This window comes from Tachysurus fulvidraco, chromosome 7, assembly GCF_022655615.1.
Source record: "Tachysurus fulvidraco isolate hzauxx_2018 chromosome 7, HZAU_PFXX_2.0, whole genome shotgun sequence".
NCBI classification, from domain to species: domain Eukaryota; kingdom Metazoa; phylum Chordata; class Actinopteri; order Siluriformes; family Bagridae; genus Tachysurus; species Tachysurus fulvidraco.
The window spans coordinates 1,044,771-1,164,770 of NC_062524.1; the positions used below are offsets into that span (position 1 = coordinate 1,044,771).

General features: G+C 41.1%; 9 protein-coding genes, 2 long non-coding RNA genes and 1 pseudogene across 27 annotated transcripts in view; 6 read left to right on the forward strand and 6 right to left on the reverse strand.

Annotated features, from left to right (window-relative positions):
- The window catches only part of LOC113640112 (glutamate receptor ionotropic, NMDA 2B), a 59,538-nt gene extending 54,713 nt beyond the window's left edge, over nt 1–4,825 (forward strand). For all 8 annotated transcript variants that reach the window (XM_047816812.1, XM_047816810.1, XM_047816808.1 and 5 more), the window contains one exon: nt 124–4,825. In XM_047816812.1, the coding sequence (XP_047672768.1) occupies nt 124–1,962 (1,839 nt within the window). In that variant the 3' untranslated portion in view covers nt 1,963–4,825. The remainder of the gene's footprint in view (nt 1–123) is intronic.
- A 21,434-nt stretch (nt 4,826–26,259) lies between these two features.
- tcf20 (transcription factor 20) lies at nt 26,260–40,128 on the forward strand. Its single transcript, XM_027142480.2, has 6 exons — nt 26,260–26,540; nt 29,072–36,701; nt 36,970–37,063; nt 37,596–37,645; nt 37,728–37,821; nt 39,076–40,128. The coding sequence occupies exons 2-5, from the start codon at nt 29,808–29,810 to the stop codon at nt 37,791–37,793; spliced, it is 7,104 nt and encodes a 2,367-aa protein (XP_026998281.2). The 5' UTR covers nt 26,260–26,540; nt 29,072–29,807; the 3' UTR covers nt 37,794–37,821; nt 39,076–40,128.
- A 10,846-nt stretch (nt 40,129–50,974) lies between these two features.
- On the reverse strand, nt 50,975–53,556 carry LOC113640147. Its single transcript, XM_027142518.2, has 4 exons — nt 52,507–53,556; nt 52,279–52,307; nt 51,695–52,179; nt 50,975–51,591 (listed from the first exon to the last, which is right to left on the reverse strand). Exons 1-4 carry the CDS (start codon nt 52,708–52,710, stop codon nt 51,113–51,115), a joined length of 1,197 nt encoding a protein of 398 aa, XP_026998319.2. The 5' UTR covers nt 52,711–53,556; the 3' UTR covers nt 50,975–51,112.
- On the forward strand, nt 52,620–55,761 carry LOC113640146 (myosin-2 heavy chain-like). Its single transcript, XM_027142517.2, has 2 exons — nt 52,620–52,738; nt 53,697–55,761. Exon 2 carries the CDS (start codon nt 53,713–53,715, stop codon nt 55,759–55,761), a length of 2,049 nt encoding a protein of 682 aa, XP_026998318.2. The 5' UTR covers nt 52,620–52,738; nt 53,697–53,712.
- A 1,591-nt stretch (nt 55,762–57,352) lies between these two features.
- LOC113640153 lies at nt 57,353–65,635 on the reverse strand. Its single transcript, XR_003439986.2, has 4 exons — nt 65,350–65,635; nt 58,959–59,026; nt 58,783–58,841; nt 57,353–58,702 (listed from the first exon to the last, which is right to left on the reverse strand). It is a non-coding gene; the product is annotated as an uncharacterized LOC113640153 (long non-coding RNA).
- Nucleotides 65,636–69,097: 3,462 nt separating this feature from the next.
- On the forward strand, nt 69,098–70,412 carry LOC113640154. 2 transcript variants are annotated; one of them, XR_003439987.2, is made up of 3 exons: nt 69,116–69,510; nt 69,602–69,651; nt 70,234–70,412. It is a non-coding gene; the product is annotated as an uncharacterized LOC113640154 (long non-coding RNA). The 2 variants fall into 2 exon arrangements; XR_007143513.1 differs by having other exon boundaries at nt 69,098–69,510; nt 69,602–70,412.
- Nucleotides 70,413–72,506: 2,094 nt separating this feature from the next.
- LOC113640148 lies at nt 72,507–74,576 on the forward strand. 2 transcript variants are annotated; one of them, XM_027142520.2, is made up of 6 exons: nt 72,507–72,647; nt 72,728–72,762; nt 72,943–73,069; nt 73,539–73,712; nt 73,832–73,913; nt 74,046–74,576. In XM_027142520.2, the coding sequence occupies exons 1-6, from the start codon at nt 72,639–72,641 to the stop codon at nt 74,420–74,422; spliced, it is 804 nt and encodes a 267-aa protein (XP_026998321.2). In that variant the 5' UTR covers nt 72,507–72,638; the 3' UTR covers nt 74,423–74,576. The 2 variants fall into 2 exon arrangements, with proteins under 2 accessions (XP_026998321.2, XP_026998320.2); XM_027142519.2 differs by having other exon boundaries at nt 72,509–72,647; nt 73,832–74,576.
- Nucleotides 74,577–77,470: 2,894 nt separating this feature from the next.
- LOC113640149 lies at nt 77,471–92,945 on the reverse strand. 7 transcript variants are annotated; one of them, XM_027142522.2, is made up of 5 exons: nt 92,789–92,945; nt 92,674–92,708; nt 92,367–92,493; nt 91,447–91,620; nt 77,471–78,211 (listed from the first exon to the last, which is right to left on the reverse strand). In XM_027142522.2, the coding sequence occupies exons 1-5, from the start codon at nt 92,795–92,797 to the stop codon at nt 77,624–77,626; spliced, it is 933 nt and encodes a 310-aa protein (XP_026998323.1). In that variant the 5' UTR covers nt 92,798–92,945; the 3' UTR covers nt 77,471–77,623. The 7 variants fall into 7 exon arrangements, with proteins under 7 accessions (XP_026998323.1, XP_047672251.1, XP_026998327.1 ...); XM_047816295.1 differs by lacking the exon at nt 92,367–92,493 and adding an exon at nt 92,078–92,126 and having other exon boundaries at nt 92,789–92,937; XM_027142526.2 differs by lacking the exon at nt 92,789–92,945 and adding an exon at nt 92,078–92,126 and having other exon boundaries at nt 92,674–92,689.
- Nucleotides 83,379–85,601, reverse strand: LOC113640150. 2 transcript variants are annotated; one of them, XM_027142528.2, is made up of 5 exons: nt 85,256–85,601; nt 85,115–85,164; nt 84,639–85,021; nt 83,908–84,042; nt 83,379–83,586 (listed from the first exon to the last, which is right to left on the reverse strand). In XM_027142528.2, exons 1-5 carry the CDS (start codon nt 85,258–85,260, stop codon nt 83,542–83,544), a joined length of 618 nt encoding a protein of 205 aa, XP_026998329.2. In that variant the 5' UTR covers nt 85,261–85,601; the 3' UTR covers nt 83,379–83,541. The 2 variants fall into 2 exon arrangements, with proteins under 2 accessions (XP_026998329.2, XP_026998328.2); XM_027142527.2 differs by having other exon boundaries at nt 83,908–84,045.
- A 4,209-nt stretch (nt 92,946–97,154) lies between the features above and the next one.
- On the forward strand, nt 97,155–99,357 carry LOC113640155 (annotated as a pseudogene).
- A 1,023-nt stretch (nt 99,358–100,380) lies between these two features.
- Nucleotides 100,381–102,939, reverse strand: LOC113640151. Its single transcript, XM_047816654.1, has 5 exons — nt 102,618–102,939; nt 102,477–102,526; nt 101,997–102,379; nt 101,274–101,411; nt 100,381–100,570 (listed from the first exon to the last, which is right to left on the reverse strand). The coding sequence occupies exons 1-5, from the start codon at nt 102,620–102,622 to the stop codon at nt 100,526–100,528; spliced, it is 621 nt and encodes a 206-aa protein (XP_047672610.1). The 5' UTR covers nt 102,623–102,939; the 3' UTR covers nt 100,381–100,525.
- Nucleotides 102,940–117,608: 14,669 nt separating this feature from the next.
- LOC125145093 (probable weak neurotoxin 3FTx-Lio1) lies at nt 117,609–119,637 on the reverse strand. Its single transcript, XM_047815719.1, has 4 exons — nt 119,390–119,637; nt 119,106–119,161; nt 118,099–118,209; nt 117,609–117,749 (listed from the first exon to the last, which is right to left on the reverse strand). The coding sequence occupies exons 2-4, from the start codon at nt 119,152–119,154 to the stop codon at nt 117,637–117,639; spliced, it is 273 nt and encodes a 90-aa protein (XP_047671675.1). The 5' UTR covers nt 119,155–119,161; nt 119,390–119,637; the 3' UTR covers nt 117,609–117,636.
- Nucleotides 119,638–120,000: the final 363 nt, after the last annotated feature.

Here is a 120,000-nt window from a genome sequence, read left to right on the forward strand (position 1 = left end):
TAGCCATTTTGTTATTGTCCATACTGCCAAGCTTTTTCTTACTTACATCTCTCTCTCTCTCTCTCTCTCTTTCTCTCTCTCTCTCTCTCTCTCTCTCTCTCTCTCTCTCTCTCTGTCTTGCAGGAAGTGTACAGCTGCATCCATGGTGTTGAGATTGAAAACAAGAGCTCAACTATGAATTCCCCATCAACCACCATAAACAACACACACTCCAACATCATGCGTCTGCTGCGCACAGCTAAAAACATGGCATCCATGTCCGGGGTGAACGGCTCCCCCCACAGTGCGCTCGACTACTTACGTCGTGATTCGTCGGTCTATGACATCAGCGATCAGCGGCGTCACTCGGAGTGCAGGGTGCCGTACCTGTCCGAGAACAATGACAATAACGCATTTAGTGACTATATTGATCAGGTCGAGCGCACCTTCGGAAACCTGCACCACAACGAGAGTGACCTATACCTGCACAGACGCTCGGGCTCTGTCCCTGGCCCTGCCCCCAGCCTGGGTTCTAGCAGCTCATTGGATGGTGCTATTTTTGACTGCCCAGCCCTCACACACAGAAACATGAGCAACTTCGATCTCCTGCAGGGACATGCACCATTAGGACTGCCAGAGCCATACACGAAGTTCTCCTTTAAAGGTGGGACTTCAGGATACATCCCAGCCTATGATCGCTATGGCGATGGAGACAACATGTCTGACATTTCCACTCACACCATAACCTATGGCAACCTGGAGAGTGACAGTAGAAAGAGAAAGCAGCACGGTGAAAGTCTGAAGAAGCGGCCTGCTTCGGCTAAATCACGGCGAGAACTGGACCATGCCCACCTTGGTTACCGACGGAGACTGCACCATGGGCATCACCGTCACCATGGACACCGCTCCGTGTCTCCACCTCTCTCAGAACACAAAATGAGAGGAGGAGGTGGATCTTTGTCCTTCCTGTACCAGGATAAAGAAAGTCTCCGTGATTTTTATCTGGACCAGTTCCGTCCCAAAGAGGGAGTGCCCCAGTGGGAGCATGTGGATTTAACTGATGGGCCAAGTGGTGCTGGGGCTGGAGGTGGGGTCAATTGTACTAGCCTGGTGCCTGTAGATGACTTCCTGAAAAGCAAACCATCAAAGGTGGAATCGAAAGTGGGAGGAGGGGAATGGGAGTGTCGAAATTGCCGTGCTAGCAGTGCAGGAAGCAAACGAATGACACAGCACACAGGGGGCGGGGCTTATGGAGCTGGTGGAAGCAATAGCTGTGTGGCATCAGGAGTTGTGGGTGGGGCCAGCCGTCCCACTTCAGCCACATGCATGCGCTGTGAGGCTTGTAAGCGTTCAGGCAACTTGTACAACATCAGCGAGGATAGCAATCATGTATTGGAGCAGATAAGTGGGCGGGGTCAAACACCGTCACAGCGGCGACGAGCGTTTAGTGCGAGACCTTTACGCAGGCAGCATTCTTATGATGCCTTCATGGACCTGCACAGGGATGATGAAGGACTAAGCTTGCGAGCAGGGGATGGGGCTGTGGATGATGTAAGCGGGGCTTTTTTGCCTCCTCGCAGTGTGAGTTTGAAGGAAAAGGATCGCTGTATGGAGGGCTCTTTCTCCCATTTATTTGACACCCAGCAGTTTTATAGCCCCGCACACCACTCCCTGAGTGCATTCCGAGGGGAAAGAGACCCTTACTTCCTGTCAAAATCTCTCTATCCTGATCACACCAATCACAATCCATTTGTGCCAACATTTGGAGATGATCAGTGCTTGCTGCACGGCGCTAAAACATACTATACAAAAAAGCAGCAGCGTTCTGATCAGAGGAACCCAGGAAATTCTTCTGGGATCTCATCATTCCTTCCCTCATCTCGATTCACCAATCAGCACCCGGCTCTCGGGCCGCCTCGACCTTTTAACAGCACCAATGGCCATGTGTACGAAAAACTCTCCAGCATCGAGTCGGATGTGTAGATGCACAATAGGAAGTGATGGATAGAACAGTAAATCAGAGGTGAAGGATGGATAGCTTTGACCAAAAGGGCTGAATGGGTTGGGGCTGGAGACGGGGTGAACTGCACCAGCCTGGTGCCTGTAGACAACACAGTGTTCCTGCACCAAAGGAAGTGAAGATCATGCTACAGAGGAGTGATTAGAGAAGCGGCCATCTGGAACGATGTGAACGACAGTACAGAGTGAGAAAGAGAGAGAGATTGTTCACTTTTTCTATTTCCTGTCCTCTCTCCTCTTTCCTATAGATTGATGGCATCTGAGTCGTACAAAACTCTAACAGGGTAATAAACGCTAACAACCACAATAATGCTACCAATAACATTGTGATTAGCCAGGCTGGTACGGATGATGCTAATGCTAATGCTAATGATGTGTAGAAGTCTTATTTATTTATTTATTTATTTATTTATTTATTGATTTATTCATTTGTTTACTTATTGTGGTTACATTTTCAAATTTCAGCTATTTTGCCATTCTTATATCTATAGCTGAGGGACAAAATCCCCAATGAACACACACACACACACACACACACACACACACACACACACACACACACACACACACATTGAATGATGGGGAAATATGAGGAAGAAATTACAAATGATGGTTGTTGGGAAGTGGAGACACTTGTCTCTGTTGTAAATACCTGTACAACACACACACACACACACACACACACACACACACACACACACACACACACACACAAACACACACACACACAACATATAACTTGATATTAGGCATGAGCCGATAATCGAGTACAAAGTGTATTGTGCCATTCAATTTTGTTACTACTTTAAAATATTGTATAGTTTGAATGTTGTTGTGTTCCATTGTGTAGTAGGCTGCCTAGGTAGGGTGCATTCTCAGGCAGGGAGATAAAGCTCCTTAGCAAAGAAGAAGGGCTCCAAAGTGTTCTCAGAGAATCTCACAGTCCCATAGTTCAGTTTGCTGGAATGATGCTGAAGGTTTGAGGAACACGGTGGAGAAAAAAGTGGCACTTTGAAGTAAGTAAGTGATTTTTTTAAACCCAACTATCGTAATAATATCGTAAATCATGATAAAAAGCTAAGCACTAATCATGATGCGGTAATTTTAATATGGGCAAATGCCTCCCTGATATACAGGACACACCTTTGGTACACTTTTTACAAAACTGAACAATGTATTAAAAAAAAAAGAAATAATAAGAATAAGAATAAAAAAATCTACAAAAAAACAAACATATGCAAACGAGTAGTTAAGACTGAACTATTACTCATGATAAGTGATAATAATAATAAACCATAATAGATTCTTTGCTTTTAGATTTCTTGCTTATTACCTGAGTAGAGTTAAGAGACACTGATTTAGGACACTGCAGCTTTAAAAGCCGACTTTTCTTAACTGTGTTATGTTTAGGGCACTTTAATAAGTTTCCCTTAAATTGTGTTTGACGTGTTTGGATAGGACACACTCTACACACACTTCTCACACTTTGTTCTTTCTCTCTCTCTCACACACACACACACACACACACACACACACACACACACACACACACCCTACTGCTGCTTTACTTTAATTCAATTTAGCACCGGTTATCCATTACATTTAGGCTTTGTCCCAAATGCTAGAGTTTGATCCAAACATTTAGTCATGCAGATATTGAGACTAGAAAGAAGAAAGCAACACAACCTATTGCTGTTGCTAAACAGACCTGCATAACACTAAAATCTCGAACTTAGCGTGTAAGTAACTTTACACTCAAGAAAAACATGAAGAAATGTTTTAGATCAGACTAGGAAGTGAGGAGACTAACCTATTGGTTATGCAGAAATTCTAGGAGGGTAAGACAATGATACATCAGTGGGATTTGAACAACCATGAGACAAAAGCACAAAAAGATAGCAGTGCCTTGTGGAAATGTTGAGAGTTTGACGTGAGAATTAGGCAGCGATGCCAGGGATGAGGCTCTACCTCCACCATGCTTCACATGGTGTTCTCAGGTGATGAGAATGACCTAAGTGTGATGTGTATGACCTGAGAACTTTTTCTTACATCGGGTCCCCAGTTTTTTAAACATTTAGTAACATTTAGGCTGTTTCGTGTAGATTCATTACATACGCTATGTCATAGTAAACATTTACGTCCATTTCCAGGTTTTAACTCTACAAAATGTTCAAGTTCAAGGGGGTGAATACTTATGCAAACCACAGTATTATTGAAAGAATGGAAATTAAACACCAGATATAATGAAATATTTGTTGTAGGTCATGTGGTCAGAGATGGTATACACCAGAGGCATCACTAATAAAATGCTAGCAATTTGGCTAGTTAGCAGTTAGCATGTGAGATTAGCGCTCTACAGAAATCAACTAGAGACTGAGGACAGAGACGCTAAACACTACCTCCGGCTCATTAAATTCCTCATGATGGAGCTTTAAGCTTACACTTTATTTAACACTCACCTGAATGGAACGTTTGTAAACTGACACTAAAACACAATGCATTATGGGTAGTACACACACACAAAACCAAGACATGGAGCATTAAAAAGGCATTCAACAAAAGCACTAACTACACATGAATTCTGGATCTGAGACAAAATGGCAGATGATGGAGGAAAAAGCACAGTAACTAGTGATTAATGCTAGCATTTGGGACAAAGCCATAGGAACTTTGGCTTTACTTGAACTTGAGTTTATTTCTCATGCTAATGTACTGTATAAACCAAGGCCTAGCACACAAGGAATGTTTTACTCACACACACACACACACACACACACACACACACACACACACACACACACACACACACACACACACACACACACACGTGGTTCAGTGATGTTGCTAATCTCACTGTGTTTTTGCCTCCATATTTAGCGATTCACTGTTCACTCTGGACAAACTAATTATCTGTTTATAAACTGCTTATCTGTGCTTTTTATTATAAAATATCACTTTATTGTTCATACGTTTCTTTCAAATCTTTAATCTTTAATACTGATATATATCAATATTAATCAACACTTATCAATTAAACTCTTTAAATGTGGGTGCTAAATTAGCACGATTGACCATTGTACATATGAACTGTATTCTGGTTTGCAATAATTGCCGATTTTGTGTGTGTGTGTGTGCGAGTGTGTGCGCGCGTGTGTGTGTATGTGTGCGTGAGTGTGTGTGTGCGTGTGTGTGAGTTTTAGTTATCCAAAATAACTTTGTCAAATAAAAACCCTCACACTCATCACAACAGAACCGACTCATTAAACTGATTCATAAAACCACGAATCACTTTAAAGAACTAAGGGTCGGTTAATGTTCAGAGAATCATTGTGACGAATCACTTTAGTGAATCACTTTAACAAAACAAGATCGATTCTTTACCTGACTTGAAATAAATCAGCCTTATATATATATATATATATATTACTATTATAATTACTCACTTATCATCGAATCATAGCGTTAACTGATTGTTTAATTGAATGAAGAAGAAAAAAACTCAATGAATTCACCAAGTTTAACGAATCATTTTAGTTCTTTGTGTGTTTGATTTTGTTGTGTCATGTTTATAGTTTATAAAATGGCTTTTAGGCAGAGCAGTAAGTTTGTATTCTCTCCTGGTAATTCTTTTAGCTTCTTTTAATTCATGTATATGGTAGATATAAACTTCGAGTTGCAGTAGACATGTTGACAATATGAGATAAGATTCCCTGATCCTGTCTTTACATTACAGTTGAACAGAGTTGTTTTTATTCCCACTTAAGGAGAATTTGTGTAAATATTTAAGTTCAACTGTATAAATTGCTTTTCTGTGACCTTTTTTGTAGTCACTTTATTGTCCATTTCATTACAATGTTACTGCGCTATAGGAACAGGAGCATTACAGCGTGTGTGTGTGTGTGTGTGTGTGTGTGTGTGTGTGTGTGTGTGTGTGTGTGTGTGTGTGTGTGTGTGTGTGTGTTTACACATCACTGTAATAAACTTTTACACATTGGCCTTTACTTTCAAATATTACCAAAACTTTTGAACATTGTACAGAATCTGTATATAATAACTACAATAATAATAATGATGATAATGATAATTAATACAATGATTCCTTCTTTGTTCTTTTATATGGAAATCATGGACGTAAATATGGACGATGTAATAAAGTTGATGCATCAGTGATAAAGCTCTTCGCTCTGATTGGTCAGGTTCAGTAAATCTGGAACAAAGTGTGAATATTAATACATTATTAATAAAAACACTAAGTCTTATACTGTGCGATTTTTTTGTGTTCTGTGTCTAGTCTTTCTTTACTTTACTCTACCACACTACACAACATTACACTACATACAAAACTACACAACATTACACTACATATAACCTACACACTACACACTACATACAAAACTACACACTATATAAACACTACACAACATTACACTACATACAAAACTACACAACATTACACAACACTACATACAAAACCCCACACTATACAAACACTACACAACATTACACTACATATAACTTACACACTACACCCTACATACAAAACTACACACTACACACAACACTACACAACACACTACATACAGTACAACACTACACTACACACTACATAACACACTACATACAACACTACACACTACATACAACACTACACAACACACTACATACAACACTACACAACACACTACATACAACACTACATAACACACTACACTACACAACACACTACATACAACACTACATAACACACTACACTACATACAACACTACACAACACACTACATACAACACTACACAACACACTACACTACACAACACACTACACTACACAACACACTACATACAACACTACACTACACAACACACTACATACAACACTACACAACACACTACATACAACACTACATAACACACTACACTACACAACACACTACATACAACACTACACAACACACTACATACAACACTACATAACACACTACACTACACAACACACTACATACAACACTACACAACACACTACATACAACACTACATAACACACTACATACAACACTACACAACACACTACATACAACACTACACTACACACTACACTACACAACACACTACATACAACACTACACAACACACTACATACAACACTACATAACACACTACACTACACAACACACTACATACAACACTACACACTACATACAACACTACACAACACACTACACTACACAACACACTACATACAACACTACATAACACACTACATACAACACTACACAACACACTACACTACACAACACACAACACACTACATACAACACTACACAACACACTACATACAACACTACACAACACACTACATACAAAACACACTACACACTACATACAACACTACACAACACACTACATACAACACTACACAACACACTACATACAACACAACACAACACACTACATACAACACTATACAACACACTACATGGGGTGAATACTACAAACTAGGGTATGCAAGTTTATTTATATAGCAGATTTCATACACAACGGTAATTCAAAGTGCTTTACAAAAAAGAAAGTAAAATAATCACAACAATAAAACAAGGAATTTAAAAAAAACTCTTAAAATGATTTAAACATTGTTTTAAAATAAAATTAAACAATTAAATAAAGGAAAGTATTACACACAGTGCAGTCAGTTTGGACGTAGCACAGAAGCTCATTCATGAAATGTGAAGCGAAACAGATGAATTTTGAGTATAGATTTAAATGTGGCTAAAGTTTTAGCACATCTGATTCCAGCTGTGGGCATCAGAATAGCTAAAAGTAGATTCCCCTTGTTTGGTGTGAACCCTTGGTATCGCTAACTGACTCCATCCTAATGATCTGAGTGGTCTGTTTTATATTCAGTGAGCATATCTGCAATGTAATTATGTCCTTGGCCTTTGAGTGATTTATAAATGAGTAAAAGTACTAAATATAACTGAAAGCCAGTGTAAGAACCTGAGGACTGGTGTGATATGCTCTAAACCCTGGCAGCAGCGTTCTCGATGAGCTGCAGTTGTATAATGGTCTTCTTGGGAAGGTGAGGAGACCATTACAATAGTCCAACCAGCTTGTGATAAAGGCATGGACAAGTTTCTCCAAGTCTTACCTGGAAACAAAGCATCTAATTCTTGCAATGTTTTTGAGATGATAGTACGTTGATTTAGTTACTACACTCTCTCATACTGGTTACTGGAAGTTTAACATGGAACCTCGTGGCAAAGGACTCTCTGAGGATTTGAGAAAAAGAATTTTTGCTCTACATAAAGATGTCATAGTCTATAAAAAGATTGCCAAGACCCTGAAACTGAGCTGCAGCACGGTGGCCAAGACCATACAGCAATTTAACAGGACAGGTTCCACTCAGAACAGGTCATGGTCCACCAAAGAAGAGGTTGTGTTTGCGAAATAGACGTATGAATGCTATGTATGACGTATGAATAGACAAGAAGCTTCAAATAATTAGGTTTAATAACTTAAATACACTGAACATGAACATGGACGAAAACTAGACAGGACAAAGGACGAGGAAGTACGACATACACAGAAGATGATTCTGTGGTTAAATAGACAAGGAGGAGTAAACAAGGGTGGGGCAGACAAGTGACATGGAACATAAAGAGAAGCACATGGCCAAAAGTCTGGGGTGAACCTTAACAGTACCCCCCCTCGAAACTTCTGTCAGCCAAGGAAACAGCCCTGCTCATGCTCCAGCATGTCTTTCACCTGCTTGGCCTCCCATGCGACATTGTATTCAATTGTGGTCCTCAGTTCTGTCTTCTGGGTTCCACCCTCAGTCTAACGGACAAACCGAGAAGCTAAACCAGGAACTAGAAAAAGGACTTCTCATCCAGTGTTCCGAAGAACCTACGTCCTGGTCCTTTAACCTGGTGTGGGTGGAATACGCCCATAACTACCTGCCGTCACCTGCCACGGGCCTCTCCCCCTTTCAGGCCGCGACCATAGCAGCCTCCACTATTCTCCAACCAGGAAACGGAGGCCTCAGTTCCCTCTACCCTTGCCCTTTTCAAGTATTGCCGACGTGTCTGGAGAAAAATTCGTGCGGTCCTACTCTGTGCTTCTAGGGGCTATGCCCGGTGGGCCAATCCCAAGCGCCATCCAGCACCCCCCTTTCATGTTGGTCAGAGGGTTTGGCTATCCTTCAGAGACCTGCCGCTTAAGGTTGCCTGCAGGAAACTTGCACCACGGTTTGTTGGGCCTTTTTCCATCTCCAAGGTGATCAATCCAGTGGCAGTCAGACTCAAGCTCCCCAAAGTATTACGTATTCACCCTAGCTTTCATGTCTCCAGACTCAAGCCAGTTCAAGCCTGCTCGCTGGTACACCACATACTATACTACACTACACTACACTACATTTCACTACATACTGCAATACACTACACTACTCACTACACTACACTACACTACACTACATTACACTACATACTACAATACACTACACTACTCACTACACTATATACTACACTACACTATACTACACTACACTACACACTACACTACATACTACACTACACTATACTACACTACACTACACACTACACTACATACTACACTACACTATACTACACTACACTACACACTACACTACATACTACACTACACTACACTACATACTACACTACATACTACACTACACTACAATACATACTACACTACATACTACACTACACTACATACTACACTACATACTACACTACATACTACACTACACTACATACTACACTACACTACATACTACACTACATACTACACTACATACTACACTACATACTACACTACATACTACACTACACTACATACTACACTACATACTACACTACACTACATACTACACTACATACTACACTACACTATACTATATACTACACTACATACTACACTACACTACATACTACACTACATACTACACTACATACTACACTACACTACACTACATACCAGACTACATACTACACTACACTATACTACATACTACACTACATACTACCCTACATACTACACTACACTATACTACATACTACACTACATACTACACTGCATACTACACTACACTACATACTACACTACACTACATACTACACTACATACTACACTACACTATACTACACTATACTACACTACACACTACACTACATACTACACTATACTACACTATACTACACTATACTACACTACACTATACTACACTATACTACACTATACTATACTACACTACACTATATTACACTATACTACACTACACTATACTACACTACACTATACTACACTATACTATACTACACTACACTATACTATACTACACTATACTATACTACACTATACTACACTACACTATACTACACTATACTACACTATACTACACTACACTACACTACACTATACTACACTACACTATACTACACTTTACTACACTACACTATAGTACACTATACTACACTACACTATACTATACTACACTATACTATACTATACTACACTACACTATACTACACTACACTACACTACACTATACTACACTATACTATACTACACTATACTACACTACACTATACTATACTACACTACACTATACTACACTACACTATACTATACTACACTATACTACACTATACTACACTACACTATACTACACTACACTATACTATACTACACTATACTACACTACACTATACTATACTACACTATACTACACTATACTACACTACACTACACTATACTACACTACACTACACTATACTACACTACACTATACTATACTACACTATACTACACTACACTACACTATACTACACTACACTACACTACACTACACTACACTACACTACACTACACTATACTACACTACACTACACTACACTACACTACACTACACTATACTATACTACACTACACTATACTACACTACACTACACTACACTACACTACACTACACTACACTATACTACACTACACTACACTATACTACACTACACTACACTATACTACACTACACTACACTACACTACACTATACTACACTATACTACACTACACTATACTACACTATACTACACTATACTACACTACACTACACTATACTACACTACACTATACTATACTACACTACACTATACTACACTACACTATACTACACTACACTACACTACACTACACTATACTACACTACACTACACTACACTATACTACACTATACTACACTACACTACACTATACTACACTACACTACACTATACTACACTACACTACACTATACTACACTATACTACACTACACTACACTATACTACACTACACTATACTACACTATACTATAGTATATACTACAGAAGCAGAATACACACTAACTCCAGTGTTCACAGAATCAGATGATTTTCTGCATGTACTGTAAAATGAAAGAAACCATCTCAATATCCTCATCTGTTTTAACTGTGTGTGTGTGTGTGTGTGTGTGTGTGTGTGTGTGTGTGTGTGTGTGTGTGTGTGTGTGTGTGTGTGTGTGTGTGTGTGTGTGTGTGTGTGTGTGTGTGTGCGTGCGTGTGTGTGTTGTCACCCTAGCACAAACACACACTTATCGTTGTCTTTTATTTATCACACCCTCAATCCCCCTCATCTCTTTCACCTCTCATGTACCGTTTAATCTATCACTGCTGTGCAATGTCTCCTCCTCATGCATTTTTCATTCTTATTAAAACTTATTACAGAGAGAGAGAGAGAGAGAGAGAGAGAGAGAGAGAGAGAGAGAGAGAGAGAGAGAGCAGAAAGGAAGATCGAACAGATAGAAAAACATGAGCATTGAGGAAAAGGGACAACATCAGAGCTATAGGGAGACTGAAAAAGGATTAAAAAAGGATTTAAAGAAAGAAAGATATGGGGAGAGATAGAGAGAGAGAGAGAGAGAGAGAGAGAGAGAGAGAGAGAGAGAGAGAGAGAGAGAAACAAATAGAATAATAAAGAGGAATTCTGTCCTTCTCAGCATTGTGCTAAGAGCAGGTTCTTTGAGTGAAGGTGTTCAGGCATTTTTACTTGTCACAATTTTTCCTTGTAAGATGTTCCTTTATGTTGAATAGTTATTATACTAGTTTTAATAAAAAAAATCTGGTAATCTATTTAAGTGCTGGACTACTTAACATTAGTGGTGTCATGGTTGATTTCACTCACTTGAGCACATTAACATGTGCTTCCTCCCTGACATGTGAGGCCACGTCTGACAGAGGAGAGAGGAATCCCATCCTGCAATGGTGACATCACTAGAGACATCATAGAGTCCACTGAACTCAGCATCCTCTGTCTAAATATGAACTTATTTTCTACCAATAATAGGAGGTAAAGTTTGAACTGGTAAAGAGTTTGTGTATCCTGTCATTGTGAACACTTTACTGTACCTCTTATACCCCTTTTCCACCAAAAAGAACCGGGTGCTGGTTCAGAGCTCGTGCTGGTGCTGGTTCAGAGTTGGTTCCACTGGAGAACCTTCTAAGAACCGGTTTGCATCGGTTAGAGAGCATCACAGAGCCGAGTGTGACGTCACTGTATACGTGTCACGTTACACGTCGACGTTAGCGCAGCAGCGACAAACACAAACACAACAACAACAATGGTGGATGTTACTTTACTGTTAATGCTCATGGCTTTATGAACCTACATTAACACCCAAACGCGGCGAATCCGACGTGTACGTGCGGCTCCGTGTAATCTGTATAAACAGAGGTTGTGATGGAGAAAGTACTTAATGTTATTTTATCATTAACACAGAAAAAAGTTAGCCTTAGCATGTAGCTACCTACTATCATGTGTGCTGATAATGTATCATATTGCTGTAAAGTAAAAGTGTATTAAACATTAGTATACTTAAGGTACGTTATCAAATGCTAACAGTAGCCCTGCCCACAGGAGCTAACAGTAGCCCCGCCCACAACCCCTGACACAAGCGGTTCTTAAGTCTAGACCAGAAACGTTTAGGTGCTTCTTAAGAACCACTTTTCCTGGTTCAGAAAGAACTGGTTCTAAATCAGGCTCCGAACCAGCACTCAAACTGCATCGGTGGTAAAGGGGCATTAGTGCTTCATCTAAAAGAATCTGAGCTGGTCAACATCCTTTGACCTAGCTGTAGTGCTAGATGATGTTTCCCAATCAGATTAATTATCATTCATTTAAAAGCAATAATAGAATAATGTCAGCCCCAGGACCAGTAGTGGTGAGTAGTGACAGTGAAGTAACCGGTTATGTTAATGTAAAGCGTACAGAGTAAAGAGAAGTATTGGCTGATGTGCTGAAGTGCTGACGTGCTGCTGGTAAACAGCCTTGTGGCCTCCATGTTGTGGAATCAGCTAAATGTGGATTTATTATACTCAAGCCAGAAGATTTTTCTTCTGGACAGCAGAAGACCAACATCCACCCATGTTCCAGAAATGAACAGGTGAAAGATTGCTGATCCAGGCTGCACCATGGCCCCAGGATAAAAGCCCCAGGATTAAAGCAAGATTTAGTGGACAGGGTTATGACAAAGTGCTAATCTTAATGACACAGAACAGATACCTACTGTTTATGGTTTAGTGCTCACCGGCTGGTGGCTTTTTAAGGTGTCAAGGGTGAAGGGTCGAAAAACAGTCTAGATAAAAATGCTGGTCTAATTGAAACCTCTGAATTCCAGTACTTTTTCTTCAGCAGGTCCTCCACCCTGTGTGGACTAAGAATGTCTACATGCTTATGGTAGAGCAGTGGCTCTGATTAAATGGGCAAACAGGAAAGAGTCATGAGCTTTGGTTCTGTGGCCGACGATCCCCTGGAGGATTGTGTATATTGACCTCTCAGCCACTTGATAGTATTTTATCAAGATGTTAATATTTGATGTCATGTTGTTTCTGCCTGATCGGAATCCAGACCTTACAGCGTTCACATTCATCTGAACTGACACATCTGCTTTCTTTTCTTCCTTTGTATCGTCTACTTCTTTTCCTTTTTCACTCTTAGCCACTCTGAGGGTTTGTTCCCTGTTTTGCATTTCCAGCTAAAACACTTTTGTGCTTTACTCCTCGCTTGACCTTCAAATCTGCCAGAAATTTTGGGCTTTAAAAAAAACATTAAGGTTCTTTCACACACACATCAGTCTGCTTGTCGTGTCGGAATCAGAGTGAAATTAGATTTTTTTCTTCATTTCTTTGCTATTTGCTTTCTCACAGAATTACAGAAACCATGAGGCTAAAAAAGGAGCATGTAGTTTTCGCTTAAATGCAACCTTTCATTAACTGGTCAGAAATATGGTGATGGAAAAAAACCTGTACTGCTGAAATCATTAAACTTCCACAATAAACATGCAGCATTCTGTAAATTACTATTTAATTCTATACACAGTTACTTGAAAACACTTTATGTTCCAAACCCAGCATTGACTTTATTTAACTATATTATCATTTCTGTCTATCTCTGGAAAATTGTCTGTAGTGTGTGTGTGTGTGTGAGTGAATGGGAGTGTGTGTGTGTGTGTGAGTGAATGAGAGTGTGAGTGTGCCCTGTGATGGGTTGGCACTCCGTCCAGGGTGTATCCTGCCTCAATGCCCGATGACGCCTGAGATAGGCACAGGCTCCCCGTGACCCGAGAAGTTCGGATAAGCGGTAGAAGATGAATGAATGAATGGATCATTTCTGTGAATCCGAACTCCAAGATATTTCTGCAGTTCTTCAGCTCTGTCCTGTGTCTAGTAGCTTAAAGATGGTTTGGTTCATTGTGCAGAAGTTCGTGTCCTGGAGTTCACATGGAAGTGGACCAACATCACCTTCAGACGCTGTTTGAACTGTTCTTCTGTACCTGTCTGAATTCTGTCTCACTGTCCTAAACAATCTGCACCAAAGGTTCTGTTTTAAGCAGATGAGATAGTGAACACACCATAAAGCTTAGGTATGCATCCCTCTGCTTTAGCTTCAACACACTTGGGCTGTTTGAGGGTTTTTTAATGCCTGTACAAAGGGCTTTTATAGTCTCATACTTTTTCTCTGTCTTACTTTTAGCCCCCACACTCTCTCCGTCCCTCTCTAAGGCCTTATATGTTGCGTGACAGTGTGTGTGAGTTATAGGATGGAGAGAGTGGTGTAATAATGAAAGAGAAAGGGATAGAGAGAGAGAGAGAGAGAGAGAGAGAGAGAGAGAGAGAGAGAGAGAGAGAGAGAGAGAAATTAGTTGTGGGTTATGAAATATGTGTGTGTGTGTGTGCGTGCGCGCCGCGCGCGGCGCGAGGCGAGGCGCGAGCGCGCGCGCGCGCGCGAGGGCGACGCGAGCGCGGCGGAAGCGACTGCGTGGCGACTGGAAGACCGGGGAGGGAGCATGTGATGGACCCACGCTGGCGAAGCGGAGGTGTGTGTGTAGTGCGCGGAGAGAGAGAGAGAGAGAGAGAGAGAGAGAGAGAGAGAGAGAGAGAGAGAGAGAGAGAGAGAGAGCAGGAACACTAAGAACACAAAGACAAGATGTGACGGAAAGACAAAAGGGTTAAACACGTCTGTTCCGTCTACAATATCAGCGCTGCGTTTACAATACAGCGATGTTTTAAATGTCTGCCTGCTCCCTGCTGCCTTATCTACATGTGCACTAATTTACGTCAAAGATAAAAGGCTTTTTTTTTTTCTTTTGCAGTTTATCATTTAGAACTCCAGAAAATACAGTGAAACATTTTAAAACATCTGAAAGTGTTCTCACTGTACACGGTCACATAAGAACACACTCACCATTCACCATTCGTAAGTGCTTACGTTCTGTTGGTAATATCGGTTGCTAGGCAACTGTGAAATATATATCTATCTATCTATCTATCTATCTATATATATAACTTGAATACACAGAACATAGCCTGAAGATTCAGATAGTTAGAATTGTATGCATTAAACTGATATGTAGCTAATGTAGAGACACAGTGACAATAGAAATGATCTGGAGGAATCTACACCGTTACTATTTAACTCATGTCTGTTGATAAATTACTAAGAAAAGTCTCAGCATTAGACGACAACAAGCACTGAACACTGTATAAGTCAACTGCTCCTTATCGAATACATTTCTCATGAGTTCTCCGGAACACCAGATCAGGGTTTAAAGGGGAGTAAAATTAGGAAAAACAGAAACGGATCACAGCCACTTGAGGTGCATTAATTATCAGGGGCTATTTGTTCACTATGAAGGGTGCATTCATTCATTCATTAATTTTCTACTGCTTATCGGAACTACCTCGGGTCACGGGGAGCCTGTGCCTTTCCCAGGCGTCATCGGGCATCGAGGCAGGATACACCCTGGACGGAGTGCCAACCCATCACAGGGCACACACACACTCTCATTCACTCACACACACACACTACGGACAATTTTCCAGAGATGCCAATCAACCTACCATGCATGTCTTTGGACCGGGGGAGGAAACCGGAGTACCCGGAGGAAACCCCCGAGGCACAGGGAGAACATGCAAACTCCACACACACAAGGTGGAGGTGGGAATCGAACCCCCGACCCTGGAGGTGTGAGGCGAACATGCTAACCAGTAAGCCACCGTGCCCCCCGATGTAGGGTGCAGTGTCTGCTAATTCATATCCTACATGTTACATTGATTACTCAATCGATCCCTACTAGATGTAAAATGCACTACATTCACATTGTATTTAATGCAGAGGTTAAAGTGCTGAACCCAAATGACTCCCTACTGATCGTACTGCACACTATGTAGGGTGCAGAAGCCACTCATTCATGCCCTGTACAGTTTACTTACATAGGCAGTATGAACACAAGTCCTTGGTGATCATGCTGTGTGCTTACGTACAACATTCAGTAAACACTGTATTATGATGCTAAATGTAAAGCGATCAAGCAGGGAAGCTAAGTAGTGCACACTACGGGAGGGTTGAAGGAAGGAGAGGAAGGACACACTGTTACTGCAGCAACAAGGCCTAACCTTTCCCTCCCACTCATCTCTCTGGATGAAGTTCTTTCAGCACACACACACATACACACACACACACACGCACACACACACACACACACACACACACACACACATACAGGGCTTACTGTATTCTGCACACAAACTGCCTCTCACTCTAGCTCTAACTCTATTGAGATGCCGATGCTCACCCCTTCCTGACATCCGGTGAGTGGAGGGGGGGCAATACGGTTGCTAGGCAACGTGTGTGTGACATTTAGTAAAGAGGAACCATGTGGAGCGTTGCACAGTTCCCAAGCTCAATCCTGACCCCTGGTGGACTCACTGAAGATGCACTTCCCCGTTTCCACTTCTGCTCCTCAACTGAAGTGACTTAAACGTTATCAGTGCTTATGAGGATTATTTCCAATATTCCAGTCGTCTCGCACGTACTGAAACTGTGTTTATTCTAGTATCACTGCATGGAATATTGTTTGAATATAGATGGCGGCGCGGCAGTAGCACGCAGCGGCCTCTCCGGATTCAATACGGTGCTAATTACGTTTTTAAGTTTTTATTTACGGTTCTGAGCCCGACCATTGCTTCTACATGGATGCCAGAGACAGCGGTGTTCATGTATACAAACATGTATACAAACACCAGGACCTAATAAAGTACAGAAATCGTGTAACAACCAACCTGCACGATGATGTACTGGTTAGGCTTCGTGACCTCGGCTTGCTGCGGAGACCAGGCCTCCAGTCCCCGGTGTCGCCTGATACCAGAGACCAGGGGAGGGGACGCCGAAAGCGGTTCGCGAGGAAGCGGAAGCGTGGTAAGCGAGCGGGCGTCCGTGCTAGGCAAAAAACAAACCCTAGCCGGCCGGCTCTCCCATCCATTCTACTATCCAACATTTGCTCCCTGGACAATAAACTGGACTACATCCGACTCGAACGCTCTACACGGAGAGAGGTTAGAAACTGCTGTGTGTTTGTTTTCACGGAGACGTGGCTCAGCGACAGAGTTCCGGACGCCGCCATTCAGCTGGACGGGCTAACTTCATTTAGAGCCGACAGAAATGCAGCTCTCTGCGGTAAGACTCGCGGTGGTGGTGTGTGTGTTTATATCAACACGGAATGGTGCAAGAACTCTGTGCTTGTTTCTACTTACTGCTCATCGTCAGTAGAGTTTGTGACTGTTAGATGCAGACCATTTTATTTACCACGGGAATTTACTACTGTTTACATTGTCGGAATTTACATTCCTCCTAGCGCTAATGCTAAAGAGGCGCTAAGTGAGCTATACGGAGCTATTAGCGACCTACAGAATGTTCACCCCGACGGACTTTTTATCATCGCCGGAGATTTCAACCATGCAAATCTTAAGTCAGTGCTCCCTAAATTCCATCAGCATGTGGACTTTGCTACGAGAGGTGAAAACACGCTGGATCTTGTTTACACAAATATTCCCGGCGCGTACCGTGCGGAGCCCCGCCCCCACCTCGGCTACTCAGACCACATCACTGTTATGCTAATTCCTGCATACAGACCACTCGTCAGAAGCTCAAAACCGGTTCTGAAGCAGGTGAAAACCTGGCCAGCAGGAGCCACTTCTGCTCTTCAGGACTGCTTTGAGTGCACTGACTGGAATATCTTCAGGGAGGCTGCAACCAACGGCGACTCCGTCAACTTGGAGGAGTACACGTCAGCAGTGACCAGTTACATCGGCAAGTGCATTGATGACGTGACCGTTTCCAAGACCATCACTACACGCCCCAACCAGAAGCCGTGGATGAATGCTAATGTGCGTGCTCTGCTGAGGTCTAGGGACCTAGCCTTCAGAACAGGGGACAGGGTGGCCCTAAGAACAGCAAGGGCCAAACTGTCCCGAGCCATCAGAGAGGCAAAGCGTGCACATGCCCAGACAATCCACAGCCACTTCCAGGACAGCGGAGACACCCGGCGCATGTGGCAGGGCATACAGGCGATCACAAACTACAAGACAGCTTCACCTGCTTGTGATAGCGACGCCTCCCTCCCAGACGCGTTGAACGAGTTCTACGCTCGGTTCGAGGTACAGAACAACGTTACGCCAAGGAAGACCATCCCTCGTCCCGACGACCAGGTACTCTGTCTATCCACGGCCGACGTGAGGAGATCTCTATGCAGAGTTAACCCACGGAAGGCTGCTGGACCAGACAACATTCCTGGCAGGGTGCTCAGAGAATGTGCGGAACAGCTAGCGGATGTCTTTACGGACATCTTCAACATTTCCCTGAGCAGCGCCGTTGTTCCTACGTGCCTCAAAACTACCACCATCGTTCCTGTCCCAAAGAAGTCTACAGTGTCTTGCCTCAATGACTATCGTCCCGTTGCACTCACACCCATAGTTATGAAGTGCTTCGAGAAGCTCGTCATGAGGCACATCAAGACCCAGCTACCACCCTCACTTGACCCCCTACAGTTCGCGTATCGTCCAAACCGCTCCACAGACGATGCCATTACCACAGCCCTCCACTTAGCCCTCACCCATCTGGACAATAAGGACACTTATGTACGAATGCTGTTCATAGACTTTAGTTCAGCATTCAATACAATCATCCCTCAGCACCTGATTGGGAAGCTGAGCCTGCTGGGACTAAACACCTCCCTCTGCAACTGGATCCTGGACTTCCTGACTGGGAGACCTCAGTCAGTCCGGATCGGGAACAGCATCTCCAGCACCACCACACTGAACACTGGAGCTCCTCAAGGCTGCGTGCTCAGTCCACTGCTGTTCACTCTGCTGACTCACGACTGTGCAGCAATGCACAGATCGAATCATATTATTAAGTTCGCCGATGACACGACCGTGGTGGGTCTCATCAACAAGAACGACGAGTCAGCATACAGGGAGGAGGTGCAACAACTAACTGCCTGGTGTAGAGCCAACAACCTTTCTCTGAATGTGGACAAAACTAAAGAGATGGTTGTGGACTTCAGGAGAGCACAGAGCGACCACTCTCCGCTGAACATCGATGGATCATCTGTAGAGATCGTCAAGAGCACCAAATTTCTGGGTGTTCATCTAGCGGAGAACCTCACCTGGTCACTCAACACCAGCGCCATCACCAAGAAAGCCCAGCAGCGTCTCTACTTCCTCCGAAGGCTGAGAAAGGCACATCTCCCTCCCCCAACCCTGACCATGTTCTACAGAGGGACCATTGAGAGCATCCTGAGCAGCTGCATCACTGTCTGGTTTGGGAACTGTACGATCTCGGATCGCAAAACCCTGCAGCGGATAGTGAGGACAGCGGAGAAGATCATTGGGGTCTCTCTTCCCTCTATCATGGACACTTACACCACACGCTGCGTCCGCAAAGGCAACAGCATTGTGGATGACCCCACACACCCCCTCACACACACTCTTCACCCTCCTGCCGTCTGGAAAAAGGTACCGAAGCATTCGGGCCCTCACGACCAGACTGCGTAACAGTTTCTTCCCACAAGCCATCAGACTTCTCAATAACCGAACTGTACTATACTGAGCACAACATACACACACATCATCTGTATGGACTGCACAGACCCTCACAAAACACACACACTGTTTTGCACACTTTTCTGCTGTTTTTGCACATATTGGACAATATCTCAGTCATCTGCTGTTTTTTGCACAACTCCATATATAATCCAAAGGACCTGCTGCTAAGAACCTGCTGCTGTTCATTCTTTTACTGCACAAAATACTGTTTGAACATTCAGTATTTACACTGGTCGGTCGGCGCTGTTTCTGTTACTGTGTATTGTCTTTTGTGTATTGCATTTTTTGTACTTTTTGTATTGTCTTGTAACTTAATGTCTGCACTGTTTTTTGTCCTGCACTGTCTTTTGTCCTGCACTGTCTTGCTTGTCTTGTCCTGCACTGTTTGCACCAGGTTGCACAGTTGCACTTTATGTGGCTAAGACTACTTACATGTCCTTAGCCCTGTCTTTGTTTTATGTAGCACCTTGATCCTGGAGAAACGTTGTCTCATTTCACTGTGTACTGCAACAGCTATATATGGTTGAAATGACAATAAAAAGCTTCTTGACTTCTTGACTTGACTTGACTTGAACATTCAGTATACACACACAGTATTAACACCGGTCGGTCGGCGCTGTTTCGGTTTACTGTTTATTGTCTTTTGTGTTTTGTATTTTTTTGTACTTATTGGAACTTTTTGTCCTGCACTGTCTTTTGTCATACACTGCCTTGTCTGTCTTCTTTGTCTTGTCCTGCACTGTGTACACCAGGTTGCACAGATGCACTTTATGTATCTAGGACTAACTTACTAAGACCTTATAGCTCTGTGTGTGTTTTATGTAGCACCCTGATCCTGGAGAAACGTCGTCTCATGTCACTGTGTACTGTTACAGCTACGTATGGTGTAAATGACAATACAAGCTTCTTGACTTGACTTATTATTTCCATCTGCCTCCCTGACCTGTACATGCAAGTGTAACGTTGCCTTAGTGACAGTTTAGTATACCCAAAGGAACTTGTACACCTTAGCAATAATTAGTGTTAATTAGAGTGGTGCAGTCTTAAACCATTTGGTTATACTTGTTCTCTTGTACCTGAAACACTTCCTCATACTAATATCAGACTAAAGTGGGGAATGATTTAATCACAATAACTCATTAACACCATCTTCACATTCTTTCTAAGTGGAAGTGATACAGAGCAACGATTTGAGGGACAAGCGACATTTAGACTGAGATTTTCTCTGTGCAAAAGTTTTAGTAGCCTTTGTTCTGATTCTTGTGATGTACACTGAAACTTTGGGACACACACCAGCACATTCCTCCTCAAGGGTGTGTTAATGGGTTTCCATGCTCGAGCTGGATTCAAGTTTGCCGAAGAGTTTTTTCTGGTGTCACACTGACCTCTAAAGGTGGTGAACGGAACAACGAGAAATATCTTCATGGCTACAACTAATCCCAATCAATGGGATTCGTTTATTAAGCTAGAGATGAACAGATTCATTAGTAAATCGAGCATTTACACAAGGAATTTGGTATTCATGAAATTCCCGTACATTCCACACTGCATGTGTTACAAATATTGGGTAGTTTATTTGGGTTATTTGTTTTATTATATGGATAATATGTTACTATGATAATATATGGATATATGGGTAGCACGTTTGCCTCACACCTCCAGGGTTGGGGGTTCAATTCCCGCCTCCGCCTTGTGTGTGGAGTTTGCATGTTCTCCCCGTGCCTCGGGGGTTTCCTCCGGGTACTCCGGTTTCCTCCCCCGGTCCAAAGACATGCATGGTAGGTTGATTGGCATCTCTGGAAAATTGTCCGTAGTGTGAGAGTGAATGAGAGTGTGTGTGTGTGCCCTGTGATGGGTTGGCACTCCGTCCAGGGTGTATCCTGCCTCGATGCCCGATGATGCCTGAGAAGTTCAGATAAGGCTCCCCGTGACCCGAGAAGTTCAGATAAGCGGTAGAAGATGAATGAATGAATAATATGTTACATGTTGGTTTGAATATTCTGGTCTGGTGCAGCATTTTACATGTGCTTGGTAAATTAAGACAAATGAGATGAATCATTCAGCTGTGATGAAAGTATATATAATTTGATCAGTAAACAAACCACAGCTGACAGAAGAAATGCTCATTATTATTAATACTGCACATTATTAAACACTGTACATTTCATAACCAAATATTTTTGAACAGCTGATCCTCACACCCATATCTACTTGTGGTAAATTTGAATTCCAGATGTATTCCCTTTCTGGAAGTCTTTCTACTAGATGTTGGATTGTATCTGTGTGGATTTGTGTTCAATCAGCTACAAGAGCATCAGTGAGATCAGACTCTGATGTTCTGATGTTAAGGAGACTCCAGTTCCAGTTCATCCTAATGATGTTCAGTGGTGTTGAGTCAGAGTCAGGGCTTAGTGCAGGACACTCAAGTTCTTCACTCCAACCTTCACCTCCACCCACACCATGTCTTCATGCAGCTACTTTGTGCACAGGGATGTTATAATGATGGAGCAGGATTTGGATTCTCAGTTTGTGGGAAAGTCCACATAGTTTGGTCAAATGGTGCCATTTTATTGCCATAGGAGTCAACATTACAGCGACTTCTGTTTACCCTCATAGTTCATGACCTGCTCCTATATGTCCATGCACTTGAATTTTTATAGAGGGTCACAATGTGTAAATGAGCTGTGTCAGGGACTATTTCTGCATTGTGTGAGTATAAAGAAATTCTGCTGTTCAGAATCTTGTGAATCCATCAGAAACATTTTACGTAGTTAGCCTTACGCAAATCATTCCATTCTCTAATTCCTTTCCACATAATAAATAATATGAAGCATAAACATATTCCTAACTGTTATGAGAAGAATTGAAATAGCATTATTTTGAACTGTGAACATATTTATTTTGTATTAGTCATCCTGTTAAAGAAAAATAAAGCACTAATAGTTAAGTGTGTGGTGAGCAAAAAAAATCATGATCAACTGAATTAACGCTCAGCTATACAGTGATCTGTTATCTCTACTGGTGATCATGTCTGTGGGGATCTGTTAGTAAGATATAATTATGATAATTGTGATTAGTTGTGTCATCATCTGATCTACTAATGATTATTTATGTAGTGATAAACATTACAGGTAATATGATTGTACTGATGAGTTCTCTGGTGATCTGACCAGCTACACCTGGGATAGGAGTGTGTTGTAATCAGATAATGATCTGTTATGTGCTGATCTGCTGTGTGTTAAAGTCAAGCTGAATGTACATGTGTTGTAATTTTGATAAACATTCCCTAATAATATAAGGATCTTAAACTGTTAATTATAATAATATTCATTGCTTTATCTAGGTTCAGTTGTTGGGGCACTAAGGGCTACCTACTGGATAGCCAACCAGTCCATCACAGGGGCACTTAAATATTAAGAAACTTAATATATTTATTATAATATATTGTAACACAGCTTTCAACCAGTTGTTGTTCCAGTTGCTGTGGAAGCAGGGCGTGGTGATGATGAGGATGACCACACTGATGGCAGTTTGTGTTTTTTTTTTTTTTTATTATTCTTCATGTTGTTCATGTTTGTCTACTGATGTGTGTGTGTGTGTGTGTGTGTGTGTGTGTGTGTGTGTGTGTGTGTGTGTGTGTGTGTGTGTGAGGGTTGTAAATATGTGGCCTATAAATTATCCACAGTTAGGCTTTCGTTACACAGTTGCCATGGTAACCATGGTGGAAATAGACATGTATCTGCATAGGAACAGGGGAATAGAGCAGTTGTTGAGAGAAACAGAGGAAAGAGAAAGGGAAGAAAAGAAAGCTGAGGAGATGGGGATGGAGTCTGGGGCTGTCAATACTTGGTTGGAGCAGTGAGAGATGTTCAGTTTATCAAAAAACTGCTCTGGGCACTGCAGAACCACACACACACAGACACAGACACACACACAGACACACACAGACACAGACACACACACAGACACACACACACACACAGACACAGACACACACACAGACACACACACACACACACACAAAGTAGCTCCTGTTGATCCTACACCAACAATAGCTCCTGACTATTACCCCAAGGATGGTAATAATCCTACAGAGGCTCCTGGTTTCACCATAGCTCCTAAACCCCCAATTGATCCTACCCTACAGTAGCTACTGCTTCCAGAGTAGATCCTACTCCTTCAGTAGCTCCTGACCCCACTGTTGATCCAAACTCCTACAGTACCTCCTGGTTCCACAGTAGATCCCACCCCTACAATACCTCCTACTTCCACAGTAAACCCCACCCCTACAGTACCTCCTAGTTCCACAGTAAACCCCACCCCTACAGTACCTCTTGGTTCCACAGTAGATCCTGTCACTAGAGTAGCTCCTGGTTCCAGAGTTGATCCTTCAGTAGCTCCTGACCCCACAGCTGATCATAGTCAGCAGTTCCTGGCCCCGCAGTTGATCCGACAGTAGGCCCGCAGAACTAATCCCTTTCTGGTTAAAATATTAAAAAACTAAAAAGAAATCTGTTTATGGTATCATTTTTGTCATTTTTTTTATAAAGTTTGACTTACCTTTTAATTTTCTAGCTAACATTAGCTGCTGCTGTTGGTTCTGTGATGGAAGGTAATACATCTAAAAAATCAGACCAATTTTGACAGTGCAGGTAATATTTAATAATATATAATAATAATAATAATAATAATAATAATAATAATAATAATAATAATAATAATAATAATAATAATAAGAAGAAGAAGAAGAAGAAGAAGAAGAAGAAGAATTAGATAGTAAAATGTTTATACAACTGTTAAACTACTTAGATTTTCCCTACACAACAGTGAAGGGGACACCACAAGAGAAAACTATGGTTAGCATTTTCTTGAATAATAAAAAGCTATGGACAGCCTTTTAAAATGTTTATTTATATTGGTTAATTGATTTATTGATCGATTGAGATCGGATGTGTAACCTGTTGTCATGCTAACATGTTCCATTAAACCGGTATTCACCTCTCTGTGCTTTAAGTGGAAATGATGCTTTTCTTTCTTTCCATAAAATAAACATGAAATTATACAAATTATCCTTACTTTTTAATAATTTGATCTGGTTGACCTTAATCTCACACAAGCACACACACACACACACACACACACACACACACACACACACACACACACACACACACACACACACACCTTGAAAAACAAACTAACCAGCATCGTTCAGTCACAGTTTCTTGTTTACAGATAGACTCAAGTGCTGATTTCGAGCCCTTGGGTTACAAGCTAAAAAACTGTACACTGATTTCTGTATATTGTTTCTCATTCTGCATTCAGGGGAAAAATCATTTTGAATGGGGTCTGATGGAAAGCAGGCAGAAGGTGGAGGAATGTGTGTGTGTGTGTGTGTGTGTGTGTGTGTGTGTGTGTGTGTGTGTGTGTGTGTGTGTGTGTGTGTGTGTGTGTTTTCAAGGCGGTCTTTTACTTGCAAAAAAAGGGAAAGGAAAAGAAGGGGGAAAACTGTTAGGACAAAATCATCATGTCATATCCGTTATAAAAGCGTTTGTGTGATGTGAAAGTCAGAAACATTTCGCCTTGGTCAGTATGTGTTAAAGCAACCAAAGAAAAGAAAAGAAAAGAAAAGAAAAGAAAAGAAAAGAAAAGAAAAGAAAAGAAAAGAAAAACAATGCATGTAAATTTTAACAGATGTACAGTACATAGGTAGGTTCACCTAAACAGAGAGAGAGAAGGAGAGAGAAAAGGAGAGAAGGAGAGAGGGAGAGAGACAGACAGAGACAGAGAGATTGAGTGAGAGAGAGAGAGAGAGAGTGAGAGAGAGAGAGAGGGGGCGGGGGTGCATGGACCTCACTGCCTATGGGACCTACAGGCACCCCGATAGGGTTTTTGTTTATTTTAGAACAAAAGAAAAAAGGGGATTATATTAGAATAAAAGGCCCGGTGTGTGTGCGGGAGTGTGACGCGTCTCTCCGACACTTTGTCAGCCGCTGCATCGGGAAAACGGTGATTGAAAAGCGGCGTGGCTTTGAACTCGAGTCCGGGGATTTCACTGCGCCCCGGGCCTCCAGGTATGCGCTTCAACAACGCCGCTTTCACTCACACCAAACATTTACTAAGTAAATTCTTATTTTATAAACGCGATTACTTCAGAATAGCTATTTATTTCTGTCAGTAAAACGTAGTACAACTAATAAACACCAGAGCGATGACTGAAGCTAGCTTAGCCGCATCAGCTCGGTTTTTACATCATTACTGTTTCTCTTGTTGTTATAACATCATCCCCCAACAGCCCATTAAAGGGAAACATTCCCACACTTTCTGCACATGTATTTGTTAATAAGGCGCCGTTAGGCGACATAAACATTAGCTGAGGTATTTGAAACGATATACCGTCGATTTGGTTGAGTTACAGCTGCATTGTATTTAGCGTCGGCACAATAAGCACAGTGATGCTAGCTAACATGCTAATTAGCCAATGCTAACTTCCCAGCGATAGTGTTAGGATTGGAAGCAAGGGGCAATAATATAAAAAACAAACATCGAAGGGTAGTTTCAGAATAAACTGTTTGACTGGGGCAGTTTTAGCTCAGTGTCAGGATTGGGACTGGGGCAATAGTGTGACAGGACAGTACTGACAAATTAGCTTAAAACGGGAAATACTGAGAGAATGTGGGGTGTAAAGGGGGCATCGTGGCATTAGTATTTAATATTAAGAGTTCATATTGATTTTTTTTATTTGCATTAATTGTAAATGTGGTATACAATTACAGACATATGGGATAGCAGAAACATTACAATGGGGTAGTTTGGTGCTTTAGTTAAAGGTTGTATTGTATACAAAAGGGCACATGACTATAAATATGGTGCTGTTTTACCTCTTACAAGATCCAAGACTGACCAAAACTAATAAATTACCCCAAACTTGTGCAGTTCTGGACGTATTTTAAGGTTGTTACTTGAGATAATCTTGTTTAAAAAGCTTATTCTATAACAGACTATGCAGAAACATCTGAGGGATTAATCTGTTCTCAAAAGACCTGGATCTGCTCAAATGTCTAGTACAAACACACACCAGTTATTAGTGTATAATATTAACAAGGTTAGAAAGTATTGTGGGAAAAAAACATTAAAGAGGACGAAGTTGTGTGTATGTTCCTCAAATTGATCTTGAGGTAATAAAATCATCCTCGTGTTCATTAGGATGTGAGGTAGCTTTGTGGCTCACTGTTTGAGGGGCCAGACATTTTGTCTGGCAAAGGTATGTTAATTAAGTCTTTCAATACATTACATATCATCTTATTCAGTTTTTAGTTGTTGACGTCAGCGTACTTAAGAATCGTTTTACAATGTTTACAACAGCAACACTGGGTGAATAAATTTAGACTGTAAAGCAGGATTCTGTTGTACAACTCTATCCAATAATGCATTAGAAAAGACATCAGTTTAAATGTATGTTTTCACCAGTTTGATATCATTTTATCAATTAACAGTTCTGAAGCAAGAATTTTTATTATTAATTAGTTATAAAGGAAAGAAATAATCTAGTAGTAGTCTGCAGCAGGTGTTAGTCATAAGACAATCGCAGCAATTAACGTTATTTAATCATTTAACCATTTAAATTATGTTTTGGGTAACAATAGCTAGAAAATTGAGAAAACCTTTAGATTTTGTAGATCATTTATCAGTAGAAAAAGCTCATAGTTTTTGTTATTTTGCTGCAGAACTATTGTAGCATCAATGCAGTGGCCGTAAAGTAATCTATATTGTATACAAGACAATGGACACGTGTCACAGGACAGGTTCATGACTAATGACCCCATTAAAGTGCAAAAACTGCTCATTAGGGCCTGTGCTAATTAAATTCTCTCTCTCTCTCTCTCTCTCTCTCTCTCTCTCTCTCTCTCTATGTGTGTGTCCTTCTCCCTCCTCCCCTTCACACACACAATTACACTTGGTATTAATATCCAAACTGGTAATTCTCTGGTAACTGGATTCTCTAAACCTGCTACCCAACTCTACTTTATATTTGTACAAAACAAAATTAACTACATTGAACCCAGTTACACCACAATGCAAGGACACATGGGTGTATGTGAGACATACAAGTAATTTGTTTTATCCAGCAGAGCATGTAAAACTTAGCATCAATGTTTTATATTAAGATTTCTTTTGATAACACGAATAACAGACTTTGTTAGTATAATGCAGCAAGCAAGTTAAATAATCTATGCCTCGATTAATCAGTGTTAATGAACTTAATTAAATACCTTTTACGGTTTTCAACTGGAAAGATTTGTTTCTGAGGTCTGCAATGCAAGTTCCAATATTTATACCTGAAGACCAAAGTTCAGCAGGTTATCATTAATTCTAATTGTCTTATCATTATTTGTGAATTTTATTAATGTTTATACCAATTTCAACTAATATACTGTTACTTTAAGGTTTAACTTATTTAATACGGAATACATACATTTAACTTATTTAATACGGAAATTTATAATTTTTTTAATGTAAAGTGCAGTTAAGGTACCCCTTAATGTGCAGTTTTTACTTAAAAGATCTGTTACAGCACTAATTTTCTCTCTTTTGCTTTTTTCAGATATCTTGTTATAAAATCAAAACATGGGGATAAAATGGACAAAAGGACTTTGTCAAACTTAAAGTTTGGAGCATGTGGTAGCTGGCCGAACATAATGACCAGAACTCCAGCGGACTACGTAACGAGAAAACTCTAGTCCAAAAGTTTTAAAAGGAAATGTTCAAATATTTTGCAAAGAAGAGAACCAGGGACCAGTGATTTTCCTATTGTTACTGTGGTACAGAGGAGATGGACACTGTAAAACAGAAGAGAAGTGCATACACAGAGTGTTAATACTAAAATAATAACAGAGAACATTAGTGGACTCTTGAACCATCCTGATGAGTTTTGCTGATTGTTGCGTTTAGTTATACTGAGAAACATGCCTAAAATCACTCACAATTGATTTCCTCAGCACAATGAAGAAGAATTAAAACAGCACTTTTGGTTACACTTTTGTTTTCAGCACTTAGCCATCATTTTCTTGGCTAAGAAATCTTTGCTACTCATGTCATGCCTATTTTCTTTGCACAAGGACACATCTAGTGCCAAGGTGGTATGACTGCAAAGTGGGACTTATGACACCGGTTTGTCTGTATGGATGTGACTGCTGCTAATTTTGTCACCATCACATCCTTTGACTTTTACATTGAAATTTCATTTTGCCCCTGTTTCTTTCCAGTAAGAACCTGTAAGAATTCAATCTGTTGCTGCTAAAAAAAACTCTTACTCTTAAGCAATTGCTTACTAAAACAAAATGCAGAACTTTTCCAACAGTCCTGCCACACTGCCTCCAGGATTTCCTAGCAGAGGTGGGAACTTGGTTGGTTCCCCATATCCACCCCATATATCAGATGCTCAGATATCTCCAAGGACTATTGAAGATTATGCTGCCATGCAGCAATCGCAAACTGTCCTCCAAAGTCATGGACAGCACCCACACCTACGTGGGCAGCAGCACCTGGGACCAACATCACTTATCCATGGTTATGGATCCAGGAGAGGTGTTGGAGAGATACCACAGGCTACTGGAAGCAGTAGCAACTCTTACCGAAAGGAAAGTATGGATTATTATTTTTCGGTGAGTGGCCGAGACAGGAACAGAAGAGGAGGAGGAAGTTTTGGAACAGGGTTTGGATACTCAAACATGGAATATCAGTACAGACATGTTTCTACATCCGGGCCATCCCCTGGCATGCTGTCTCCTTACCCAATGGACTACAGCACTAGTGCTTCTTCTGCTGGTGGCAGTGCTACTAGTAATAGCAGTGGTAGTGGTTCGTTTTCACCCACTCAGCAGTTTAATATGGCCCAGAATTCATCAATGCAGCCAGTTTCAGGTGCTGAAATGCACCAGCGACAACATAGCCAAAAATACCCTTCACATCAGGGCTTACAACAAGGTCATCGTACCTATCCTCTCTCTGGGCACAGAATGTCTCACTTTGTGCACTACCCTCCTCTTAATGTACCCACAGCATCAGTAGGAATGTACAACTCTCCACCACAAAGGTATGAGATGAGCAGTGGAAACATGGACTCCAAAATCAACTCACCCACTCACTCCAATCCAAACACTACTCCAGGTTCTGCAGCCTTAAACAACTCTAGGCACCAAGAGAATGCAGGACAGAACTACCCCACTTCCAGCCATCCACCATATTCACCTCAGTCTCATCCTGTTCCGAAACATGCCTCTCGTCGCACTCCTCAGCATAATCTTGGAGCAGCCTTTGATACCCCATTGAAGATGCAGCATGCACCTCCTGGCCTTGCACACACTAAAAACCATCAGTCGTCTGTATCTTTAAGTCCTGCTGCACCACACCATCCCTCTCAGGACATTTCCAAATCTCCCATGCAGTCCCAAAACCAGCAGACACAACTGAACCAAAATTTCAGCCCAATTTCTAATCCATCTCCTGTTCCATCTGCTGTGCACTCTCCAAGCTGCAGCTCCTCCTCCTCCCCACTGATGGGTGTTTCAGAAGGTTTGGGCAGTTCGGCATCATTGCACTCTTCACTTTTAAATCCCCGCAGTACTCAAAGCCATATTAGGGCCCAACATACCATGCAACAGCTTAGCCCAACTCCTAGTTCTAATAGTAGTATTAGTAGTTGTGGTAGTGTAATGAGCTCTGCTGTTAATCAAAATCGTACGGGAGTGGGACTGCAGGGTGGACAACGGGAAGAAACCTCATCTCTGTACCCACAGGACAAGCTCTCACAAGACCCTGGACTGAATAGTCTAAATGCCCTTACATCCCAAGTGGCTAATTTGCCCAACACAGTACAAAATACAATGTTAACAGACACTGTGCTCTCTCAGAAGAAAAGAAAAGATAGTACACATCAGACTCACTTGCACCAGACAGTTAACAATCAGCAGAAACATAGAAATGCTAATGCTGCTGGTCTAAGCACAGCAACCGAAGAACGTGGAGATGTTTTAGCATCTGAACCAGAGGAGAAAAGTAAGAACAATGATCATTCAGAACATGACAATTTAAGAAAACCAGATGCATTTAGCAATAATTCTAAACCTGATAAATACTACTCATCAACGCTGAATCAGACTCAATCTCAAACAGGACAATTTTGTCCTGGTCGACATCTACAAATGGATGACCGAATCACAGAGGGGAAAGTCAAACAGTCATTTAGTCAGGGTGCAAAATCTTTTTCACAGATTAAGGCACCAGAATCTCTAACTCAGCCATCCTCTTCTCCACCCCGTGTTCCTCCAGAACCAAGCCCAAATGCATCTTCTTGTGCACCTGCTCCATCTGCCTCATCGTCCGCTGCATCTTCTCCTACTCATTCTGTACAGTCAAATTGTGTAATTGAACACGATCTTAGTCACACTGATGAAAAAACTGGTCTGAAGGAGAAAAAGACTTTAGATGTTAAAGATGAAAAAAACACAGTTAAACATGAAGAGCCTTCTCATCAAGAACTGGATAATGGAAAAATTACTCAGACCTTGGCCAGTGTAAAGGTGGAACAATCATGCCCAGCTGAACAAAATGAGAATGAGAAGGATGTCAAGAAAAACAGCTCGCAGCATTTTCGCAGTAGGACTTGCACTCCAGAGCAGTCAAATGCTGTAGTTGGTGTTATTGTTTCTGCACGTTCTGAACAAAGTCCTGAGAGACTTAAGCAAACAGAGGTCAAATCTCACCATGGCACTTTATCGGATATGGGGAATCTCAGCTATCCTGAGGAGAAACATTCCATAAACATGTTTAAGGATTCTGGAAGTCATAATGGAGATGGGGAAATTTGTATGGAAACATACACAGGACACTATGATGTTTCCCCTAAGACTGAGATTGGGCAAAACATGTCCTCAAATCATTGTCAATCTGGTTCTTACAAATATTGCAATCCTGAAATGCCATATAATGCTTGCATGGGTGCAAAGATCAAAGCACGGGCTGGACCAGGGAGTGGAATAGGTGCAAACAGATATCATGACTACCATCCGACACAATCTAACTTTGGTTATGTGTCTAGAAAGGATGTTGGTGTACTAGGAGTTATGGGAAAAAGTGGTGTAGGGTTGAGAGGTCAGGATAGTAATTCACAGTTGCAGCAACCGTATCCCAGTCTTTTACAAGAAGTCCTCCAAGGTTATCATTTAGATCGGCGTTATTGCCGCCCTGAACAAACATCTGGTAGTCGTCATCAACCTCAAAATATGTCCCAGCATCATTACCAGACTAGACTACCATACCGTATGACAGAGAACATGAGGCCTCATGGAATGGACCAGTCAGCAATGGGTGGTGCCAGTATTAATCAACAAATGGCTTCAGGAAAGCATCATTCTCAAAATCAGGGACCAGAGCTTGAGATGGGCCTTGGTCTTCTGCATCCCTCTTGGGATCCTGAAACACAAAGGTCTAAGGGAGATCAAGAGAAGGGCACAATGACTATGTCTCCTAGCCATTCCACCCATTTACAGCAGTCTTCTGATCTTTCTACAGCAGCTACTCCTAAGCACATTAATTTGGCAGACTATTCCTTGCCCCAAAGAAAAACCCCAAGCCTGGCTGCTCCACCTTCTACTGTCCAGGAGTTGCTTTTGCAAGAATCTAACCAAGAATTATCTCATCATGCAGAATCCCTAAATCAGACGCAGTCTCAGATGTCCTTATCCTCAGAAAGGCGCTCAGTAATCTGTGATGTATCTCCATCACGACGAACTGCATCAGAGAAAGAAAGAAGTCAATGTGGGACACCTGGATCCTCAGTCATTCAGCACCCACTCTCAATAGCTATATTAAGTGAACAAGGGTGCACTAAGGAGGATGTAAAAGATAAAGAGCTTGAATTGGTAAAAGTTTCTAAGATAAACCCGAAAGAACTTGGAAAACAACTTGGAGATGGACACAGTGCAATTTTACCTAAGGAAGAGTCCCCGCATGCACCTATAGAAGTTAATTCTGACATGCATAGACAGAGTGGTGGAAAAGGGATTATTGAACCCTCCAGCAATGCTTTATACCATTCTAAAATTTCCTCTACTCCCCTTTCATCACCACCCAGATGCAAACCTTATAGCCAGACTGTTGATGGATCTGCAGCTTTCACTACTTATGGTTTTAGTGATACAGCAGATGGACCCAAAATGAATGCTCATCATCCTACTCCCAATTCATTCCATTCATTATCTCCAAGTCACATCCCACCTTCAGTTAACAAGTTGCAAGCATATTCTCCCCATGTCCCTCTTCAGCACACACATGGTATCCATGATCGATTTGACTGGTCAACAAGCAGTAACAGACACAAAGATTTTTCTATTCTTCAAAACTCAAACCAAAATCAAGACCAGAAGCTGTCAAGACAGCACTCTTACCCTGGCTCTCACTATGATATGAAAATGTGGGAATCCTATGCTGAAAGAGAAGCAACTGGAAACCAGCAGCTACACCCTTTGACTCCTTCACACAAGTCGGTTGGCTCTGTACCAACCAGTGGTCCCAAGCCCTTGGAGGCAGATGTTTCTCGAGTGGTTACAGAAGATTCAGCAAAGTCATTCCATCCACCTGTAGGTGCTGGTTCAGGCACCAGTATTATTACCCCAGTTGTTCCCCAAGGAAATCGACAGAGCAAAATTGGGGGGTCAGCTGAAACTAACCCATTAATGATGAGAAGGAGAGTTCGTTCTTTCATTTCACCAATTCCTGCCAAGAGGCAGCATCAGGATTTTTCTGGCAACAGGGGTGTGTCATCTCATCACTCTCCTGTAGCTCATTCTGAATCTCGACAACTAAATGACAGTGATTCAAGCGGTGTAGACTCTCGTTCTAAATTAGCTTCTCCCAACACACCATTTCAAACTCCAAGTGCTAACTCACCGCCACAGGCAAAAACAAAGTTTCTGCCACCAAGAAAGGGACGGGGATTAAAACTGGAAGCAATAGTTCAAAAAATCACTCCAAATAAAAAGGCTAGTTACAGTAATAGCCACTCAGATGCTGATTATTCAGATGCATCCCGTTATAGTTCTGATATACCTGACACAGAATCACCCTTCTCTAATGCACCTCACAGAGAAAGCAGTTGTCTACCTTTCCTTGATGAAGCTAACTCGCTAGATGATATTTTGCCCTACAGAGCAGAAGATGCATATTCTTGTGATTCTCAAGCTCTCAAGCAGGGTGTTACTGGTTCTACTGGTACTACTCTGAGAAATTTGCCAGCAGACTTTAACTTTGGGTTAGGCACTGCTGTATCTTCAGGGCCTGGGAATGATGAAGGTGATAAGGATGAGTTTACACTATTAGGACCCCTTCCTCCACCACCTCCATTGCCTCGTCCTGTGCAAGGTTCCCCTCCTCCATCCTCGTCTGCATTGTCTGATATACAACAATTCACTAACACCTACCAGCAGCTAGAGACAAGAAGAGGAGAGCAGTCTGCTGCTAACTTGCTGAGGCAGAAACTTCAGGAGACTGGAATGGGTTTTGATGATTATCCTGGAGGGGATTTTTATGGAGCAACCCCACCCCATGGCCAAAGTCCAGGCCACCACTTACTCTCTAGACCTCAACAGATTGAGTTAGCCTCACCAAGAATGACTGTATCAGATTCCAAACTACAAGAGAGCTTTGTTCCCAAAGGCTACTTCCCTTCAGGCAAAAAGAAGGGACGACCAGTAGGAAGTGTAAATAAACAGAAACGTGTACAAGTTCAAGTACAGAGTGCAACTTGCAATGTCATGTCGGCTCCTCATACGCCTCCTTCTGGTCCTCTTTCTGCTACTCCGCAGCCTGCGTCAAATTCTATCTTTGCAGGAGATGCAGTCATAACATCAAACTTACCTGAAGAGAAACCTTGTCCCTCTCTGGATCTTGCTGAACAGGGACAAACAGTAAAGGTAGAGGATGAAGTTGAGGAAATCCAGCCTGAGGTGGATATGAAACCGATAAAACACAGGCAGAGAAAGGGAAAAGAGGGGAATGAAGCAACGGTCTCAAAAAGCAGACAGTGGAGGAAAAGTAAAGAAATTACCTCTAAAGAAGAGCAGGATCCTCAGACTGTTGGTGTGGGAAATGCAGGGACTTTGCAAGACACTAGGAAAAACGTTTTCTCTCCGTATGTACATGTTGAAAGGAAGATAACTGAAATTGGAGCAGTCTGTACGATTGTCAATTCTGAAGATGAGAAATCGAAAGGAGGAGGAAAAAATTGTGCTTCTGCAGTTGATGGCAACTCAAATGTTTCTCTGATCGCTCAGATGGGCAGAAAAGAGAGGGAAATTGAGAGGGTGCAGGAAAAAGGGATTGATGAGCCAAATGATTCTGTCATACAGTCAGGAAAGTCCCTTCCCACATCTGGATATGTCCTCCCAGGCCCTGTGATGTCTGAGATTGGGCACACTGGTCGTTTGTTGTGTTGCCTTTGCCAGAAATGGGCAAATTATAAGAATCTTGGAGATCTCTATGGTCCCTTTTACCCAGCTGACTATGCTGCCAAATTCCCAAAAAACCAACCCCAAATCCGACAGATCTTGTCAAATGCTGGCGTGGCCAACGCAGGGTCTTCTGTATCAACAGACTTATCAAATACATCTTCTGTATCAACAGACTTAACTGTCCCAGACATTCAGTCTGTATATATTCCAGACATCAGTTCAGCAGACACTAGTTGTTCAGTAAGTCAAACTACAAACCCAGTGTCCCCTGCAGTAAGCGAAACTCTGACATGTCTTAATACCACCACCAAAGCAGCAGAGCAAAACTGGAATTTGATGCCAGAAGGGGCACTTATTACATTAGACCCACCTGAACTAGAGAAAGAGGTGTCCCAGAGAAGACATCAGAAAGCAGAGGAAGTGCAGCAAAGACCACAGCATAGAAAGCTGACTTCCCATCCACGTTTCAAGAGAAGACACAAATCTAGTGAGGACTTGCCACGCACGATTCCAATTAACAGCAAAGCTTCACTGCCTTTCCAGCCTCCACCACCCAGCCTTGATTCGTTGGGACCTTTGGCTCAACTTGCTCAACTCCCAGTGGTGCCCTTAGATCCAAAGGAGCTATGGGTCCACGAGAGCTGCATTGTTTGGACTAGTGGTGTTTACCTGGTCAATGGGAGATTGTATGGCCTCCAGGAGGCGCTAGATGGTGCCAGAGAAACAGTAAGTTGAAGTCATGTATTTTTATATATCTATATGCCTTCCATGAATAGTATGTATATGAACAGAATGTACCATTACTTTATAATTAAATCAGATTATACAGTTTGTACTCATTTTAGTTTGTGTTAGAGAATTTGTGTTAAGACATACAGAAAAAAACGATTTTTGTAAAAATTATGAACAAAACTGTATGTGAGTTCATGCTATTAATACTGACCCTGTAGATTTAAGAAATATTTTCTGTGTAATTTATTTATTTATTTGGCAGAACTGTTCTCATTGTGATATGGCTGGTTCCACTCTGGGTTGCTATAGTAAAGGCTGCACACTGAGGTATCATTATCTGTGTGCTGTGGAAGCAGGTGAGGCATGTCTCTTACTTTCATTAATATATCAGTATTCAAGCCAAGGTACATAATATGACCTTTAGTATTCTGATATATTAAGGTATCACATTTTCTGGGCCCTATCTTGGTCATCATACTGCAGAAATAAGCAGCATTAGAGAGCTTTTGTGTGGCAGATGTATTCTTGGTTATCATCAGCTGTAAACGAAGCGTGGATGCATTTAAAAATAATGGTAGATCATTAGATTTTATATAGGATTTAGTTGTCAAACTGGATGGCGAATGGATGTTTATTTCTGGTCATTAACTAAGTAAGAACAAAAAAAGTAGATTTATGCCAATGCCACAATGTCAATGTCCACTTACTTGTTCTGACGCTTGAGCTAGATTGAGAGGCAAAAAATCAGGAGCTGCATAATTTCTTTGCCTGTTGTAGACTAACACCTGCCATTATTGTAATTCTGTGACCCTGGCTTCAAACCTAAAGGCTGTTGAAGGGAGGTCCTTAAACATCGAACCCTGATTTAGTTTTTGTTTGTCTTTTAAGACTGCTGTCTAAATGAAGACAATTTCTCCTTGAGGTGTCCAAAGCACAAGGTAAGAAAAATAACTCCTATTTTTGAATTTCATAATGTGTGAGTTTTATTAGATCATTTATTTGTTTATTTTTATTTTCTAGTTTCCACAAAATAGTAGACCAGCCAAACCTGCAGCTGCTCACCAGGAACAGTCAGAAAGAGGCTGAAGATACATTACATACACAATCAGCAAATGTTGGTACAACCTTAATTTACCAGTTGGATGTGACTACTCTAAATGTACCATATTTATATGAATTTTAGCTTCTTTTTTTCTTTTTTTTTAATTTTACAGATTCGAGTTTTACCTTCATACCAGTTTAAACGTTTCTGAATTAGGCCATCCTTTAAAAAATTCGGTTTGCAGTAACAGTAAAAAATAAAATTAAAAAAAAAGGGTCGGTAGGTAGGTCTATATTTTCTTTTTCAAGTTTCAATGTAAAAAAAACAAAAAGTGATTGGTGACGGTGATGACGTAGGTATGACTTTAAACAAATTAGCATATTGTGACGTCACTGACTGGGTCTTCAACTCATGCCTTCGGGCGCATCATCGCAAACCTTATTTTGATGCTGGACAGTTTTTCCAGAACTTCGTGCCAAGTTAAAGCGGTGTTGAACTGTTTTAATGACTTTTTCAGATATTATGGTGCCCGAACCCGTATTACTTTGAACGGTGACCGCGAACATTTACTATATGTTTACTATATGCCACAGCCATCATTATGGAGCGCAAACCGTCGACTCTGACAGTGAACGAGAGAATGAGACGAAGTGTGACATCCGGTAACCAACAGTGTAAACCTAGATGAGGTCACGGGTTTTTATTTAAAAGAAAGAAGGTAGCCTTCGTTTGTATGTAGGCCTAGGCAATTTACATATTTACAATACTTACTAAAATATAATTAATATTATTTTATTGCTTTTATATTAGTTGTTTGAAGAGTAAAAAAAAAAATGGGTCGGTCGGGTTACGGCAAACAAGAATATTTTTAAGGATGACCTCAGCCCCAGCTGTGTTTTAGTGTTTTTATTTTCTTCTAATTTGTACACATTCTAGACATTACCCAAGCTTCACTTGTCTACTGTTTTTATTGTTCTGTGCCACCTGAAAATAATTTGAGCTTTACAGTTCCTGTGTTTCCCCTTGAATTCCATTTGCATATTTTATTAAATTATTAGGTTTCTCTTTACGTGGAATTCAGAGAACTCTTCTGTGTACGTCAGCAATCACAAAACTCTGTAATCAAGTATCAAAATATCTGATGGGCAGTGGACAGCCATTTATGCTGCGGCGCCCGGGGAAAAGAGGCTAGCTACTAAAAAATTTGCTGGGAAAGTCATGCTCGATGCTTCTGTTAGTGTTGTGTTCCTTTATCGGATGACGGTCTCATACGGATTGTTTGTGCTCTCTCTCTCTCTCTCTCTCTCTCTCTCTCTCTCTCTGCAGATGGCGAGAGTAACGAGCGGAATTATTGAGACCAGCGGTTTTACAGACGTTATTGATTATGGATCAACTGACCGGAATGTAAAAATCATAAACATTCTCTAAAGAACACAAAGAAAAACTTTGACGGAAAGACGACAGGAAAAAAAAAAGTTTTGTTTATAATGTGCTTGTATCACGGGGAAAAGTCTGAAAAAAAGAAAAATCAACACTACAGTGGAAGGAAAGATGATGAAGCTGGACAAAAAACATTTTTTTCATATCATTTGAGCTTTAATGCTGTTTAAAGCTCATTACTTTGTTTTATTTAGCAGTGTTTTTGGGAACAAGAAGCCGACATGTATTATTATTATTATTATTATTATTATTATTATTATTATTATTATTATGCAACTAATTATTTTACCCATTTTAATTTTAACGCAGTATTTTACTCATTTATGCCTCTGTTACGGCGTCATTCCTTCACACAGATGAAATCTTGTTGCCACGGAGACATTGTTGCCGTGGAGAACGGACATTTATTGCCTTTGAAGGTGTGTTTGTCAGAGAGAGAGAGAGCAGCCGATGATGTGCCTGTGTTACATTTTCATCAAAACAAATAGTACGTCTGGAATCACAGCCAGATCCCTACACAGTGCACTAAAATTGTTTTGCACCATTTTATGTCTGAATACAAAGTGGAGAAACTCTAGTGCACACATGAAATCCCACAATGCATTGCAGTAGGTTATGGTACAAATGATGACTGCAGCATACCCAGAATGCCCTGCTGCGTATGTAGGGAATAGGGAGTTAAGGCACCATTTCAGACACAATGTGAAATGTTAATGTGTGTGTGTGTGTGTTAAAGAGAGAGAAATTCTCTCTACCATCAGACACAAAATGTTTGTTGCCATAGAGATAAAGATGAAAAGGTACATTTCATTTCCACCTGCTCATTTTTTATTCTTGTAAAAATTGAAATCATGGGAAAAAAAATGACTATGAAACATGTTGTACTACAAACCTGTTGATATGTATATGCTTCATCAATACAGGAAGTCCTGAACACTCTGTGTGTGTGTGTGTGTGTGTGTGTGTGTGTGTGTGTGTGTGTGTGTGTGTGTGTGTGTGTGTGTGTGTGTGTGTGTGTACACACGCGCGCGCGAGAGAGAGAGAGAGTGTGTGTGAGATAGAGATTGATTCTCCTTGTCATTTAACTTGACCTTGTGCAGTTTGTGGATTGACTCTGACTCTGAGGCTATTTTGCTGTCACCAGCTGATCAGAGTAAGACGTCACTTGGCACTAAGTTGCTATCACTTGTGTATCTGTAAATGTTTAAGTAGTCTGTAAATTGAACATGCTGGAAATATAAATATAAAACTGGCCATAGATCTTGGTTTCAGGTTGTAGCTCCGTCAACAGCAGGTTATAAGATCTACCTGAGACTGTGGTCAAAGACTAAAATGAGCACATGGGGATCAGCTTTTAGAGAAAAATATTTAACTTTGGATGGTAAAATGATCTCCACTTCATCATGCCATCTCCTCATGCTGTACTTTCTTATAACAGCAGCATTAGTATGTGTGTAAATCTACAAGAATGCAAGAAATCTTCAATGCTGAACACGTGTAAAGAATATGAAAGTTTAAAAAGTGAAAGACTGGTGAATGTGTCGTTTTTACATCATAAAATAGACACTTTAAATGTTAATCAGATTGGAGTCAGGAGAAGGACTGAGGTGAGTGTTAAATATTCCACTTTCATGGTGTTCTTTAATTTCTTCAGGATGAAGCATCCAAAGCCGAGGGCATTCCGTTGACTGCCGAACTGTCTCACTGAGATAAACGTGACACCATGTCCCCACTACTGACAACCAAATGACTTCACTTAAAAAGGTTTAAATGCATTTGGAACGTTTTGAGGCAACACTTTGATATTTGATGATGACACTAAATCTCATCTGATATGTGACCAGCTTTGTTCAGAACCTAGACGAGAAGAATTAAGTGCAGGAGCAGGCTTTAACCCACAGTGAGAAAGAGGTGTTGTGATGGACGTTTACTGTAAAACATTGTGTCACATACAATGATAACGTTTACACTAATGTTCTTGTCCCTGTCATAGTCACTAATTAACACCATCTTTATGCAGGGGGGCACGGTGGCTTAGTGGTTAGCACGTTGACCTCACACCTCCAAGGTTGGGGGTTCGATTCCCACCTCCGCCTTGTGTGTGTGGAGTTTGCATGTTCTCCCCGTGCCTCGGGGGTTTCCTCCGGGTACTCCGGTTTCCTCCCCCGGTCCAAAGACATGCATTGGCATCTCTGGAAAATTGTCCGGAGTGTGTGTGTGTGTGTGTGTGTGTGTGTGTGTGTGTGTGTGTGTGTGTGTGTGTGTGTGTGTGTGTGTGTGTGACTGAATGAGAGTGTGTGTGTGTGTGTGTGCCCTGTGATGGGTTGGCACTCCGTCCAGGGTGTATCCTGCCTTGATGCCCGGTGATGCCTGAGAAGTTCAGATAAGCGGTAGAGAATGAATGAATGAATCTTGTATGCAGACGAGCTGCCTGAGTATAAAGTAGCTGAACAAAGTGGTTTAACAATAAAACCGAGTCTGGAGTTTTACATCTTCCTCTTGTGTTGGTGTGAGTTTTCTTCGGTCCTCTGGTTTTCTCCCAGCTTCCAAAAAAGCTAGTAGATGGGTACATGGGGTCATCTCTTACTCAGTTTTATTCATATAAAATATAAAAATGAATATTAGAAATATTGCTCTGATTATGAAGGTGGATTTTGTGTGGTATAGTTTTTGTGAAACATCACACTGAAACCTACCTCTTTTATGTGAAAAATGTACATTGATGTGACCAGCTAAACTACTCAGGACTCAGCAATTAAAATGGACAGATTGCACAGCAATTGTTCATCAGCAATAAAGATGAACAGTTCCTCAACATCAGGTCACTCTGACCCAATGAAATCTAGATCACAAACCGAAAAATATGCTGAATTTTTACTTTTGAATGTACAATTTTTATATTTAAATGTACTACTATTTGGCTCTGTGCTATAGGCCATTAGAGATTGTTCTAACATGTGATGTTTTGCCCCAGCAGAGTTTCTCTCAGTGTGAAAACCATCGAAATGGCAAAACAGACAGGTGTTATGTCTCGGGATGACCGCTAGAGGGCAGCGCATTCATACCGGGCTTTAACCATGAGGCGACAAATAATCAATCTCTCTCTCTCTCTCTCTCTCTCTCTCTCTCTCTCTCTCTCTCTCTCTCTCTCTCTCTCTCTCTCTCTGTGTCTGTCTGTCTGTCTGTCTGTCTGTCTGTCTCTACATTAGTTGCTCTACACAACAAAGAGACAACTTCAGTTGGCCTTTGGCATTCTGCCAGTCTCTGATGAACCTACACATGCTCCTGATGAACCTACACAATCTGCAGTGTGATTAGTTAGAACCTAGACAGCAACAGAGGCTCAGATCAAGCATTGGAACAATACACTGTTTTGGGTGGGGAAGAAGGAAAAAAAGAGGAAAAACTATGAGAAAAGGGAGGGAAAGAATGAGAGAGAGAGAGAGAGAGAGAGAGAGAGAGAGAGAGAGAGAGAGAGAGAGAGAGAGAGACATGTGTGATTTCTATGCACATCTTTTGTAAGTTTTTTGAAAAAGTGTTTTTTATGCAAACTCCATCAAAACTTTAAGTCCCCCTGCCCAATAAGTCCCCCTGCCCACAAGTCCCCCTGCCCACAAGACAGACGGTTCGAATCTTACCACAGATGAGAAATAAATATATAATTCAGATTTGAAATCACAGCTGTTAGTCTACATAAATATTTCTGCTGCCAATCAGGAGGCATTTTTTCACTCCTGTGTAGTTTATTGATATTAGTGATTTAATTATGTGCAAATTACGGCTACTCTAAACCTCTGTACTGTTTAAATTAACTTTACCGTGTTGACGTTATTGTATTTTATTCTGTTTTATTGTTTATTCTTTAGTTTATTAGAAGTCTTAATTAACTGAACTCATGATTACTCCATTACTTATTTAAAGGTCTGTTTTAAGGTGCTTCAGTGTGCAACAATAAAGAATAATAAAATGTTTTATCATCCTGGCTGGAAAGTGTGAAATAAACCATGACCAGTTTCTGCTATATAAAAGAATATAATTATAATTAAAACATAACATTTTCTATATATAATATTATATAATATATATATAAGTTTTATATTATTATAAAATATTAAATAAATATATAAATCTACAAACAAAACAGAAGAATACTGTGACATGTCTGTGACAAGTATAAAGATAAATAAGATAAATTAAAGGTTATACTGCTGTTTATCTGGTGTATGTTTTAATGGCGGTTTGTGTCATGAAATTAGTAAGAACATTTAGATATCCAGTTTCCTGTTATTATATATGATCAGATTGTAAAGCTGCTGACTCAGCAGGTGTAGTACAGCTCAGTGTTAGTGTTAACTCGCTGCCAGTAAGTTTAATGTCACCTGTGAAGGATTTGCAATGATGAATGATGACTTTCTGTTTCTGTTTGATGGCAGTAAAATGACTAATTAGGGGAATAAACTCTATTCTATGAACTGTCGTATGTGTTCATTATGTTCCTATAACAGTCTGTTCCTAAGTGTAAACTCCTCTCTCCAGTAGAAATACACTTTTAGAGAGACTTCCTCCATCAATGTTAAATAAATCTTCTCATAAGAAACCATATGGACATGTTATTAGCTTGTGTATGTGTCCCTGTGGATGAAATGTCGCTATAGAAACAATAATGTATTAATTAAATAAGTGCATTAGACTGTTTACTCTCTGTTTACTAAAGGTTTGGTTTGCTCTTAACCTATCGAATTTTAGAAATTTATGTACAACACAGATCAGTTTAAAAAAAAGGAAGTTATGCTTCACACCTCATGATCTTAGATTTATTTGCTTTTAATAAAATATGCAGTCAGCAAAATGCAGTCCAATACTACATGTATATTACTTTTAATATCATACCTTTCCAACTCAAAGGGTTTATTTCGGTGTAGAGGTCATGGGTGAAGACAAATCTGAATAGCTGTTATAAAGAGCAGATTATAGCTGAAGATGAGGACTATGTTTCTATCTCTCTTTACTTTGGCCTTGAGGAAGGAAAGTTCCAGAGAAATGAAATTTCTAAGATACGTGCGTATGGCCCCGACTACACCACTGGTGTAGTGGGCAGAGAACCTCTGTGGGGAAGCATACCCTTGTTTCTCAGTTTCTGTGCAGTGCCAAGATGGCTGAGGCCTTTATGCAGACTGTGGGTTCCTTCATAGGACCAGTCCATTGTCTTTGAAGACTTTGAGCCTCTCTGGCCAGCTGCTGAGAAGTTCCTGACTCTCAAGGTTGCTCTGTTACTAGTGTTGACGTTGCTTAGTTCGGAAATGTTCCCATCATTAGAAGACATGGGATTTATGCACTCATAACACAGTTATATATCTCATCAAAAGCAGATGAAATAACTAAATTGTCCAAATTAACTGAGTGTGTTAAAGAGAAAAAAGATTGGGTGACCTGTAATTTTCTGTTGCTAAACTCTGATAAGACAGAAATACTACTTATCAGTCCAAAATAACTGACCAACACAAAATATACACACTTCCAATATACATCCATCAACCTGTTTACATGCTGTTTACATCCATCAAAATGATTACATGCTTTTTTTGTACTTTGCACAATCCTATACTTTATCTCAGGGACCTGCTGCTATAATACTGTGTTCATTCTAGCAGTGGTGTATAAAGTAGTAGAAAGCAATACTCGAGTAAAAGTACAAGTATCGTACTAGAAAAAGACTTCGGTAGAAGTGAAAGTCACCTTTTAGAATATTACTCAAGTAAAAGTTTTAAAGTATCTGATATTTACTGTACTTAAGTATCAAAAGTCATTTTCTGATATTTAATGTACTTAAGTATTTGAAGTAAAAGTAAAAAGTAAAATGTCAGTGATTTTCAGTAGGTATAAGACCAGGGGCAGTTCTAGGGTTTCATCTTTAGGGGTTTTATCCCTCAGTGAGAATTTAAAACAAGAAGAGTTTTATATTATATATTATATGACTACATAGTAAGCCAAAAGTTATGGTGTTATTAAATGGTAAAAGTGGACACCAAAATATTATGCATGATGTAATGATGTCAGTCTTGAATCAGATCAGTTCATGTGTGTGTGTATTCTCTACAAACAGTGTGTCCGATGAATGCAGTCATTGTGCAGTCATCTTACAAGTCCTTAGCCCTGTCTTTGTTTTATGTAACACCCTGATCCTGGAGAAATGGGGGATGTGGTAGCCTAGTGGTTAAGGTGTTGGGCTACCAATCGGAAGATGCTGGGCCCCTGAGCAAGGCCCTTAACCCTCAATTGCTCGGTTGTATAAAAATGAGATAAAAAAAATTTAAGTCGCTCTGGATAAGGGCGTCTGCTAAATGCTGTAAATGTAAATGTTGTCTCATGTCACTGTGTACTGCAACAGCTATATATGGTTGTAATGACAATAAAAGCTTCTTGACTTGACTTGAAAAACCAGTACACAGAAGCTCTCACAATTCAACTCCCATTTAGAGGGATGCACTGTTACTAGTAGCTCGACAGAGAAAGTCCTGGGTGTTGCTGTCTAATATAACACCCAGGTCTTTCTCTATCGAGCTACTAGTAACAGTGCATCCCTCTAAATGGGAGTTGAATTGTACCCTCTTTCTACCCATCTACCCTCTTTCTACCATCCAGGCATCCAGAAAATGTTCCAGCTCTGATCGTCTTCCGTGCAATGAAGATTTGGACTCTGCAATGCTAAAGAGAGAAGAGAAGAGAAGAGAAGAGAGAGAGAGAGAGAGAGAGAGAGAGAGAGAGAGAGAGAGAGAGAGAGAGAGAGAGAGAGAGAGAGAGAGAGAGAGAGAGAACAGGGGCATAGAAGCCTTTATTATCGCCACATATACATTACAGCACAGTGGAATTCTTTTCTTCACATACCCCAACTGAGGAGGTTGGGGTCAGAGTGCAGATATGAACTCCATGTGATCTTTTACATCGCTACAACAACCAGTGTCACCCAGATGAGGATGAGGTTCCCCTTTGAGTCTGGTTCCTCTCAAGGTTCCTTCCTTTACCATCTAAGGGAGTTTTTCCTCCCCACAGTCACCTGAGTCACCTCAGACTTGTTCATTGGGGATAAATACATACACATTTATATATATCTAATATTAATCTGGGACTTTTGTATTATATTAATCTTTATATTAACCTTTTGTTCTATGTTTATTTTCCTGTAAAGCTGCTTTGAGACAATGTACATTGTAAAAACCGCTATACAAATAAATCCGAAATTAACTTGAAATTAAATTCTTCTTTAAATTGCTGTGATGGTAATAAACTTTAAGTTAGTAACACTAACTCTGCTACAACATTAAGTGGAGCTGAAAGGCAGAACGAATGTGTGTAAATTGTTAGTGATCATTTTACCGCATAGTAAAGAGGCATAATCAATATTACAGCTTTAAGATCATCAGCCCAAAGTAGACACTGAGGTTAAAAGCCTAATTAAACCAGTATGTTAATACAGTTCCACTCACCTGTTCCAGTATCTGCTTGGCACTCTGTAAGTCTCCCTGTTCCTGGGTACTGACTATATTTACAGCATATCAGTAACTCGTTAAAAAGGAGGACTGTATTTCTTGCAAAAGCTGAATTACTGAGGAATTCCTTTGCCCTGTTGTAATACACAGATTAATGTGAGGACAGTTTTCTACTCACACATGAACACAGTGCAAGATCAATAAACACAGCAGAAATCACTGAGAAACACTAAATCAACATGAGCTTACAGACACTTCAGTTTTATTCATTGCAGTTCCACTCACTTGTTCCAGTATCTGCTTGGCCTCACTCCATAAGTCTCCCTGTTCCTGGCTACTGTGGGAAAATAAGTCATTGTTTTTATTTTTTCCTTTTATTTCTTGTATATTTTTTAGATAATGTAGAAGCCAAATCAAGTGACAATGCTAGTTATTTTCAAACTTTACATTAGTCTTTGGTTCCTGTCTCACATTAATATGACAGAATAGGGCAAGGTAACTCAGGATATCATCTGTCCCTGTGCCATTTGTCCCATTGTTTAAGGTGGCCATTTGTTCATTATTCATTTCAAGGTCTGAGTCAAGAAGAACTGCCAAGCTGAACTCATTCCTATGATGATGAAGTGGTCTGAGTAAGACTGTTATTCTGATGGTATTAAAGGTGGGTGAAATTCAAGGGTTTGGTGTTGTACTGTTACATCCTTCCATGCTTTGTCACCCTAGTGCTTTGTTTCTATCTGAAGGATCTGCCCCTAAAATGTGTATCATTACAATGCACTACACCTTTAAGTCAGACTTGATCAAGCCTTTCATTTTGATGAAACTCAATGTTGCATCATGACGCTATGGAACCTCAATACCCATGCCGTCATACCAATGGAGGTAGGAAATCAGAGGTAGGAAATCATGTTCAACCTGTGCGAGGAGGAGAACCTCTAGGAGCCTGGGGTGCTCTGAAGAACTTGAGACCTTGGAGTCAAGCCTGTATCCAGCTTATAGAACCTTATGAATGTGAGTGGAGAGGACCACAAACATCTTGCAAAGGTGAAACCAGACTCCTAGTGGAGTGAGTTCTAATTACAAAGGGGCAAATACAATCCATGTACCTCAAAGGCCAGAGAGATTGCATCAATTGTCCAATGTTATAAACATTATATAGTGGTGGAGAGCCTTCTATTGTGCCCCAAACAGAATTACAACTGATCAGACCTACAACACGGGACTGAGAGGTTGACATAGATTTTGAGGGCCCTGACTGCACACAAGAGATGAAGCTTCACCTGTTCTTGTGCGTTAAAAGTTGGAAGGGAGGAGACTTGGAGGACTACCAGATGGACATTGGAGAAAGACAACTTTGGAATGTAGTTTATCCTCCGGAACAATATGGCCAGGGGCAAAACCAAATCTAAAGCAGAAGAAGGCATCTGGGCCTGCAAACCAGAGCAACCTTGAGAGCCAGAAACTTCTCAGAGGCTGGCTAGAGACACTCAGTCAGCTTCCCTTAAACCTTCAAAGACAATGAACTGGTCCTAGGAAGGAACCCACAGTCTGCAGAAAGGGCTCAAATATCTTGGCACTGAAAAGAAAGCAAGAAACAAGGGTATGCTTCCCCACAAAGGCTCTGTTAATATGGGCACGACAAGCCGAAATTGTGTCCATGTGTACATTAAGTGTAGTGGGTGAAAACCCTCCTGTAAGGCAAAAACTCCAGAACTGGACCAATCAGGCAGTTCACTGGGTCAATGGGATGCTGAGAGCACCATGAACTGAAGAGGTGCCACTTCAGGACATAAAGTTTCCTCATGAAAGGAGCTCTAGCATTTAAAATGCTCTCAATAATTTCAGTTGAGAGAACAAAATCTGTTTCTCCCCAAAATCTGTAGACTGGAATCAGATACAGAATCATACACCGGACAATCAGTAGTATGATCCTCCTTTTACTTTAGAAATTTATCTGGAAACTGAATTCCTTCTGCTATTACTTAGAAACTGATTAGTGTTCATCTTAGTAAAAAATTCACAGAGGTGAAATTAAATGAAGTAGCAGGTAGTTAATCATTACTGTAAAGTGTCATCTGTGTTGTACATAAACTTAGAGCTAAGATAAGAGCAAACTTTGGCCATCGTTTTGATTGACAGCCCTATTTATCTTAGAAATGTAATTTCTCTGGAACTTTCCTTCCTCAAGGCCAAAGTAAAGAGAGAGAAAAACATAGTCATCATCTTCAGATTAACAGCTATAATATGATCGAGACTGATGAGGCTACGCTGTGAAACAGCTGAATAACAGACAGGATGGGTGACTTTTTATAGCACCGATCATAAAGAACATAGATGAGAGTCATAATAGTTTTTTGTTATTGCACAATTCTACTGAATTCTGGATTTAGGAGTAAATGCAGGAACATTTTACTTCAGAGAGCACTGTTCCAACAACTCACATAATATGTCAGGATTCATGTTTAATGTAATTATTCAAAATTTAAGGCAGATTGTTTCAACACTGAAATGTTCAGGTGTCCTGGATTATTACAGCAGAATAGTTTACTAAAGTTTAAGTTTAATAACGTTCCACTAAAATATATTTTACCACATAATTATAAATATATTATACATATTTACAAATCTAAATCAGGAACCATGCTTATGTGTATGTATATATACAGGTGCTGGTCATATAATTTGAATATCCTCAAAAAGTTGATTTATTTCACTCAAAAACTGAAACTTGTATATTATATTCATTCATTACACACAGACTGATATATTTCAAATGTTTATTTCTTTTAATTTTGATGATTAGAACTGACAACTAAGGAAAATCCCCAATTCAATATCTCAAAAAAATAGAATATTAATTAAGACCAATACAAAGAAAGGATTTTTAAATATCTGGGCACTGCTCCGGTGTTATGAGAGCCCAGGTTGCTCTGATTGTGGCCTTCAGCTCTTCTGCATTGTTGGGTCTGGCATATCGCATCTTCCTCTTCAAAATACACCATAGATTTTCTATGGGGTTAAGGTCAGGTGAGTTTGCTGGCCATTTAAGAACAGGGAACCCATGGTCCTTAAATCAGGTACTGGTAGCTTTGTTCAGCAGCAGAAAGCATGAAGTGCTCTAAAACTTCCTGGTATACGGCTGCATTGACCTTGGACCTTAGAAAACATGGCGGACCAACACGAGACGCTTCTGACGTTGTCTGTGCACTTCATGCTTCCTGCTGCTGACCAACTGTATGGAGATGCAGATTTCATTTTCCAACAGGACTTGGCACCTGCACACAGTGCCAAAGCTACCAGTACCTGGTTTAAGGACCATAGGATCCCTGTTCTTAATTGGCCAGGAAACTCACCTGACCTTAACCCCATAGAAAATGTATGGGGTATTGTGAAGAGGGACACTGTGCTCGGATCGGCCTGACTCATCTGTCAGGTCCCTTCACACTGCAGGAGATGACACAAGATCTTTCAGTGGTACAATCCAGTAAGCGGCAGTTTTGCAGACAGAAATGAGTTAATGAAAAAGGTCAACTGAGAATAACCAGACTAGTTAGAGCTGACAGACCCTCGGTAACTCACATACAGAAATACACAATAATACTCAAACTACAGTAGCTACAGTAGCATCCATCCAGGACAACCACTACTGAATCAGACTACAGTATCACAGTAACTACTTTGTACATTTAGGTAGAGCAGCAAATCATCTTCATATCAAATACATCTGCTTGATGCACAATACCACAGCTGGTTCCCATTCTGTCACATGGAGCATCATCATGGACCAAAATTTCTAAAGAAATCACATTGCAATTTCATGACCTTATATTAGTCTCATGGCCTCATTAAGTTGTGCACGAGTAACTGTTGAAGCATGATATGAAATAGATAAAATAAGAGGACCTGCTGGATTCAGCACTTTTTAATGCACTGCCAAATATTAAGTTTGGAAGCCATGCAGTCAATTTAAACCTAATGTGCTGTTATTATTGTGATATTTAAGAGCACTATTTATTCAGTACATTACTGTTGATATATTGGACTCACTGCTCATCATCTTCTTATTCATATATCATTGTATAAGTCTTTCAATGTGTTATTTTAAAATCATTTTATTACATTCAACAGCAAAGAGTCTTAAACGGTGTCCCATCTACTCCATCTAATTCCCTATGTTTATTATTCTAACCCTCAGGTGCTTACACACAATTGCCAGTAGCTGAAAGTTCAATATTAATTATGTGACTTAATTTACATTTTCTTTATATTGATAATTATTGAAATAAAGAAAAGATAGATTTGGGATTTTAAAAGAAGTTTTAATTGTGTACAATGGAACACGGTACAGAACAGAGATGAACGTTAAAGCCTTTGATATTTTTCTATTATCAATAATACATGAAATCAACAAATCCTGTTAGGACTGGTTTGTTCTCTTAGGCACAGATGGCTGCCAGACGTTGGTTTTTCTCCTTCATCTGATTGATGAGACTTGGCAGGTCATTGTTATAGATTAGCTCATTCCCTGTGATCTGCTCTATGGCCTTCATCACATCCTCCATCACCTTCATCACAGGCTCCTGGAGGATGAATCTGCGAGTCTGATGTTCAGCCACACTGACCCTCCCTCTGAGGACACCCAGAAGATGAACAGCTTCTCTCACTTTCCCCTGGAACTCAGCTACAGACTGACTCTGCTTCTTCACCTTCTCGATTCCTTCACGTATCTGATTTAGCTGGACATTTTTCTGACTGATGTCACGTTCGGTCTGGGAAATCCTAGACACATAGTGAGATACTTTAAGTTCATAGTTTCTCACTTCATTCTCAGACTTTCTCACCTCCTCTTGAGCCACTTGGACAGCTTTGTTTGCTTGATCCAGTTCAACTCCACCACCAATCATCATGGCAGGACCTGAAGAAACAAACTACAGAGTCAGAACAGACACTCACATGAAGGTTATGATGATGAAACAGTTCAGATGTCATTATTTTTATTTGTATGCTGTAATTCTTACCTACAATCCATCCAATGATTGGTATAACTAACAGTCCTGCCCCAACACCTGTGACAATTTCAGCATCATGTTTCCTTTTCTGCTGAGCCTGAAGTGTGTTTATTGCTGAATTCAGATTTCTCCTGGTCTGCTCCACAGCTCCTTGAGATTCTCTGAGCAATTTTTCATTTGATTCCTTCTTTTCTCTAAAGTTGTCTAAGGTTAGTTTTGTGTCCTTCATCTCCTTCTCGAGTTTCCATTCTTCTTGTATCAGTCTCTCTAAGTTTTCATCCAGACTCTTTAACCCTGAACTGGCTTCCTGTTCTGACTGCTTCAGGAGCTGATGAGCCTGTTCTATCTGCTGTCTGATGTAGTTGTAGTTGGAGCATTTCCCAGTTACAGGATCCACATCTGCCTCAATAAGAGCCTTATAGACTTCATTCAGGGAGGAGACCCCACCTTTCAGTGGTACGAGAACAGCTTCAGCTGTGTTCTTCAGCACAACTCTGTAGACACAAATATAAATCACAGGCAAGAAAACAAGACCAAACTGACTATTATTTAGAATAAATAATGTATAATGTCATTACTGGTATTTAACTTACTCTGATGAATAGTTCTGAGCCATGTTCATCTGAAACAGAAAACAATCATTTACAGGACCAGCATGTGTACCTTAAGACAACAACAACAATTATTATAATAATAATAATAATAATAAAGTACTTTCATTAAATTTAATACAATAACATAACCTCCATTATTTTTCCAAATGTTATTTATATTTTGCTCAGTATGAAGTGTAGGTTATTGTTTTAAGAGTGAAATCATACCGTCTGTACAGTAGTAAGCTGTTGTATCTTCTTCCAGCTCAGTTTAAAGATAAGCCTCCTTTTAAACTGCTGCATCACCTCATGGGGCCTGAAGCTCCAAACGGGGAGGAGATTCCACAGGCTATAAATTTCTCTGTGATTGTTGAGTTTTCTTACCTGTACTGCATTTTTGTAGACAGAGCTGACGGAGAAACTCGTCCACATCTTCACTAAAAACTACCAAGATATCAAGGTACAGATTTTATTGTACACCTAAGATTTTAATGACTAACTCACTTGCACATTTGATCTATTTCAGTATCAGAGAAAGTATGAGTGGCAAAAAAATTATACCCAGTGAACATCAGTAGAAATATGATTGTTGTACAGGTTATAACAGACCTCTTCAGGCATATTTTAATCTTAAGGGTTTTCCTATCTTCTCAATCCTGTTTTATTTGCTTGACTTAGAATCTGCCACTTTCTTCATCACACCTTAATTTTCACATATAAATTACTTCTTGCTGTTTTTTCAGTTCTTTTAATTTCCATACTTTATTGTACCAAAAGCAACGAAAGTCTCGATTATACCTCTACAAATGTACTAGTCTTGGGCTGGACTTAACTATCCTGCTTGTCAGGGGCAGGCAATCCAGATTAATCAGCCTGGTGTATTCCGGGCAAGGTGCTCTCACTGAGCACTGCTTCCGCCCTCTGCTGGCTGCCAAAGGAAATCTACTATTTGAAAATGGCCATTTTATTTTACATGACAAAACCTTGTGGAGATACATGTAGTGTCCTCTTATAATGTAGACATGACACAGGAGGACCTGCTATAGGACATGGGATTGAATAGCACCCATTGGTCCATTAGCATTGATCTCTGACTATACTTCAGAAAATAAAAATGAATTATCATTGACCAAAGAGACCATTACATACCATGAACATAGAAAAACAACAGAACATCAATGTGAAAAGTGAAAGATGGCAGGTAACATGGATTTCCTGCCAATTGCAGTAAGAAACTTGATTGAATACTTATGTAAATGAGATTTTTAAAATTTACTTTAAAATATGTACAGAAAGTTCATCTTTCATTCTGAATATATTGTAGAGATGTTATATTGTAGGGATTATCAAAAAATTGTTTTGTATCCATTTTTTTCATGATATACATTTTTTATTCACTAATTTTACTTTGTTTTTAGTAAAAACAAGGAAGTCATGGATTTGCAAATTGCAAAGAAAACTCAAAGCCTCACCACAGCTGAGGAGATGAGGAACCAAACTAAGCTTGTGATGCAGCCGTATGCCAACTGGGAGGAGTATCTGACTCCTGCTCCTCTCTCCATTGCCATCCTGGGAGAGCTGGTCTTCATCTCCTCCAATACAGATTTCTCCATAAACAAGAACAGACCTGATGGTGGCTACAAGTTCATCAGATACCCAGAGTCATTTCGTGCCTGCCTCATGCAGGTGTGTAACTCAGGCTGGTGGGCTTTCAACGAGGCCCATAAGAACATGGATCAGATTAGACTCCACACCATGGCAGTTCCTGATTACATGAAGACAGCTGTGAAGATCCTGTTCCAAGGCAGCGATGAGGTTGTTGAAGCTCACCTCCCGGACCAGCTGGAGAACATCTGTGTTGTTGCAGATGAGTGCCTTGAGCTGGCCAATTCAACAGAAAAACAATTCACTGATGTCATCAACATTATCCAAGAACTGCTGGAAGCATGCGTAAATGCTGAGCACTTTTATGGAGAGGAGCTGGATGCTATTAAGATCAAACTGGATGAAGCCAAACTGAGAAAACAGTCATCAGAAGAAGCTGCTAAACGCTCAGAGAAGGCAATTAAGGACATGGAAAAGCAACTGAATGAAGCCCATGAAAGTTACGGCAAAGCAATGGCTTCACTGCCCAGTGGATGGGAAATGATAGGAATGGATTTGGTTGAAGGCATAACCGAGGGCTTCACAACTCTTATTAATGGAATAGCGTCCATAGGATCTGAAATATGTTCATTAAATTTCCTAAAGAAAAAGTCAAAAAGTGGAAAACCTGAAGCTGAAGGTTGCTTTGATGAAATTAATATTTATAGTAAATCTGCAGAAATCCTGAAATGCACAGAGAAAATTCAAGAGTTTGTGATTGAAAACACAATTAACTGGAAAGATTTGTATGATCAAAAACACAAAACTACAAAGACAATTTTTCAGCAAAATCAGTTCAATCGAATCAAGGAGAGTTTAAAAAAATGCCAAAACTGCACAGCAAAAGAGGAAGCTCAAAACATCTGTACCAAAGGCATTGAGATCTGTGAAGAACTAGCAAAGTATACACCAGAAGGGGAATGGGAAGAAGCCAAAACAAATGAGATGATTAAACTGATCAGAAACCTGAATGAATCAGCTCGCAGTTTTGACAGCAAAAGTAAATCTGTCACAAATTCTCCTGCTCTGACTCCAACACCACCAATGATGTATAAAGAAGAAAGTAAATCTGGGAAGGTAAAAGCTTCACAAAGGGCATCAGATAATGCCAGGTTCCGCATAGAGCAGAGCCGCACTCAGCTGGACAAGACCAGAGAGATTTATGAGAAGAGTGTAGAGAACATGGAGAAGAACCAAAAGGAGCTGACTGACATCCTGATCACCATGAGGAAGTGTGAGTTCAAAGAGATAGACTTTAACACCACTATAAAAATGTTGGCTAAGGGTATGGATGCCATGGGGAGAGTGAAGGAGCAGTGGGAGAAGATGGTGCGCTTCTTTCAGATGGTGTCCAACATTGTGAAAACCAGTCTGAACAGAACCCTTAAAGATTTTGTTTCTACATCTGAGAAGACACAGAAACTTTCCTACAATGCAAAGCTCTTCTCCAAAGATATGCTCTACAATCAAGCCTTTCAAGCCACTAACATCGCCAACCTTGTCAACATGATCTCTACAACCTACACTGAGGTTTCCACCAAGCACATCATGGACCGTGTCAGTTCTCTGGGAAAACTGATGGCCATGGACAAGGAAAAGCCAGAGTTTCAGTTTGAGGTTGATCAGTTACGGAACGCCTGTGATGGGGCTCAGAAAGCCATCTTAGTCCTTGTTCTCAAGAACAAGAAGGAGTTTGAAGAGAAAAGTCTTGCAAGACTGGAGAAGATTGATAAAGAGTTGCTCGCCATTCTCCCTGCTGCATCTCCAGAAGAGATAAAGAGCATTCAAGCAGCTGTTCAAAGTGGATTCACAGAAGAAGAGGAAGAAGCCTACGCCTGAGTGAATAAACAAAAATCATACTTCATAATTCCATTCGGCCTAAAGCATATGTATCAGTTAATGATAATTATAGTTAGATATAGAGTTAATCATTAACTAATTACTAGTTAATTATAGTAGAGTTAATTATTTGCTAAAACCTAAAGCTGCTTCTGTCTCTTTTTATAATTAATGTGTGATTTATATGTTCAGTAAAGTCTGAGTGATATTAACAATTTTAACGTTGTACACTGAATAAAAATCATTTGAATTTAAAAGTTACATAAAAACATCACAATACACAGCTTTGCTTTTACACTGAAGTAATAAGTGTAAGTAATTACACTGAAAAATACTTTCTTTGTGATCAATTAAATATAATTAAATGTCTACAAGTAACTCAATGCCAGCTTCATGTCAAGTCTCTAAAGTGCAGTGAATAAATATGTTTTTTGGCTTGTTTAAAGGTGGTTGTGTTTGTTCACATCTTTCAGTGTAGGCAAAACACATTGTTATATTTTTCCATATTTATTTGATGAAAGAGACAATTTGATGGTGATATATATATATAACATGATATGATATATTTTTGCTTTCTCATGATGTATACATTCACAGCTCTTTTATTATAACATGGCTCTTGGTCTGCCGATGTTTAACTCATCTTACGACTGATGAAAGAGCAGTATTTTTATGGTCAAACCAAGAAACAGTTTACAAAAAAAAATGGATGTCTGCATTTGTTATAATGAACTGGTGTTATTCCTTGTCTTACCTAAAACAAACTCCGGAGACCAAACTAAGCATGAAGATGTAAAATCCAAGAGAAAATCCTGGGTAATTGGCTTCAAAAACTATATTTCTTAATAAATACACATCTATGAAGGTCCCCTAGGAGACTTCCTGGAAGAATTGGACACACTGCTCAGCATTTTCCATTTCGACAGCACAGACAGATTTCAACCTCCTCTCTGACAAGCTTCAGTCTTCTTCCATTCAGACTCTCCAAGACTCATTTGCCCTGACACTCAACAGCTATCTAAATTCTAATCCGAATTTAAATTTATTTGTATAGCATTTTTAACAACTGACATTGTCTCAAAGCAGCTTTACAGAACATAAACTTAAAACAAAAGGATAATATTATGATTAATATAAAGATTAATATAATAAAAAATATCCTAATAATCATTCTAAAAAATTCTAAAAAAAAAAAAAAGTTTATTAGATATATTTAAATTTATTTGTATTTATCCCCAATGAGCAAGTCTGAGGTGACTCAGGCAGCAGTGGCAAGGAAAAACTCCCTTGGATGGTAAAAGAAGAAACCTTGAGAGGAACCAGACTCAAGGGGGAAGCTCATCCTCATTTGGGTGACACTGACGGTGTGAAAATATATAGTCCGACAAATGTTGTATTGATGAGGAGGTGGTTGTCCTCAAAGACCACATGGATTTGGCATTTCCTCTTAGTATGTCCAAATATTTCATGAAGCAAAGTCCATGAATGTCTCAGGATCCTCACATGGTTGGCCTCATCTCAGTGAAGGTCCAAAATCTTCATCGCACATAAGACAGTCGGAGTTGGTACAATTTCTGGATGCCTCGGGATGGGTATAAAGAGAGAAGCAGTGGACAGGAATTAGTGTAGCTGCTGTTCATAATATTAGCAAGCACTAGATGATAATGTGCATTTGTTCAGATGTACTAGAGCACAGGATTATGGGATGTATTATGTGCCTGACTAGAGTGTGTAGACATTAGAAAACATAGTTAGATAAATGGGAGCTAAACCATTAAGAGCGTTGAACATACATAGCAGCAGTTTGTAATCAATTCTAAGTTCATTCAATTAGCAGCACTCACTTAATTTAGACAATTTAGATATTTCATCTGATTTTGATGAGATATATAACTGTGTATTACCAGCATAACAATGGAAACTAATCCCATGCATTCTAATGATGTTCCTTAAGGGAAGAATGTATATTGAGAAAAGCAAAGATCCTAGAACTGATCTTTGAGGAACCCCATAATTAACTGGCAACAAACTGGAGGATTCACCATATAATTCAAAAAAATGTCTTGTGGGTTCTGGTTGATGATGGTTATGTGCATGTGTGTGTGTGTGGGTGTGTGTGTGTGTGTATGATGTAGTGAAGGAGTCTCCAGTGTTAGTGGTGTGTGTGTGTGTGTGTGATGTAGTGAAGGAGTCTCCAGTGTTAGTGATGCGAGTTTACATTTCTTTACACTTTCTCACCAACACAAGATGAGATTTTTCTCATTAACTTGGAGAGAATAAAGAGAAAGTGCATAAGACAACAGGAAATTATTTAATAAACATTAAAAGTAGGTAAAAACAGATTAAAGAATGTGACGTGACACTTGTTAATAATTGTAATTCTTCTTCAAATTGCTGACGGTAATAAACTTTAAGGTAGTAACGCTAACTCTTAACAGGAAGTGGAGCTGAAATAGGCAGAACGAATGTGTGTAAATTGTGTTAGTGATCATTTTGCCTCATAGTAAAGAGGCATAATCAATATTACAGCTTTAAGATCATCAGCACAAAGTAGACACTGAGGTTAAAAGCCTAATTAAACCAGTATGTTAATACAGTTCCACTCACCTGTTCCAGTATCTGTTTGGCCTTACTCTGGTAAGTCTCCCTGTTCCTGGGCACTGACTATCTTAGTGGCTTTGTTAAAGAGGATCAATTCAATACTGTTTCAGAAAGGAGGTTATGTAAAATCTCTGAGTATGTCAACCTTGAAATGAGGGAAACTGTGGGTTTTCCGTTTCAGAAAGGGAGGTATGTTAAACCCGAGAAAGCAGGTTAAGTCAAGCCCATTTCTGAAAGAGAGAAAACTTGTACTCAGAGTCAGTTATCATAGTAACTCGCATAATATTAACATTACCTCAGTAGGCCTCTTTGTGGCAGCAGAAACGGTTTCTTCATCATCCTGTAAAGATGAGCATTCCATAAAGTACACTTTATAATACTATTTGTCATCATTTATGGTGTATCGAGTAGGTGACTTACAACTGTCTGGGGTTCTGTTGGGACAGGAGGCTCCAAGAGACAGACATTACCATACAAATCTGTTGGGAACAACAGAAAACCCAACCCAAAGTAATATAAACGGAAATATCACACAAACTCTATATAAAAAATAACACACTATAGGTAGACCTCTTACATTTTATGAAAGCACTTACATCTTCTGGTTCTGATAAAGTCCTATAGGAATTCCCTCTGTATGTAAATATCCTCAGGAATCTCTGACCTATTTATAAAGTGGGATGATATATACTTATAAGCAGGATGAGGTGCTGAAGTGGAACCACACACACACACACACACACACACACACACGGGCACTCACATTATTGGCGCCCCTTCTGTAAAGATACGGAGAGAATCAAAGCACAGTCTCTAGATGATATGGATTGAAAGGTTGTGCATCTTTTCTTATTTGGGGTGTGTGTGTGTGTGTGTGTGTGTGTGTGTGTAGTGAGTCAGCACAGAAACACACAAACTGAACAGATATAGCTAAAAAGAAGGTGGCCCATGAAGATCTCACTGAGATTCGATCTCCTCACTCTGATCTTTGATAGGATCATGAACTGAAGTTCTTTGCCTGGATTTACAAGCTGCCACATGATTGGCTGACTGGACAAGAACACATAAATGAGCAGGTGTACAGGTGTTCCTATTAAAATGACCAGTGACTATGTGACCTTGTGCTGACTTTGTTCCTCTCGCTCGCCTTTTTTACAAATTGTTGTACAGAAGAATAAAATGTGTTTTTGTTAGTTTGTGTAATCTGAGGTTAGATGGTTGTTTATAGAATGCGATGTTTACTTTCCCTAATCTGTAGTGTTATGACACCTAAGGACCAGTTAGGTGGGGATAAGCTACTAAAAGGGGAATTCTATGAGGAAATCTTCACCACCGGGTTGACCCCCGAGGCCTACTGCCTTCGGTTCCTCCCTGGGCTCCTTACTGGTCCGTGTGTCCTAGTCTATCCCTGCAGGTGGTGGAACTACTTTACAGTGTGAGACATGAGTCCAAGATCTTTTTCATTTACCTAATAGCATTCTGGTAACTTCCTTCACTACTTCTCCTGTAAAATGTGTCCTGTTTGCTCGCTCTACTTAACCTGATGCTTGTGGTACTTCCATCAACCGATGTGCTTCCCAATAGGTCATTAAAAAGAAACACAACAAACAGAAAAATGATAAAAATCCTACAAATATCCCATCAGCTATACGCTTTTGAAAATAAAAATGTCTTTAGCCTGGACTTAAAAATATTGAGAAGAGGCTTGTCTAATGGACAGTGGCAAGGCGTTCCAGAGCCTGGGGGCAGCAATACAGAAAGCACAATCTCCCCTGCACTTAAGCCTCGACCTTGGGGTAAACAATAGATCCTGGTTGGAAGACTGAAGGAATTTAGTGGGTTGATACTCAGTAACTCACTAAGATAAGGGGGGCCAAACCATTCAGAGATTTCTAAACAAGGAGCAAAAATGTTAAAATCCACTCTAAAACAAACAGGCAACCAATGTAGTGAGCATAATATAGGAGTAATGTACTCCCTCTTTTTTTTACCCCATGCAAGAGTCGAGCCGCAGCATTTTGGACAGACTGCAAGTGGGATAAAGCTGTCAGGCACATACATACTTGCCTGAAAATCACCAGGATTGTTCCAAATACACCTGTATGTGTGTGTGTGTGTGTCTATTAGTGGACATTATGTGTGTGTGTGTGTGTGTGTAGAAGGGAAGGGCAAGAGTGTGACCCATTGCCCCACTAAATGTGGCAAACAGGTGTTATAAAATTAATTTATAATATATTAATGTGTTATAAAATTAATAAATAAAATGTATTTATTATTAATGTATAAAATTATTTTATGAATACACAAGTCAACAAGAACGTATATAATTAATTTATACAAGTTATATTAATAGTTAAAATAGTAAAATTAATAATTAATTTTAATTATAATAAATAATGCACAAAGTAAATTTCAGGTAAACGTATGGAAGAGAACCCAAGTTCCATCCATCCATCTATCTTCTACCGCTTATCCGGGGCCGGGTCGTGGGGGTAGCAGTCTAAGCAGGGACGCCCAGACTTCCCTCTCCCCAGACACTTCCTCCAGCTCTTCCGGGAGAATACCGAGGCGTTCCCAGGCCAGCCGAGAGACATAGTCCCTCCAGCATGTCCTAGGTCTTCCCTGGGGCCTCCTCCCGGTGGGGCATGCCCGGAACACCCCCCACCCCACCCCCAGCGAGGTGACATTCCATGTCCCTAGAGCCAGATTCCGTGTCCGGGGATTGGGTCACCGAGGCCCCCGCCTTCGACTGCCAACCAATCCACAATGCACCGGCCCCTTACAGTTCCTCCTGCAGGTGGTGGGCCCACAAGAGCTCTGCCCCACATCGCTCCATCGGGCTGAGCCCAGCTGGGCCCGGTGGTGTAAGACCCGGCCAACCCCGGGCCTGGCTACAGGGTGGGTTCACTGTTGCACCATACCGGGCGACATCACAGACCTTGGTTTTAAGTTCCTCATAAGGGGGATTTGAACCACTCTTTGTCTGGCCGTCACCCAGGACCTGTTTGCCTTGGGAGACCCTACCAGGGGCAAAAAGCCCCAGACAACATAGCTCCTAGGATCATTCAGGCACGCAAACCTCTCCACCACAATAAGGTGGCAGTTCAAGGAGGAGTGAGAACCCAAGTTACGACACATTAACCCTTTAAAACTGGGTCAAATTGACCCAAAGACAACAGGGAGGTAAAAAAAAACATTCAGAGGATGCAATTTTTCAAAAGTTAAAACGCACCAATGGCTTAGCATTTCTACATCAATGAAAACGTGAGAGGAGTCAAATGAGGACATGAAAAATGTCTCGCCACCCAGACGACGGAGCCGAAAAGTATAAATAGCTCCACCCTGAAATTTTTGCCCATTATCTGCTGTCACTGGTCTGCTATCTCTGGACTTCATACATTCGAGCTGCCTTCAAGAATTTCACGTTACACAGAGCCAGAAGTAAACATGAAATAAATTTGTTTTATTTATTTATGGCGTGTCTTGTCCTGTGAGAGTGACAGAGAGAGAGAGAGAGAGAGATCATGACTTCTGTGTCTTGTCTGAAAGTGTGGCATCACAAAGTCTCCTCTGCTGTGATGTCCAGGTTCGAGGAACACACTAATCCACCATGTACAATAAAACTCCCAGCTACAGTGAGGTGTAAAGCATTTCCTGTGGAGGACGAGTCAGTAATCAGTAATCGCCTGCAAGACCAAGGAGGTGTGTCTGAGCATTCCATTGTCACTGAGGTGTTTATAGTACCAGGAGATTGGAGAATGGATGACAGCTTGTTTTAATCAAACCATGAGTAACAAACAAGAAGAAAAAGATGGCAGATAATTATAATATCCTGGTTGTCTGGGATTAGTGTGTATCTGAAGGATCCTGAAGCTGAGATTCTGTAGAGTTGAATCTGAAACTGATTGATCCTCTGATTGTTATTCTGAATAGATTCATACATTTTGCCAGAAAGTTAATAAGAATGATCTCCATTAAATAAAATCTAAACATGATTAATATTTGCTCTCCTGTCTGTGTCTGATTAAAAAAAAGCATCTTTCCTGTTATAAAAGAGGAATTGATGGGATAGATTTTGAGGGCCCTGACTGCACACAAGAGATGAAGCTTCACCTGTTCTGGTGCATCAAGAGGTGAAAGGGAGGAGAGCTGGAGGACGATCAGATGAACATTCAAGAAAGGTAACTTCAGAATGTAGTTTGTCCTCCAGCACAATATGACCAGGGGCAAAACCAAATCTAAAGCAGGAGAAGGTCACTGGGCCTGCAAATCTACTACTCTTTTTAAATGATGTCAACGCTAGTAACAGAGCAAACTCAAAACAGAAATTTCTCATAGGCTGACCAGACGGGCTCAAAGTGAGCCTTAAGCCTTCAAAGACAATAGACTGGTCCTAGGAAGGAACCCACAGTCTGCAGAAAGGCCTCAGACATTCAGATTAACAGATATAATCTGATTTAGTTTTGTCTTCACATATTTTACTAAAAACAAATAAATCTAAACAACACTTTCATCCTTCAGTCCCATATTAATTTTCTGTGGTGACTCACTGCCATGGTGTCACTTTACTTCACTGTCAGACAGAAGAGTGTCTGTTAGCTCACATTTACACAGTGGAGAATGTAACACTCATCCAAACTGCTTCTTATCACTGCTTTAACTCTCATACAATATTCAATAATATTCTTTTATTTTTCCTCAAGATGCTACACAGCATCCTGTTCTTAGGTCACATCCATGCTGCTGAATACATGCCACAACACATTTTATGGCATGGACATGTTAGAGAACCTACTTTCTGCAACTTGTTAGTAAACAGATTATTCATAACTTTAAATACATTTGTTTTATTTAATGAAGTTTTATTTGAACTTTTATTACCTTCATGTTTTCTGTGCAGTTTGTAATGTGTGTGTTTTCCTCTCAGTTCACAGTGTATTTCAGCCAAGTACATGAAACCACAGTGAAGGAAATTCTGTCTGTATTATTAGGTGGTTTTGAAAAAAAGGTGACAGATACCCACTGATTTCCAGGGTCATATGTATCTGTGAGTATAATAACCGCAGATACTATGGCACGTCTCTGTCCTGTGGAGGTGACAGAGAGAGAGAGATCATGACATCTGTGTCTTGTCTGAAAGTGTGGCATCGCAAAGTCTGCTCTGCTGTGATGTCCACATTTCAGCAAGACACCGGACCACCATGCACAATACAACTCCCAGCTACAATGAGGTGTGAAGCGTTTGCTGTAGAGGACATGAGCCATGTGAAACCACCCTGTGGACACTGCCAACAGCTTTATTCACTTCCTGGACCCCAGGGTTTTCTACATAAACCTGGTAACTGTGCTGAGACTGAGGCCATCAGTAATCTCCTGCAAGACCAAGATGTGTCCACCATTAATGGAGAGGTTTATAGTGACCAGGAGATTGGAGAAAGGAGGACAGCTTGTTTTAAACAAAACATGAGTAACAAACGAAGAAAAAGAAGGCAGATGAATATAATATCCAGGTGGTCTATGATTAGTGTCTATCTGAAGGATCCTGGAACTCTGAGATTCTGTAGAGTTGAATCTGAATCTGTTTGATCCTCTCTGATTGTTATTCATTATCTGAGAGGATTTACTGGCAAAAATGTATGAATCTATTCAGAATAAGAATGAACTCCATTAAATAAAAACACAAAGAAAAGAAAAGCATCTTTCCTGTTATAAAACAGGAACTGATAAAAACAAACATCATAGAGAAGTGAAATATTCATAAACAAGTGAATGTCTAGGTTTAAGTATGACTCTTGTAGAGGTTAAAATCATTATGATTTAAGTGTTCTTTTGGAGTGTCCACTAGGGGGAGCGCGAAGGTTGCAGGGTGTGGCTGATGCAATTTGTGCTGTGTTACAGCTAATACAGACTGACGCAGAGACAACAGCACGAGTCCGTGTTGTCATTTATTAATGTCTATTTTTTCCCTTTATCAGGTATGAAATACATAACAGTGTATTTTCATCATGAGTTAAAGTGATATAGTCGTCATGAGACCGGATATTTCTGTGAATATATGCGAAAGCATGGAGTTTGATCCAAACAAAGACTGTAATGTTACCTATGCTAATCGGCATGCTTAGCATGCTAAACATTAGGGTGGAGAAAACTAAATGAGATCATCACAGTGGTTTCAGTGGAACACAAGAGTAAAGTTGTACAATGTCAAAGTGAATGTTATGTGTAATGAAGTTTTTTTGTGTATTTCATAACGAGTTCAATGCTTTATAATAGACTGTTGAAATGGTGTTTCATCGAGTTGGGACTCTGAATTGTTTTCTCTTTCATGAAGAGTGTAAAAAGTTACTGAAGAACAAATTGATGTTGAACACAAAAGAACTGAACATCATGAAAAGAACAAAAGAACATCATGAGGAAAAGTCATTTTGCAGTTGCAAGAGGACACAGACGGAAGGTGTTACGTTATGAATGTTATAGAAGTGATGTATTTGTATTATTGACTTCAGACACATTAATGTGATTTAATGTACTGATGTATTCATTTATTCCCAGTTGTGTTATTTCAGTAATATCTGTTGATGACAGACATCATACAGCTAATACAGACTGTCTCAGAGACAACAGCACGAGTCCGTGTTGTCATTTATTAATGTCTATTTCCCCCTTTATCACTAACTCACTCACCTTTAAAACTATTATTTATCTTCCCAGAAATCATAATCATATAACTCAAAATATGCCCCTTAACTTACCAGTTAACTTGTAATTATTCTTTCTAATGTACTGTTTGACCAAAAGAGAAATGACACACAATAAATGTATTTTAGTCTTTTTGCATTAATTAAATGGAAAAATATGAACATAGGATTACAGTAAATATAAAAGAATGGTTTAGATTAAAGTTGTAAACTCGAGCCAAAGTGAACTCTTAGTGTTTTATACGTGAGCTTGCTAAATTAAGATGGAAATGAGATTCGATAATCCTACCAGTCTGAAGAAACCTCTCGTCCTCACGGTCTAAGGAGCAATGGAGATGTTCACACAGAATCCCATAGCTGTTGTCCTCAATGCAGGTGAGTGCTGAATCTCCGGAGGCAACATCGTCTCTCCTCCCGTTCGGTTCTCTTGAGGTAATTACACAGACTCTGCAGTGCTAACTTTAGCTTAGCTTAGCTCTCTCAGCTCAGTCCTCAGCTCTCCTGAGGTAATTACACAGACTCTGCAGTGCTAACTTTAGCTTAGCTTAGCTCTCTCAGCTCAGTCCTCAGCTCTCCTGAGGTAATTACCACAGACTCGGCTGTGCTAACTTTAGCTTAGCTCCCTCGGCTCTCCTGAGGTAATTATAGTGCTAACTTTAGCTTAGCTCTCTCAGCTCAGTCCTCGGTTCTCCTGAGGTAATTACCACACACTCGGCAATGCTAACCTTAGCTTAGCTCTCTCAGCTCAGTCCTCAGCTCTCCTGAGGTAATTACACAGACTCTGCAGTGCTAACTTTAGCTTAGCTTAGCTCTCTCAGCTCAGTCCTCAGCTCTCCTGAGGTAATTACACAGACACGGCTGTGCTAACTTTAGCTTAGCTTAGCTCTCTCAGCTCAGTCCTTAGCTCTCCTGTGGTAATTACCACAGACTCGGCTGTGCTAACTTTAGCTTAGCTCCCTCGGCTCTCCTGAGGTAATTACAGTGCTAACTTTAGCTTAGCTCTCTCAGCTCAGTCCTCGGTTCTCCTGAGGTAATTACCACACACTCGGCAATGCTAACTTTAGCTTAGCTTAGCTCTCTCAGCTCAGTCCTCAGCTCTCCTGAGGTAATTACACAGACTCGGCTGTGCTAACTTTAGCTTAGCTTAGCTCTCTCAGCTCAGTCCTCGGTTCTCCTGAGGTAATTACCACACACTCGGCAATGCTAACTTTAGCTTAGCTTAGCTCTCTCAGCTCAGTCCTCAGCTCTCCTGAGGTAATTAACACACACTCGGCAGTGCTAACTCTGCGGTCCACTGGAGTAAGGAGCAGTTTTCCAATGTCGCTGAAACACGTCTCTAATCACTTGTTGTATTAATTTCCCAGACACCTGCCTTCTGCAGCCATTAGCATCACATGTTCAGCCCTTCACGCCTTTTCTCCAGCCCTCTTCTTCTTCTTTTGATTTTAATTGGCGGATGGCAAACCAACTTAAGGTGCGTTTACCGCCACTTACTGGACTGGAGTGTTTGGGGAATGGTTGTGAAGTTTGAAACAAAAAATAAATTAATTAATTAAAACTAATAATAATAATGATAATAATAATGATACAGCTATATGGTAAATTCTATGGATCAGTCTTAAATACAAAAATAAAATAACTAATCCATAGAATATCCTAGACTGTTTTGATTCATTTCCTAATAGAACCTGAAGAGATAAATCATTTATACCAAACGATCTTAAAGCTTGAATTAGTTTAATTCTTGCTCCTTCATATGCATCACACTCTATGTGCTCTACTGATTTTGCTTGACCACATTTATCACAGTTTCCATTTTCATGTTTCCCATTTTATACAAACTCTAATTTAATGCACAATGTCCAAGACACATTCTTGACATTAATACATCTTTCCTGTTGCCAAACTTTCTTCTTTCTAGCCCTACTTTCTCTTGAATATGATGAAAGTGTCTACCTTTTGTTCCAATATCCCACTCCTTCTGCCCTTCCTCTTATTCTACACTTCCGGTCTTATGTAGTACATTTACATTTACAGCATTTGGCAGACGCCCTTATCCAGAGCGACATACATAAGTGCTACACAAATAACACCTCTTTTCTATCGTAGTAATGTAGAGAGGCAGCTACAACCACATTTTGTGTAGTAACAGCGTTTAGCTCAGGAGTTATCGACTCGGGAAACTCCGACCTGTGAATATGTGGCCGACTTTACTTAAGACGCCGAGACGCTTTTTTCCTTCTCGATAGGTGAGTAACGTTGGTTTTGCTTTGTTACACAGAACTAATATATGCCTTTGTCCTTCATATGATTATACTTGTGTGTCATTTTTGCTTGTTTGTTTATCTACAATCGTATTGTTCTTCCCTTCAGCTATGATAAAGACACATTTCTTTCCATTATTTGCCTGGGTTACGTATGTGTGGGTGGAGCTATAAATACAGGGGTGGGACCCATTTGGGTTAGGGGTGTGTTTGTTTTGGTGATTTCAAATGTCGACATTGGCTTTCAAAAATCGGAGACCTCACCTTTAAGTAAAAAGATGCTGGGTTGAAGATTACTTTCAAATAAAACGCAGTTTTAGTATATGACGCATATTTTGATGTCGTAGGAAACTGATAAAAATAAAACAAAACCGTGCTGTGACATCGTCCACAAGCAGGAAGTGAGGTGGCGTCCCCCGCGGGAAACCAGAAGCGGAGCGGCGTCCCTCACCGAAACAAACGCAGACCGATGTCACACACAGAAAAAACAACAGTCCGGTTCAGGCTGACGCTGTCCTGCTGGGTCTTGGTCTGGCGGAATCTTTCTGTCAGTGATTTGGGGATTAAAACAAACCCAAGTGCAGGATAGCTAAAATAAACTGGGTTTATTAAATAAAAACACAAAACAGGGACAAAGACAAAACCAGACATGACCAATGATCATGATCTAATTCAGGAGATGTTTTTGTCCTATGCACGTGAACAAGATTTTAAAACAACTGATCCTGGTTATAACACCACATCTTTTAGTCATACTGTTTACATCCTGACATTCCCACATGATGAATACACATATACTGTAACAGTCTCTCTTACCAAAATGACTCATTGCAGCTACTGAACAAAATCATACTTCACTAAATGTTTTTGTAAATGTAAAGATTTAATTACAAGTTAATTATGTAAAAGTAATTATTTATAAAATAAACAAAAATCAAAAGACTCCCCTTAATAAAAATGTCTGTACATGTAAATGGGACCAAAGCTCTTTTATTATTGTCTAAAGTAATACTTTTCCTGTTCTGTTGTTTTCCTAAAGCATATTTGAATCTCTGACAGAATGGAATTAGCAGTCAGCCATAAGGAAAGCTGGTTTTATGTTGGTTTTAACCTCCCACTACTCTGATATCCACACAGAACACTGCTTCACCAGCTGCTCTATCCTCTCTCTCTCTAAATCACCACTAAAATACAGACAGGGTGGTGGGACAGGTCTATTGTCTTACCTTGTCTCATTAACCTTTAATCTTTTAAGTTCTATGCAGTTTAAGTTACCTCTCCCTAGGAGAGTTCCAGGGAGATAAAGGGGCTTTTTACCCCTGGTCATTTCCTTTTTTTTCTGTGATCCGATAGCTTTCCAATGGTAAAAATACCAGGTCTAAATACCCTCTGAAACGTTTTGGAGACAGATATAAATCCGATGGTACAAACCCCTTCAGGAGGTGGCCTGGGACGCGTTTCAGATGAAACTGGACAGGTGTAAATGTATGTGGTTGTTCAAGCCACATACCTCAGTGCTATACTCCTCCCAAAAAGAGTACGTCACTCGCAGGTGACTCGCGAGTCGTGCATCATGCCAGAAACAAATAAATGTAAATGCTGTTTTTTGTAGCATAAACGTAACAAGTTTTTTCGTCTCCTTTTTGATTGCATTCTGAAAACCGCATACACCAAAGTGTGTTCCATTTCAATTACCCCAAAAATGAGGTAAAATATATTAGCATTTTGGGTGGGAGTAGAAAGATCGGATTGATATCCGATTCGCCGAGACGCATTTATGTGGCCTAATGTAAATGGAACAAATCAGATAGCTATTGGATCAGAGACAACACACGATGTGACCCGGGGTAAAAAGGCCCTACAATGATTCTGATTCTGATTTTGAAACAGACTCTCTCTCTCTCTCGCACACACACACACACACACACACACACGCACACACACGCACACACAAACACACAGACCACATTTTATTTGATGTACTGATTAACAAATGAAGCATGTTATTTAGGAACAAACCTACATTTTTTCTGGAACTTTTCTCTTTAACAAAAAGCCTGAATCCGAAACTCCTCCCCTGGATGTTTGTGCGCATGCGCGAGTCTCTGCCTAGTCTTCTGCGGAGTCAGATGTGTTTTTGTCGTCAGTATCTTCATGTGACCAACAGACCGACTACACAGAATGAGGTGAGCAGGTCTTCGGTCTTCTGTATGTGACACTTTATTTACAATAATAACAATAATAAAGGACAATATGTATTTCTCTCTGCTCATGAAGTAAACAAGAACAAATTGTGAAGGACTTCCTTCTTCCTGATCTCAGCAAAGGTAAAGGTTTATAAACTCGTTATAACTCTGTATAACTCTGTATAACAGGAATTAAAAGTTACTACCATGGCCAAAGCTTTGAGGACATGGTAAGTTTGTGTTTACGTTAAATTCAAAATAATTTACTGATTCAAAATCTTGTGCTAACTTTTAGTCTTTAATATAAAGTTTCTGGACTTATGGAGAATCGAGTTAAGGAGGTTTTTAGGAAAATGTAAGCTCTCATTCACCTAAAACCATTAGTGCAATTTAACATCAAACCCAGATGATTTTCTCTTCTCGCTTTTAATACTCTGTTGATCATCTAGTTTTTTTTATTTATATTATCCTAAACTGTATACATGTCAAGAATATAACTTTATTTAAGTAAAAAATTACGTTTTCTCCAATTTTGGTCATCATTAAATATTTTACATGTATGCAATTGGACGAAACCCTTAACGGCATCCAGAACGGCTAAATAAAAGGTTAAAATCAGAAGAATAAAGATATAAAGTTAATGTTAACTGCTGCAGTTTATCTGTATGTGATGATGAACTCTAACTGCTTCTTATATATACATGTGTCTGTGTTTCTCTACAGCCGAGTTCTTCTGGTGGGAGAGATAAACCAATTCCTGTTCATCTTTAAAACAAATATTTCAGAATATTTGCTCTTTTTCTACATTTTCTTTAAAGAGTATAAACTCTGTATGTGAAAGTTTGAAGACTTCTTCTTTTTCTTCTTCTTCTTCTAAATAAAAGTGTTCATATATAAAAACACAGAGAATCTTGTTTTTGTTATTTAAATGAGATGTTAAAGGGTGTGTGTGTGTGTGTGCGTGTGTGTGTGTGTGTGTGTGTGTGTGTGTGTGTGTGTGTGTGTGTGTGTGTGTGTGTGTGTAATATTATTCCAAAAGAATAGACTGGATATTATTCTATTCTTTCCTATAGTAAGTGTTATTATTAAACTTCATATGTTAATAAAAGGTGATATGATTTTTATTTATTTTGTTACATTTAGCAGCAGTTTTACTAATTTGATTCTTCACAATAAGAGTCTAAATAATAATTACTGGTTCCTGACAATGTTCTGCAGTACAGAAATAGACTTCTGTGTCCTGTCTGAAAGTGTAGCAAATCTCCCTTGCTGTGATGTCCAAGTTTCAGCAAGACACTGATCCATCACGTACAATACAACTCCCAGCTACAGTGAGGTGTGAAGTGTTTAGGAACATAATGAACACACATGACATTTCATAAATAAAGTTTAATCCCCTAAGAAAATTTTACTGCCATCAAACAGAAACAGAAAGGCGTTCATTCATCTTTGCAAATCATTCACAGGTGACATTAAACTTACTGGCAGCGAGTTAACACTAACACTGAGCTGTACTACACCTGCTGAGTCAGCAGCTTTATAATCTGATCATATATAATAACAGGAAACTGGATATCTAAATGTTCTTACTAATTTCATGACACAAACCGCCATTAAAACATACACCAGATAAACAGCAGTATAACCTTTAATTTATCTTATTTATCTTTATACTTGTCACAGACATGTCACAGTATTCTTCTGTTTTGTTTGTAGATTTATATATTTATTTAATATTTTATAATAATATAAAACTTATATATATATTATATAATATTATATATAGAAAATGTTATGTTTTAATTATAATTATATTCTTTTATATAGCAGAAACTGGTCATGGTTTATTTCACACTTTCCAGCCAGGATGATAAAACATTTTATTATTCTTTATTGTTGCACACTGAAGCACCTTAACACAGACCTTTAAATAAGTAATGGAGTAATCATGAGTACAGTTAATTAAGACTTCTAATAAACTAAAGAATAAACAATAAAACAGAATAAAATACAATAACGTCAACACGGTAAAGTTAATTTAAACAGTACAGAGGTTTAGAGTAGCCGTAATTTGCACATAATTAAATCACTAATATCAATAAACTACACAGGAGTGAAAAAATGCCTCCTGATTGGCAGCAGAAATATTTATGTAGACTAACAGCTGTGATTTCAAATCTGAATTATATATTTATTTCTCATCTGTGGTAAGATTCGAACCGTCTGTCTTGTGGGCAGGGGGACTTGTGGGCAGGGGGACTTGTGGGCAGCGGGGACTTGTGGGCAGGGGGACTTGTGGGCAGTGGGACTTGTGGGCAGCGGGGACTTGTGGGCAGCGGGGACTTGTGGGCAGGGGGACTTGTGGGCAGTGGGACTTGTGGGAAAGGGGGACTGGTGGGCAGGCGGACTTGTGGGCAGGGGGACAGTTTTGATGGAGTTTGCAAAAAAAAACAGTTTTTCTTAAAAAACTTACAAAAGATGTGCATAGAAATCACACATCTCTCTCTCTCTCTCTCTCTCTCTCTCTCTGTCTCTCTGTCTCTGTCTGTCTCTCTCTCTCTCTCTCTGTCTATTTTTCTCTCTCTCTCTCTCTCTCTGTCTCTCTCTGTCTCTCTCTCTCTGTCTATTTTGCTCTCTCTCTCTCTCTCTGTCTCTGTCTCTCTCTCTCTCTCTCTCTGTCTCTCTGTCTGTCTCTCTGTCTCTGTCTGTCTCTCTCTCTCTCTCTGTCTATTTTGCTCTCTCTCTCTCTCTGTCTCTCTGTCTCTCTCTCTGTCTATTTTGCTCTCTCTCTCTCTCTCTCTCTCTGTCTCTCTCTCTCTTTCTTTCTTTCCTTCTTACTTTCTTTCATTCTTTCTTTCCCACTCTTTTCTCTTATTTTCTCTTTTCTCTTAGGGGAAGTCTGGAATGGATCACCCCCCCCCACACACACACACACACACACACACACACACACATACTGTACACACCCACACCCACGCATGCGCACATAAACACACACCCACACCCACACACACCCATTGGCTGTATGTGGTGGTGTTTCCTGTTTAATGTGCTATAAGGAACAGCTCACTGCTTTACTTTATCACAATAACTGAAGCTGCACAGTGGAACATCACTTCTCCTCCGAGATGGCTGAGGTAACACTGCTGTTATTTTCTGTTTTTTACTCTCTGTTACTAGACAATTGTGTAACGTGTTTTGTGACAATTTCTTTTAGTCTTCCAAAAAACCAAAGAAAAGCAAAGAAGAAAGGTGAGCTACTTTTATTGTTTTATTTTTAGCTGAAGAGATGAATTGAGATTAAACTTGAAGTGTCTGTGAGCTCATGTTGATTTAGTGTTTCTCAGTGATTTCTGCTGTGTTTATTGATCTTGCACTGTGTTCATGTGTGAGTAGAAAACTGTCCTCACATTAATCTGTGTATTACAACAGGGCAAAGGAATTCCTCAGTAATTCAGCTTTCGCAAGAAATGCATTCCTCCTCTTTAACAAAGCCACTGATATAGTCAGTGCCCAGGAACAGGGAGACTTACAGAGTGCCAAACAGATACTGGAACAGGTGAGTGGAACTGTATTAACATACTGGTTTAATTAGGCTTTTTTTCCTTCACTACATCATACACACACACACACACACACACACACACACACACACACACACACACACACACACACACACACACACACACATACATGACCATCATCAACCAGAACCCACAATTAAACAGCAGCATGATATAAAGTTGTAATAACACACCTGATAAAACCATAAGCTCCAGACTGCATTTTGCTGACTGCATATTTTACTAAAAACAAATAAATCTAAACAACACTTTCATCCTTCAGTCCCATATTAATTTTCTGTGGTGACTCACTGCCATGGTGTCACTTTACTTCACTGTCAGACAGAAGAGTGTCTGTTAGCTCACATTTACACAGTGGAGAATGTAACACTCATCCAAACTGCTTCTTATCACTGCTTTAACTCTCATACAATATTCAATAATATTCTTTTATTTTTCCTCAAGATGCTACACAGCATCCTGTTCTTAGGTCACATCCATGCTGCAGTCTACCGCCCAGAATGGATCTTTTCTGATGTGGAGATGTTACAGAAAACCATCAAAGATTTCCCAAAACCATTTGATCTTTTCCAAACCCACGTGGCTCAGCGAACACCTTTCTCCTACTTTCTGCAACTGGTTAGTAAACAGATTATTCATAACTTTAAATCCTTTTTTTTTTTTATGAAGTTTTATTTTGAACTTTTATTACCTTCAAGTTTTCTGTGCAGTTTGTAATGTGTGTGTTTTCCTCTCAGCTCACAGTGTGTTACAGCGAAAATCAGGAAGCAACAGTGAAGAACAAACTGGCTGCATTATTGGCTGATTGTAAAAAATCAGGTGACAGATACCCACTGATTTCCATTGTCATATGTATCTGTGAGTATAATAACCGCAGATACTATGGTGCGTCTCTGTCCTGTGAGAGTGACAAAGAGAGAAAGATCATGACTTCTGTGTCTTGTCTGAAAGTGTGGCATCGCAAAGTGTCCTCTGCTGTGATGTCCATGTTTCCGCAAGACACTGGAACACAATGCACAATACAACTCCCAGCTACAGTGAGGTGTGAAGCGTTTGCTCTGGAGGACATGAGCCAAGTGAAACCACCCTGCGGACGCTGCCATCAGCTCTATTCACTTCCTGGACACACAGACATTCTAAATGAACCTGGTAACTGTGCTGAGACTGAGGTCATCAGTAATCTCCTGCAAGGCCAAGATGTGTCCACCATCACTGGAGAGGTTTATAGTGACCAGGTCATTGGAGAAAGGATGACAGCTTGTTTTACTGAAACCATGAGTAAAATAAAGAAGGCAGATAAATATAATATCCAGAATGTCTATAATTAGTGTCTCTCTGAGGGATCCTGAAGCTCTGAGATTCTGTAGAGTTGAATCTGAATCTGTTTGATCCTCTGATTGTTATTCTGAATAGATTCATACATTTTACCAAAAAAGTTAATAAGAATGATCTCCATTAAATAAAACCTAAACATGATTAATATTTGCTCTCCTGTCTGTGTCTGAATAAAAAATGTCTGAGATCTGCAGAAGAGTTAAGGAACTTCACATACTGTATTACTGCAGTTCAGTGTCTTGGTTTTATATGAGACATATTTTGTAGTTCAAATGTATCTCAATAATTAAACAAAATATTGTTGTTACTTGAAAATGTTATTAATTATAGCCTTTGTCTTTATACAGCCAGTATAACTTGTCACTTCAGTCAGCTTTAATCTTATGTGGATTTCTGCTCGGTTACCATTATTCTATCAAACATGCGCGCACACACACACACACACACACACACACACACACACACACACACACACACACACACACACACAGAGGGAGAAGAGAGAACAGTCTCAAACACACAGGAACTGAAAGAAATGCAAACAAATCGTACACCTCGGTAACTGTTTGGTTCAGCTCAGCCACCCAATCTGACCTCAGTAGACTACAGAGGGGAGTGCGGACTGCTGAACAAATCATTGGCACAACTCTCCCCACTCTCCAAGATCTGTACTCCTCCAGAGTGAGCAAAAGGGCAAAGACAATCACTCTGGACCCCTCACATTCAGCACACTCACTCAGGACCCCTCACATCCAGCACACTCACACTGGACCCCTCACATCCAGCACACACACTCACTCTGACCCCTCACATCCAGCACACTCACTCTGGACCCCTCACATCCAGCACACTCCCTCTCTCAGGACCCCTCACATCCAGCACACTCCCTCTCTCAGGACCCCTCACATCCAGCACACTCCCTCTCTCAGGACCCCTCACATCCAGCACACTCACTCACTCTGAGCCCTCACATCCAGCATACTCACTCAGGACCCCTCACATCCAGCACACTCACTCTGGACCCCTCACATCCAGCACACTCACTCAGGACCCCTCACATCCAGCACACTCACTCTGGACCCGTCACATCCAGCACACTCACTCAGGACCCCTCACATCCAGCACACTCACCCTGGACCCCTCACCTCCAGCATACTCACTCTGGACCCCTCACATCCAGCACACTCACTCTGGACCCCTCACATCCAGCACACTCACCCTGGACCCCTCACATCCAGCACACTCACTCTGGACCCCTCACATCCAGCATACTCACTCTGGACCCCTCACATCCAGCACACTCACTCTGGACCCCTCACATCCAGCACACTCACTCTGGACCCCTCACATCCAGCACACTCCCTCACTCTGGACCCCTCACATCCAGCACACTCCCTCACTCTGGACCCCTCACATCCAGCACACTCCCTCACTCTGGACCCCTCACATCCAGCACACTCACTCAGGACCCCTCACATCCAGCACACTCCCTCTTTGAACTGTTAACATCTTCTCGACACTACAAAGCCCTGAGCTCCAGAACGACCAGATATAGGAACAGTTTCTTCCCTCAAGCAATCCACCTGATGAACACTTAACACCATGGAACACACAACACATAATATTTGCACTATGTATACCTCAGCTGCACATTTCATACTTGCACTCTGTACATACATATATACATATTGTCTGTACTGTTTACTCCAACTGCACATTTCACAATTGCACATGTGTACATACAAATTGTATATATTGTATACTTATTTGCATATGTATATTTCATATACCAACTGCACATTTCACACCTGTAAATGTGTACATGCAATGTCATCTATACTACATATGTCATTCTGTAACACTGTGGAGATTATGTCACTAAAACAAATTGCTTGCATGTGAAAACACGCCTGGCAATAAAGCTGATTCTGATTCTGATTCTACGCACTCCAAAAACATGTGTCACTAAGGGACACGTATGACATAGAGTGTCTATGGTGTTTTGTAAATTCCCAGAAAATCCCCAGGCGATTTGTCACTAGTAAGTTTAGTCCAACTTTCAGCAAGACACTGGTCCACCACACACAAGATACAGTTCCCAGCTACGTGAAACGTGAAGCGTTTGCTTTGTAGGACATGAGCCAGGTGAAACCACCCAGCAAATGCTGCAATCAGCTCTGTTCTCTTCCTGGACACTTAAATGTTCTACATAAACCTGGTAATTGTGCTGAGACTGAGGCCATCAGTAATCTCCTGCAAGACCAAGAAGATGTGTCTGAGCAGACCACCATCACTGGAGGGGTTTATAGTGACCAGGAGATTAAAGAAAGGATGACAGCTTGTTTTACTCAAACCATGAAGAAAAACAATGCAGATAAATATAATATCCAGGTGGTCTATAATTAGTGTCTATCTGAAGGATCATGAAGCTCTGAGATTCTGTAGAGTTGAATCTGAATCTGTTTGATCCTCTCTGATTGTTATTCTGGGTTAGGGTTAGGGTTAGGGTTAGGGTTAGGGTGTGTGTGTGTGTGTACGTGTGTGTGTGTGTGTGTGTTTGTGTGTGTGTGTGTGAGGGTGTGTGTACGTGTGTGTGTGTGTGTGTGTGTGTGTGTGTGTGTGTGTGTGCGCGCGTATGTCGGAGTGTGTGTACGTGTGTGTGTGTGTACGTGTGTGTGTTTCCTGTTCTGCCAGTTTGAGCTCATCGTTGAACAACAGTATTAATTAAAATGAAAGCCATGAGCACTTGAATAATCTGAACAAAATGTTGCAAGGACGCAAACAAGTTGTAACATGAAGCATACGTGCATTCCAGTTAAAGCTCACGTTATGGGAGACGCAGATGGCAAGCGGTGACCCTGCTCATTTTAATAGAATAATATTCAGTCTGTTCTTTTGGAATAATATTAAAAAATATTCATGGTTATGATCTAATCTGCAAACTGTCCTTAAATATTTGAGATTTTTAGCTTGTTTTTTATTAATTCCTCTTTTATAACAGGAAAGATGTTTTTTTAATCAGACACAGACAGGAGAGCAAATATTAATCATGTTTAGTGTTTATTTAATGGAGATCATTCTTATTAACTTTCTGGTAAAATGTATGAATCTATTCAGAATAACAAACAGAGCATCAAACAGATTCAGATTCAACTCTACAGAATCTCAGAGCTTCAGGATCCTTCAGAGAGACACTAATTATAGACCACCTGGATATTATATTTATCTGCATTGTTTTTCTTCATGGTTTGAGTAAAACAAGCTGTCATCCTTTCTTTAATCTCCTGGTCACTATAAACCCCTCCAGTGATGGTGGACACATCTTGGCCTTGCAGGAGATTACTGATGGCCTCAGTCTCAGCACAGTTACCAGGTTCATTTAGAATGTCTGTGTGTCCAGGAAGTGAATAGAGCTGATGGCAGCGTCCGCAGGGTGGTTTCACTTGGCTCATGTCCTCCAGAGCAAACGCTTCACACCTCACTGTAGCTGGGAGTTGTATTGTGCATTGTGTTCCAGTGTCTTGCGGAAACATGGACATCACAGCAGAGGACACTTTGCGATGCCACACTTTCAGACAAGACACAGAAGTCATGATCTTTCTCTCTTTGTCACTCTCACAGGACAGAGACGCACCATAGTATCTGCGGTTATTATACTCACAGATACATATGACAATGGAAATCAGTGGGTATCTGTCACCTGATTTTTTACAATCAGCCAATAATGCAGCCAGTTTGTTCTTCACTGTTGCTTCCTGATTTTCGCTGTAACACACTGTGAGCTGAGAGGAAAACACACACATTACAAACTGCACAGAAAACTTGAAGGTAATAAAAGTTCAAAATAAAACTTCATAAAAAAAAAAAAGGATTTAAAGTTATGAATAATCTGTTTACTAACCAGTTGCAGAAAGTAGGAGAAAGGTGTTCGCTGAGCCACGTGGGATGGGAAACATTCAAATGGCTTTGGGAAAACATTTATGGTTTTCTGTAACATCTCCACATCAGAAAAGATCCATTCTGGGCGGTAGACTGCAGCATGGATGTGACCTAAGAACAGGATGCTGTGTAGCATCTTGAGGAAAAATAAAAGAATATTATTGAATATTGTATGAGAGTTAAAGCAGTGATAAGAAGCAGTTTGGATGAGTGTTACATTCTCCACTGTGTAAATGTGAGCTAACAGACACTCTTCTGTCTGACAGTGAAGTAAAGTGACACCATGGCAGTGAGTCACCACAGAAAATTAATATGGGACTGAAGGATGAAAGTGTTGTTTAGATTTATTTGTTTTTAGTAAAATATGCAGTCAGCAAAATGCAGTCTGGAGCTTATGGTTTTATCAGGTGTGTTATTACAACTTTATATCATGCTGCTGTTTAATTGTGGGTTCTGGTTGATGATGGTCATGTATGTGTGTGTGTGTGTGTGTGTGTGTGTGTGTGTGTGTGTGTGTGTGTGTGTGTGTGTGTGTGTGTGTGTGATGTAGTGAAGGAAAAAAAGCCTAATTAAACCAGTATGTTAATACAGTTCCACTCACCTGTTCCAGTATCTGTTTGGCACTCTGTAAGTCTCCCTGTTCCTGGGCACTGACTATATCAGTGGCTTTGTTAAAGAGGAGGAATGCATTTCTTGCGAAAGCTGAATTACTGAGGAATTCCTTTGCCCTGTTGTAATACACAGATCAATGTGAGGACAGTTTTCTACTCACACATGAACACAGTGCAAGATCAATAAACACAGCAGAAATCACTGAGAAACACTAAATCAACATGAGCTCACAGACACTTCAGTTTTATTCATTGCAGTTCCACTCACTTGTTCCAGTATCTGCTTGGCCTCACTCCATAAGTCTCCCTGTTCCTGGTTACTGTGGGAAAATAAGTCGTTGTTTTTATTTTTTCCTTTTATTTCTTGTATATTTTTTGGATAATGTAGAAGCCAAATCAAGTGACAATGCTAGTTATTTTCAAACTTTACATTAGTCTTTGGTTCCTGTCTCACATTAATATGACAGAATAGGGCAAGGTAACTCAGGATATCATCTGTCCCTGTGCCATTTGTCCCATTGTTTAAGGTGGCCGTTTGTTCATTATTCATTTCAAGGTCTGAGTCAAGAAGAACTGCCAAGCTGAACTCATTCTTATGATGATGAAGTGGTCTGAGTAAGACTGTTATTCTGATGGTATTAAAGGTGGGTGAAATTCAAGGGTTTGGTGTGGTACTGTTACATCCTTCCATGCTTTGTCACCCTAGTGCTTTGTTTCTATCTGAAGGAACTGCCTCTAAAATGTGTATCATTACAATGCACTACAACTTTAAGTCAGACTTGATCAAGCCTTTCATTTTGATGAAACTCAATGTTGCATCATGACGCTATGGAACCTCAATACCCATGCCGTCATACCAATGGAGGTAGGAAATCAGAGGTAGGAAATCATGTTCAACCTGTGCGAGGAGGAGAACCTCTAGGAGCCTGGGGTGCTCTGAAGAACTTGAGACCTTGGAGTCAAGCCTGTATCCAGCTTATAGAACCTTATGAATGTGAGTGGAGAGGACCACAAACATCTTGCAAAGGTGAAACCAGACTCCTAGTGGAGTGAGTTCTAATTACAAAGGGGCAAATACAATCCATGTACCTCAAAGGCCAGAGAGATTGCATCAATTGTCCAATGTTATAAACATTATATAGTGGTGGAGAGCCTTCTATTGTGCCCCAAACAGAATTACAACTGATCAGACCTACAACACGGGACTGAGAGGTTGACATAGATTTTGAGGGCCCTGACTGCACACAAGAGATGAAGCTTCACCTGTTCTTGTGCGTTAAAAGTTGGAAGGGAGGAGACTTGGAGGACTACCAGATGGACATTGGAGAAAGACAACTTTGGAATGTAGTTTATCCTCCGGAACAATATGGCCAGGGGCAAAACCAAATCTAAAGCAGAAGAAGGCATCTGGGCCTGCAAACCAGAGCAACCTTGAGAGCCAGAAACTTCTCAGAGGCTGGCTAGAGACACTCAGTCAGCCTCCCTTAAACCTTCAAAGACAATGAACTGGTCCTAGGAAGGAACCCACAGTCTGCAGAAAGGGCTCAAATATCTTGGCACTGAAAAGAAAGCAAGAAACAAGGGTATGCTTCCCCACAAAGGCTCTGTTAATATGGGCACGACAAGCCGAAATTGTGTCCATGTGTACATTAAGTGTAGTGGGTGAAAACCCTCCTGTAAGGCAAAAACTCCAGAACTGGACCAATCAGGCAGTTCACTGGGTCAATGGGATGCTGAGAGCACCATGAACTGAAGAGGTGCCACTTCAGGACATAAAGTTTCCTCATGAAAGGAGCTCTAGCATTTAAAATGGTCTCAATAATTTCAGTTGAGAGAACAAAATCTGTTTCTCCCCAAAATCTGTAGACTGGAATCAGATACAGAATCATACACCGGACAATCAGTAGTATGATCCTCCTTTTACTTTAGAAATTTATCTGGAAACTGAATTCCTTCTGCTATTACTTAGAAACTGATTAGTGTTCATCTTAGTAAAAAATTCACAGAGGTGAAATTAAATGAAGTAGCAGGTAGTTAATCATTACTGTAAAGTGTCATCTGTGTTGTACATAAACTTAGAGCTAAGATAAGAGCAAACTTTGGCCATCGTTTTGATTGACAGCCCTATTTATCTTAGAAATGTAATTTCTCTGGAACTTTCCTTCCTCAAGGCCAAAGTAAAGAGAGAGAAAAACATAGTCATCATCTTCAGATTAACAGCTATAATATGATCGAGACTGATGAGGCTACGCTGTGAAACAGCTGAATAACAGACAGGATGGGTGACTTTTTATAGCACCGATCATAAAGAACATAGATGAGAGTCATAATAGTTTTTTGTTATTGCACAATTCTACTGAATTCTGGATTTAGGAGTAAATGCAGGAACATTTTACTTCAGAGAGCACTGTTCCAACAACTCACATAATATGTCAGGATTCATGTTTAATGTAATTATTCAAAATTTAAGGCAGATTGTTTCAACACTGAAATGTTCAGGTGTCCTGGATTATTACAGCAGAATAGTTTACTAAAGTTTAAGTTTAATAACGTTCCACTATATTACTCAGTATTGATGTAAAACTTCCCACAGAATAGTTTATTCTAGACAACTATTAGAACTCATCATTAAAACAGTGGGTTGACAGAAATCTGTGAGTAAACCAATCCTTTGGCCAGACCATCTAAAGCAGGCTTTGTTTTCTCACAGTGATGCTGTAACCAACCTCAGTAACCATATATACAGTAAATATATTTTACCACATAATTATAAATATATTATACATATTTACAAATCTAAATCAGGAACCATGCTTATGTGTATGTATATATACAGGTGCTGGTCATATAATTTGAATATCCTCAAAAAGTTGATTTATTTCACTCAAAAACTGAAACTTGTATATTATATTCATTCATTACACACAGACTGATATATTTCAAATGTTTATTTCTTTTAATTTTGATGATTAGAACTGACAACTAAGGAAAATCCCCAATTCAATATCTCAAAAAAATAGAATATTAATTAAGACCAATACAAAGAAAGGATTTTTAAATATCTGGGCACTGCTCCGGTGTTATGAGAGCCCAGGTTGCTCTGATTGTGGCCTTCAGCTCTTCTGCATTGTTGGGTCTGGCATATTGCATCTTCCTCTTCAAAATACACCATAGATTTTCTATGGGCTTAAGGTCAGGTGAGTTTGCTGGCCATTTAAGAACAGGGAACCCATGGTCCTTAAATCAGGTACTGGTAGCTTTGTTCAGCAGCAGAAAGCATGAAGTGCTCTAAAACTTCCTGGTATACGGCTGCATTGACCTTGGACCTTAGAAAACATGGCGGACCAACACGAGACGCTTCTGACGTTGTCTGTGCACTTCATGCTTCTTGCTGCTGACCAACTGTATGGAGATGCAGATTTCATTTTCCAACAGGACTTGGCACCTGCACACAGTGCCAAAGCTACCAGTACCTGGTTTAAGGACCATAGGATCACTGTTCTTAATTGGCCAGGAAACTCACCTGACCTTAACCCCATAGAAAATGTATGGGGTATTGTGAAGAGGGACACTGTGCTCGGATCGGCCTGACTCATCTGTCAGGTCCCTTCACACTGCAGGAGATGACACAAGATCTTTCAGTGGTACAATCCAGTAAGCGGCAGTTTTGCAGACAGAAATGAGTTAATGAAAAAGGTCAACTGAGAATAACCAGACTAGTTAGAGCTGACAGACCCTCGGTAACTCACATACAGAAATACACAATAATACTCAAACTACAGTAGCTACAGTAGCATCCATCCAGGACAACCACTACTGAATCAGACTACAGTATCACAGTAACTACTTTGTACATTTAGATGAATGAACACTTTTCTGTTTCTGTTTGATGGCAGTAAAATTTATTTAGGGGAATAAACTCTATTCTATGAAATGTCATGTGTGTTCATGTTCCTAAACACTTCACACCTCACTGTAGCTGGGAGTTGTATTGTACGTGATGGATCAGTGTCTTGCTGAAACTTGGACATCACAGCAGAGGAGATTTGCTACACTTTCAGACAGGACACAGAAGTCTATTTCTGTACTGCAGAACATTGTCAGGAACCAGTAATTATTATTTAGACTCTTATTGTGAAGAATCAAATTAGTAAAACTGCTGCTAAATGTAACAAAATAAATAAAAATCATATCACCTTTTATTAACATATGAAGTTTAATAATAACACTTACTATAGGAAAGAATAGAATAATATCCAGTCTATTCTTTTGGAATAATATTACACACACACACACACACACACACACACACACACACACACACACACACACACACACACACACACACACACACACCCTTTAACATCTCATTTAAATAACAAAAACAAGATTCTCTGTGTTTATGTACATGAACATTTTTATTTAGAAGAAGAAGAAGAAGAAGAAGAGGAAGAAAAAGAAGAGGAAGAAAAAGAAGTCTTCAAACTTTCACATACAGAGTTTATACTCTTTAAAGAAAATGTAGAAAAAGAGCAAATATTCTGAAATATTCTGGATTTGTTTTACAGAACAGGAATTGGTTTATCTCTCCCACCAGAAGTGCTCGGCTGTAGAGAAACACAGACACATGTATATATAAGAAGCAGTTAGAGTTCATCATCACATACAGATAAACTGCAGCAGTTAACATTAACTTTATATCTTTATTCTTCTGATTTTAACCTTTTATTTATGCTCTATATCATTTATGTGTAATGGTGACAGTGATGGTGATGATGATATTGGTGATGTTAGTGAGGATTAGTTGTGATGTTAGTGATAGTGATTATGATGATGATGTTGGTGATGATGATGATGTTGGTGATGATGATGATGTTGCTGATGATGGTGAGATCTCAAAAACACCACTCAGTTTTAGCAATACTCACCTTTCCTTGCTTTTTCCCACTGATGATGTCCAGGTTGGTGAGATACGAATCCTTCAAACACTTCAGCATCTTCTCATGATCCTTCATCTTCTCTCTCACTTCTTTGGATTTCTTTACCTTGTCCCAATCTTTTTCCTTCTACAGACAGAGCAACATTTATCAGTGATGTTCTACACAACTTAACATTCATTATAATAAAGTTTTCACTAATCCCAATATTAATGCACATAACTGAATGTATAACCTGCTCCTGAGAAATTACTTCTAATGTTTACTCGATTTAATACCAAAAAATTATAATTTACAATTCACTATATTCTTATTATTTGTATAATATATTTATTGCTAGAGACTTCAACGCAGTTCTGGACGCCGTTAAGGGTTTCGTCCAATTGCATACATGTAAAATATTTAATGATGACCAAAATTGGAGAAAACCATCATTTTTTTTACTTAAATAAAGTGATATTCTTGACATGTATACAGTTTAGGATAATATAAATAAAAAAAAACTAGATGATCAACAGAGTATTAAAAGCGAGAAGAGAAATTCATCTGAGTTTCATGTTAAATTGCACTAATGGTTTTAGGTGAATGAGAGCTTACATTTTCCTAAAAACCTCCTTAACTCGATTCTCCATAAGTCCAGATACTTTATATTAAAGACTAAAAGTTAGCACAAGATTTTCAATCAGTAAATTATTTTGAATTTAACGTAAACACAAACTTACCATGTCCTCAAAGCTTTGACCATGGTAGTAACTTTTAATTCCTGGTAACTCGAAACCATGTAGAAAAAGTTCTTTCAGGTTGTTATTGATGTGATACAGCGTGTTATCGTTATAAGCAAACACCTTTCCATCCTCACACACCATCAGCACCAGACCATCACGGGGGAGGTGACCAGAGAACTCCTCAACAACACCAATGACCTCCATGTACATGTGTTCTGGGAGGTAGAACTCCTCCCACTCCTCTTTCATCTCAGGTTCATCTTTATATGCTGTTACAGCCAAAGATCCCACCTTGACACTGTATTTTTTCAGTTTAATGATTGACTTGCTGTGTTTTAAAGCAACATTTCTGATCTTCTTGAGATAAGTCTCTGACCCATCTAAAGAATCAGACGATCAAAATCACACATCAGAACATTCACCCTTATTTATAAAGAGTTATACAGCGGTATAACGAGTTTATAAACTTTTACCTTTGCTGAGATCAGGAAGAAGGAAGTCCTTCACAATTTGTTCTTGTTTACTTCATGAGCAGAGGGAAATACATATTGTCCTTTATTATTGTTATTATTGTAAATAAAGTGTCACATACAGAAGACAGAAGACCTGCTCACCTCATTCTGTGTAGTCGGTCTGTTGGTCACATGAAGATACTGACGACAAAAACACATCTGACTCCAGAAGACTGGGCAGAGACTCGCGCATGCGCACAAACAGCCAGGGGAGGAGTTTCGGTTTCAGGCTTTTTGTTAAAGAGAAAAGTCCCAGAAAAAATGTCGGTTTTGTTCCTAAATAACATCGATGTTTTATTTGTTAATCAGTACATCAAATAAAATGTAGTGTGTGTGTGTGTGTGTGTGTGTGTGTGTGTGTGTGTGTGTGTGTGAGAGAGAGAGAGAGAGAGAGAGAGAGAGAGAGAGAGAGAGAGAGAGAGAGAGAGAGAGATTATTTGACGCGTCATGATTAAAACTCTACGTATACTGCCCTCTAGCGGTCAACTTGAGACATAACACCTGTCTGTCTCAAAATCAGAATCAGAATCATTTTAGGGCGTTTTTACACCTGGTCACTTCGTGTGTTGTCTCTGATCCAATAGCTATCTGATTTGTTCCATTTACATCAGGCCACATAAATGCCACAAACCTGCGAGTGACGTACTTCCGTATGGGAGGAGTATAGCGCTGAGGTATGTGGCTTGAACAACCACATTCATTTACACCTGTCCAGTTTCATCTGAAACGCGTCCCAGACCACCTCCTGAAGGGGTTTGTACCATCGGGTTTATATCTGTCTCCAAAACGTTTCAGAGGGCATTTAGACCTGCTCTGTTTTTACCATCGGATCACAGGAAACGCAGGAAGTGACCCGGTGTAAAAAGCCCCGTTATCTCCCTGGAACTCTCCTAGGGAGAGGTAACTTAAACTGCATGGAATTTAAAAGATTAAAGGTTAATGAGACAAGGTAAGACAATAGACCTGTCCCACCACCCTGTCTGTTTTTTAGTGGTGATTGAGAGAGAGAGAGGATAGAGCAGCTGATGAAGCAGTGTTCTGTGTGGATATCAGAGTAGTGGGAGGTTAAAACCAACATAAAACCAGCTTTCCTTATGGCTGACTGATAATTCCATTCTGTCAGAGATTCAAATATGCTTTAGGAAAACAACAGAACAGGAAAAGTATTACTTTAGACAATAATAGCAGCTTTAAGTTTCTTGGCGTCAACATCAGCGAGGATCTCACCTTGGCCATACACACTGACGCAGTGCTGAAGAAGGCACATCAACGCCTCTTCTTCCTGAGACGGCTGAGGAAGTTTGGAATGAGCCCCAGCATCCTCAGAACATTCTACACCTGCACTATAGAGAGCATCCTGAAGGGCTGCATCACTGCCTGGTTTGGAAACAGCACCGCTGGCAACCATAGAGCCCTGAAAGGGGTCGTGCAAACTACCAGCCACATTGTTGGAGTTGAGCTTCCCTTCCTCCAGGACATCTACAACAGGCGGTGTATAAGAAAGGCCCGGAGGATCATCAGTGACTCCAGCCACCGGTCCCACAGACTGCTCTCTCTGCTCCCCCAGGAAGACGTCTCCGCAGCATCTGATCCCGCACTAGCCGAATGAGGGATAGCTTTTTCCCTCAGGCTATCAGACTAACCAACAGTCACAACTAATACACCCTACAGCACACTTTTACAATATGGTATGCCACACACTGCACCTTAACTTCGGACTATCCACTGGACTATACACTCACACTGCACTAGACACACTGGACTTTACATACACACTGGTTGTTAATTGTACATATTGTACACACATTGTACCGGCTATATATATGAGCATACTGCACATTTCACCTGTGGATTTCATTGTTTGTTAATTGTATATATTGTACAGACACATTGCACTGACTATATGTATGAGCAAATTGCACATTTTCACTTGTCAACTCATTACCTATATATTTATTGGTATATCTGTACAACTGTTCTGTAATTTCTGGAGTTTGCTCCTAAGAATTTCACTCACCAAGGCACATGTGCTGTGGTGATGTGACAATAAAAGTGACTTGACTTGACTTGACTTAATAAAAGAGCTTTGGTCCCATTTACATGTACAGACATTTTTATTAAGGGGAGTCTTTTGATTTTTGTTTATTTTATAAAGAAATAATTTTACATAATTAACTTTTAATTAAATCTTTACATTTACAAAAACATTTAGTAAAGTATGATTTTGTTCAGTAGCTGCAATGAGTCATTTTGGTAAGAGAGACTGTTACAGTATATGTGTATTCATCATGTGGGAATGTCAGGATGTAAACAGTATGACTAAAAGATGTGGTGTTATAACCATGAACAGTTGTTTTAAAACATTGTTCAGTGTAAAACTCACAAACACACGTGTGTGCTTATCAGCATCCAAGCTTGTAGCCATGACGTCTTTGTAAGAAATTACAGAAATTGCACCCAAATTCCACTCCAAGGTACACATCTAAAAGAGCTCATTCCTAAGAAGTATCCTAAGAAGGTAATACGTTTAGGACTCTAAACGTGTAAACTTGATTCAATTATAAATATGGGGACGGCAGCAGGACATTAAGGATCACCACGAACAAAGGGTTTACGTGACTGCGATTACCAATTAAAGTGACCACTTGGTTGATAACAATACCAAGCCAAGGTCTATGTGGCTGAGATTACCATTTAAAGTGACCACTTGGTCACTTTAAATTTAAAAAGGCGTGAGCAGGATTTGCTCAGGGTTCTTATTGACTCCGATGAACCCAAAGTACTGGATGTATTTTGTCACTGCTATGCTGGAATAAACTTCTTGTTCTTCATTAAGATCTTCAACATCATCGTCTTATTTTTACACTACCCATTTTTTATTTCTTACATCTTGCACTAAGGTATTAGCCCATCATGGTGTTGAGGCAGATCTGAGTGCAGGGATGATCTTCTAGACCCAAAACAGAACACACATCTTTATCTGTATGAACACAACACTGCCATTTGTCATATTTAATTGTCCCATGAAATTAGATTTAAATCCGTTACTGGAAGTGTTATTACAGCTGTAATTATTTTTATTTACCCAATAATACTAAAAGTCAGTGAGAACAGAAACACTGTAAAAGAAAAAGATATTTAGGATATAAAATGTTCATTATAGTTGTTATATGAAATTGACTGAATTTTTTTGGTACTTTTAATTATTATCTTTACTCGTTTAGTTTTATTTATTACCTTAAACCAGGACAAATGCAGAGAAGCCCACAGGTAGGGTCGGCCCTTGGTTCACTTCATTAGTAAGAAGTGAGAGCATTACGGTATAAAATAGGACTGTATCCTGATGACTGTGGCTCTATGAATCCTTGACACTACAGTACAGAATCACTTGTATCTGCTTGTAGGATATCTGCAATATTTCACGTGCATAGGACAAAAACATCTCCTGAATTAGATCATGATCATTGGTCATGTCTGGTTTTGTCTTTGTCCCTGTTTTGTGTTTTTATTTAATGAACCCAGTTTATTTTAGCTATCCTGTACTTGGGTCTGTTTTAATCCCCACATCGCTGACAAGGATTCCGCCAGACCAAGACCCAGCAGGACAGCGTCAGCCTGAACTGGACTGTTAATTTTTCTGTGTGTGACATAGGCCTGTGTTTGTTTCGGTGATGGACAGCACTCTGCTTCTGTTTTCCCGCGGGGGACACTGCCTCACTTCCTGCTTGCAGACGATGTCACAGCCCGGTTTTGTTTTGTTTTTATCAGTGCCCTGCGACATCGCCACTCACCTGTCAGGTGGGGGAAGTCGCTTCACTTCCTGGTTTCCCGTGGAGGACGCCGCCCCACTTCCTGTCTGCGGGGGGGACTTTTTCCCGCCCTCCCCCACTTTTGATTTTCTGGACGTGGGTCTGGCGGTGTGTCGGGGGTTGTGCTCGGCCCTTCAGCCCGGCTGTGGACGTCTCCGTGTGCTTTGCTCCCCCCTCCTGCCTTGCAACGTGCCTTGCTCCCCCACCTGCCTCGCCGTGTGTCTTGCCACCCCCCCACCTACCTCGCTGTGTGCCTTGCTTCCCCCACCTGCCTACTCTGTGAGCTTCTGTTTATCAGGGAAGAGTTTTGATTTATCCTCTATAAATCATGGAATAGTTTGTCATTCTCTACTTTAGAGAAACTAACATAAGATTGTCTAATAAGAGAAATCCCATAGAAAGTCAGTGTTTTAAAAGAATGCAAGACTGATCCCCACTACTGAAAAAGGTGGATTAGCTCCCCCTTGTGGACTAGTGGAGAGTTCAAATCAATGTTAGAAGAGCAAATGAATGCTATAGTGACAGACTTAGTCAAACAGAATTTGACAAAGAAATATGGCATTCATCCAAAGTAAAGTATGGTCTATTGAACAGTGCAAAAAGGTGCTATGTGTTTGTATCAGAAACAAAAGGTCAAATAAATTATCTGTTGTGACCTGGAATTTTGTGTTACTTCAATTGAATTACGTGTTCTAACGTAGCGGAGAAGCTTCACACCTTAAGGGAGACTGAAACTACTCCTTATTAATCAGCTGAGAGAACTACAGTAATAAGCAAAGACCAACACTAAGATCAACAATGCTATACAATATAACAAAGGTCAGAATCTTACCTTCCCAGAAGACAATATATTCAAATAAGAGAGATAAAGCACACAAGATTCAAATTAGTAAAACTGCTGCTAAATGTTAAAATATTAACGGTCATGATCTAATCTCCAAAATATCCATAAATATCTGGGAACGTTTGTTTTATATCAATTCCTCTTTTATAACAGGAAAGATTCGTTTTTTAAAGAGCTTTTTAAACAGACAGAACAGAGAACAAATATCAATCATGTTTTGTTTTTATTTATTTACTGGCAAAATATAGCTCATACAGACAGGATAATACAGATTCAGAATCAACCCTACAGGATCTTAGAGCTTCAGATATGACTAATTATATAATTATATTATAGATATAAAAGTACAGACCCAAATGCAGGATAACATTTAGGTTTATTTAGGGAAAAATAACAAAGGGCAAAAAACACTAGAAGACTGGAAACAGAAAAAGCAGGTACACAGATACAACAAACAGAGACAGCAAACCAAAATACAAGGACTCTGTGAAAAGCAGAGGTAAGAAACACGGCATAAATAGTGGTGATCGTAAGTATAACAAGGAACGGGTGTGCAGAAGCAGGAACATTAAGGAAAGGGCGGGGCTAACATGTGATGCATAAAACAAACAAAAGCACATGGCACAGACACAAAGGCAACAGTGTACCCCTAGTGTCCATTCAGGCCAATTCCTGACGATACTCCCCCATAAGGCGCGGCTCCCGACGTGCCCAGCCAGAGACACATTTAAAAGTCCAAACAAGGAATGATCCAGGTTAAAAACAGGGAGCAACGAGCCTAGAAACGAGCGAGGAACATGGCGAAGTAGGCGGGATGAGCGAGGAACATGGCGAGGCAGGCAGGATGAGCGAGGAACACGGCGAGGCAGGCAGAGGCAGCCAGTAACACGGGGGGGGGGCGGGCAGGTGGGGTGGGGGATTAAGGCAAGGCACAACACAAAAAAATATAGACACTAATCAAAGACAACCAGGATAATCTAATTATTTGCCTTTTTATACTTAATGTTTGTTACTCGTGTTAATGTCAATGTTATATTCAAATTTTCTTAGAAAAAAATCTTAGAGCTTAGAGACACTAACTATAGACAGCCAGGGTATTATAATTATCTTACTTTTTCATGTGTTGATTAAAACAAGCTGTCATACTTTCTTTAATCTCCTGGTCACTATAAACCCCTCCAGTGAAGGTGGTCTGCTCAGACACATCTTGGTCTTACAGGAGATTACTGATGGCCTCAGTCTCAGCACAGTTACCAGGTTTATGTAGACCTGGTTCATGTCCTCCACAGCAAACACTTCACACCTCACTGTACACATCACAGCAGAGGAGACTTTGTGATGCCACACATCCAGACAAGACACAGATGTCATGATCTCTCTCTCTGTCACTCTCACAGGACAGAGACACACCATAGTATCTGTGGTTATTATACACTCAGACACACAGTACACTGGAAATCAGTGGGTATCTGAATTTCCATCACTGTGAATTCCTGACTTTCGCTGTAACACACTGTGAGCTGAGAGGAAAACACACACATTACAAACTGCACAGAAAACTTGAAGGTAATAAAAGTTCAAATAAATCTTCATTAAAAAAAACAAATGTATTTAAAGTTATGAATAATCTGTTTACTAACCAGTTGCAGAAAGTAGGAGAAAGGTGTTCGCAGAGCCACGTGGGTTTGGAAACATTCAAATGGCTTTGGGGAAACATTCATGGTTCTCTGTAACATCTCCATATCAGAAAAGATGTGTTCTGGGCGGTAGACTGGAACATGGATGTGACCTAAGAACAGGATGCTGTGTAGCATCTTGAGTTAAAAAAAATAAAAATAAAAGAATATTATTGAATATTATATGAGAGTTAAAGCAGTGATAAGAAGCAGTTTGGATGAGTGTTACATTCTCCACTGTGTAAATGTGAGCTAACAGACACTCTTCTGTCTGACAGTGAAGTAAAGTGACACCATGGCAGTGAGTCACCACAGAAAATTAATATGGGACTGAAGGATGAAAGTGTTGTTTAGATTTATTTGTTTTTAGTAAAATATGCAGTCAGCAAAATGCAGTCTGGAGCTTATGGTTTTATCAGGTGTGTTATTACAACTTTATATCATGCTGCTGTTTAATTGTGGGTTCTGGTTGATGATGGTCATGTGTGTGTGTGTGTGTGTGTGTGTGTGTGTGTGTGTGTGTGTGTGTGTGTGTGTGTGTGTGTGTGTGTGTGATGTAGTGAAGGTGTCTCCAGTGTTAGTGATGTGAGTTTACATTTCTTTACACTTTCTCACTAACACAAGATGAGATTTTTCTCATGAACCTGGAGAGAATAAAGAGAAAGTGCTGATTATGAACACAAGACAACAGGAAATTATTTAATAAACATTAAAAGTAGGTAAAAACAGACTAAAGAATGTGACGTGACACTTGTTAATAATTTTAATTCTTCTTCAAATTTCTGTGATAGTAATCAATATTACAGCTTTAAGATCATCAGCACAAAGTAGACACTGAGGTTAAAAGCCTAATTAAACCAGTATGTTAATACAGTTCCACTCACCTGTTCCAGTATCTGTTTGGCACTCTGTAAGTCTCCCTGTTCCTGGGCACTGACTATATCAGTGGCTTTGTTAAAGAGGAGGAATGCATTTCTTGCGAAAGCTGAATTACTGAGGAATTCCTTTGCCCTGTTGTAATACACAGATTAATGTGAGGACAGTTTTCTACTCTCACATGAACACAGTGCAAGATCAATAAACACAGCAGAAATCACTGAGAAACACTAAATCAACATGAGCTCACAGACACTTCAGGTTTAATCTCAATTCATCTCTTCAGCTAAAAATAAAACAATAAAAGTAGCTCACCTTTCTTCTTTGCTTTTCTTTGGTTTTTTGGAAGACTAAAAGAAATTGTCACAAAACACGTTACACAATTGTCTAGTAACAGAGAGTAAAAAACAGAAAATAACAGCAGTGTTACCTCAGCCATCTCGGAGGAGAAGTGATGTTCCACTGTGCAGCTTCAGTTATTGTGATAAAGTAAAGCAGTGAGCTGTTCCTTATAGCACATTAAACAGGAAACACCACCATATACAGCCAATGGGTGTGTGTGTGTGTTTATGTGCGCATGCGTGCATTTATGTGTGTTTGTGTGTGTGTGTGTGTGTGTGTGTGTGTGTGTGTGTGTGTGTGTGTGTGTGTGTGTGTGTGTGTTAGTGTGTATGTGCGCATGCGTGCGTTTGTGTGTGTGTATGTGTGGGTGGGGGAGGGGGAGGGGGTGAAGTTTGATCCATTCCAGACTTCCCCTATTGTGCCGCTGCATGCTACTGCTGCACCGCCATCTTAAAAAAGTGTGTGTAGGGAAGAAGGAAAAAGGAGGAAAAAATAAGAGAAAAGAGAAAACAAGAGAAAAGAATGGGAAAGAATGAAAGAAAGAGGGGAGGGAGAGAGAGAGATGTGTGATTTTTATGCACATCTTTTGTAAGTTTTTTTAAGAAAAAGTGTTTTTTATGCAAACTTCATTAAAAGTCCCCCTGCCCACAAGACTGACTCGGTTTGAATCTTACCATAGATAAGAATTCATTCATTCATTCATTTTCTACCTCTTATCTGAACTTCTCGGATCACGGGGAGCCTGTGCCTATCTCAGGCATCATCGGGCATCGAGGCAGGATACACCCTGGATGGAGTGCCAACCCATCACAGGGTACACACACAGACTCTCATTCACTCACACACTCAGACACTATGGACAATTTTCCAGAGATGCCAATCAACCTACCATGCATGTCTTTGAACCGGGGGAGGAAACCGGAGTACCTGGAGGAAACCCCCGAGGAATGGGGAGAACATGTAAACTCCACACACACAAGGTGGAGGTGGGAATCGAACCCCAAACCCTGGAGGTGTGAGGCAAACGTGCTAACCACTAAGCCACCGTGCCCCCGAGATAAGAATTAAGTATATAATTCAGATTTGAAATCACAGCTGTTAGTCTACATAAATATTTCTGCTGCCAATCAGGAGTCATTTTTTCACTACTATGTAGTTTATTGATATTAATGATTTAATTATGTGCAAATTACGGCTACTATAAACCTCTGTACTGTTTAAATTAACTTTACCGTGTTGATTGTATTTTATTCTGTTTTATTGTTTATCCTTTGATTTATTAGAAGTCTTAATTAACTGTACTCATGATTACTCCATTACTTATTTAAAGGTCTGTGTTAAGGTGCTTCAGTATGCAACAATAAAGAATAATAAAATGTTTTATCATCCTGGCTGGAAAGTGTGAAATAAACCATGACCAGTTTCTGCTATATAAAAGAATATAATTATAATTAAAACATAACATTATATATATATATATATATATATAATATTATATGTAAGTTATAAATTATAATAATATAGTAAAAAATTATATAAATCTACAAACAACCATTTAAACATCATGTTTACATATATATATATAAAACATCACCAACTTCATGTCTATAAACAGATCATTACATTAGCTGTTAATATGAAGATGGGTGCTTTGGGTCTCTTTTTACTTTGGCCTTAAGGAAGGAATATTCCAGTGAAATGTCTGTGACAAATTCAGTTTATAAGAAAAATTAAAGGTTATACTGCTGTTTATCTGGTGTATGTTCTTTTTCTAACTTCGCTCGGTGTTTCACTATGGGAATAGCTTTGGGCGTGACCAACTACGAAAGCTCTTATGACACCACATCTGTCTTTGACAGAGAGGTCGACCTGCGACTAGATTCCGCCTTGCCTATATCAGCCAGGTCGACCCCTGTCTACGTCATTCGCGCTTTCTTCCCGTGGGAGATTGCAGCAAGCTCTCTCAGCGCATCCCGACTTGCTGATCTCGCTTAACTGTTCCATAGACGGACCGTTATTGGACTCTTATGGTGAGTGACAACCCTACATTTGGAATAGCGTCCGCGCCGTGGCGAGCTATTCTTACCTCCTGCTGCGTGTTTAGTTACAGCGGTAGGAAGCATCTAATTTGCTTCGGTCTACGCGTCAAGGCGGACCTACAGGAGGTTTAATCTGAGGTCTAACAGGCTAACGTGTTGTGACGAGTCTTTAGACTGCGCTATGTCGACGGCAATTACCCCCGCAGATGGTGATGCTAACTCTGACCTCCTCGATCTGGGCATGGACGACGAAGAGGAGGACAATTCCCCCTTCCCAGTCCAACAGTCTAGACCACCTAGCACAACCGATTCGGCTCCCCCTGCTGACAGCAGCCTGCACGAAGTGTGCAAACGAGCCGTGGCGAAGCTGGGCCTAGCCTGGCCAGCCGCCAAAGCTGCCGAAGGTGCCGTGAGAGACCTTTACGATGGGAAAAGGCTGCCGCCGACCCACTCGGCAGCGAGACAGCTCTTGCCTGCCATGCCTGCGTGCATGATGGAGATGTCTCGATATTGGTCTAGCCCCTTTAAGAGTAAGCTACCCACCAAGGGACACTCTATGTTGGAGATTCAGGGGATGGAGGAGCTGCGGTTGGCCGGACCCCCAGCAGTGGAGCCTTCGGTGGCGTACCACCTCCATCCGAATCGACAATCTGTTTCCTCCTCATCGCAGTTTTCACTGCCGAGTAAGACGGACCGCCGCAACCTTTCAGAGGATGTACAAATACGTGGGGCAGTCCGTATGTTCGCTGAATGCTGTGACTTTACTGTCAGCATATCAAGCGGAGATTTTGGAGGCAGGGCGGCAATTGGACCCGGCACTCTGGGACGAAATCTGTGTTGTGAAAGACCTGATTTTGCGCTCCTCACATGGTACGGTTCAGGGCTGCGGCCACGTAATGGGCCTGGCCGTGTCAGGTGAGAGAGCGCTGTGGTTAAACCTGTCAGGCCTGGGCGACGCTCAGAAAGCGGAGGTGATGGATGCCCCTTACAACCCGACTAAGGGCTTATTCGGGCCCGCTCTCGAGAAAATGAGAGAAACCAGCACCCTCAGAAAACAGGAGGATGAGGCTTTTCACCTCTGTTTGCCACGCAAGCAGGCGGCGCGACCGCCCTCTCAGCCGACGCGGCAGGGCTTCGCAGCAGCCGCAGCATCGAGAGGGAGGCCGATGACCGCGAGAGCTCTGAGACCTGCTCAGCGACCTCGTCCGGATGGCTCCGGACCTTGGGGAAAGCATTCTTTTGCGGCCGCGGCGGCTGGGAACCGTCCACCCCACCCCGAGGAAAGGAAGAAAAAGCGTGCGACCTGACACACAGGTTTTTCCACGGTCCTTCTCTCCCCGCCGGCGAAGAGAAGAAGGCGGAAGTTCAGCCCTTCTGTTCTGAGTTTGATAAGGGCTCATTATGTTCGCTCTCCTCCAGTTCAGCGAAGAGAGGGAGGTCAGAGCCATGTGCGGTGTCACCAAGCACTCACACACACAGGGGAATTGTTAACAAAACATGCATTATCGCAGCCAAGCCACGGGCTGAGGGCGATATGCTCCCCGGGTTTGAGACACATGAAAATAAATGTTGCACTATCGCAGCCAGGCAAACAGCCGAGGGCGATATGTTTAAAAAAACCCGAAAAATGCAAAAGCATGAAATGCGCTCCCCCAGTCCCACCGCTGGGGGCAGTGCTCGCTTCCCCGTCAGCGGGGGCCCGCACGGCGCATGTGACGACGTCATCACTGCGCGACGATGGCGGGGCGGAAGTGTACGGGGGCCTTCTCTCGACCCGCATAGCCAGCTGGCGCGCATGCATGGCTCATCCGTGGGTTTTAGCAACAGTTTCACGGGGATACAGACTCCAATTTGCCATGAAACCGCCTCATTTCAACGGGCTGATCATGTCGGTGGCCAAGGGAGAATCGGCTCGTGTGTTGACGGCCGAAATCGAAACCCTCCTGCACAAGCATGCAATCAGAGTGGTACACGGGGAGGAAAGCCGTCAGGGCTTCTATTCCCGTTATTTCGTGGTTCCAAAGAAGGGTGATGCAGCCCTCCGTCGCATTTTGGATCTGCGTGTATTAAACAAGCACCTCAGAAAGTATTCATTCAAAATGCTGACACACAAGGTGCTGTGTCGATCGATTCGTCCAAGCGATTGGTTTGTGACGATAGATCTGGCGGACGCATACTTCCACATAGATATTTATCCCTCTCACAGGAAATTCCTCAGGTTTGCATACCGGGGCACAGCATACGAATTTCAAACTACATCGTTCGGGCTGTCGTTAGCTCCGAGGGTTTTTACCAAATGTGTGGAGGCAGCCCTGCTCCCGTTGAGGGACAAGGGCATAAGGATATTGTCTTACATAGACAATTATCTGATATGCTCGTCGTCAAGGGGCAAGCCATAAAAGACGCAGAGATTGTCCTGAATCACCTCAGAGACCTGGGTTTCAGGATAAACATGATAAAGAGCCGGCTGGTGCCTTCTCAACATACAGAGTATTTAGGGCTCAACTTGGACTCCCTTTCGTATCAAGTCACATTGACGGAAGAGAGAATAGCGTCTTTCACACAATGTCTCGCTCGTTTTCAGAGGGGACGAGTAGTCCCGTACAGGCTGTGCTTGCGAATGCTGGGGCTTATGGCTTCGGTGATCGCGGTAGTGCAATTGGGGATACTCAAAATGAGGGATTTTCAGCGCTGGATTGCGCGCTTTTGTCTGTGCTCTCGCCGGCATCTCAGCCGACCAGTGAGAGTCAATCATGCGTGCGTCGAAGCGCTCAGACACTGGAAAGGCCCTGTGACACTCAGATCAGGGATTCCCTTAGGGGCGGTGTCATCGAGAGTAACTATGACAACGGACGCGTCCTTAAAGGGTTGGGGAGCAACCCTAATGGGCAGAACTGTGAACAGCGCGTGGCCACCACAGCTGATGCACGGACATATAAACTATTTCGAGCTATTGGCAGTGTGGCTGGCTCTGAAACATTTTCTGAGTTTCCTCAGAGGTCAGCATGTTTTAGTGAAAACGGACAACACCACAGTGGTTGCTTACATCAACCGTCAGGGGGGCACACGCTCCCTTCAGCTGCATCGGTTGGCGACGAAGCTGATCGTGTGGAGCGACACACGGCTTCTGTTTCTCTGTTTCCGGGCGACTCACGTTCTGGGGATCTTGAACAGAGGGGCAGATTTACTGTCCAGGGGAAATCCCCTTTACGGGGAGTGGAAACTACATCCTCAGGTGGTGAGCCAGGTATGGCAGAGGTACGGTCAGGCTGCCGTCGATCTCTTCGCCTCGCAAGAAAACGTTCATTGCCCTCTGTATTTCTCCCTGGTGGACGCAAATGCACCGTTGGGTGTGGATGCTTTGGCCCATCGGTGGCCTGACGTGCTTCTGTATGCATTTCCCCCTCTGAGCTTAATATCCCCCACTTTGGCCAGAGTGAGACAGCAGTGTCTGTCATTGATTCTGATAGCCCCGCGCTGGCCATCCCGGCATTAGGTGGCGGAGATAATCCAACTATTGTCGGGGCAGCCGTGGCCCCTCCCCCCACGGAGGGACCTCCTGTCTCAGGCGGGGGGGAATTTACCATCCTCATCTGGACATGTTAGCCCTCTGGGCCTGGCCCGTGAGAGGTGGAATCTATACAGAGTGCGAGAGCCTCTTCTACCCGCGCACTTTATAGCAATAAATGGCGTGTTTTTGAAGAATGGTGTGGGCGGAGAGTGATTATCCCTTTTCAGTGCTCTGTTAGGGATATTTTATGCTTCCTCCAGGATCTGCTTGATAAAAGGAAGGCTTTCTCCACCATTAAGGTGTACCTGGCGGCTATTTCAGCCTGCCATGTAGGTTTTGGTGACAGGTCGGCAGGCCAGCATCCTTTAATAAGTCGTTTTATGAAGGGGCGCGCCGCATACGGCCGGTGTCAAGGCGGATGGTCCCTTTATGGGATCTGCCCATCGTCTTAGAAGCCTTGTCTCAACATCCGTTTGAGCCGATAGAGGCGGTGAGTCTTAAGTATCTCTCTCTTAAGATGGCACTGCTCCTGGCTTTGGTGACAGCCAAGCGTGTGAGCGATTTACATGCTTTGTCGGTTAGCCCGTCTTGCTTACAATTCGCTCCGGGGCTCACTAAAGTTTCTTTTCGTCCTAACCCTGCGTTTGTGTCCAAGGTTTTGGAGTCGGCTTATAGGTGCCCGTCTACTGAACTGGCGGCTTTTTATCCTCCACCGTTTTCTTCTCCGGAGGAGCAGAAACTTCATGCATTATGCCCGGTGCGGGCTCTTCAGGCGTATGTGGACAGGACAGCTGGTTTCAGAACTTGTGACCAGCTGTTTGTGTCTTGGGCTACTCCTTACACAGGGAAGCTGTTATCTCGACAGCGGCTATCCCACTGGATTGTGGAGGCGATATCTGTGGCTTATGGTTGCAGGGGTCTTCAGCCCCCTGCGGGTTTAAGAGCCCACTCCACTAGGGGTATGGCCACATCGTGGGCTTTACTCAGAGGAGTTTCCGTTCTGGACATTTGCTCGGCGGCGAGTTCTATAGGCTGAACGTTTCGGAACCGTCCTTAGCACATGCAGTGCTGGGGGCCGGTACTGCTGTACCCGTTTGGAAACAGTAATATGGGTGCAATCCGGGAGCTGTCTATATCTCCCATAGTGAAACACCGAGCGAAGTTAGAAAAAGAACATTGGGTTACTTAACGTAATCCCCGGTTCTTTGATAACAGAATGAGGTGTTTCACCGGCACTTCCCTCCTTGCACTTGGACGGGAATAAATCTCGTTAATGACGTAGACAGGGCTCGACCTGGCTGATATCGGCAAGGCGGAGTCTAGTCGCAGGTCGACCTGTCTGTCAAAGACAGACGTGGTGTCATAAGGGCTTCCGTAGTTGGTCACGCCCAAACCTGTTTTAATGGCTGTTTGTGTCATGAAATTAGTAAGAATATTTAGATATCCAGTTTAATATTATTGTATATGTTCAGATCTGCTGGATTATAAAGCTGCTGACTCAGCAGGTGTAGTACAGCTCAGTGTTAGTGTTAACTCGCTGCCAGTAAGTTTAATGTCACCTGTGAATGATTTGCAAAGATGAATGAACACCTTTCTGTTTCTGTTTGATGGCAGTAAAATTTACTTAGGGGATTAAACTTTTTTATTTATGAACTGTTTAATGTGTGTTCATTATGTTCCTAAACACTTCACACCTCACTGTAGCTGGGAGTTGTATTGTACGTGATGGATCAGTGTTTTGCTGAAACTTGGACATCACAGCAGAGGAGATTTGCTACACTTTCAGACAGGACACAGAAGTCTATTTCTGTACTGCAGAACATTGTCAGGAACCAGTAATTATTATTTAGACTCTTATTGTGAAGAATCAAATTAGTAAAACTGCTGCTAAATGTAACAAAATAAAAAAAAAAATCATATCACCTTTTATTAACATATGAAGTTTAATAATAACACTTACTATAGGAAAGAATAGAATATCCAGTCTGTTGGAATAATGTCACACACACACATACACACACACACACACACACACACACACACACACACAAACACACACACACACACACACACAAATACACACACACCCATTAACATCTCATTTAAATAACAAAAACAAGATTCTCTGTGTTTATGTACATGAACATTTTTATTTAGAAGAAGAAGAAGAGGAAGAAGGGGAAGAAGAAGTCTACAAACTTTCAAGTACAGAGTTTATACTCTTTAAAGAAAATGCAAAAAAAGAGCAAATATTCTTTAATATTCTGGATTTGTTTTACAGAACAGGAATTGGTTTATCTCTCCCACCAGAAGAACTCGGCTGTAGAGAAACACAGACACATGTATATATAAGAAGCAGTTAGAGTTCATCATCACATACAGATAAACTGCAGCAGTTAACTTAACTTTATATCTTTATTCTTCTGATTTTAACCTTTTATTTATGCTCTGTATCATTTATGTGTGATGGTCACAGTGATTATGATGGTGATAGTGATGATGTTGATGATGACAGTTGTAAGTGCCCGGTAAGGTTTTGATGTCTTTTATTTTGAAATTGCCACTTTTCCTTTGTTACGTCACTTGGTGTCCACAGGTGCATATAATCTGGGAGTTTGCACGTGGATGGAGGTGGAAAGGGGGTGAGTAGCTGGGACACTCACTTTCTGTTGACCGTTTAGTTTCGTTTCTTTGGATATACACTTCCTTTGAACGTTTCTTTTGATTTACAGTCACTTCCTTTTCTATTTTTTGGAGATTATTTCATCTTGCCATCATTTCTGCTATACATCACAATAAACCACCTGAATGAAACTGAAACGCGTCATCTTTAACTCCCTCTACTCAGCCTCTTAGCGGCTACTGGTTGCTGCTACAACAGTGATGATGATGATGATATTGGTGATGTTGGTGAGGATTATAGTGATAGTGATTATAACGGTGATGATGATGGTGATTATGATGATGACGATGGTGATGATGGTGAGAGCTTGATAATACCACTCAGTTTTAGCAATACTCACTTCTCCTTGCTCTCTCCCACTGATGATGTCCAGGTTTTTGAGATACGAATCCTTCAAACACTTCAGCATCTCATCGTGATCCTTCATCTTCTCTCTCACTTCTTTGGATTTCTGTACCTCATCCCATTCTTTTTCCGTCTACAGACAGAGCAACATTTATCAGTGATGTTCTACACAGTATAACATTCATTAACATTCATTATAATAAAGTTTTCACTAATCCCAATATTAATGCACATAACTGAATGTATAACCTGCTCCTGAGAAATTACTTCTACTGTTTACTTGATTTAATACCAAAATTACAATTCACTATATTCTTATTATTTGTAATATATATTTATTGCTAGAGACTTCAAAGCAGTTCTGGACGCCATTAACGGTTTCGTCCAATTGCATACATGTAAAATATTTAATGATGACCAAAATTGGAAAAAACTGTCATTTTTACTTAAGTGATATTCTTGACATGTATACAGTTTGGGATAATATAAATAAAAAACCTAAGATGATCAGCAGAGTATTAAAAGTGAGAAGAGAAATTCATCTGAGTTTGATGTTAAATTGCACTAATGGTTTTAGGTGAATGAGAGCTTACATTTTCCTAAAAACCTCCTTAACTCGATTCTCCATAAGTCCAGATACTTTATATTAAAGACTAAAAGTTAGCACAAGATTTTGAATCAGTAAATTATTTTGAATTTAACATAAACACAAACTTACCATGTCCTCAAAGCTTTGGCCATGGTCGTAACTTTTAATTCCTGGTAACTCGAAACCATGTAGGAAAAGTTCTTTCAGGTTGTTATTGATGTGATACAGCGTGTTATCGTTATAAGCAAACACCTTTCCATCCTCACACACCATCAGCACCAGACCATCACGGGGGAGGTGACCAGAGAACTCCTCAACAACACCAATGACCTCCATGTACATGTGTTCTGGGAGGTAGAACTCCTCCCACTCCTCTTTCATCTCAGGTTCATCTTCATATGCTGTTACAGCCAAAGATCCCACCTTGACACTGTATTTTTTCAGTTTAATGATTGACTTGCTGTGTTTTAAAGCAACATTTCTGATCTTCTGGAGATAAGTCTCTGACCCATCTAAAGAAGCACAGAATTGATCAAAATCACACATCAGAACGTTCAGCCTTATTTATAAAGAGTTATACAGCGTTATAACGAGTTTATAAACCTTTACCTTTGCTGAGATCAGGAAGAAGGAAGTCCTTCACAATTTGTTCTTGTTTACTTCATGAACAGAGGGAAATACATATTGTCCTTTATTATTGTTATTATTGTAAATAAAGTGTCACATACAGAAGACAGAAGACCTGCTCACCTCATTCTGTGTAGTCGGTCTGTTGGTCACATGAAGATACTGACAACAAAAACACATCTGACTCCGGAAGACTGGGCAGAGACTCGCGCATGCGCACAAACAGCCAGGGGAGGAGTTTCGGTTTCAGGCTTTTTGTTAAAGAGAAAAGTCCCAGAAAAAAATGTCGGTTTTGTTCCTAAATAGCATCGATGTTTTATTCGTTAATCAGTACATCAAATAAAATGTGTGTAAAATCAAATAAAGTGTGTGTGTGTGTGTGTGTGTGTGTGTGTGTGTGTGTGTGTGTGTGTGTGTGTGTGTGTGTGTGTGTGTGAGAGAGAGAGAGAGAGAGAGAGAGAGAGAGAGAGAGAGAGAGAAAGAGACTATTTGACGCGTCATGATTAAAACTCCACGTATACTGCCCTCTAGCGGTCAACCCGAGACATAACACCTGTCTGTTTCAAAATCAGAATCAGAATCAGAATCAGCTTTATTGCCAGACATGTTTACACATGCGAGGAATTTATTTTAGTGACATAATCTCCACAGTGTAACAGGATGTCAGTATAGATGAAATTGTACGTACACATTTACAGGTGTGAAATGTGCAGTTTAAATAAACATATGAAATATACAAATGCAAATATACAATTTGTATGTACACATGTGCAATTGTGAAATGTGCAGTTGAAGTAAACATTCAGACAATATGTATATATGTATGTACAGAGTGCAAGTATGAAATGTGCAGTTGAGGTATACATAGTGCAAATATTATGTGTTGTGTGTTCCATGGTGTTAATTGTTCATCAGGTGGATTGCTTGTGGGAAGAAACTGTTCCTATGTCTGGTCGTTCTGGAGCTCAGGGCTCTGTAGCGCCGACCAGATGGCAACAGTTCAAACAGTGAGTGTGCTGGATGTGAGGGGTCCAGAGTGAGTGTGTGTGCTGGATGTGAGGGGTCCTGAGTGAGTGTGTGTGCTGGATGTGAGGGGTCCTGAGTGAGTGTGCTGGATGTGAGGGGTCCTGAGTGAGTGTGCTGAATGTGAGGGGTCCTGAGTGAGTGTGCTGGATGTGAGGGGTCCAGAGTGAGTGTGCTGGATGTGAGGGGTCCAGAGTGATTTTCTTTGCTCTTTTGCTCACTCTGGAGGAGTACAGGTCTTGGAGAGTGGGGAGAGTTGTGCCAATGATTCTTCGCTCAGCAGCCCGGACTACCCTCTGTAGTCTACTGAGATCGAATTTGGTGGCTGAGCTGAACCAAACAGTTAGTGAGCTGCAGAGGATGGATTCGATCATGGCAGTGTAAAACTGTTTCAGCAAATCCTGTGGCAGGTTGAACTTCTTCAGCTGACGAAGGAAGTACAACCTCTGCTGAGCCTTTTTCACAATGGAGTCAATGTGAATGTCCCACAATTTAAGGGCCTTTTTACCCCTGGTCACTTCGTGTGTTGTCTCTGTCCGATAGCTATCTGATTTGTTCCCATTTACATCAGGCCACATAAACGCGTCTCGGCAAATCGGATATCGATCCGATCTTTCTACTCCTGCCCAAAATGCTAATATATTTTACCTGATTTCTGGGGTAATTGAAACAGAACACACTTTGGTGTATGTGGTTTTCAGAATGCAATCAAAAAGAAGACGAAAAAACTCGTTACGACGTTTATGTTACAAAAACAGCATTTATTGTTTGTTACTGGCACGATGCACGACTCGTGAGTCACTTGAGAGTGACGTACTTCCGTTTGGGAGGAGTATAGCGCTGAGGTATGTGGCTCGAACAACCACATTCATTTACACCTGTCCAGACCACCTCCTGAAGGGGTTTGTACCATCGGGTTTATATCCGTCTCCAAAATGTTTCGGAGGGCATTTAGACCTCGTCTTTTTACCATCGGGTAGATATCGGATCACAGAAAACGCAGGAAGTGACCAGGGGTAAAAAGCCCCGTTATCTCCCTGGAACTCTCCTAGGGAGTGGTAACTTAAACTGCATGGAACTTAAAAGATTAAAGGTTAATGAGACAAGGTAAGACAATAGACCTGTCCCACCACCCTGTCTTTTTTTTAGTGGTGATTTAGAGAGAGAGAGGATAGAGCAGCTGGTGAAGCAGTGTTCTGTGTGGATATCAGAGTAGTGGGAGGTTAAAACCAAGATAAAACCAGCTTTCCTTATGGCTGACTGCTAATTCCATTCTGTCAGAGATTAAAAAACAACAGAACAGGAAAAGTATTACTTTAGACAATAATAAAAGAGCCTTGGTCCCATTTACATGTACAGACATTTTTATTAAGGGGAGTCTTTTGATTTTTGTTTATTTTATAAAGAAATAATTTTACATAATTTACTTGTAATTAAATCTTTACATTTACAAAAACATTTAGTGAAGTATGATTTTGTTCAGTAGCTGCAATGAGTCATTTTGGTAAGAGAGACTTTTATATGTGTATTCATCATGTGGGAAAGTCAGGATGTAAACAGTATGACTAAAAGATGTGGTGTTATAACCAGGATCAGTTGTCTTAAAATCTTGTTCAGTGTAAAACTCACAAACACACGTGTGCTGATCAGCATCCAAGCTTGTAGCCATGACGTCTTGCACTAAGGTATTAGCCCATCATGGTGTTGAGGCAGATCTGAGTGCAGGGATGATCTTCTAGACCCAAAACAGAACACACATCTTTATCTGTATGAACACAACACTGCCATTTGTCATATTTAATTGTCCCATGAAATTAGATTTAAATCCGTTACTGGAAGTGTTATTACAGCTGTAATTATTTTTATTTACCCAATAATACTAAAAGTCAGTGAGAACAGAAACACTGTAAAATGAAAAGATATTTAAGATATAAAATGTTCATTATAGTTGTTATATGAAATTGACTGAATTTTTTTGGTACTTTTAATTATTATCTTTACTCATTTAGTTTTATTTATTACCTTAAACCAGGACAAATGCAGAGAAGCCCACAGGTAGGGTCGGCCCTTGGTTCACTTCATTAGTAAGAAGTGAGAGCATTACGGTATAAAATAGGACTGTATCCTGATGACTGTGGCTCTATGAATCCTTTACACTACAGTACAGAATCACTTGTATCTGCTTGTAGGATATCTGCAATATTTCACGTGCATAGGACAAAAACATCTCCTGAATTAGATCATGATCATTGATCGTGTCTGGTTTTGTCTTTGTCCCTGTTTTGTGTTTTTATTTAATAAACCCAGTTTATTTTAGCTATCCTGCACTTGGATATCCTGCACTATCCACCCCATGGTGGAGGACTTTTCCCACCCTCCCCCTTTCTGATTTTCTGGACGTGGTTCTGGCCACGGTGTGTCGGGGTTGTGCTCGGCCCTTCAGCTTTGTTGTAGATGTTGCCGTGTGCCTTGCTCCCCCCACCTGCCTCGCCGTGTGCCCTGCTCCCACCACCTGCCTTGCCGTGTGCCTTGCTACCCCCACCTGCCTCACCGTGTGCCCTGCTCCCACCACCTGCCTTGCCGTGTGCCTTGCTACCCCCACCTGCCTCGCCGTGTGCCCTGCTCCCCCCACCTGCCTCGCCTTGTGCCCTGCTCCCCCCACCTGTCTGGCCATGTGCCTTGCTACCCCCTCCTGGATCTTGTCGAGATCGTGGTCCCCTCGGATATAGTTTGATAGCTTGTTGGGAGCCGCACCTCGAGGGGGGTACTGTCATGATCCAGCCTGGACTTTGGGTTTTGTTTTTGTTCTTTGTCACGTGTGTGTGTGTGTGTGTGTGTGTGTGTGTGTGTGTGTGTGTTTATTAGTGAGATCGTTCTTTCTCAATTTACTTTACATATTTACAAATTTTATAAATTTTAAAATTACATTAATACACTTAAAGCCCTCAGTGACGTACACAAACATTTATTAAACTATCAACACGTCTCTAAATCTGAAATAATAATAATAATAATAATAATAATAATAATAATAATAATAATAATAATAATAATAATAATATTATATTATATAATATAATATTATATATGAATATATTATTATTATTATTATTATTATTATTATTATTATTATTATTATTCCCATTTTGATCATTAATAATTAGAACTCCAAATATGGGTCATATCACCATCACCATCCATAACCTAACACACACACACACACACACACACACACACACACACACACACACACACAAAAACCCTTTAACATCTCATTTAAATAAAAACAAGATTCTCTGTAATTTTATATATGAACACTTTTATTTAGAAGAAGAAGAGGAAGAAGAAGAAGAGGAAGAAGAAGTCTCACACACAAACTTTCACATACAGAGTTTATACTCTGAACAGTTTATACTTGGGGACTTGGACTTGGTTTATCTCTCCCACCAGAAGTGCTCGGCTGTAGAGAAACACAGACACATGTATATATAAGAAGCAGTTAGAGTTCATCATCACATACAGATAAACTGCAGCAGTTAACATTAACTTTATATCTTTATTCTTCTGATTTTAACCTTTTATTTTATGCTCTGTATCATTTATGTGTGATGCAGTGGTGTATACGCACATATACGCAGTATGCTTACTTTTGCCCCAGGGCTGTTTGCGTATGACTTCTATGGCTTAATATTAGCATATACCCGCCGGTATACCCACTTGTTTTGCTGTTTAAAACGTCCATAATTTACCCTCGTCTTTTCTTCCCCTTTAACCTCATCGCATTTTTTTAACTCGCAAAACTTCGTTGTAATTTGTACATTTTTATTTGGATTCGGCCCCCTTTCCCTGCCCCCGACAGCTGTAGGAGGAGTTTACTTCATCAACAGAAGCTGGTGTCATGCTGAAGCAGTCAGGAAATATACGTGATTTACAATGTAATGGCCTGAGCTCAACTCAAGTGTGTTTTGAGGTTGTGTTTAAACCTGTTAAAATAAGAATATGCATTTCTTCAAAATAAACTTTAGTCCTTGGGTTGGGCAGTATGGTTGGGCAGTATGGTTGGGCAGTATGCCGGTTGGGCAGTATGGTTGGGCAGTATGGTTGGGCAGTATGGTTGGGCAGTATGTCGGTTGGGCAGTATGGTTGGGCAGTATGTCGGTTGGGCAGTATGGTTGGGCAGTATGTCGGTTGGGCAGTATGGTTGGGCAGTATGCTGGTTGGGCAGTATGGTTGGGCAGTATGCTGGTTGGGCAGTATGGTTGGGCAGTATGGTTGGGCAGTATGTCGGTTGGGCAGTATGGTTGGGCAGTATGCTGGTTGGGCAGTATGGTTGGGCAGTATGTCAGTTGGGAAGTATGGTTGGGCAGTATGTCGGCTGGGCAGTATGGTTGGGCAGTATGTCGGTTGGGCAGTATGGTTGGGCAGTATGCCGGTTGGGCAGTATGCCGGTTGGGCAGTATGGTTGGGCAGTATGTCGGTTGGGCAGTATGGTTGGGCAGTATGCCGGTTGGGCAGTATGGTTGGGCAGTATGTCGGTTGGGCAGTATGGTTGGGCAGTATGCTGGTTGGGCAGTATGGTTGGGCAGTATGTTGGTTGGGCAGTATGGTTGGGCAGTATGTCGGTTGGGCAGTATGGTTGGGCAGTATGGTTGGGCAGTATGGTTGGGCAGTATGTCGGTTGGGCAGTATGGTTGGGCAGTATGCTGGTTGGGCAGTATGGTTGGGCAGTATGTCGGTTGGGAAGTATGGTTGGGCAGTATGCTGGTTGGGCAGTATGGTTGGGCAGTATGGTTGGGCAGTATGTAAACCATACTGTACCTACCAGATTATTCGTGCCCACAAACGTCTGTCTTTTCCTAAATGTAAATACATTTCTTTGTGATCTTGGTTTGATGTATGATGCCTTACATGAACTGTCCATTGTCTCTGAGGAACTGCAAGCTCAAAATATGACTCTACTCAGAGCAGATCTTCTTGTGAAACGAGCAATCAGGGTTTTAGCATCATTTAAAACTCAACCAGGGGAGAAACTTTCAGATGCCCTGAAGGCAAATGATCGTGGCGCATTCAAAGATGTGCACTTGATGTCAAACCCTAAGATTAAGTCCATCAACACTGAAGAATTCTTGCAAAGACTAATTGAAAGTCTACAGAAACGTCTTCCTTTTGAAGAAGAAATTCTCAAAGATCTCAGCATTCTGGACACAAACAGGTGGCCATCGCAGCCTGGCATTCGTTATGCTGCAGAAGAGAATCTTTGGCTCTGTGGACGCTTTAATTTGTGCCCTGACCAGACCATTAGGGGAATAAGAGACTTAATTGAATTCTCCCCAAACTGAATCTCACAATTTGAAAGCCCTTAAGAACTGTATGCAGACCTTTGCTGTCAGCACAGCAGAATGCGAGAGGTTTCAGTTTTATGAATTCTATCATGACTAAAAGGAGGTCTGTGCTTCTTGTTTCAAATGTTTCAAACCTGATGACGATCAACCTCAATGGTCCACCAATTTCACTGTTCAACCCAGAGAAATACGTAAAGTCCTGGAGAGTACAACATCGCACTGCAAAAGACCCACAGTCACGGCAATGTAAAACTGAACAAACAATGCATAACTGAATGAGAAACAGTTTTTGCATAAGTGTATGAGTGCCTATGACTGTATATAATGTTTTAGTGTTTAATGTGCACAAATGACACATTTAAATGTAATTGACATGTACAATAATAAATAAATAATTGACATTAATTATAAACAAATTTCCTGTATTCCTGTAGCTGAATTGGTAGAGCATTAATGTAATGGGTTCGATTTCCAGGGAACACAGATACTCATAAAATGTATGTAACTCAAATGCACTGTAATTTGTCAAATGCAAAAGTTTTTTTTTTTTGTCTGCTAAAGGCATGAATGTTAATGCCATGTAAATGCAAACATTGACAACATTGACTTTTGTGTGTTTTTGCTTTTCTTGTTTTGGCAGCGTGGCAGGGAACAGGGGGTTAAAGACCACTATACCACTTTTTTTTTTTTGAGGACTACACCACTGGTGTGATGGTGACAGTGATTATGATGATGATGGTGATAGTGATTATGAAGAAGATGATGATGGTGAGAGCTCGATAACACCACTCAGTTTTAGCATTAGTCACCTCTTTTTACTTTCTCCCAAAGATGATGTCCAGGTTGGTGAGATACGAATCCTTCATACTCTCCACAAGCTTCTGCTGCTCCATCAGGTTCTTCTCTATCACCTCTTCAGATTTCCATATCTTGTCCCAATCTTCTGCCGTCTACAGACAGAGCAACATTTATCAGTGATGTTCTACACAATTTAACATTCATTATAATAGTTTTCACTAATCCCAATATTAATGCACATTTTTGAATGTATAACCTGCTCCTGAGAAAGAGAGCCCACTTCTACTGTTTACTTGATTTAATACCAAAAAATTATAATTTACAATTCACTATATTATTATTATTTGCAATATATATTTATTGACTAGAGACTTCAAACCAGTTCTGGATGCCGTTAAGGTTTTCGTCCAATTGCATACATGTAAAATATTTAATGATGACCAAAATTAGAGAAAACCATCTTTTTTTACCCAAATAGAGCGATATTCTTGACATGTATGCAGTTTAGGATTGTTAGATGAATTCTGAAGTAAAAATGATCTACAGTTGAATCATTCAGATTACATACAACAGCCTTAATATATTCAATCACAATCGAGATTTTCCTCCGAACTCTTAACAAAACAGATTACAGGTAACAAAGTAAAGTGTAACTTAGCTTGGAAAATCTGCCATCTTTAGCCTCATGCACATAAACATTTAGCCTCAGCTGTATGTTCAAGTTATAAATAAAAAAATAGATGATCAGCTGTCACAACCAGGATGGAAGGAGACAGACCCGTATGCAGGATAGATTCAAATGAAAGGGGTTCAATAAATAATGAAAACAAAACAGTAAGAGACGAGAACTAAAACAATACAAATGACGACCCTTAACAGGGACTAAACGTAACTAATGATTGCGCGCTGCATTCAGCAACGTGGTTCACTTAAATACAAAAGACAATGAGTTGAGGAACAGGTGTGGAGACAGGGAGGTGCAGACGAAGGCGGGGCAGACATGTGATGAGGAACGTAAACAAAGGCACATTGCCAAAAGTCCGGGCTGAGTCCTGACATCAACAGAGTATTAAAAGTGAGAAGAGAAATTCATCTGGGCTTGATGTTAAATTGCACTAATGGTTTTAGGTGAATGACAGCTTACATTTTCCTAAAAACCTCCTTAACTCGATTCTCCATAAGTCCAGATACTTTATATTAAAGACTAAAAGTTAGCACAAGATTTTGAATCAGTAAATTATTTTGAATTTAACGTAAACACAAACTTACCATGTCCTCAAAGCTTTGACCATGGTAGTAACTTTTAATTCCTGGTAACTCGAAACCATGTAGGAAAAGTTCTTTCAGGTTGTTATTGATGTGATACAGCGTGTTATCGTTATAAGCAAACACCTTTCCATCCTCACACACCATCAGCACCAGACCATCATCGAGGAGGTCACCAGAGAACTCCTCAACAACACCAATGACCTCCATGTACATGTGATCTGGGAGGTAGAACTCCTCCCACTCCTCTTTCATCTCAGGTTCATCTTTATATGCTGTTACAGCCAAAGATCCCACCTTGACACGGTATTTTTTCAGTTTAATGATTGACTTGCTGTGTTTTAAAGCAACATTTCTGATCTTCTTGAGATAAGTCTCTGACCCATCTAAAGAAGCAGACGATCAAAATCACACATCAGAACGTTCACCCTTATTTATAAAGAGTTATACAGAGTTATAACGAGTTTATAAACCTTTACCTTTGCTGAGATCAGGAAGAAGGAAGTCCTTCACAATTTGATCTTGGTCACTTCATGAGCAGAGGGAAATACATATTGTCCTTTATTATTGTTATTATTGTAAATAAAGTGTCACATACAGAAGACAGAAGACAGAATACCTGCTCACCTCATTCTGTGTAGTCGGTCTATTGGTCACATGAAGATACTGACAACAAAAACACATCTGACTCTAGAAGACAAGACAGAGACCAGCCAGGGGAGAATTTCAGATTCAGGCTGTTTGTTAGAATCAGAATCAGAATCTGGATCAGAGAGGGGAATTAGTCTACTACGAATATTTAGTCATGCCGTTCGGCCTTTCGAACACTCCAGCTGTGTTCCAATCATTCATTAACGACGTGTTCTGCGACATGCTAGATCGCTGAGTGATTGTATCATAGATGACATCCTGATATACTCCGAGACCATGGAAGAACACGTCCGGCACGTGCAAGCAGTGCTAAAACGCCTCATCTCAGCCGAGGGGGTCGCAATGAATGACTTCAAAGTACGGGCATTATTGCAGTGGCCCCGACCGCAGAGCATTAAGGAGCATACTTCTCACGCAAGCTATCTCCGACAGAGCGCAACTACGAAGTGGGGGACCGCGAGTTACTAGTTATGAAAGCAGTGTTCAAAGAATAGCGGCACTGGCTAGGAGGCCGACATCCGTTCACTTTTCTAACCGACCATAGAAATCTTGAATATCTCCGTGCCGCTAAACGCATGAACCTGCGGCAGGTGAGGTGGGCCATGTTCTTCACTCGTTTTCAATTCACTGTGACCTATAGACCAGGAACCAAGAACGCCAAAGCTGATGCTCTGTCCCAGAGGTTCTGGGAGGTCGGCCAGGACACACCCCCCGAGCCCATCATCTCCGAGACCCACATCCTTGCACCGATACAGTGGGTTATTATGACAGAAGTCACCCAAGCCAACGCGCAGATGCCACCTCCAACAGAGTGTCCCCTGTCGAAAACCTATGTGCCTGAGAATCTGTGTGCACGCCTCCTGAAGCTCCTGCACTCCACTCCCAGCTCCGGCCATCCCGGCCTCGCGGGAACAACGCACCTAGCCCAGAACCAATTTTGGTGGCAGTCTCTGTCCGCGGACGCACGGGAATTTGTCCGGGGTGGCGCCGTCTGCAACACCTCAAAGTCCTCTCATCAACTCCCCGCGGGATTACTGCTGCCACTTCTGAAACCACAACGACCCTGGTCACACATCGTATCATCCTCAAGCCAACGGGCAGATGGAACGGCTGAATCAGGAACTCATCCGCTTTCTCCGCTCGTATTGCCAGAACAGTCAGGTTGACTGGAGCAAATATTTACTGTAGGCCGAGTACGCGTCAATCCCTCAACCGGCCTGACCCCCTTCCAGTGCGTCCTGGGCTTTCCACCTCCTCTGTTCCCATGGTCCGGTACGCCCTCCGAACTGCCAGCCATTAACGAATGGTTTTGCCGAAGCGAAGAGACGTGGAGCGCGGCACATCGGCAACTGCAGAGAGCCATTCGTAGACAGAAAACCCAGGTCGACAGACATCACCGAGAGCATCCCGACTATCAGCTCGGTCAGTCGGTCTGGCTCTCTACCCGTGACCTCCATCTCCGCCTGCCCTGTCATAAGCTTAGTCCCAGATGTGTAGGACCGTTCTGGATCACTAGGAGGATTAACCCGATATCTTACCGCCTGGCACTACCTCCGACATATCGCATCTCCAACACCTTCGACGCCTCGCTTAAGAAACTCCTGATCGGCGACAAAGAGGCGTACCAGGTCCGCGAGCTACTGGTCTCCAGATGCCGAGGAGGCCACCTGAGTATGGAGTACCTGGCCGACTGGGAGGGGTATGGCCCGGAAGAACGCTCGTGGGTGAATGCAGGGGATATCTTAGACCCCTCACTCACCGCCGAATTCCACCAGTGGCACCCAGACAAGCCTGCTCCCTGGTCTTGTGGTTGACCTCGGCTGTGTGTGCACAGGAAGGTGTTTGTAGATGAGCAAGAAGGGTAATGAATAAAGTGGTAGATCTGAACGTTGTATACAGACATGTTTATATGATTTTCTCTTTAATTTGTTTTTATTTCTTTTCATTTTTTTCCACAGATACAATTCCAAATAAAAAGCTCACATGCTCTTATCCTTCATCTGCTGTGTTCTAGTGACAGTGACGTGACATACAGCTAAGTACGGTGACCCATATTCAGAATTCGTTCTCTGCGTTTAACCCACACAGCAGTGAACACACACCCAGAGCAGTGGGCAGCCATTTATGCTGCGGTGCCCGGGGAGAAGTTGGGGGGATTTAGTGCCTTGCTCAAGGGCACCTCAGTCATGGCCTGCCCGAGACTCGAACACACCTTCGGCTTACGAGTCAGACTCTCTAACCATTAGGCCACGACTTCCCCCCAAGTGAGTGATGAGTGATGTGCTGCAGAATTACATTTAGGTATTTATTTAAATATTTATTATATATTTAATATTTGTCATTTGAAGTATAAAATGTGCTGAGCTGCTGTATTTACAATTCTAATTATTTATATTTATAAGAACAGTCTTAGAAGTGTAATGATAAATGTAAGAGTGGGCCTACAGGGTGGCCTGTTCAGTACAGTAGAGATAACGGTATCTTTCTCATTGCATTCTTCAATAACAGGCTCAAATTTTTCATAGGGTTGAGGGGAACACTTGTTGCATTTCAGAGAAGAACCTGTAACAAAGTGGAGACCAACAACTGCAATACACTTTCTGAAAAGACTTTTGTTCTTTCTATCACCAATCTATCCATTAATTAATCAAATCAGCCAGATAGTCCATTTTTTACATGTCTTAATTTTCCACATTGTCATCACCACTGGCCAAGGAAGATATAGATCAGGTCTACTATCACACCTTCAAACACCAGCTGTGTTAAAGCAGTTGCATGGACAGTATAGCCGTCATGACGAGACAAAGGCGAGTGCGGATCCATTTGCAGTTATTCCTTTAATAAGCAAAAAACAGGAAACAAACAACAAACAAGCAGGCAAAAACAGATCAGAACACTGAGCAGGACAGGGAACAGGAACAGAGACATAAACAGACAGCACAGCGCATACTAACAACGACTCATCACAGGGAAGTGAACAAAACAGAGTACATATAGTGAACGAGAACCAATCACAAGACAGAGACAAACAAAGACTAAGACAAAACACCTGGGGAAGAGATTGAGTGCAATTAATGTCCATGGTAACAAATAGGTGGGCGGGGTCAACAATTAACAACAGGGAATGACAGCAGGCAGAAACAAAGGAGAACACAGACAGACTCATTACAGAAACCCCCCCCCAAGGCTTCCAGACGCTCCCAAGGCTGCAAAAACCAGTCCAGGAGGGCGGAGCGAAGGCGCAACAAGGGTGGGAGGGCGTTTCGAGTTCGTGTTGCGGCAGCGCTGGCCGAGCCGGTGGACAGGGCGGCGGCGGCAGAGCAGGAGGCCAGGGCGGCGCCGGCAGAGCAGAAGGCCAGGGAGGGGCTGCAGGTGGAGACAGAGACCAGAGCAGAGCTGGGAGCCAGGGTGGTGCCACAGGCAGAGCCAGAGACCAGAGCAGGACCGGAGACCAGGGTGGTGCCGCAGGTTGAGCTAGGGACCAAAGCAGAGTTGGCCGCTAGGGTGGTGCTGGAGGTGCTCTGAGACTGTAAACAGAGACAGGAGGTAGAAGGTCTGGCAAATCTAGTGAAACAATACACAGGACAGATACCACAGGAACATTGGTAGGTTCAGGCCAGGCAGAGAGTTCAGGGAGTTTGGGTGTATGTCGACTGCATTCTCCGACTCAGTCATTTCAGTCGACCCGGCCGGTTCGGCTGGTTCCGTTGACCCGGTCGGTTCGGCTGGTTCCGTCGACTTGGTCGGTTCCATCGACCCGGTCGGTTTGGCTGGTTCCGTCAACCCGGTTGGCCCATCCGGTTCCATCAACCCGCTCGGTTCCGTCGACCTGGTCAGTTCGGCTGGTTCGGTCGACCTGGTCGGTTCGGCTGGTTCCGTCGACCCGGTTGGCGCATCTGGTTCCGTTGACCCGGTCGGTTCCGTCGATCCGGCCGGTCCGGCTGGTTTTGTCGACCCGCTCGGTTCGGCCGGTTCTGTCGACCCGGTTGGCCCATCTGGTTTGGTCGAAACGGTCGGTTCCGTCGACCCGGTCGGTTCAGCTGGTTCCGTCAACCCAGTTTGTTCCTCTGGTTCCGTCGACCCGGTCGGTTCCTCTGGTTCCGTTGTCCCGGGTGGTTCCAGTAACCCGGCTGGATCCGCCGACCCGGTCGTCCGGCTGGTTCCGTGGTCCTGGCTGGTTCCGGCAATCCAGCTGGTTTTGGCGACCCGGTCGGTCTGGCTGGTTCCGGCGACCCGGTTGGTTCCGACAACCCATCTGGTTCCGGCGACCCGGTCGGTCCGGCTGGTGAGGCCGATGGCTTAGGGATGCCGGCCGCCCGAGCCGACCTCATCGGCATGTCCGCCAGTTTGGAGACCAGCCAGTTCGCATGGGCCTCAGCCGAGCTTGCCGGTACGGTAGCCATGAGAACTAGCTCGGTCACAGGTGTGCACGGGACTGGGCTGGACGGAGGCACTGTAGGGCATTCGGGTGTCCGTGGCTGGTTCCGCTCTGTAGCCAACGGACCCCAATGCTTGCTGACCCCCCAAAAAATATTTACGGCTGGCTTCCATCTCTGCACTGCTCAAGGTTAACGCGGACCCGCCCAGGAGCAACGCGAAGTTGACGAAGTCCGAGAATTATTCTATCTCTCGTCTAGATGGCATTAATTCTCACTGGATGTCCTTTAGTCCGTACTTGAAAATGTCCTTGAGGGCCTTCTCACCAAAGTTGGCCTGGTTGCACAGTTCCACGCAGTACCTCCGCATATTCCTCGACTGGGGAGTCCTCCTGACGGAGGCAAAACAGGATCTCTGCTGGATCCCTGTGGTGAGTCGTTCTGTCACGATGAGACAAAGGCGAGTGCAGATCCATTTGCAGTTAATCCTTTAATAAGCAAAAAAACCACTGAGCAGGACAGGGAACAGGAACAGAGACATAAACAGACAGCACAGCACATACTAACAACGACTCACCACCGGGAAGTGAACAAAACAGAATACATATAGTGAACGAGAACCAATCACAAGACGGAGACAAACAAGGACTAAGACAAAACACCTGGGGAAGAGATTGAGTGCAATTAATGTCCATGGTAACAAATAGGTGGGTGGGGTCAACAATTAACAGCAGGGAATGACAGCAGGCAGAAACAAAGGAGAACACAGACAGACTCATTACAATAGCATAGACTGTTGTGATTAAAACAGAGACTAACTCTATGTCTAGGTTGGGCTCACCTTTAGGTAACTATACCAGAGTATCTGAAGGCTTATGTGAACATATCACTGTCACAATTTCAACTTCTGAGTGCACAGCATGTCCTGACTTCACCCCATCCCATCACTTTTAGGTTACCTACAGTAATGTGTTCACCTGTTCTGAGTTCACCTGTTCAACCCTTAATGCGACCTGAAGCTGAGTTATCACTCAACGCTCATCAGCATCAAGGCAAGACCCAGAGTCAGGAAAAGATAATTTCATCAATTACAGATAATTTCATCAATTACCAGTGGTGTGGTGGTATGTGGTTCTTCTACCGCTATTTTAGCTCATGAAGACATGGTGTGTTAAGGTTGGAGAGTACAAACTCGCTTGTCCTGCACAGAGCCCTGATCTCTGAACATACTTGTTTTGAACTGGAACACTGACTGCACCCAAGACCTCCTCAACCATCATCGGTGTCTGATCTCACTAACACTCTTGTAGCTGAATGAACACAAATCCCCCAGTCAGACTTCAGCATCCAGTGGAACGTCTCCCAGAGGAGTGGAGCTCATTAAAACAGCAAAGGCATTTGAAAAATACATTTGAAATGAGACATTCAGGTTCATGAGTGTGTGATGGTCAGGTGTTCACAAAGTAACAGTTCATACACAGGGACTGGGGCAAAGATGTCAAAATACAGCTAACAGTAAAAATAGCTGCTGATAAAATCTTTATTAATAATTGATTTCTTCAGTACTGGGTTTGTCTAAAGCAGGGTCAGAGAGAGTGAAGTGAATATTTTACTGCTGTTCCTGAAGACATGATTAAAAAAGAACACACAGTTATGGTGAAGGATCATCTTTTAGGTCGAGTGTGTTCATGGAGCCCTATTGCAGAAGTCTGTCCGACAGCAGTGGACATTGTAGTCAGGATTTTGCTTCAAATTGACACATTCTGCCATACTGATGCATCGCTTTGTCACAGATGTACCTGAATCAAAGGTGATAAAGAACATTCAGCATTCAGTGTAAGTCACTGTGCACAATGTGAGATCATTTAGATGCTTTAAGAGTTGGTGTGGGTGTGGTTTCGTGGGTGTGTGCACATGAAGGTGATTGTAGATGAGCTAGAAGGGTAAAATAAGTATTGCCTTACAGAATCTCTAGGGAACCATTTTAAATAAAAGTGTGATCCAGGGTCTGCTGTATTCTATGAGTTATGAAGTGCAGAATGTGTTTAAATGTTGAAATCATTTGAAGTATAAAATGTGCTGAGTTGTCGTATTTATATCAACTGTATTACAAGTGCAATAACCAACATACTGTAAGTGGAGACATACCGGTCTTCGATACAGAAGAGATACAGGCATTTTGCCAGTTGCAGGGGTCAGGAAGTAGGAAACATTTTTCACCCAAACCCGAGTTACACTTATAGCATTTCAGAGAAGAGCCTGTAACAGAGTGGAGATGAAAAGTCACAATAAAATCTTTACAAACATGAAAATACAAACAATACTAGTTTTGTGCTTTCTTTTTTTTCTTTTTTTTAATTTCATTCCTTGTCCTATTTATGCAACTCATTAAATCATTCATTCATTCATTCATTTCCTACCGCTTATCCGAAATTCTCGGGTCACGGGGAGCCTGTGCCTATCTCAGGCGTCATCGGGCATCGAGGCAGGATACACCCTGGACGGAGTGCCAACGCATCACAGGGCACACACACTCTCATTCACTCACACACACACTACGGACAATTTTCCAGAGATGCCAATCAACCTACCATGCATGTCTTTGGACCGGGGGAGGAAACCGGAGTACCCGGAGGAAACCCCCGAGGCACGGGGAGAACATGTAAACTCCACACACAAGGTGGAGGCGGGAATCGAACCCCCAACCCTGGAGGTGTGAGGCGAACGTGCTAACCACTAAGCCCCTATGCCCCCCATCTGACTAAATCAGTTAAATGTTTTTAATGATATTATTGTCCACTATTTTCTTCCTACTGAATATCTGCACCAGTGGACCAGGAGGATAAACATTATTTCATCACCATGACTGGTATCTTTCCTTCCTGCTATTTAAAGTCAATACGAATTATTTAACCTTCTGCGATGAAAAAAGACACTAACTTTACGTTTGTCATGTAGTTTGTGTTTCATTTTTTCACGTTTATTCTATATAAACGTGAAATGCCTTTAGACAGCTGAATACAAGCAACTTCAACAATTCCCACCTGGAGTAATGGTGATTAAAGGATTGTCCCGAATAAATAAAGCCCATTTTAGCGAGCTCTTATCTACTGACTGTACATTTTAATTCGAGCTGAAGCTGGGTTATTACTCACCGCTCATCAGCATCAAGGCAAGAACCAGAGTCAGGAACAGAATCTTCATCTTAATTCTGCAGGATCAAGAGAGATGTTTAAAATCAACAATATATTGTTTAACAATATAATTGTATTGTTGTAACAATATAATTTCATCAATTACAGAAATGCCCAGGAAGTAAATGTGGCTGTTAGAGAGTAACTACAATAAAATATAAATGACTGCAACAGAATGTTTATTAGCACAATTAAAACACAATACTTAAAGCTCCCCATAACTATGAGATAGTCTAAGAGCTTACCTTTAATGATTGAGAGCGTACCAAAGAGAAAGGAGTCTCTGACCGTTGTCTGTGTACCAGTTCTGTTGCCACTACTTTCTTTCCTCTTTTATAGAAATATGATGTGTAAGTTCACACCCTCACATCACTCATGTGATTTCTTTCAACCTGCTACACAATGATATTGTACATTACCACAAGATTCACAACCCTTTGTAATATCATAGAGACTAACTGAGTACAGAACAAATATAACAAACTGTAACAAGTATAAATAATGATAACTTGATGTTTCAGATGCAGCCAAAATAAAATACAAAACTAACCAAGAAACATTAAAACCCTGCGAGGTCAAGCAAAAATGGCTGATGACAAAAGCCTTCACTGTCACCAATTCACATTTAGAACAATAAGTAAAAACATTATGAAACTTAAATTGTTAAATTTAGTAGAGATAAAGGAGACAGGGGGTCCATACAACACAAATTCTGTTCCTTTTCTGCTAAGATCCTCATCACAGTCCTCATTACACTCTCAGAGTTTTATCAGGAATCATCAAATTCATAGCATATAGCTTCCAAGTGGAGGGAGCTCTAGCATTCAGTAGAGTCTTGGTCACCTCAGATGAGAGG

What these genes read in the sequence shown, in the direction of transcription:
- tcf20 (XM_027142480.2), top strand. Translation starts at nt 29,808, where the DNA reads ATGCAGAACTTTTCCAACAGTCCTGCCACACTGCCTCCAGGATTTCCT. An exon ending in TAGATGGTGCCAGAGAAACA is followed by an intron (nt 36,702 to 36,969) that starts GTAAGTTGAAGT and finishes TTTATTTGGCAG; the next exon opens with AACTGTTCTCATTGTGATAT. An exon ending in TGAGGTGTCCAAAGCACAAG is followed by an intron (nt 37,646 to 37,727) that starts GTAAGAAAAATA and finishes TTTATTTTCTAG; the next exon opens with TTTCCACAAAATAGTAGACC.
- LOC113640147 (XM_027142518.2), bottom strand. Translation starts at nt 52,710, where the DNA reads ATGTGGACGAGTTTCTCCGTCAGCTCTGTCTACAAAAATGCAGTACAG. An exon ending in AGCTTACTACTGTACAGACG is followed by an intron (nt 52,308 to 52,506) that starts GTATGATTTCAC and finishes TTTCTGTTTCAG; the next exon opens with ATGAACATGGCTCAGAACTA. An exon ending in GCTCAGAACTATTCATCAGA is followed by an intron (nt 52,180 to 52,278) that starts GTAAGTTAAATA and finishes TTGTGTCTACAG; the next exon opens with AGTTGTGCTGAAGAACACAG.
- LOC113640146 (XM_027142517.2), top strand. Translation starts at nt 53,713, where the DNA reads ATGGATTTGCAAATTGCAAAGAAAACTCAAAGCCTCACCACAGCTGAG.
- LOC113640148 (XM_027142519.2), top strand. An exon ending in CCAAACAGATACTGGAACAG is followed by an intron (nt 73,070 to 73,538) that starts GTGAGTGGAACT and finishes TTTTTCCTCAAG; the next exon opens with ATGCTACACAGCATCCTGTT. An exon ending in TCTCCTACTTTCTGCAACTG is followed by an intron (nt 73,713 to 73,831) that starts GTTAGTAAACAG and finishes TTTTCCTCTCAG; the next exon opens with CTCACAGTGTGTTACAGCGA.
- LOC113640150 (XM_027142527.2), bottom strand. An exon ending in GTCAAAGCTTTGAGGACATG is followed by an intron (nt 84,046 to 84,638) that starts GTAAGTTTGTGT and finishes CTCTGTCTGTAG; the next exon opens with AAGGAAAAAGATTGGGACAA. An exon ending in GTGGGAAAAAGCAAGGAAAG is followed by an intron (nt 83,587 to 83,907) that starts GTGAGTATTGCT and finishes GTTTCTCTACAG; the next exon opens with CCGAGCACTTCTGGTGGGAG.
- LOC113640149 (XM_027142522.2), bottom strand. An exon ending in CCAAACAGATACTGGAACAG is followed by an intron (nt 91,621 to 92,366) that starts GTGAGTGGAACT and finishes TTTTAACTCAAG; the next exon opens with ATGCTACACAGCATCCTGTT. An exon ending in TCTCCTACTTTCTGCAACTG is followed by an intron (nt 78,212 to 91,446) that starts GTTAGTAAACAG and finishes TTTTCCTCTCAG; the next exon opens with CTCACAGTGTGTTACAGCGA.
- LOC113640151 (XM_047816654.1), bottom strand. An exon ending in TCTTCCTGATCTCAGCAAAG is followed by an intron (nt 102,380 to 102,476) that starts GTAAAGGTTTAT and finishes GTGCTTCTTTAG; the next exon opens with ATGGGTCAGAGACTTATCTC. An exon ending in GTGGGAGAGAGCAAGGAGAA is followed by an intron (nt 100,571 to 101,273) that starts GTGAGTATTGCT and finishes GTTTCTCTACAG; the next exon opens with CCGAGTTCTTCTGGTGGGAG.
- LOC125145093 (XM_047815719.1), bottom strand. Translation starts at nt 119,154, where the DNA reads ATGAAGATTCTGTTCCTGACTCTGGTTCTTGCCTTGATGCTGATGAGC. An exon ending in TGCCTTGATGCTGATGAGCG is followed by an intron (nt 118,210 to 119,105) that starts GTGAGTAATAAC and finishes ACTCTGTTACAG; the next exon opens with GCTCTTCTCTGAAATGCTAT. An exon ending in CTCTTCTGTATCGAAGACCG is followed by an intron (nt 117,750 to 118,098) that starts GTATGTCTCCAC and finishes CCTTTGATTCAG; the next exon opens with GTACATCTGTGACAAAGCGA.